A 144,179-nucleotide genomic window follows, 5' to 3' on the forward strand; every position below is an offset into this window, starting at 1 on the left:
AAGAGCACTGTAGCCTGCTAACCAGACCTCAATGCCAGTTATCTGACCTTATACAAATTGCATGTCAACGTGGATACACCCGATAGGTCCCTAGTATATGGCACTGAGGGCATGTAAGGCAGAGTGTAGGGCTGTGGCGCTGTTTGTGCCACCCTGTTTGGAACAAGTACAAAATGGCTCCCAGCCTGCCACTGCAGACCTGAAGGAAATTTGTTTCACAGCCAGTTTGACTTTTCCATTCACACCAATGGCAAAGCCTTCCTATCTGTTAACACAACATGTAAGAGTTCCCTGAAGAAGGCCTATAGAGTCCTAGGGCAGGGAGCTGTATTTTGTTAAATAAGACTATAGGCGCTCATTATGATTTTGGCGGTAATAACGACCTACCGCCGTGGTGAAGGCTGCCAAAAGACTATCGCCACAGCTACCAGCCGTCCGCATATTATGACCACACCCGGATTTCTGCCACAAGGATGGTGGAAATCCGGCTGTGGCCATGCCAGCAGATGACAGAAAGGTGGCACTGCTGCCTGCAACAGTGCCACGCCAGCAGACCGCCACCAGTCGTATTATGACCAATAATAGGGCCTGGCAGTGTTCTGCTGGCAGACGCTGCTGCTGGCAGCAGCACCCCGTCCCATCTCCTGCCGGAGGACCCTCTGAACACAGGTAAGTGGGTGCTCCGACAGGGGAGGGGTTTGGGGGGTGTTGTGTGTGTGTGTTTGTGCGTGCATGTATGAGGGTGTGTGTTCCGTGTCCAATGTGTGTGCATGTAAGGATGTGTGAGTGCATGTATATTGTCTTCTATGAATGCATGTCTGCATGTATGTACTGTATGAAAGTGTGTGCGGATGTGTGTGTGAATGGATGTATGCATGGGTGGATGAATGTGGGAATGGGTGTGTGTATACATGTGTGAAAGGAGGGTCATGAATGAAAGGGGGTCTGGAGAGAAAGGGAGGGGTGGGGGGAATCTGGTGAAGGGGGTGGGGGTGGGGAAGACCTTCATCAGTAACAGGGAAGGGATTCCCTGTCACTGATGGTGCCTACTGCCATGGTTTTCGTGGCATTAAGAAAGCCACGAAAACCATGGCAGTAGGCGGGGTCATTATCCCGCAGGTGGTACAGTAACGGCCACCGAGCTGGAGATGGATATCTCCAGCCCAGCGGCCGTTACCGCTGTGGCATTCGGTGTGGTACATTGGCAGTTTGGCCGTACTTTCCACCATATTACAGCTGACCGTCAGAGTCATAATGAGGGCCATATGTTTGATTTGTTTTAACAGCAATACCTCCAAATTGTAATTTTGCTGATGATAGAGCTAGTTGCTCCATTGGCAACACAGGCTTAACAGTTGGCACCCCAACCCGGTTAACTCCTAAATTGGACTACCTAACTGGGTCATGTAATGTATGAAATTAACTGTGGCATTAAACCTGACCTGATGTCCAGGTCAAATTTAATACCACTATTAAAGGTAAGCAACATTTAGAAAGTAGCCACTCTGTACTCTAGTCAGCCCATTGGGCTCACAAAGGCCCTGGCCCATAGACAGCTTTCTGACTGCCTGGGGAGATATGTGAATGACTCTCCAGCACAGGAACTAAGACAGCTACCATGGAGTGAGGTGCCACCTCCTTTTCCAGGTAGGAAACTCACACTGTTAGCTCAAAAGGTGAGCTTCAAAGGTGAAGCTTCCTTTGTGTGGGAAGTAGAGCCAACACCCCTGTGCAGAATGCCTTTTGTTCGTGCAGACAAAGAAAGGAGAAAGGGTTTCCTGCATGCCTATGGTAGAATCAGGGTCTCATTTCTACAGGCAGCCCTCTGGTAACCACACCTATAGGGTGGGCTATCAAGCTCCTAATGACTGAGCAAGGGCTCTGTCATCTTGATAAGGGCAATAGTGTGGTACTCTGGATATCGAAATGCCATACAACACAGGAATTTCATAAATTGGTATCAGGGGACCCAGTATTAGCTCTTTGAGTAGTGACTGTCTGGTCACATCAGAGCATTTTCTGGGGATAAATGTGGTAGCCCTGGCACTCGGAACCTCAGATCATGCTAAAATTGGACATAGGACTGAAGAGAGACTGCCCAGCTGCCCTTGAACCGAACATGCACAAAGAGAGGCTACACCATCGGAAGGACTGCATCTGCTGCACTTTGTTTGGACTGTACCTATGGCTCCTGGCTTCTGGTAAAGGTGATTCCCAGTTGCATCCTCCAGTAGTGACTCCAAGGATCAGTCAGCGATCTCCTGGAATCAGCTCCAGGGACAGAAGAGCTGAAGTAGCCCAAACTGACAGGTTTGGTAGCCACAGCAGAGGCGTTGCTGCTACCAGTCACCTAGCACCCAAGAGGACAAATCTGAGATAGCTAAAAGTTGTACCCAGGCCTGCCTGTCCAGATTCATTGTACCCAAGGGACACTAGCCCCTAGCAAAAATGTCACCCGTACTGTAGTGCAGACTGACCAGAAGCCCAATATCAGCTGGCCTGCTACTGCAACGTAGAGGACTTTGAGGGACTATCTCTGTGGCCATGCTCACCCCACTTCACCCGTGAACCGAGATGCACCCACAGGAACAGCCCGATAACCAATATTATAAAGTGGGTTATTTGCAGTGATAAGTAGGGACCTACTACTAGTAATAAGGCCACAATCACAATTTAAGGTTCAGAAAATGTGTCAATAAATTAATAGCTTGCTCAACCCCTTGTAGCTGGTAGCTGGTAATGAGCAGGCAGGCTTAACTTAGCAGACAAGTGTGCAAAGCATTTAAAACAACCACTAATACAATAAATAAGCAAGACACAATACACAATAAAAATACAGCATCAATTTATAGAAATAGGAAATATGTTTATCTTTAAAATGGTACAAAAACTAATAAAATACAATGTAGAGGACCGGAGATATGAATTGTTAAAGAATAAATAAAAAGAATTGCTTTCTAGTGCTTAAAAAACAATAGCGCAAACCGGGACATCTGGTCGAGCTTGACTGGGACCAAGCTGCAATTCGAGGTTGACTGCAATGGAGCTGTGCTCAGAATCATTGAACGGAAGGCCGCGGTCAAAGTTTTACCTTCAAACCTAGTCGTTTTACTGGAGCTTTTCTTCTTGTAATAAGGCAGGGTCCTCATCAGGCCGTGCTTCAAGGAGATGTCATCCGCTTTTCTCAGCCCGAGCTCCCAGTAAACTCCTGGAAGTGTCATAGACAGGGAAATGCTCTGTAGCTTCAGCAGGACGACTCTGGACTTCAGGCCTGGTTGTGGTTCGACCTCGGCAGCTTGACTCTTGTCGATGCATTGGTCACCTTATGGAGCTTTTTTCCAAAAGTTCCCCAATTTTCTCCCAACTTCTAGATCTTCTTCCAAACGTACTCCTTGGGGTCTCTAGTGGGCCACAACACCAACACAAGGGTTTAGAAGCTCTGCAAAGGTCATTGAGATGTTGGGACTATGTTTCCCAGAATGCACATGGGTAATTCTCAAAGTCCAGCTGAAGGTGGTCAGCTTGGTGCTCCTTGGTGGGAATGTTGCAGGTAAAGCTCTTTAACCTCTTGCTGTCAGGGAGTCCACTCCTTTCCTCTCTTGAAGCCAGGCAAAGTACTTACAGCTGTATTGCCTTAGTGTGCAGCAGGTGCAGGCATGCAGATTGCAGTGTTTTGGGTTGCAGACCAGGGTTCCAGCAGGGCAGGCCTTCTTCTCCTTGTAGTTCAGCCAGTATTCTGAGTTGCTGGGTAACTCTCCCATGTTTATTCGGTCTCCCTGGGCTGGCATACAGGGGGCCACCCCTGACCAGTGGGGTGCTGGGTGCCACCCTTTCTGATCACCACCTCCTGTGAAGTGTGACAGAAATTAATCCCAGGAGCACTCTTCTTCCAAAATCCAAGATGGAGTAAATCCCTCCTTGGAGTTAAGATCTGGCCAAGCCATCATACTGGTGTAGCTTATTTCCCTAAACACGCCCCCTCCAATCCATCTGCTAATATCATTACTGGGGCTCCCATCTGGCTGGGGGCTAGCAGGAAGAGGGGGTGAGGTTGTGTCCTGTCCTAAGTGTCATTTTCCCTTTGAAGACCAGTTTGGTAACCCAGACCCTTTCTTGCCTTTTGCTCTGCAGCTCACAGATCTCCTCTTTCCAGATGTCTCATTGTCTCAATGCAGGCCAATTCATACCTCCGTTTGGCAGCTTGGATGACGAGAGGCTGGCCAATCAGAGAAAAGCAACTGTAGAGCTGGATTTTGCTTACTGAAGAGAATGTTCTACAACTTCTATTCTGTGAATTATAATAAATCTAACAGTAGCAAATTGTTGGATTTATTCTAACATTTATTCTATCATTTTGAGTCCAAGAATGGAAATTGTAGCCCATTTCTAGTGAGTGTTCTACTTTAACAACGTTTCCCAGTGTTTGCCTGTGAAGCTACTGTACTACAATGGGGGAAAAACTGAATTGGCAATTTTTCCCTCAACAGGGCATCTAAAACATCTTTTATCTTTATTCTGATTTGTAAAAACCATAAAACACATAAAAAATATAAAATTCATATATAGTATCACAGGATAAAATATAACAAGCTAAAATATAAATGATTAAAGCCATTCATCATCTATATACTTAAAATAAATACAATCAGTTAATAGTAGGAAATTTTACACCACATTTAATTTATTGCAGTGACCTAACCAACTCTCTAGCTGCATCCACATCAGCAACATGCTGAAATATGACTCATGTGTGCCAACAGAATCTACATCTGATTCTCCAAGTGTTCAACAGATATCTAGATAAAGCAACAACCAACCAATCTGTAGTATTGCTTCTGAGGATTTGTATAGAAAATCTCAACTGTCTAGATGCAAATGATCAGCAGATTGGTAGTAACCAAGATCTCCAGTTTTCCGTATAAGGGCAAAAAATAGAAAATGGTCTTCGGTTTCTCTGCTGTCTTGGCACAGTAGACATAAGGGGCGATATTTAACCCATTCCATCTACTGCAATAGTTATTTGGTGACAAAATGCCCCATCTAAATTTTAAATACAGGGACTTGGCTTGAGGAAGTTCAATCAAGCTCACAAAATCCTCATATAGCAGAAACCTACTCATCACGTCACCCCCGCTACCTTCATTCAGCCATGAATCATGTATATGGCGCCAGTATCTTTTCTTAAGAGAACCTGAGAATTTGTATTAATACTATGGGGTTTAGTCCTCAGGTCACACTTGTCAAGAGTGGTTAACCATGTTTTCACATATTCCAACCAGGGGATTCTATCTATATGATTAAGCTCCAGTATTTCAGACAATGATTCCCTCAACAGGATTGGGGATCTATCATGCCAAACTCACAACTAGTACACTAAAGGTCTGCATGTCATCATATGAGCTATGTTTCGTAGTCCAAGTTCCAGATGCCTAGGGGTTAAGGGCTTTGTTTGGGGTAGACCCAGGACTGACCTCATAAGACCATTCTCAGCTTTTTGCAGCCCACCCAGGTTATGTGTGCACTTAACTCTGCACCATAAAGTGCAGCACTATCCCCTTTAGCTTGGTATATTCCAATAATAGGGCCAGCTGGCTTAAACCTACATGTTTTCACTTTCCTTCCAAGCTGATGTGCTGTAAAGTAAGCTGACTTTTAGTAATATGTGGGGTCCATGCTAGTTTGTAACACTTTAACTTGCTCTAAATAAATTCCACCCATCTTCTCCTTATCGCTGAAGGATTTGGGGGGATTAAAGGCCATGAACTTTGTTTTATTAACATTAATCTCTAACCCAAGATTTTTGCATGCCTCAGAGAATCTGTTCAATAGGTTTTGAAGTCTCACTGGTGTTCTTGATATCAATAATGTGTCATCTGCAAACAACAGTGATGCTACAGAACAGCCAGCAATCTTTGGTGGATCTCCGTTGCAACCAGACAAGGTTTCAATTAGCCCAGTAATATAGAAGGTGAACAGGGTTGGGGCCAAAACACACCCTTGCCTCACCCCACATCCACCTTCACACGCTCAGTAAGCTCTCTGATGCGACCCCATCTTATTTGTGAATGGTTCATCTGGTGGAGCATTAAAATGAACTGTAGAAGGTAGTGCGGGACACCTAACTGATACAATATCTCCCACAATTTCCACCTCAGAATGAGGTCAAAAGCGGCCTGTAAATCCACAAACACCATATATACGTGGTCTTTTCCGGTCACCATGTATTTCCATAATATTGTATTAAACCTGAACATTTGATTCATGGTGCCCATGTTTCCCTAAACCCATTCCGAAGGTTCAAGAGGATTTTATTTTCCTTTATCCAATCCAATAATCTACCTGACTCGTATGCCTACAAAACAGTTTTGGGGTTAAATCTATAAGGCTGATAGGCTTGTAATTTGCAGGGTCACTTTTGTCCCCCTTTTTATAAACTGGTACCTACTCTACTTCTAACCACGAGTCAAGAATCTGTGCTCCTTTTAAAATAGAGTTAAAACATTGATTGAGAATAACGCTTCATACTTCCCTTTCAGAGAGGTACAGATTGCCTGGGATTTTGTCCAAACCCGGTGCCTTCCCACTCTGTAATGTAGAGAAGACTCCCCTTGATTTCTATGAGCTAAAAGCAATAGGTTCTATTCCCCCTGATGGCCACTGGGCACCCTGGCCTGGTAACCTGACTGTCCCCATAACCTTGGTACTCTAACCCGCATACAGGGTACTAACATGACTTTCCACAACTGAGGTTGTATATGATGATCATCTTCAATAGCCTGACCCCTAGTCCTTTTCACCACAAGATGCCAGAACGATTTACTATCCTTATTTCTAGCCCCGTTAAGTAAATCTCTCTATCGGGTTCCATCCCAGTCCAGTACTGCTGTTCTGCACCCGGATTTCAATGCATCCTTCATTCCTTCCCATGCTGCCTTACAAGATTCATTATACCATGCATTTTTATTTGAGCATTTGGCATTACTCTTCACTGCCAAGGTTTGATATTTTCCATTAGATTACAATAATGGTTACAGTGTACTGTGTCTAACCTTTATTATTCCTTAAAACAATGAGTGTGTTTACTACATTTTAATAAACCCTGGCCATAGCATATTTACTCTCCTTTATCATGGCCATTTAATCCTACTTCTATTATTAGTTGTAACTAAGGGGTATGTTGCCAGTGTCACTGGAGTAGCTCCGGAATCAACCAACATGTGATCTAGATCTACTGCTAAAGCATTCTGATCACTATCATGTTTATCACCAATCTTAATGTCACTCATATATCTCTAAGATGGTAAATCTAATAAAATATAATCGATTCTTGAACGGCCCTCTAAAATGTGTAATTTAGCTGCTTGTTTAAATTTGAATACCCGTTACATGCTCACAGGCCATACGTAAGTGATAGAAGGGCAATCTGAAAAGCAACTTTTGTTTGCCTGGCTTGACCAAGAGATTACCCCACTCCTTATCTTCCACCCCAGAATCAGTTACAGACAGCTCCAATGTTTCAGAAGTAGTATTTATATCTCCTGCCATAAGAAGACAGTAATATTCCTCAGTCCTTTCCAGCAAATCATCCAAGGCTATTATTGTGGGGGAATCTTGGTGCTGTGAGATTAATCTATTATAAATATTAACTTCAAATGCTGACTTTGACCTCTGAGCATCAATTAATCTGACCACCAGTATCTCTCTAGAGTTGACATCTAATCGGTTTATGGTACATTGCAGGTTGACATTGACCCATATAATTACCCCTACTGGCCCCCCTTTGGTGAGGGAATTGCTTCAGTGCTGATGTTTGTAAACCCCAGTCCCATGGCCCATGTCTCTTGGGAGAGGCACACATCAAAGCCATCTATAAAGTTTCCCCAAATCTAACAATTTAGCTTAGACTTGATGCCAGCCAAATTCCAAGAAAGAATTCTTAGCTTCCTAGATGCCATAGGCAAAGGGGCTGGGTTAAGATTCTTGACTAGCCCCTTTTTCACTCCCCAAACACTGCTTCCGTGCACCTCATTTAGGGTAGTATCATGAGCTTCAGCTTTATTAGACCAATAACCCATAGATCCTTCCATCAGACCACCATAATGTTGGGCCGCCTCCGCACCCTTTCCGCCTGAAATAGATTGCATATTATGATGGCGTCAATCCAGGGCATTCAAGATGGTTAAAGGCTTGAACAAATTATGTGCTGGAACTGCAAAATAGGATGTGCTCCCATTTGACTGGGGTTTATCTATATTTGGATCTGCACCTGATCGAGTTCTAGGCCTGTAAAATTGACCAACTGAATCAACTGGACGGTCTTCGTAAAATTGTGGGTCGGATACCAACTGAGAGCATTAAGGAGGAATTTCACAAAAGCTGACGACTTAAAGCTTACAATCACACAATTGCCAGCTAACTCTTTTGGCCCTAGGTCAATCCAGGGGATTCTCCTAACCCTTTTTGTCTCTGTCTGGAGGTTGGTACAACTCATAACTTGGGAAGTTAGCCAGATCATTGTTTTGCTCTTTAAGCTATAAAAGCCCTCAGCTGTACCTGAAGCCAATACTGGCTCATTTTTTAGGTTCAAAGCATATGTGGTGCACTCAGGTGGAAGTTGGAGAAAGGACGATGATTTGACCCCTTTATTAAATTGTGGGTCTTCCTTTACCTCAGGCCTCCTAAGATCGTTTGACACTCTTACTACCTCTGTGGATTTAACACCCTCTACAGATTCAATATCTGGGCTGGAGATATTACTTGATGGCCTAGAAGAAATTCTTAACAGAATTGGTTCAATTACTTGAGGGCATTGCAGCCTTGTACTAACAGAGCCACTACTTAAAGTGCTACTTTCTGGGTTAACACTAGTTAACTGTGCAATGGACACGGTTCCCTTACAGCATTAACAGTACTAGTTAATTTATCTGCTGAACACAACAAACCCAAGCAATCAAGTTTAGCCTCTGTTTTTCCTAAACAAGAAAAAATAATTTGAAACTGTTCCACCAAAATAGAGCCTCCACTTGTGTGTACATACCTGACTTCAAAACAGGTTGTGGGCTGAGATTGTACATAACCTTTTAGGCTTCAACCCTGGGTCCACCTTCTTTCTTTTCCCAGTTTGACCTTTATTTTTAACACTGTTACAGTGTGGTGAGCTAATTTCGCCTGCTTCTACAGTCAGTGAGGTGATAGGACTGGCTTGATTAAGAGGACCAGTGTGACTCAAGTCTTTCTGTACTGAAGGAAGTATCTTACAACCATTCAGGTCTGTGTTTACTGTATTTCCAGCATCCTTCGCATTCTCTCCTATAGGTGGAACAAAAGTGGTGAAAGAAGTTAAGGATGAGGATAAGGACAGTCTGCACTCTGTGTGCTGAATTTCATTCTCAATAGCCCTGACTGCCTTCTTCGTTGCTAATAATGGAGCCTTGGGCTTACCCACACCTGCAGAAGTACCAAAGTCCCTGAAGATTGCCAACAGGTAGAAAGAGGGGTGGCTCAGCTCGCCTTCTTCTGGTCTCTGATGTGTGTGGATGGGCCTGCCCTTGACCCAGGCTTTGCCCGTGCGTGGCCCGTGAGGTGGGCTGGGTGTGTCCACTTTGCGTCACTCTTACGCAACCCCTGGGGAGGTGTAGGCTTTTGATGCATTCCTAGGTTTACGAAACCTTGTAAATCTGGGAATGCATAAAAATCCATGGATGTTGCATGGGAACACCCAGGCAATACCCATGGAAACACCTCTATGACACAAAGTAAGGCAATGCAGCGACTTGCACTGCGTTTCCTTACAACACATCTACAAGGGCATGTAAAGCCACAAAAAACTAGTTTTGTGCAGCCTGCGTCTCAGGTGCATCTCAAAAACTGACACACTAGCTGCGCAGACGGCTTGGAAATATGGGGCATAGGGCCAGATGTAGGAAAAACCTGGATTGTGACTCACAAATTGCGAGTCAGACCGACTCGCAATTTGCAAGTCGCAATCCAGAATGTAGGATGGTGTCCCTGACACCATCTGCGACTCGCAAGGGGGTCGCAAAGGCCCACCTCATTAATATTAATGAGGTGGGTCACAATTTGTGACCCACTTGCGAGTGGCGGCACTCACAGGGATGGTGGCCTTCTGGAGACAGCAGACCACCATGTCTGTGACTGCTTTTAAATAAAGCAGTTTTTTTTTTTAATGCAGCCTGATTTCCTTAAAGGAAAATGAGATGCATTACAAAACTAAAAAATGAAATGTTACCGTTTCATTTTTTCAGAGCAGGCAGTGGTCCGTAGGGAAGGGGTCCCACTGCGATTGCTTTGCGACCGCGTTTGCCGTCACAAAACAATACAGCATTGCGCTGCGACTCGTAATTAGAAAGGGGAACACCCCTTCCTAATTGCGATTCACAGTTCCGTTTTGTGAGTCGGTAACCAGGTTACCGACTCACAAAGGCAATGTGTTTTTTTGCATGTCGCAAACAGCAAAATTCGCTGTTTGCGATGTGCAAAAAGCTTTGAACATCTGGCCCATAGTTCCTTTGCTAAACCTTACTGCTCTGAGCCACAGCTACCCAGGGTTGAGCTTGAGGTTGAGTAAACAAGCAGACCCTACAAGGATTTGTGATTTGCAAAAAAATCACAAAATTGGCAGTTTTGTAAAAAGCCCTCACTTTTTACAAAGGTGCGTGTGAAATTTGAAGAATGGGACTCTCCTTGTTTTGGTCCAGTAGCTCACCACTGGTCCTATAGAAGGAGAGTCTCACAGAGGTCAGACGAGGTGGTGTTATTTTTTTTTTTACCTCCTACCTGGCCTGCCTGCTGTTCATTACTTTGCTCCTGAGGGAAACGACTCCCACCTGCTGCCATGGGAGACAAGATATGAGAGGAGCCTGCTGCAGTTTGGATCGAGATCAGGAGGGCACCATCAAATAGGTTAACCCTGTCCTGGCCTCCTGCACTAATGTGACTTTTTTTGTCAATGTTTAGGGCCTGCCACCCACAAGGTAAGGGCAGCTGGCCCGGAGGATATTTATTTTCTTAAAATGGGCATGCAACGGTCACAGGGGCCATTTATTTTTTATCAAGTTCCCTGAAACTTGATAAATATACATGCCCCCTGGGCCTGCCTCATGCCCCGTGGGTGGTGGCCACAAACATGATAAAATGAATGCTCACTAAGCTTAGAAAAATCTAAATATAGATGTTTAATAATACATTATAAAAATTCACAATACATCTGACATCATTCATATTCAGGTTGAAACCATATTTAGGCTGAACCCTGGGAGGCCATATTAATTACACTACACTTCAGTAAGAACTGGGTTACAAAAATGGCACATTTATACAGCGATTGATGAAAGAAGGAGAGACTATTGCTTTTAAGCAACAAGAATCATGAAACTGAGTTGAAGCAGGAAAGATCACAGTGAAACCTATAAAACAACAAACAATGAGAAAATTATTATACTTTCCATATCATATTATCATACTTTCCAACAGTAGTTGCAGGCATCAACTTTGGCACATTATTACAAAAACAACAGAATTCAAAGGGGATTACAAATGCCTATCAAACTAACACTATGCTGAAAAAATAAGGAATTTGTAAATAAGTGATCTGCAATCTTGAATATTTATTCTATACTACCCATAATACAGTTAAAAGATTTGCAACTGATATCAGAGGAGGTCAAATAGGTACAAAATCAGTGGAATATCCTTATGAAGAAAACCATTTAGATTAATAAATTGAAGAAATCAATTAGGTACTGGATACAAATGAAAAGATACAAAAATGCAAAAAGATGCATTTACCTATGATAATCATTAAGCCTGAATCACAAATGAAAGCTAACATTGTTCAGTAGGTTTTCTCCTTTTTGATATTCACAAACTACCTGTTAAATTTTACTTACAGTAATTTTACGACTACTGAAACTTTGCACTCGTGGCGTGACTTTCCATATAAAAAGATAGATCTGTTCTATCTTTTTTACTGTTTTATGTGTGAAGTTCTCCACCTCAAATGCGTTTGTCTTTTAAATAAAAAAAGAACATTTTGGATCAACATGCTGAAAACATTAAATCTGACAGGAATGCATATGCTAACTTGACATGTCTTTATAAGTGAATTGTTCAGTAATAGCGATAGGAGAAATTAGTTATTAGATAGATATAGCATTTTAAATAAATATTTTAATGCAATATGTTTATGTTGAACATGATATATGTAATTCACTTTTTAATGACTGATATAGAAACTTAAAATATAATTCTATACAAAAGATATCTGAATTAAAAAAATATATATATTTACAAACAATGAAATGCTATAATATGGAGCCACACAAGCAGACAACATAGATAACAATAGGGTTAAATGCCAGTGAGAAAGAACTAATACTACTTTTACATATAACTGGACATTGGAGAGATTGGGGTTTCCAAAAAAGAATGAAACAGACTAACTGAGATTTTACTGTGAATTTAGAGACACTACAATATAGCGAATGTAAACATATGATGTGAATGCTGCTTGTGCTGAGCCTAAATGATGGCAAGATTGAAGTAAACAACATACAGTAAACAGAGATGCATTACCTGCATTAAAGAGTATATTGAATATGATTTAAATAATCCTTTCAACTTTATGGATGTAAGCAGTATTAAATGTCGGCTGAGTTTAAGATTTTAATATAAAGGACTTTGGGACTTATTATGACTTTGGCAGTCCCACAGCGGGACCACGAAACTCACGGGGATTACACCATTGCCCTGAGGCTCCTGCAAGAGTATTACAATGTTCCCGCCAGGCTGACCGGTGGGAGTATTGTAGTACATAGTTCCTGCCAGGCTGCCCGGTGGCAACAATGCTACTATATTGGTGTTGCCTCTCTTAAGGGAGTAGATACCGTAGCATACAGCAGCCTTGGAATACACTCTGTCTGCAAAGCAGACAGTGTGCTTTCTGATGGAGCTGGGCAGGGGGGCACATCCACTGCCCATGCGTGGGCATGGGCAGTGCAGGGGCCTCCCAGTGGCACCTATCACTGGCTATCCACCAGCCTTCTCACTGCATGAATGCTGCCATGAGAAGGCTGGCGAAAGGTTGAATAGTAATCAACCCAGTGACACTGCCCAGACTGAGTACAACTCAGACCACTGTCGGACTGTCAGGAACCACGTTCCTGGCAGAGATGGTGGTCCCCTGGTGGGTCTGTCCTCCAGGGTTGTACTGTCACATCCGTGTGTCACCATGGGGCTGGCAGTTCCTGGACTGACAGCCTGGTAATCAGACCCATTGTAGTTAAAATTGATCACATATTTTTAACTTACAGATAGATGAGGACATATTTGTTTGTAAGCACACAAAATAATGTCTGGATAGTACCAATCTATGAATGTATTGATTAGTCATTTGTCTGCAGGTTGTGTAAAAACTGGAAGAAGGAATTAATATAGTCCTGAAATGCATTTGCATATGAATAACCATTTTACATGAATGACAGTAGGTATGAAAATTATAAATTCTTTTTAGTTTTTTATTGGAAATGTAATTTCTGAATAAGAAACTAATGGAAATATCCAACAAAAGTAATTGGACAAACCTTTTAAATCATTATTTAATATTGTTCCAAATTGGGCTGCAGAAGAAAGCCTAACACTGTCTTCTTTTTTTAAATTGATGGGAAGACAAAGACAACTTTCTAAAATAGAAAGCACCAGGAAATGTTTTGCCTTCTTAGACACCAGGTTAGAGTTGTTCATGACCACTTGAAAATTGGGGTACCAGTCATGACTATCGGCATATTGTTCCCTTTGTCCTCCCCTTTCCAAGTATTTATGCATTCACTAAGTGGACCTCTGTAGCATATGTTCAATTCAAAAAGGAGATCCAATACCCACAAAAGGCAAGAAGAGAGGCAAGAGGGACCCCATCCTTATTCTGTTGGATGTAGAGTTTGTAGGGAATATTGTTAAACTGTCTCATTCCTAGTTGGCATATTTAACTTGCCTGAACATCCCTAGTGTATGGTGTGGAAAGTACACCCAGAGTCTGGAAGGTAAATGCCACTTGTGGACTGCTGAACCTATTGTACACCTATTGTGGCATGCCCTACTGTGACAGTGCAAACATGGCTACAGGCGTATCCTGTATGGTCTGAATGTTGCAGTGTAAAACGTGACCTTTTACCATACCCCCTTTTAACAGGACCTGCCTTCTAAATATAATTAAGTCACCCATATGTAGGCTTTGTAGCCCTCATGACTGGGTACATGGTATTGAAAATTGGTACTGGTAGACAATATTATCAGGTCCCTGTAGTGACAATGCCCTAAAGCTATTTTCACTGTGGCAGGCCCAACTGTCTTGAATGGGAAATCAGAGTACAGTTTAAAATAATAATGCTGTATCTCAGGAATGGGAACAGGTAGAAAAATAATGAAACAACTAGTTTTAGTTCATTGGAGAAGTTGGATTTTTCATAATTAATAAGAAAAAGTAACTTTTAAAAAGTTATCTTTTCCCTGCCTGAAAATCCTGGAGGCTAATTAGCATTAACTCACCAGCAGCTCCCTCCCAGGGACACACAATAGGCTGACCTCAATAAGAGTAGATGACCCCTGTGAGCTAATTAACATTCAGCTGGGGGCTGTGGCCATTCATTTAACACCACAGTGTCAAATTGTGCTTAGCAGGTCTTGAAACTGCCCTGACAACTAGCATTGATTTTAGGCCTCTTTTTAGAAATGCAGTAAGGCAAACAGGAACTTCTACTGAAAACTGAAAACGTCTGTAGGATTGCCCCAGGAACATTTATCCCATTGGTTAAGGAGTGTCCAGGAGTCACCCCCACCATTGGCTGGTGCCAGTTATGATTTTGGCACCCCAAGGCACCTGGACAGAGCGTTTTCTGGACCTGTGGAAGAACAGAAGAGGACTGAACTGGCAGCCTGAGACTTAAAGGACTAGACCTACTCCTCCTTGTAACTAAGACAACGATTTGGGCTCTAGGGGTCAGTTGGTTGCATTCCTTTGTGGCTACAAGGACAAAACAAGTCGCAAAATAACTTTTCTCTAGAGTAACCATCTGACCAGTAGTAACTTAACTTTGACTGGACCTTGGTGGTGACCTCTGCTAGAATCCTAGGCCCTAATTACATCCAGTGAGGACCTGTGAACCTTAGATGTGACCCAGAGGAGCTGCATCAGATACCCTGAAAAATAGGAACTTAAAAGACTAAGGGCCTGATTTAGATCTCAGCCGATGAGCTACTCCATCACAACGGTGATGGATATCTGTCAGTCAAAATATAAATCTCCTTGTATCCTATAGGATTCATATTTTGGCAAACGGGATAGCCTGCACAGTTGTGTCAGAGTTACTCATCCACCAAGATCTAAATCAGGCCCTGTGGTGAGCCTGAAATCATGATTAGGTCCGGCTCATTCCCACTTATCACTTTTTGGTGCTATTTCTACTTACAGCTTTTAAAACAAATCAGATCTCTGATTGCCTTCATTGGATGCCTGTTGTTTTGGTGGCATTTTGTTTATTGCATTTGACTCAATTTGTCCAATTAGCTATGGAATTTTGATTCCTTGGTGGTTTTACTTTATTTCTGTTTTGATACTGCACACATACTTTACATAGTGTCCCAAATTAAGGATGTGTACTCTGTGCCACAACTACCAGGGGATTGAGCACAGGCTAATTTTGTGACTTTAGTGGTATACCCTGACAATAATAGTGATTATTCCTTCAGTTGGGCAGTCACCAAGTTTGAAGTTTCTTACAGAGCTGATTAGAAATAGCCTTTCAAACATTTTTTCTCAGATTTATGGAGATAAATAGACGATTAGCCTGGCCATATTGGAGGATGTTGGGTTGCACTGAAGTGGGGGTTATCACTTGTGAGGGCTGCGACTAATGCAAGCACTGGGATCAAGTCCTAGGCCATCTTGAGGTGATTCCCCCAGCACCACAGTTGGCACCCCTGTTGTGAGCCCACTGCAGAGGAAGGTAAGACAGAACACTTACCTCAACCTCCAATTCCAGAAGAGAGTACATCGGCAGCAGCATAGTCATAAGTGATGTGTGCACTTACTGAAGCTTCATATCTGAACATTGCACAATTTGTTGCTGTTAGAAATGGGTTCTCCGGTTGGTAGTCAGTATGCACTCTGTCCAAGCAGGGACCCTCACTCTAGTCAGGGTGAGAGAGATACACACCTATGAGAACCCCTGCTCACCCCCCTTGGTAGCACTGGCATGGGCAGTGCAGGGGACCCTGACAGGGCCCCATGCATATTTTCACTGCCTGCATAGCAGATAGTGAAAAGCGCGACGGGTGCAACTGCACTCGTCGCACGGCCGCAACACCGCCGGCTCCATTTGGAGCCGGCTCCTATGCTGTGGCCGAGATCCCCGCTGGGCAGGTGGGTGTAAACCAGCAGGGATCTCATAATGACCGCAGCGGGGTGCGGATGCATTGGGGGCCGCCCAGCGGTCAGATCTTGGCGGGCGGCTGTAGCCGCCCTCCAAGGTCATAATGAGGGCCTTTGTCTTTTATTTCAGTTTCTGTGCTAACTTTTTCCTATATGGTCTGAGGACTTTGTGCAGAGAAGGGTGAACCCCTTGCACTTGTAGGCCTTGCTGAGGCTTACTTCGACAAATTGGCACCCGAACAGGGACTCATCAGTGACTCGGACGCCCAACGGATTGGTCGCGACCAAGGATTGGGATCTCGCTGCGGACGATCAATGCCTGAGGAGACCCGAGTCTCGGCAACCATGGCGTTTTTCCCTTCTTTCAGATTTAACCATCCAGATAGCGCCGGTCCTCGACTGAGATCCTTTTTGTTCATTCGTCATGCAGTGACCATTTGGTTGATTTTAGAACTTGGCAGTTGGAACCTGGAAGCCTTGTGATTGGTAAGAGCCGTTTTACGGCACTTCCTGTGGGTTTTGATGCCTTTGTTTGGTAATGAAGTTTAGCACTACTTACTGTGGCTCTCGTGTTTTGGGTGACTTGTCAATTTGTGTCCTTTGAATTGATATATAAATTGCAATTTATATAGACAGGTAATAAGGAGAATTTTCTCCAATTTAATTTCGATTTGAACGGCACCTTAAGTGCTACTTTGATTATAATATTGCATATTCTGCACCATTTTTGGCAGGCCTGTTTTTAGCGCACTTCGTAGGATGTGTTGCTTTTGTAATGGTGCCAATTTGAGACTGGAAGAATCGCAACCGCCACCCCCAGAGGGGATGCCCAATAGAGATATGTATGTTAAACATGGTCTTTCTTCTATAATGTACAGCATATTATGGAATAAATACACTCATGCGGATCCTGATTTACGTTAGCCTATGCATGGGTCATTTGATTTGCGAAAGATTGAGGGGCATATTTATACTCCGTTTGCACCGAATTTGCGTAGTTTTTTTCGACGCAAATTCGACGCAAAACTAACTCCATATTTATACTTTGCCGTTAGACGCGTCTAGCGCCAAAGTTCATGGAGTTAGCGTCATTTTTTTGCGTGAACACCTTCCTTGTGTTAATGAGATGCAAGGTAAGCGTTCAAGTCTTAAAAAATGACTCCCAGGCATGTGGGTGGTATTTATACTCCCGGGCAAAAATGACGCCCGGGAGTGGGCGGGGCAAAAAACCCCACATTTGCGCCTCTTTTTAACGCCTGGGTCAGGGCAGGCGTTAAGGGACCTGTGGGCTCAGAATGAGCCCAGAGGTGCCGTCCCCTGCCCCCAGGGACACCCCCTGCCACCCTTGCCCACCCCAGGAGGACACCCAAGGATGGAGGGACCCATCCCAGGGAAGAAAAGGTAAGTTGTGGTAAGTATTTTTTTACATTTTTTTTGTGGCATAGGGGGGCCTGATTTGTGCCCCCCTACATGCCACTATGCCCAATGACCATGCCCAGGGGACATAAGTCACCTGGGCATGGCCATTGGGCAAGGGGACATGACTCCTGTCTTTGCTAAGACAGGAGTCATGTTAATGGCATCTGGGCACCCCAAAAAAATGGCGCAAATCGGGTTAAGACGATTTTTTTGCCTCAGCCTGACTTGCCCCATTTTGGGACGGCCAAACGCCATTTTTCCCTACGCCGGCGCTGCCTGGTGTACGTCATTTTTTTTCACGCACACCTGGCAGCGCCGGTCGGCTAAAGCCGGCTAACGCCATTCAATTAATACGGCGCCCGCATGGCGCTTCAGAATGGCATTAGCCGGCGCTAATTTTTTTGCCGCAAAACTTTGTTAGCGCAGTTTTGCGTCAAAAAGTATAAATATGGCCCTGAGTATGTGGAACAATGTATGTGTAAGTGAAGTATTAGGCAAGATTTTGTTTGACTGTGTTGAATGTGGGAGAAATAAGTGCGTGGACGAGTGAAGCGTGAGCAAGCCTTGCTTGAGAAAGAGCAGCGGAAGAATGTATATGTGAAAGCATTGGAAATGAGAAAGAAAGAAATAAATGACTTAAAGGAGCTAGAAGAGAAAAAACGTAAATTACAGGTAACTGGCCAATACACTGTTAGGCAGCCTCTCTTTCCTATCCTTAATAAACCACACAATGATTTTTTGTTACTAAAATCGCCCTCCACCTCCGTATGTCGTTCCTTCTTCCCCTTATGAGTTAGCTGAGGTCTCCGGTTCGGAGCAACAGAAGATACGAGACAGTCGCTCTACGTTGCCTGCTGACAGTGCGTCTGAGTTTAGATCTACTGCTCGTAAAACAATTCATAGCGTTTTCACTGCTTCTGAACTTTTAGACAACATGAAAGGGTGGACGGAAAAGGAGCAGCTATATTTTACTGAGGCATTTGGCACAGAAGTTATTGAACTATTTCGGAAATATTCTGATGAGTTAGAGCCCAATGATGTAGCAGCTGATCATAAGCAAATGCGTGATGGTCTTTTTGTTTTCTCCCAGGTGGCTGATGCAATCAGGCATTTGGTGAAATTATGTGTTGCGGCAGTCTGTTTGCAAGAGGAGAAAAGGGCCGTTGCACGGACATCTCAGACCGGCGGGGTGCAAGCTTCTATCTTCGGAACAGAAAAGACTATAATAGTTCACGCGAAACCAATGCGGGAGGCCGCACCTTTGTATGTTCCTCCTAAAGGGTCGGGTACAAGTGATGATAAAACTTCTGTTGATGCTAAGGGTTATTTTATTTATAATTGGGTGTATAATCCTTGGAATAGGGCAGATGTAATGGCACTTAAAACAGCATTACCTGCCCGCGGAAAAATCCAGATGCCTTTTATGAAGAAGTTCAGGGAGCAATTAGTTCTTGTACTATGACTTTGGGTGACATTGATTTATTTTTCGGATTGATATTACCACCAGATATGTGGAGAACTGTTCATAAAGTTGATGATCGTGTAGTTTTTGGGGCGTCAGGGAAAGAATTAGAACATATGGACGGGGATAGGGAACCTGCGAAAACGCCATATCAGTTAATTCTAGATCTTCCCGCAGCCATATTAGTTAAGTTAAAAACTATTATTCCCCCTAAAAAGATAGATTGGACTGTTTTAGCGTCTTGTAAGCAAAAGGAAGATAAATCGGTCTCTGATTTCTTTACACGTTTTGAAGAAGCATTTCATGATTTTAGCGGCCACTTATTGTCAGATGATATGGGCAGACATTTGTTTGTTGATAAATATGTTGGAAATCCGTTACCAGGAATAGATAGTCGTCTAAAAGATAGTGAAAGTTAATGGACTACCTCTACTCCGGTTTCTCTTTTGACTATGGCTCAGTATTATGAACGTCAGGAATTAGAAGTAAAAGGTAGCGAGGATAAAAAGAAAAAGATTAAAGAATTAAAGACGAAGGTTATGTTGGCTCAAGCTTATGGTCTGCCTTTTAGAGGTAGTGATAGAGGTGGACGTGGATATTATGGTTCTTCTTACACACGTTGGAATTTGTCTGTTGATCAGTGTGTGTATTGTAAGAAATGTGGGCATTGGGCTGCCGATTGTCCAGCACTACGTGTTCAGCAGTGTTCACGTGGTCGGGGACAAATGAGAAATCGCTCAGGATATTCAGGGCCTGGAAGAAGCACGAATGATCATGCTAGGGTTGATGCTAATGTACGAGGGCAGGATGGGTTAAACACTTTTGATAGACAGAACCAATACCAGATGTCTAACTATGTGCAGCCTGATTTCCAAGATTCTGCTTATGCATTGGATTGCCTAGGATGGGGTAAGGAATCAGTTGAAGTTCCAGTAGATCAGAGGGGTCCCTATGTTACAGCACATGTTTTGGGTTCTACTGATCAGTTTCTGGTTGATACAGGAGCTACTCGTAGCGCCTTGTCTAAACAATTGATTCCAAGGGCTCCCCTGTCTGACTTAACCATTACATCAATAGGTTTCGATGGAACACCTTCTCCTAGCCCAGTGTCACAACCACTTGCATTCCATGTTGATAAATTTACTGCTCCATGTCCATTTTTGCTTTCTCCAAATACACCAGACAATATTGTGGGTCTTGATATGCTCAAGTATTTCCAGGCTACAATACGATGCTCTCCTGAAGGGGTGCGTGTTATTTTGAATGATAATCATCCTGTGATGGAAAGAGTTTGTCTTGGTAAAGAGGATATTGCATTAGCTTCACTCCCTAGTACTTTGTGGGCTACTTCAGATACTGATGTGGGACAAATGATTATTCCACCGGTACATATTAGTGTCAAGGAGGGAGCTGTATTGCCACGTTTGCCTCAATACAAAATTTCACAGGAGGGCAAAGAAGCACTCACACGAATTGTGCATGATCTTATTGCATTTGGAGTTGTTGAGGAAGTTCCGTATAATGTTTGTAAAAGTCCGATTCTTCCTATTCTGAAAAAAGATACTGATACTAGGATTTACCGATTCATTATTGATTTACAAGAAGTCAATAAGATTGTGGTACCACAATATCCTGTGGTATCTGATATCACAACACTTCTTACTTTGGTTCCCCCGGCAGCAACTACGTTCTCTGTGATAGACTTGAAGAATGCTTTCTTTTCGATTCCTATTCATCCTGACAGCCGATATTTGTTTGGTTTTACTTTGAATAAATGATCATTTAGATTTTGCAGAGTTCCTCAAGGCTATGCTGAGAGTCCTAGTATTTATAGTCAAGCGTTAAAACGACAACTTGATTCTTTTGTTTTGCCTGAAGGTGTGGCTCTCATACAATATGTTGATGATATTTTGTTGGCAGCTGATACCCCTGAGCAATGTGAAAAGTGCACTTTGTCCTTACTTTCTTTTCTTGCTTCACACCATCATAAAGTGTCACTAAAGAAATTGCAATATTGTAGACCAAAGGTAACCTATTTAGGTCACCCTTTGACTATGGAGGGCTGTGTACTTACATCAGATCGTATTCAAGCAATTTTAGACACACCAGTACCCTCTACTCAGAAAGATGTTCATGCATTCCTTGGTCTTACTTCTTTTTGTAAGCAATGGATATTAGGGTTTTCACACATTGTCAAACCTTTGCTAACACTTTTGACTAAAGATACTCCAATGCCCCTCCCATGGACAGATGAATGTGAGACTGCTTTCCGACAGCTACAACAAGCCCTTTGTTCAGCACCAGTGTTAGGCACTCCAGATTACACAAAACCTTTTGCACTTTATGTACATGAGAAACATGGATGTGCATTGTCAGTTTTAGTACAGACACATGGCGATAAGCAGCGTCCCTGTGCATATATCTTTCAGCAGTAATTGATCCTTTCGCTCAAGCATTGTCTGGGTGTTTTCGTTCAGTTGCCACAACAGCTGTGTCAATACGTCAGAGTGAAGGGATAGTTTTGTCATATAAGCTGTTGGTGTTAGTACCCCATGCGGTTGATGCTCTTTTAAATCAAACAAAGACACAACATTTAACTAGCGCTCGCCTGACAGGATATGAATTGACATTGCTGGCTCCTCACATTACACTGAAGAGATGTGCAACACTAAATCCAGCCACTTTGTTGCCATATCCGGTGACTCAGCCTCAGTCACAAGAAACACATGATTGTATATTCCTTATCGAAGAACAGACAAAGGGTTGTATTGATTTACAAGATACGCCCCTTCCAGATGTAGATGGGGAATTGTGGGTTGATGGGTCTTGTTTGAAGTTGCCAGACGGTACGACCTCAGCTTCCTATGCAACACCACAATACACACGGTAGTGGAGACAGTTCGTATACCACAAAAGTCGGCTCAAGCAGCTGAACTAATAGCTTTGACACGAGCATGTGAGCTTAGTACTGACTTATGTGTGAACATTAATACAGACAGCCGCAATGCTTTTGGAGTGGCTCATGATTTTGGTTTGCTTTGGAAGGAGAGAGGCTTTCTCAGATCCCACGGGATGCAGATAATGCACGGAGAATTAGTGCATAACCTCTTGACTGCATTGACATATCCAAAGAAACTAGCTATTGTGAAATGTAGTGCACACAAGAAAGTGACTGATAAGATATGGCAAGGTAATGCCCTTGCAGACCACGTAGCACCTGAGACTGCGATGCAGCGAAGTACTACTTCTTTGTATATAGTGAAGTCACAAGCTGAACGTTGGCATAATGCTAGACAAGATGTATTAGATATACAGAAATCTGCTTCTGTGAAAGAATGGGAGCAATGGTCTGAAGAAGGATAATTGGATGATGAGGGCTGTTGGCAGAATAAGCAGATGGACAAATGGAAATTGCCTATAGCTTTTGTACAACCTATGGTTCAGATGGCACATGGGCTGGCACATGTTGGAGCTTCAACAATAACGAAGTTGCTTACGCAAGTTTGGGAGCATCCAGAAATTTCCAGTACAGCTAAGAGAGTAGTACAGTCTTGTTTGATCTGTTTACAATACAATCGTGGAAAAGGGACACGAACTCCTGCGGGAGGGTTTGCTACACCAACTGCACCTTTCGAAGTTCTACAAATGGATTATATTCAGCTTGAACACTGCAACAATTTAAAGTATGTCTTGGTGGTGGTATGTGCCTTCAGTAAATGGATAGAGGCTTACCCCATAAAGGATAATACTGCCATTACCAAAGTGAAGGTGCTTTTGAAAGAATTTTTCTCTAGGTTTGGTGTTTGCAGACGTTTATGGAATGATAATGGACCTCATTTTGTTGGGGAAGTTATTAAGTATGTCCTGAAAGGATTAGGGATCAAACAGGAGTTCCATGCAGTTTTCCACCCACAATCAGCAGGGTTGGTGGAAAGGTATAATGCTACTTTGAAGCTGAAGTTAGCGATGATACAGGCTTCCACATCCTTAACTTGGCCGGATACATTACCGTTGGCATTATTGTCTATTAGGTCAGTGCCACACTCTCAAATCAGCCTTAGTCCTTACGAAGTGGTGTTTGGAAGGCCAATGAACATTTGGGGAGTTCCTAAGCCAAATTCTGTACATGATGTACCTTGTGTCCTGATGAATGATTATTTGGCACAGTTAACTGACAATTTGGTTTCTATTCATCAACAGGTTTGAGAAGAACTTCCTGACAGATCTACAGTTGAAGGCCATGAACTCTGACCTGGTGACCAGGTGATGATTAAGTACTTTGAAAGATCAAGCAGCTTGGAACCAAGGCGAGGCCCAGAACCGGAGCTCCTTGCGACAAGGACAGTAGTTTGGGCGACGAACCGAAAGAATTGGGTTCATAGCACTCACTGCAAGAAAGTGCTACCTACCTTGGTGGAACCTGCTGTGCTAACCAATCATCGAGAGATTTTGACTATGGAGAAAGGCCGTGCTAGATCACCTGACGAATCTGCGGAGTTCTTCCCGGACCATACGATTTCTGGAGTGTTGCGATATATTTTGAGACTGAGTAAAGACCCCGTAGTGCCGGAGAAAACTGGTTGAGCTACGGCCCTGGGTTAGTGAAACGGAGAGCCAATGTGGCAAGGGGGGGGGTATCAGCCATGCATTAGAGTAGTGACACCCGTCTTGGCCTGTGGTAAAGAAATCAGCGGCTGCCCAGGGATAAGAGCTCCTATGATTGTTTTTAATTAATTTCTGAAAGGGTCGATTATCACTGTTGCTAAAATGAATAACAAACTGATCATTAGTACTATGGGGTTTGTTATTGTTTTGGTGGTTATAGCAATAATCACCTGGTTTGTTGAAAAGAAGGCTCCTTCTCGTGAGTTTTTTGTTGCCACTACTCCAGTACCAGAGGATCAATATTACTTTACGCTTCCCTATCAGGAGCAGAAGCACCGTCAATCGTACTTCAATAATACTTTCATTCAGATGTTGCATCATACTCATAATGCTACAAATACTACTTACTGTTGGGTATGTGGAATGATACCTGCGCATCAAAAGAAAGGAGGAACACCTTTCATTCCTCTTCCTTTGTCACACAATGGTTCTTGTCAAGCTTGGTATACGCTTTTGCTTGCATCTGGAAACGTTCAGAGGGCGGACTTCGTTTTCGCCTTAATAAAGTATGCTACCAAGACAAAGATGGGTATCCCCAAGCCAAAGGAACTAAATGGGAATGGGAAGAGTATCAACCGGACAATGTTTCAATACCATATGTCTTCACAAATATAAGAGACTCTGACAAGAAAGAACACTTTGTGATTTCTGTTACAAAAACTAAAGCAGATTTATGTATACGTAGCATTGGGCGAATTCCAGTAGGGATAATCGATTGTACCTTGATTTTAACTACTGAGGGTGTAAATAATAGTAGTTTTACAGCTTCACATAAAACATATTTTGATTGTGGTAACTATGGATATTACCAACTACCTGTTGGGTGGTCAGGTGTGTGTTATGTATCTTTTCTTTTACCCCCTGTGTTTTTGGCCCCTGCATCATATCACCGAGATTTTAAACTGTTCAATGACATCCTTAAAAATAGATATAAAAGGACAATAATTACAAATGAGGTGGACCAAACGGACACTAGCCTGCAACAATATGTTGATTTTAATTTAGGGTTGTTCTCCTTTGTGGGTGCTGCGTTAAACAGTAGGAAAGTGAGACGATTGACTAGGGTTGTGGAAGCTGTTACCAATCAGGCAGCTCTGGCGCTTGGGAATATTACAGAGGAGCTCCAAATTGCGAGGATTGTAGCGCTCCAAAATTGTATGGTACTAGATGTGATATTAGCTGATCGAGGTGGTGCATGTCGTAGTAGTTGCTGCGTTTTTATTCCAGATCACTCACCTTCAGTATATGATGCAATATCTAAATTGCATAAAATTGCTGCAGAAATCCACACAGAGACTGGTACTTGGACTTTTTCTGGATGGTTTTGAGCTCTTGTTTCCGCTTGGGGCTGGAAACTACTGACTATCCTGTGTGTAATGATTGCAATATTTTTCACATGCTGTATCTGTATTCAGTGTGGTCCAATGTTCTGCTCCATGTGTATTACTGCTTGTATGCCTACCAAAAGAAATATTACAGAAATGAAAGCACAACACATGTTAGATAAGGAAATAGCTGAAATGATGAGCATAAATATACAAGATGAATATTTAGATTATCCCAGAAAGACGAATGTCTTCAGCTAATGCTGAAATGGTCGTCTGTTGTAATTTAATAGCGATTAGATTAAGCATTAGCAGAAGACATCTTGTATTTAGCAACTATTGTGAACATTTTGTGGAATCCATTTTGTATTCATGGCAGCCATTTTCTCTGCCATGTGCTCGCCATGTGCTCTGTCCTACCTTTCTGTTAACTACTCTTGCAAATCTGTCTAGTGACAAGTTATATTTAGCATTTCCCACTTTCGCACATGCCCAGTAAGATCTGCAGCTGTTAGTAATAAGTAACAGACGGTAATGTGTCAACTAGTCCTTGAAACTGTTAGCCCGTCCTACCTGTCGACTGTGCATTTCCATATGACCTTATATGTATGTAAGTCTTGCTTCTAAAATTGTACCGCTTTCTTTTAGCCCCTGCGTGGGTATGAAAGGACCATGCTCTCTTAGTTCAGTGTGCTACTTCAAACATTACCGAAGGGTGCTGTTTGAACTGTAGTACCACCTCATGAGGTTTAATAAACTTTGTCTTTTATTTCAGTTTCTGTGCCAACTTCTTCCTATATGGTCTGAGGACTTTGTGCACAGAAGGGCGAACCCCTTGCACTAGTAGGCCTTGCTGAGGCTTACTTTGACACGTCGATTTCAGCCATGAAGCAGAGGGCTCATCATTTTTACAGCCGTGTTGAAAGTAGTGTGTTGAAATTTTCCCCGCACTGCTTCCTGTGCGTGAATTTCAGTCCTTGTTCTACCAGCTTAACTGTTCAAGGGGCCAGGAACTGGATAGGGCACCACTTGGCAGGACAGGAGCCTTAGCAGAGGCTACAGGTGTTGGCAGAGGAAGTCTTTGATGGCCCATGATACTTCAAAACAGGAGGCAAGCTCAGTCCAAGCCCTTGGAGATTCTTCACAAGCAGGAATATACCCCAAATTCCAGTCTTTGTCATTTTTCAGGCAGAAGCAGCAACTGGAGGCCAACCCAGCAAAGCACAGTCACAGACAAAGGGGCAGTACTCATCCTCCAGCTCTTCAGCTCTCCTCCCTGGCCAAGGGTCCTCTTGATTCCAGAAGTAATCCACAAATCTGGAGTTTTGGGTCCACTACTTATAACCCTTTCTGCCTCTGAAGTAGGCAAACCTCAAAGGAAAGTCTCTGTTGTTAACAAGATCCTGCCTTGCTCAGGCCTGGCTCAAGACTCACAACTGGGGGTTGGAGACTGCATTGTGTGAGAGTAGGCACAGCCCTTTCAGGTGTAAGTGACCACTCCTCCTTCCACTCTAGCCTAGATGGTCCATCAGGATATGCAGGCTACACCCCAGCTCCCTTTGTGTCACTGTCTAGTGGAGATTCACAAACAGCCCAACTGTCAGTCTAACACAGTCAGGGAATACAAAAGCAGGCAGAGTCACACAATGGTTTAAGCAAGAAACTGCCTACTTTCTAAAAGTGGCATTTTCAAATTGACAATTTAAAAACCAACTTTACCAAAATACATATTTTTAAAATGTGAGTTCAGAGACCCCAAACTCCACATTTCTCTCTGCTCTGAAAGGGAAAATGAACTTAAAAGTTATTTAAAGGCAGCCACCATGTTAACCTTTGAAAGAGATAGGCATTGCAACAGTGAAAAACGAATTTGGCAGTATTTCCCTGTTAGGATATGTAAAACACATCAGTACATGTCCCACCTTTAACATACACTGAACCCTGCCTATGGGGCTACTTAGGGCCTACCTTAAGGGTGCCTTACAAGTATAAAAATTGAAGGTTTGGGCCTGGCAAGTGGTTACACTAGCCAGGTTGAATTGGTAGATTAAACTGCACACACAGACACTGCAGTGGCAGGTCCGAGCCATATTTATATGGCAACTCATGTTAGGGGCAAAACCAGTGCTGCAGACCCACTAGTAGCTTTTGATTTACAGGCCCTGGGCACCTCTGGTGCACTTTACTAGGGACTTACTAGTAAATCAAATATGTCAATCATGGAAAAGCCAATTACACATACAGTTTATAAAGGGAGCACTTTCACTTCAGCACTGCTCAGTAGTGGAAAAGTGCCCACAGTACAAAAAACTGCAAAAGCAAAGCCCAGCACACAGTCAAAACATAGGAAGAAGAGGCAGAAAAGACAGGGCAGACCATGCCAAGGATGCCAGGTCTAACACGTGTCCCGTCCAGCTGAAAGTGGGGAGAGCTACCTAACCTCATGGGAGTTCTCATCATTAAGGCGGAAGAATTTGAACAGACCATCAGCATTGGCGTGTTCTGTTCCAGGGCACTGTTCTGCCATATAGTCTATTCCATGTAGGGAAATATACCACTTCAACAGTTTTGGGTTCTCAGCCCTCATCTGCATTAACCATCTGACGGGCCTGTGGCCTGTCTGAACCCAGAAGTAAGTCCCAAACAAGTAGGGTCTTAGGGCCATATGTACGAAAGCTTTTTCCCATAGACACAGAATGGGTAAAATCCTTTCGTACATCTGGCCCTTAGCTTCTTCAGCGCCCAGACCACAGCAAACGCTTCATGCTCAATTGCACTCCACCTATTTTCCCAGGGAAGTAACCTCCTACTAATGAAGGTTACAGGATGGTCTACGCCCTCTTCATTTAGCTGTGACAACACTGCTACCACACCATGCTCTGCAGCATCAGTCTGTGTGACAAATTCTTTAGAGAAGTCAGGTCCCTTCAGCACGGATGTCGTGTACATGTCTGCCTTCAGGGCACCAACAATGGTGCCACACCCCTCAACAAATCTCCTATAGTAACCTGTGAGACCTAAAAAGGCTCTCACCTCAGTCTGGGTCTTGGGAGCCTCCCAAGCCAGAATGGTATCAATCTTTTGCTGTACGGGTATCATGTAGCCACTCTCCAATCAGTGTCCAAAGTACACCACAGAACCCTGTCCTATTTGGCACTTACTTGCATTAATAGTGAGGCATGCCATCCGCAGGCCTCCAACACCTTGCAGAGGTGCTACAAGTGTTCCTCCGAAGTGGAGCTGAACACAGCAATGTCATCCAGATATTCTGCACTGAAATTCTCCAATCCAGCCAAACTCTGGTTAACCAGCCTCTGAAAGGTGGTAGGAGCATTCTTCATCCCAAACGGCTTCATCCTAAATGGGTAATGCCCATTTGGGGTAGAAAATGCAGACCTCTCCTTGGCTCCCTCAGTCAGAGCAATCTGCCAATATCCTGATCTTAAATCAAATGTGCTGGGATATTTTGTAGCCCCTAACTGATCAGTGAGCTCATCAGCTCAGAGATGAGTTGTGCGTCTGCCTTCATGACCACATTGAGTCCCGGTAATCCACACAGAACCTGAGTTCTGGAGTGGCACCAGGAGCAGCAGCTTTTGGGACCAAGACTACAGGACTGGTCAAAGGGCTACTTGAAAACTCAATAACACCAAGAGCTAACATTTTAAATACCTTCTGTTTAATGCTGGCTTTAACCTTGATAGTCAAACAATAAACTTTATCTTTTACAGGTGCACTGTCCAGAGTGTCCACATCATGTGTGCACAATTGCGTGACCCCTGGGATCAAGGAGAAAAGAGAGGCAAACTGTCTCAACATTTGGAGACAGTCCCATATTGTTCTAGAGTCAGTGAGGGGGGCGAGGGTCACACCCTCCACTGAACCATCTTTCTCTTTGGCAGACAGGAGGTCAGGAAGAGGCTCACTCTCTTCCTCCACCCCCTCATCTGCTGCCAAACCCATAGGGCCAGTTGTAGGTAGCTTGCACATTGCGACTTGCAATTTGCGAGTCCGTGCGATTCGCAAATTGCAAGTCGCAATTTGGTATGCAACTCGCAATGGGGTCGCAAAGACCCCCCTCATTAATATTAATGAGGTGGGTTGCAGTTTGCGACCCCATTGCGAGTATGGGCACTCACGGGGATGGTGGCCTGCTGGAGTCAGCAGACCATCATGTCCGTGACTGCTTTTTAATAAAGCAGTTTTTTTTTTCTTTTCATCTGCAACCCGTTTTCCTTAAAGGAAAACGAGCTGCACTTGAAAAAAAAACCGAAACCTTTAGTTTCGTTTTTTTTCAGGACAGGCAGTGGTCCATTGGACCACTGCCTGCCCTGAAAAAATATTTTTTTTTCCAATCACAAAGGGGAAGGGGTCCCATGGGGACCCCTTCCCGTTTGCGACTTGTTTACCATCCACTTCAAGTGGATGGTAACTGCGATTTCATTTGCGACCGCTTTCACGGTCGCAAATGAAATTGCATTGCATTGCGAGTTGCAAATAGGAAGGGAACACCCCTTCCCATTTGCGAGTCGGAAATGCATTTTGCGAGTCGGATCCGACTCGCAAAATGCATTTCTGCATACCGGTGAGGCTTTTGCGCCTCGCAAACTGCGTTTTTCGCCATTTGCGCCTCGCAAACGCCTTTTTACATCTGGCCCATAGTGACTTCTGTCCTTTCAAAATGAGGCTGAGGCGGTTCACATGCAGGACCCTCAAAAGATTTGTAGGAGTCCGCAAGTTCACCAGATAGGTGGCATCACTCTTGCGCTCCACTATCTCAAAAGGCCCAGTCCACTTGTCTTGGAGAGTGTGAGGCTCCACTGGGGCCATCACCCACATTTTTTGTCCAGGATGAAACTCAACCAGTGTGGTATTCTGGTCACATCACCATTTCATATCTTGCGTCTTGCTTCCATGTTCCCTTGAGCGAGCTTCCTGAAGCGGGCAGTCTTGTTCCTAAAAGCCAGCATGCAAATGAACACATCCTGGGGGTTGTACTGGAGGCTTTCTCCAAGCCTTCCCTGACCAGACTCAAAGGTCCCCCGAAAGGGTGTTCATACAGCAGCTCAAAAGGGCTAAATCTAAGACCCTTTTGTGGCACCTCCCTGTAGGTGAACAGAAGGCATGGCAAGAGAACGTCCCACGTAAACCTCAAGGTCTCTGACAGGCTCATAATCACGCCCTTTAAGTTTAGGTTGAATCTCTCAACCTGCCCATTCAGGTGTAAGTGACCACTCCTCCCTCCACTCTAGCCCAGACGGCCTATCAGGATATGGAGGCTACCCCCAAGCTCCCTTTGTGTTACTGTATTATGGAGATTCACAAACATCCCAACTGTCAGTCTGACCAAGACAGGAAAAAGACAAGCAGGAAGAGTCACAGAATTGTTTAATCAAGAAAATGCCCACTTTCTAAAAGTGGCATTTTCAAACTGAAAATTTAAAAAACAACTTTACCAAAATATAATATTTTTAAATTGTGAGTTCAGAAACCCCAAACTCCATATTTATATCTGCTATGAAAGGGAAACTACACTTAAAAGTTATTTAAAGGCAGCCCCCATGTTAACCTATGAGAGAGATAGGCCTTGCAACAGCGAAAACCAAATTTGGCATTATTTCAATGTTAGGACATTTAAACACATCAGTACATGTCCCACCTTTAACATACACTGCACCCTGCCCATGGGGCTACCTAGGGCCTACCTTAAGCATACATTACATGTATAAGAAGAAAAGGTAGGTGCAGCCACTTGCCAGGTTAAATACAACACACAGACACTACAGTGGCAGGTGGCAGGCCTGAGCCATGTTCACAGGGCTACTGATTTGGGTGGAGGCACATTCGTAGCATTTGATTTACATGCTCTGGGCACCTGTAGTGTACTTTTCTTTTGATTTACTAGTAAATCAAATATGTCAATCATGGAAAAGTCAATTACACATGCAATGTATGCAGGAAGCACTTGCACTTTAGCACTGATCAGCAGTGGTAAAGTGCCCAGAGTACAAAAAACTGCAAAAACAAAGTCCAGCACACTTTCAAAACATAGGAAGTAGAGGCAAAAGAGACAGGGGAGACCATGAAAAGGACGCCAGGTCTAACAGTCACATTGTGTTTTGTTCAGTTAGGTTTTCAATGTCCATACTGTGGACAAGCCATACCTAACTGAGCATCTCTGGCACAACAAATTGGAGAAGGCATGAAAAGTAAAAACAACCAAGTAGTTACCAAATTACAATGACTGCATATTTAAATGTGTCCCTTTTATTTGGTTACGAGCTCCTCCGTGCATTTTGGAACATAGGAGACTGGACCAGTGTAAACTGAATTACAGTGCTTTTGGGAGTGTTTTGCTAAGATGTTGTGGAAAGAATTACATACAATGTATGTCCATGTCATGCCTTGAAAGGTCAGGTGGCATACTGAACATACTCACATAACATTTACTCATAATTCACTCAGATAATGTGGAGATTGGATATATGTCATGAAATCACACAAATCTTCTATATCTCTAATTAGCATCTATTGCAGGTGAAGCAAATAGTCATATCAGTCTAACCTTTTGCATCCTGTGGACCTCAAGGCAAAGCATAACTTTCTGTGTGCCCTCACAAATTCATATCATTGTAACATGGCTTGAATAAGTGTACCCATCTCATTTGCCAAAGTGACTTCTGAAACCAGTGATGTGTTATAAAAAGGCCCTTTCTGATGGGTCACCCCAAACTTTTTGCCTTCCTCCTCCTACTTTTCTGACCTCATTTTTGTTGACCTTAGGACTCTGAGCACCATACCACTGCTGACCAGTGTTAAAGTGCACGTGATATTTCCTTAAAAAATAGTTTGAGTGGTATATACCTAATTAGCCTATCTAATATGCTTATAAGTCCCTAGTAAAGAGCACTAGATGTGCCTAGGGCCTGTAAAATAAATTCTACCAGTTGGCCTGCAACACTGATTGTGCCACCCACTTAAGTAGCATGTTAAAACATGTCTCAGGCATGTCATTGCACAGCCTGTGTATGCAGTCCACACTGCCAAGTCTACTTGGCATTTAAAACCACTGACAAGACTTAAAACCTTAAAACTACCTTTTATTACGTATAGGTCACCCCTAAGGTAGGTCCTAGGTAGCCCCCAGGGCAGGGTGCTATGCAATTAGAATACACAACATATACTTTTACATTTTAAATGTCCTGGTAGTGAAAAACTCCCAAATTCATTTTTGACTACTGTAAAGCCTACCCCTCTCATAGGTTGACATTAGTGATTCCTTATTACATCTAATTAGCTTTAATTCCTAATTGAAAAGGAGCAGATATCTCATGTTTAGTACCTCTGGGGTTTCAATATTAACCCTTCTTTAATGGTAAAGTCAGATTTTTTGTTACAATTTTGAAAATGCCACTTTTAGAAAGTTGGCATTTTCCTTCACTTAGCCCTATGTTCCTGCAGCCTGTCTTCAATACACGTCTGAGCTGGATAACAGCTGGAGTTTGTGCATTTCTTCTAGACAGCCACACACGAAAGGAGCTTCGGTGTGACTGTTGGGCCATCAACATCCAGAAGGTCATCCTGGACAGGAAGGAGTTATAAGCTGACACTTGCACCTGAATAGGTAGTGTCCTGGTTCAACACAAAGGGCTTCATAACCCCCTGTAGTGAGTCTGGAGCCAGGGCCAGAAGAAAGGACCTCTGTTCACTTCAAAGACCCTTCTTTGAAGTCACCACCATTTGAAAGACACAACTGGGCCACTGACCCAATCAATTCAGTGCACTGCTGGGCCTGTAAAGAGCTCTACTGTGAAAGAAGACCACTGTACTGATATAAGGACTGCCACTCTGTACTGCTGCTCTGGAAGAACTGTTTTTCTGCTTCGCTGCCCTGCTGCTTGCTGTTCTTTGTCCTGCTGAGGAAGGACTGGAAATATCTCACTTGAACCCAGAGTGACTGCAAGGTTTTGCTGGCTTACCTCTTGCACTTCTGAAGTCTCAGGGGCACAAAAGACTTCGACCTCATCATCAACAGCACCTGGACTTTGCTTGCTGCAAGCCTTGTACTGAAAGTGGTGCCAATCCAGTCCTGAGCCTTTGGATGTGAGTATAAAGTGATGCAACTGCTAGAACTTGCACATTGATTCTGTTGTGCCGATCAGAACTGGTACATCTCCATCGACGAGGACGCATTTCTGCTGCGGCAAACATCGAGGACACCGCATCATGGTCAATGCTAGCATATCACCACTGCTGCAAGGATCTGAGCATTGCATTGTGGACTGCGTGACGCATTGCCTCCATTCCCAATGCCTTTGTGCGGCTTGGAGTCAATGCATCACCTACATCTTTGCATCCTGTTCTCATCATTGACAGATCTCCGAACCAAGGTACTGTTTCAGCGGACCAGGGATGATCCCTGTATCCAACCCGCGTTCCATCGCGATCAGCCTTAAGATTCAGACTTGAACAGGTCTGGCATGACCAGATAGCGCCAGTTGATGCTTTATGCTTCTAAGCACTACAACTAAGATTATTCATTAAATATTCATAGCTTGACTTCTACTTATAGGATGTTTGTTGCTTTCGTCTTGTTTTATCATAAAAATATAATCTATTTATCTGAGCAGGCATTAAAAATAACATCAAACATGGCGCAGTGAAATCTTGTACATTTCACTGCACCATTTTTGTGGGCCTCCTTGTGCCGGAACACCCCCCCTTGCATACTTTATGCCTGGCGCAGGCATAATATGGCGCAAGGTGTTACAAAGTGGTTCAATGCATGAATTGTGCCACTTTGTAAATATGGTGCAGCAAAAGTGCCACCTTAACACCACATTAGCATTAAAAATGACACAAATGTGGTACAAGGAGGTGCTAGGGGCTTGTCTCTTAAGTTAAGTCTATCTGTTTGGTGAAAGTACTCAGCATGGCATGTGAGTCACCAAATACACAATGTGATTCAAAATTCATGGACATGGGATGGGGGACCTAATATAGCAGTGGATTCATCCCTCCCACTTTCCTTCAATGTGGCAACTACATCTTGAAGACTTACTCATAACGCAATGCTGAGTGTTACATGAAATGGGGGAAAAATGCATCTATCATCTGCAGGATCCTCTGGCTAGTTGTGGTCTGCTTGTGTGATCACTAGTCCATGAGTCGGCTCATTGTGACTCTTCTAAACCTAGAGTTCAGGTACAGCAAAACTAAATATCAGTAGCAGTATTTGATGTTCCGAGAAATGTCTTTGGTCTTTTCCATTATACATGGGATCAGTCTAAACCATCTACTTATTTTAATCTCTAAAAATGATGGAGTAAAATCTCAAAAAGTCGTCAGCAATTCCAAAGCTCGGCGAAAAGTGCTAGTCTATGCCACACTCAGCAAAGCATGGGGACAAAGAGAAAGTCAGAGGTCTGTACATCTCAAAGTCTAAAGGAACAGTGTCTAAAACCAACCTGTTAGAACACTAGTTAATATCACAAAATCTATTGGGTAACAACCATCCTCACACCGTCAAGAGTTCCATTGTCTTTTCCAGTCTCACGTTGTAAGTTCCTCCGTCTACTTTTTCTCCCAGGCAAGTCCAGAGAATTATATCGACCTTGGTCTTCTGCACATTGCTGGTAGCAATTTCTCAATAAGGGACTGCCAGCTCACTGTTGGTCTTTCCATGTTCCTCAATCAAGGTCATTTTTCCAGACTCTCTACTACTAACACAATAGTACTTTTATTTCCAAGGTAACATTTTCATGAGAATGCACCTGTAAAGAAAAGACACACAAGCAGCAATGGAAAACAGTGTCTCATGTTGAAAGAAACACAGGCCTAGTTTGGTCAACTCTAGAATATAATTGACAATGCACATTAAATTTTGTGTTATTTACGCACAATTTAAATATCAGTTGCATGGCCTCAAACAAGGCTTCATGTTACAGTTAGAATAAATGCAATACACCTTTTGAAGACATGAACATAAGTACTACTAAGAACTACATTTTTGTAATGAATTTTAAAACATTAGTGTACCATTCTACAGAGATTCTTCTAGTTTCCAAGGTAAATATGCTTCATTAATGTAACAATGGTTTCTAATTCACTACAAATGATTACATTTCATTTAATAAGATTAAGGCACACAGTGCCAGATTTACAAGGACCTTCCGCCCCTGGAGCGTCACTGTTTGTGACGCTTCAGTGGTGCTGTGCAGTGTGCCACATTTTTAAAGCGGCGCACAGCCACTTTTTGTGGCTAAATGCTACTTTGTAAATAAGTGCACCTCTGACAAAAGTTTTCTGCATCAGACGGGCAAGCAATGGGTGTTTCTGTGGGTGTTCCACCGTAACACCCATTGCATTTGATGCTGGTCCAGATTTACTACAAGTCTGACATCTGTGGCAGTGCCAAAAACTAACGCCATGCTGGGGGTGGCATTAGCATGGCAAAATGAGAAAAAATGCTTTCATTTCTCCTCATTTTTGCATTTTCTATTTATGCTGCTTTCTTAAGCACACATAGAAAGAGCAAAACAGGCATGAATGATTGTTTATGTGGAGGAAGGTGTGTCTTCCTGCACATAAACAATCATTAAATAATGACGGTTTGGTACTTCTATGTGTGCTTAAGAAAGCAGCACACATAGAAGTGCCAGATTATTTATGTGCAGGAAAGGACACATTCCTGCACATAAACAATCATTCCATTCAACGCATACACTCCTGCACTGTGGTGCAAAGATGCCTGTGTTGGTGCTAAATGTAGCGCCAGCACTAGTGGAAACACAGGGGTGTACCATATTTTTGTATATATAGTGCATCTCTGCATTTCAGAACTGACACTGCTTGGCGCTGCCAATTTTGGTGAAGCACCGCTCTGCACCAATTAATTGTAAATAACCCCCTACGTTGTTTTTGCCCAGATGCAACACTGAAATATCTGGGCACCTACCCCCTGCCAAGAGTCTGTTCAAACATTGAATTATTTCTTTCCATCACATGCCCTCCTTCCTGTGCCAAGAAATAGTATAAAAGTCAACAATAAAACCTAAATTCGACCTGTAGAAGGTGGACTTGGCTTGCCTTCCAGCCCACTTCACGAAGGAATGTCCCACAACCCAGGTATTCAAACCGACTGCTAATGGACAGGGACTGGAATCTGGAAAATAGAAACAAAGTTGACAATCAGCCTATACTTCAACAAGCCCTCTCCCCAACTCTGACATAACACAGCCAACAAATAGATGACCAGCGACCCGTTCCCATTAACTTCACCTGGGTCCAACCCTGTCTACCCGCTTCTGTGGGCACCCCTATCTGGAAGGAATGTGTTCCAAAACCCTGAGCATCCATGTTAATGCGGGGCAGAGCTTTAGGCACTATCTCCAACAGCTGAAATGTGGACACTGGCTTACATCCTGGGTGCTGAAAAACATTCTCCCCTTTCAGATTTCCCAAGGCTGGCAAGCCAAACCCCTTGTAGCAGGCAACACTCAGCCCCAGGGTATGGGTGTAGCAGAACACTCTTACCCTGACTCTGTTGATCAGTTTTTGACTTGTAAAGCCAAACCCTAAACCTGTCCCTGCTAACCGCCTCCCATAGTACTCCCCGGCTACCTCTACCCCCATCAGCTCAGATATCCAGAATGCACCAAAAATCATCCACGACATAAGTGTGGAAAATATTTTTGTCTCGCTGTTGGCTTTGCATGTCCCCTGGAGCACAGAAAGCACTTCGCACAACAGCTTAAGGTCAGGGGCTCTTCTTGAGGCCCACCTATCCACTTTCCCTGGACCATCTCTCCAGTATCCTTTTACCAAGTTCACCTGCCAGCGGGGCATAACCCAACCACAGCTTCCCCATGAATGCAATACCTGCTAGTTTCCCAGAAATTGGCACCCTGGACTGGCCTTTTTCAACCAATGCCAATATAAATTGAACTACGTTCTCTACCCTAGCCCATGCATCTTCCCTCTGCTGCACCCCCCCACCAAGAATTCATCTCAAGCCTGTGAAAATGCCACTCTCATGGATACCATTAGTGAATCCTCTTCTGGCTGAAGCATCCTCTTTCTTCTATTGTCCATAGGTCTTGACTCTCCCCGCCTCCGTGGAGAGCCCATGGAATCTCTTTGGCTGTGAATGAGACAAGGCATCCGCAATGTGATTGTCCACACCTGTCACATGCCTGGCTCTGAATACAATGTCAAGTTTGGTAGGCGTGCATCCCTCCCTTCTGTCAGTTAACAACTTGTACTACTGACATATTGTCTACCCTAAACATGACTTTCTTTTGCACTAGCTGTTCTCCCCACTGTGTCACTGAGACTAGCAAGGGAAAGAATTCCAAAAAAGCAATGCACCGGCCACCATATTTCCATGACTGTATACCCCATTCTATCTCTGACAATGATGCTAATATAATCCTGTTAAAAGAGTGGAGGAAAACTCATCACATCCTCAGATCCTCTTTAACCCTGGCAGACAGTCGCACATGGTGGTGTGGCAACGGTAATCATGAAAGAACAAACCTCAGTCTCCTACAGAAAGGCCTACCTGCTCTCACTACTCTGCATGCAAAGTTCAAATGCCCCAACAATACTTGCACTTGTTTGACTGTTACTTTTGTTTTTGCCATCATAGTATCCAGCAGCCGCTGCACAACCTCTTACTTATCTTCAACAAATCTGGCTTCCATGACTCTGGAGTTAATTTCTATCCCTAGAAATGAGATCATAACAATGTGACATATCGGCCCTCATTACAACCCAGGCGGTAAAAGGTGCTTACTGTCGTGCAGAAGACTGCCAAAACACCGCCGCGGCCGCGGAATTCCGCCACAGCTATTATGACACACATCTCGGAATCTGCCGAAAATCAGACACCCACACAACTCCGCCACACCAAAGGTCAGTGATAAACTGGCGAAAACAATTCCTCCACCGTCACGCCAATAGAAACACGCCCATGCTGTCACGACCCACGAATCCACACAGTGGTCTTTCAACCGTGGTATTCCATTGGCGGTACACACCGCTGCGCTCAAAATACACACACATATACAAAACACTGCCACATTGGACAATTCAAAATACACACACATGATACACATACAAACACCACTCCCACACACCCAACACAATATAAAACACACACCCACATCACCCACAAACCCCTACAACCACAATTCACTGACGAAGGCCAGATAGACAGAGAGCACAGCAACTGAGAACCCCACCACACAGAGGCACACAAAACCATCACCCATACAACATTACACGCACAAAACACCACACACCACTACACATCAACACACACATCAACACTTACACCACCCACACATCGCCCACACCACCCCATGTCACGCCAAAGACATCCCCAGTTTTCTGAGGAGGAGCTCAGGGTCATGGTGGAGGAAATCCTACGGGTAGAGCCACAGCTATTTGGCTCACAGGTGCAGCACACATCCATAGCCAGGAAGATGGAGCTATGGCAAAGAATCGTGGACCGGGTCAACGATGTGGGACAGCATCCAAGAAATCGGGAGGACATCAGGAAGAGGTGGAACAACCTACGGGGGAAGGTGCGTTCAGTGGTCTCCAGGCACAACATCGCAGTACAGCGGACTTTCGGCGGACCCCCACCTCCTCCCCCACGACTAACAACATGGGAGGAGCAAGTCTTGACCATCATGCATCCAGAGGGCCTCAGAGGAGTCGGTGGAGGAATGGACACTGGTAAGTCAAATCTCAACTATCAAATCCCCCACCCTACCTGCATGCTATCACACACCCCCACCCTCACCTTCACCCCCTCCCCTAACACTCATACTCCTCACTAATGTCCTAATAACACAATCCACTCATCCCAACACCAAGCCCTGCATGACACAACAAAGCATGGTCACCCCTCACCAAAGCATGCTCACTGCACATACCCAGAACAACCCCCTAACCATCATCACACAAACCCACACTCAGGAATGCTTGCACTGGGGTACACAAACAACCCCCCATTGCACACCATTACACACACACATGCAATAATCATGCTCTTATATCCCTGCAGGACCACTAAGGAACGTCACCACACCGGAGGGTCCAGACAACTCCACTCCACCCACAGAAGAGGCACACAGTGACGACAGCAGCTCTGCCCTACTGGATCCTGATGACCAGCCCCGACCATCGTGGGCCTCGGACAGTCAGTTCCACTTGCACAGGCACAGCCCAACACTGACTTTCCATCCTCTGGTAACACCAGCACAGCACCCGCCCAGCGGGCCCATACCTCCGTACCAAGGACACATCAATCAGCGGTGTGTCCACCAATACAGGGAACCCAGGATAACCCACCACCCCAACAACAACAGGGATCTGGGGGCAGTGGTAGTGGGCACACGGTCCAGGGGACGGAGGCACAGGAACACAGGGGAACTGGGAGGGCTGCTGTGTGACAGGGGGCGGACAGGCCAAGGGAACCCACTCTCCACGAGGCCCTCTCCTCCATCATGGGAGCATACCACCACTCCCAGGAGACGATAGCTACGGTCCTGGCCAAGTTTCAGGAGACCCAGCACCTGCAGGAGGAACAGTATATGGGCTTCAGGGAAGAACTCAGAACCATCAGCTCCGCCCTGGGCACCATCGTAGGGGTGCTGAAGGACATACAAAAGACCATGAGGGACACTGTGGCACTCCAAGGGGCCCCTGACACTAGCCTGGACGATGAACTGCCCACCACCTCCGCCGGCGCTAGTGGACAGGACGCCCCGCCACAGGACCACCACACCAGCACCCCACCCCCTGCAGACGGACAACCACCACGCAAGCGGTCCCTGAGATCCAGGAACAGGACAGAGCAAGATGGCAAGACCCCTGCCAGGAAATGAGACCACCCTGATTGTCCTCCCACCGTCCCACTTTGTTACCCTGTCCAGATTGGAACTGCCCCAGCTCCACTTCCTATACCCATATGGGCAGTGCACCTGTGTGACCAATGGACTGGACTCTGCCATGGACATTCCTCCACCGTCCCCCATCAACATATTACTACCCCCCTCCATTTTTGTGCACTTAAATAAACACCCTTGAACCACAAAACAATCTGGAGTCAGTCTGTGATTTGGTAAGTACTGTATGTATTATCAATGACAGTGTCAAAATGCGTTTCCAATTGTAAAGCCAACATACCTATGTCACACATCACAAGTCCTTGAAGGATGCAAGCAGATGACACACGTTGCTAACCACACCTGTGAAACCGTAATGGAAAGGTACAACTCAGTGATCAAATACTGCTATGAAATGACAGACAGGATAGAGGTAGAAGTGTGAAAGTAAATGTAATGGTAAAAAGAAAACTGTTCTCACCTGTGTGTCACTGGAAATATTGCTGTATGACTGACTCCCTGTTGTCTATGTCTTCTTCCTCAGCGTCCTCCTCATCACTGTCCACAGGCTCCACAGACTTGACAGCTGCCACAACACCGCCATCTGGACCATCCTCCTGCAGAAAAGGCACCTGGCGTCGCAAAGCAAGATTGTGAAGCATTGAGCAGGCGATGATGATCTGGCACATCTTCTTCGGTGAGTAGAATAGGGAACCACCTGTCATATGGAGGCACCTGAACCTGGCCTTCAGGAGGCCGAAGGTGTGTTCGATCACCCTCCTAGTCCGCCCATGGGCCTCATTGTAGCGTTCCTCTGCCCTGGTCCTGGGATTCCTCACTGGGGTCAATAGCCAGGACAGGTTGGGGTAACCAGAGTCCCCTAATAGCCACACACTGTGCCTCTGGAGTTGACCCATCATATAAGGGATGCTGCTATTCCGCAGAATGTAGGTGTCATGCACTGAGCCAGGGAACATAGCATTTACCTGCGAGATGTACTGGTCAACCAAACATACCATCTGTACATTCATTGAATGATAACTCTTCCTGTTCCTGTACACCTGTTCACTCCTGTGGTGGGGACCAGAGCTACATGGGTCCCATCAATAGCACCTATGATGTTGGGGATATGTCCAAGGGCATAGAAGTCACCTTTAACAGTAGCCAAATCCTCCCCCTGAGGGAAAACGATGTAGCTCCTTACGTGTTTCAGCAGGGCAGACGACACTCTGGACAAATACGTGTTTCAGCAGGGCAGACAACACTCTGGACAACACGTTAGAAAACATAGGCTGGGACATCCCTGATGCCATGGCCGCTGTTGTCTGAAAAGACCCACTTGCAAGGAAATGGAGCACTGACAGCACCTGCACGTCAGGGGGGATTCCTGTGGGATGGCGGATTGGTGACATCAGGTCTGGCTCCAACTGGGTACATAGGGGGTCATTCTGACCGTGGCGGTCGGCGGTGAAGCTGCGGGAAGACCGCCAACAGGCTGGCGGTCTTTTTTTGTGCATTCTGACCATGGCGGTGACCGCCATGGCCATCCGCCGCTTTACCGTTCCGACCGCCACAGCGGTCACGACCGCCGGGCTGGAGACCTGGGTCTCCAGCCCGGCGGTCGTCACATACCGCCAGCGGTATTCCAACCCGCCTGACCCCGGCCTACCGCCATGGATTTCATGCGGTTTGGGACCGCCATGAAATCCATGGCGGTAGGCACTATCAGTTGCAGGGAATTCCTTCCCTAGCACTGATAGGGGTCTCCCCTAACCCCAACCCCCACCACGACTCCCTCCCCCACCCCCCCACCACCCCTGCCACCCCCAAAAGGGTGCAGGACCCCGTCCCCCACCCCGATCCCCAACATATACACACACATACACACTTACACGCACGCATTCATACACGCATACATGCACATACACATCCCCCCGCATTCATACACGCATTCATGCACATACACATCCCCCGCATTCATACACGCATTCATGCACATACACATCCCCCCGCATTCATACACGCATTCATGCACATACACATCCACCCGCATTCATACACGCATTCACGCACCCTCTCCACATACACACACGCACACCCCCATGCACGCACACAACACACAACACCCCCCACCCCCCTTCCCTAACGGACGATCACCTTACCTGTTCCTGGTGGTCCTCCGGGAGGGAACGGGACCCATGGGGGCAGCTCCGCCGACGCCACCACGCCAACAGAACACCGCCACAGCGAATCACAGGTCGTGATTCGCTGGGCGGTGTTCTGTTGGCGTGGCGGTGGAGGTGGAGCTACCTCCACTTCCCCGCCTGCCGCCAGTATGGCTGTTGGCGGCGCTTCGTCCGGAAACGGGAGGAGCGCAGCCAAGAGTCAGAATGGCCCGTGCGGAAGACCACCAGCACTGGCGGTCTTCCGTACGGCGGTCCCTCGGCGGTCTTACTGAAAGACCGCCGAGGTCGGAATGACCCCCATAGTTCCTGGATAGTGGCACGGTCCGACCTGTAGGTGATGATTAAATGTCGCTCCTCCATTGTCAACAGGTCCACCAGCGGTCGGTACACCGGACGATTCCGCCATCTTCTCAAATGTCCCAGCTGACTGTGCCTAGGAAGGACAACAGTGGCCACAGAGTCATCAAAATCCCAAGTATGTACCCACAGATATACAGAACATGACACCAAAGACAAAAATCTTCCTGTATGTGTGTCGAGTGTAGGCCTAGGTATGTGTGACGCAGTAGTAAATGAAGCCATGTGGGCCCCTGAAATGACGGCTGCCTGACCTCTAAACTGGGACAATGGGGTGTGAGGTAACTGCGCTGGCGTTGTACACCGTCGCGGTAGGCGGTCGTAGACCGCGGCGCAATGCTGCATTGGTTAACATTGGACCCTATGGGTCCCAGGAGCCAATGATGAAGTGCGCCGGCGGTGATGATACACACCGCCGCGGACGTCACCGCCGCGGACGTGACCGCCATTTTCTATCTGTTCAATCACTCGATACCTGATCTTCGACATGAGAGGAACTACACTGCAAGTGCTGCTGTGACCTCGGACTGGAAGAGACAATGGCTGCTGCGTCTGGGGAAAGGGCCCCTGCCTTCACTGCTCAAGAGTTGGAGAAGCTAGTAGACGGGGTCCTCCCCCAGTACACGCTACTCTACGGTCCTCCAGACCAACAGGTAAGTACACAGGGAGCACGTTGTATGGGCTATGCCTGGGAGGAGAGGGCTGGTTGTCAGAGAGAAGGGGGCAGAGTTCAGGGTACATGAATGAGTGTGCATGCATGTGCCACATGCCAAGGGCAGGGATGTGGGCCACTCACTTCGACGGTGCAGTTGGTAATGACTTCTCTTCTTTCCCTGTGCATGTCATGTAGGCCAGCGCCCAACAGAAGAAGGACATTTGGCGTGCCATCGCCAAGGACGTACGGACCCTGGGAGTCCACCAGAGACGGAGCACCCACTGCCGGAAAAGATGGGAGGACATTCGTCGCTGGAGGCTCAGCTGGGGATGGCCTCCCAACGTGGGAGGGGTGCCCGTCGCACCATGACCCCCCTGATGTTCCGGATCCTGGCGGTGGCCTACCCGGAGTTGGATGGGCGCTTGAGGGCATCACAGCAGACACAAGGGAGTGAGTACACCCTCATTCTGGGGACTTTGCGCACAGTTGAGGGGTCTGGGTGTGGTAGGAGGGCTGTGGGTTTCCCTAGGCCAGGGCGACTTCCATGGGCTAGGCCCCTCTGTAATGCAGGCCATGTGCCACTCCACCCCACCTCAGTAGAGTGCCAAGTACAGGTATACATGCCCCTGTGGCATCCATGTGTGCAGATGTCCACCATAGCGATGTAGGCCAGATCCCAGGAATTGCATATACAGAGGCCTAGAGAGCGGCATAGTGCAGGGGGCTGCTGTGTCTGTATTGTCCGCCAATGGTAGCGGTAAGCCATGCACTCAACCTCTTTTTCTTCTGTCGCCCCCCCCCTTGTTGTGCTCTCCCTGTTCTTTTGTGCATCAGCATCATCAGGTGGAGGTACAGTGACACCGGAGAACGAGGGAGCTGCATCCCACATGGCCAAGGAGGGCCACACCACGTACTTAGAATGCACCAGTGGGACGGAGGGCGAGGGGAGCTTCACGTCGGTCACCGGATCACCAACCAGCGACACGGACTCGTCCGCCGATGGGAGCTCCCTTGTGGTGGTGGCACCATCTGTGCCCCCCACTTCTACAGGTACAGCCGGAACCTCCCCTACCAGCACCGCCCTCCCAGCAGCCCCTCAGCGTTCGCCCCGTGCCTGCTCATCCAGGAGGTTGGGCATCACCTTCGCCCCAGGCACCTCAGGCCTGCCCCTGTCACCCCTGCTGCCCTCAGTGAGTAGGACATTGACCTCCTCAGGTGACTCACTGTTGGGCAGTCTACCATTGTGAATGCCATCCAGGGTATAGAAAGGGAGTTGCAACATGGTAATGCATTCCTGGAGGGTATTCATTCTGGTCAGGCTGCCCTTCATCGAACCCTGCAATCTCTGGCCTCAGCACTGATGGCAGCCATTGTCCCTGTGTCTAGCCTCCCCCCTCCAACTTCCTCCACCCAGACCCAATCCCCTGTACCCCAGCCTATCCCAAGCACACCATCATACAAGCATGCATACACCTCAACACACAAAAGTAGCTCAGGCAAACATAGGCACCACACATCCCACAGGCACTCACACAAGCATCACACACATACAGACACACCAACATCCACTGCCTCCACTGTGTCCCCCTCCTCGTCGTCTCCCTCCTCCCTCCCAGTCTCGTCTACACTTACACCTGCATGCACTACCTCTACAGACACTACGTCCCGCACCAGCACACCCACCAGCACACCCCGCTCACCTGCACTCACCACCCCCACTACCATTTACACGTCCTGTGTGTCCTCTCCCAGTGTGTCTGTGACGCCCCCTCCCAAAGTACACAAACGCAGGCCCCCACACACCCAACATCCATCCACCTCATGACAGCCTCCAGTACCTGCACCTGCATCCAAAACACCTAAATTGACACCTCCTACAACCACCTCCTCTTCCTCCACTCCCAGACCCCCTCCAGCTACCCATCCCAGTGTTCGTCAGAAACTCTCCCTCAGCAACGTTGACCTCTTTGCCCCCACCCCCCCCTCCAATCCATAAGTCCCGTTGTAGCGCCCCAGCCAAAAAGACTCCAGTGGTACGTGTTACAGGTGTGTGGAGTGCACCGGCCACCAGGGCAGGCAGTGTGACACGGAGCCAAAGCACAGCCAGTCCACCCCCTGTAAAGCATCTCAAGTTGGAAAGTGGCCAACGGGACAGGGTGAAGACTCCTGCCGGCAAAACTGCTCACAAGGGTCCCAGGGGGATTGCAGAGTCAGCTGTGACTCCTCCAAAGGTGGTGAAGTGCCAGAAGAAGTCTGCACATTCTGGTAAGAGCAGCACAGCGGAGAAGGGTGCCATCCTCCCCGGCGGCTGTGACGCCAACGCCAGCACCGTCGTCACTGGTCAGGAGACCACCGCCGGAGTCAGTGCCTAGGAGGGCAGGAGTATCGTCACTGGTCAGGAGACCATCGCCAGAGTCAGTGCCCAGGAGGGCAGGTGTATTGTCACTGGTCAGGAGACCACCCCCGGAGTCAGTGCCCAAGAGGGCAGGAGTATCATCACTGGTCAGGAGACCACCGCCGGAGTCAGTGCCCAGGAGGGCCCCGGCTGCCACAGCCCCGCTGGGCAATGAGGGACCGTCATACCACACACCAATGCACAGGTCAGAGACCGCCATGGCAAAGTACTGCTGAACAAGGAACTCACCGCCATGGTGAAGACCCCTGAACAGGGCAAAGCACTGCTGAACAGGGCAGAGCACTGCTGAATAATGAAAACACCGCCACATAAAGGATCGTTATCCCATGTACAGCTGGGACAGTGACGGAACAGGAACTGTCACTGGGAGCCTGATGCAGTGTGGGCACCATTCCCCCTCCAGAACCAGTGGAGACATGCATCCACTCCGTCTGTCCTTAACAGGATGAAACACTCTGGGCACCAGTCCCCCTCCAGAACCAGTGGAGACTGTTATCCACTTGAGAGACTGTGGCTTTGCACTCCCCAGGATATGGCAGTGGGCAAACCACCCACTGTAGAGACTTGAGAGACTGTGGCTTTGCACTCCCCAGGATTGAACAGTGGGCAAACCACCCCCTGTAGAGACTTGAGAGACTGTGGCTTGGCACTCCCCAGGATTGAACAGTGGGCAAACTACCCACTGTAGAGACTTGAGAGACTGTGGGTTTGCACTCCCCAGGATGTAACAGTGGGCAAACCACCCACTGTAGAGACTTGAGAGACTGTGGCTTTGCAATCCCCAGGATGGAACAGTGGGCAACCCACCCACTGTAGAGACTTGAGAGACTGTTGCTTTGCATTCCCCAGGATGCAACAGTGGGCAAACCACCCACTGTAGAGACTTAAGAGACTGTGGCTTTGCACTCCCAGGATGGAACAGTGGGAAAACCACCCACTGTAGAGACTTGAGAGACTGTGGCTTTTCACTCCCCAGGATGGAACAGTGGGCAAACCACCCACTGTAGAGACTTGAGAGACTGTGGCTTTGCACTCCCCAGGATGGAACAGTGGGCATGGAGCCCTGTCGTGGATCTGGTGTGGTGCTGTCATCCGGCTGAGGTGCCCCCCCTTCCCTTCACCCTGAGGTGCCTGTTGTATTTCTATCTGATACCCCAGCAGTGTTCTCTCCGTTTGTGGACAGGTATCGTGTGTGGGCCTCGCCCATGCATTTTTGGCCCAGTGGTGCACGGACATTGATATGTGCATACCTGCACTACTTCTCGTAATGTATGAAATCTGGAATGTGTATATATATCTGTATATATTTGGTAACTGTATTTTGATACATTACAATGTTTGAACTGATTTCCTTTGGTCTTTGCATTCTTCCGGGGGGGTTGTGGGTTGTTTCATGTGATGTTTGGAAATGCATTGGTGTGTGTGTTGTAATGTGCGAGGGTGAGGGTGGGGGTGGGGGTGTTGCGTGTGTGTCCCTGACTTTTGCCTCCCCTATGTCGTAGGTGCAGTACTCACCATTGTCTTCGCTGCCACCGTTGCTGGTGTTGGTAAATGAGCAGGAAGACAAGGGCAGGTAGGATTTGTAATTCCAGCTCCATGGTGTACTCCTTCCTCGTGGTATGTGTAGAAGGTGAGCATTTTCCCATTGCAAAAGCTGCTTCCACCGTGTTTTTATCCACGGTGAATCCGCCCCGGAAACGGTGGCGGATTGGCGGGTTGTGATACTGTGGGCGGTACATTGTCTCCCGCCTGTCTGTTGGCAGTGACCGCTGCTTGTCTGTACTGCCGTGGCGGTCGGAGTGTTAAAGTGGCTGTCTATGTTGGCGGTTTCCGCCACGGTCATGATTCCTTTTTTTTGTCCGCCAGCCTGTTTGCGGTATTACCGCACCTTTAACACCGTCCACCAGGGTTGTAATGACCCCCATCGTCTTTTATGGCACCTAAGGCACCCTGAGGTCTATCATGAGCTGTTGGAACCTTGCCAGCAAATGCTGACAGTCAAAGGAACGGGGGTTCCCCACAAAAAAGAAGTTGCCTAAGTAATGTGTCATATGCTTGTGCCCTGTACAACTGATAAACAATCATTGTGAGAAGGTGCTAAATCTTTCGAACAGGGCACACGATATAGAGCAGTTCATGGGTAACACTTGGTCTACATACCAGTGTCTCTCAAACTGTATCCCTAGCAGCTGAAAGTTGGCAGGGTGTACTGGCAACAAATGGAAGGTGGATTTAATGTCACTCTCTGGCATAAGCACCCTCATCCTACTTTTTCCACCAGAGCTAAGGCCAAATCAGCAGATGATTAGGTAATCAATACCTCTTCTGCTGGTATAAAGTCATTTACCAACTGACCTTCTGGCCGCGAGAGGTGCTGAATCAGCCTGAACTGTCCAGGTTCCTTCTTTGATACCACCCCAATAGGGGACATGATCAAGTTGCTCATTGGCCAGTCCTCAAAAGGTCCTGCCATCCTCGCTTCCTGGATTTATTGTTGTAACTGATCCCTAGATTACCTGCCAGTGTTCCCTGACTGATTATAAGTTATCTGCCCAGCCTCTCACCCTTGAGCCCGCATACCCCAATCTGAAACCCCATGTGAACCTTTGTAGCAACATCCCAGCATCATCTTCTTTGTCAGATTTAGAAAAAAAAAAAATCCAGCCTGACCAATTTAATGAACGTGCAAGCCTGTACCTGCAGATCCTTGTCTGCTCTTTCCTGACCTGTATGCCCCTGTCTGTCCCTGCTATCCTCCACTATATCCTTGCTGCTGTCCTTGTCTTATTGTGGCCTGACTTCCTGCCCCAAAGCAGTGGACCAATGCATGCCTGCCTGCTCACTTGGAGCATTCATGGCAGAACTTTAAAAATTCCCTTGTATAGCTTCTTTAATTGTCCCAGCATGCTCCTACCAGTTTTGCTAAGCCTATGCCTGCTCTTCACCCCTCCTCGGGTGGGCACTTCTGAAAGGGCTTATTCACTATTAGTAACCCGGTAGCTGTAAAGACAGTCATTCTCAATTTTACAGGCCCCATTGTGTGCTTCCACAGGTCCGTATCGATTTTTCCCTGTTTTGTGCTTGTGTCAAATGCCATATGGACACTAAGCTCTTCATCGTATTGGACCTAGAGTAACCCCCATAAATTATTTGCACTTTTCTAATGACACTGATGTGTTTAAAAAGTGCGACCAACCTCTTTGGGTACTTTTTGCAGTAAATGCTAGCATACATAAGGAATGCTGCCGTCCAGTTCTCAATAGTCACCAGTACCTTTTGCCATTTAGACAGCTCAAATTCCTTCTCCTTAGACCCCTCCTTTGATCTGAGCTCCCTGTGTAACAGTTTTATCATCTCCACATATTCCCCCTTTCATATCCTCTCTTTCGTGGAGCTATAAGATGAGCCATCAAGGGCCTGGACTTCCCCATATATGGCAATTTCTTAATTATGAACTTCCTACTCTTTGGCTTATCTGATTTCCCTCTGTCCTCCACCTCATCTTCCTGCTTGCTGTCCTTATTTGTCCCCACCGAATTGTCGGTCCCTATCCCTGATGACCTTTTGTGTTTCATATCTGGCTCTGTTACCCTTGTCTCATCTTGAGCCCCTGTTTTTTTGTCCCTTGTCCCCAAACTGTTTGTGACCACCCTGTCTGTACACTCACCTTTGTCCTTTACATAATGACCCTTGGTCAAGCGTGCCTCCCCGCTGCTGGAGGCTCCTTAGCCTCTAAGCCCACAGCCACATTTATAGTGGCGTTCACCCCGCTCTGCGTTTCCTCACTTGGCATTAAAATTGGTGTCCTTTCATGGGCCTACCACCTCACCACTTCTCCTCTCCATGTGGTTCCACCAATTCTGTCTTGAGTGTGTCTGGAACCTGCTGTCTGCAAGACATTACGACTAGGTTGATTAATAGCTCCCCCCACTCCAATGTTTCTGACTGTCCCCGCAGTCTACCCACTGCACCTTCATCCTCATGACGCAATTCACCTTCTTCCAAACTCTCTTCCTCATAGCCAAACATGTCTACTACCTGTAGCACTGATACATTCCAAGACCACTTACACTAGTGGGGTGTACTCTGCCGTCCCAGACTGTTCTTTGACACTGACTGACTTCTTCCATGCAAACGATTGTCAGGGGTAGCACCCCACCATCCTGACTATTGTACCGCATGGGCCAAACCAGACCTTCTTGGGGTGATGATTGTGTCCTCCAAGGCCGTGTTCCAGGAAGCCACTTGGGGCTGTGTTTTCCCTTGTCCTCGGGCCAATAAGCCCTACTAAGCTCTCCCAAATCTGCATTCTCTGACACTGAAACACCCTGTAGGAGAAAAGTCAGACCCAGTGTACTGGTTCGCCCCTGCAACAAATGCCCTCCTATTACCTCTCGAGTGTGCTTCTTACTTGGGAGCCTGCCCTGCGCATCAGAATTCATGCCTCTCTTTCCCGATGCTCCTGCCCTCCGAATCACCTCTGCCGCACTCCCTCTCAAAGGCCCCTTGGTTTGCTCTACCATATACCCAAACATGGTGGCAATCCTGGTCTCCCACCTGGACCAAGGTGTTGGTGCAATAAAAATTCCCCCATTGGGCCCCCTGTTCTTCCCCTTCTTCTTTGCCCCAACTCAAGTCAGCTGTTGTTAGGGTAGGAGCGATTCCCTCCCACACCACAGGAGTCCTTGGGCCTGCCTTCCAGTGTGGTTTCCCCCGCCTTCTGTCCTGTGCCCCTCAGGGTCCCTGATGCTGTCCCGTCTAGGCCCCTCTAGGTGCTCTGTCCATCCATCTATTCCTATGTCAGTCTATGGGATTCCATCTGGCCTGCCACTCACCCTACAAGCCTGCCCTGCTCCCCAATTCAATATCCTGTACTGTGTCCTCCTCACTCTTATTGTCTGCTTTCACACCAACACTCTACTGGTCTCCTATCTTGTTAGAAATGGGGTCTTTGGTTGACAGTCAGGTTACCCCCTTTTCAAGCAGGGATCCTCACTCTAGTCAGGGTAAAAGAGAATCACCCTCAGCTAACCCCTGCTTACCTCCTTGGTAGCTAGGCAGAGCAGTAGGCTTAACTTCAGAGTGCTAGTTGTAAAGTATTTGTACCAACACACACATGCCCTCATTATGAACACGCCGGTTTACACTGCCATGTTCATGCTGGCAGTCTCTCCAGTGACCGCCAGCTCCCTCGGAAATTCGCCGGCCGTATAATGTACATTCCTCTGGGTCAGCGGGCCGAAACATTGTTTCCGCCCGCTGGCCCAGAGGAATGCCTAGCCGGGACATTGCCGGCGGCTCTACATGGAGCCGCCTGTAGGAGGCTTGCCTGGCTTTTAGTGGGTACCAAGGGGTACTTACACTCTGTACCAGGTCCAGTTATCCCTTATTAGTGTAGAAGAGGTGTTTCTAGCAGCTTAGGCTGATAGAAGGTAGCTATAGCAGAGCAGCTTAGGCTGAACTAGGAGACATGCAAAGCTCCTACTATACCACTGGTGTCATATGCACAATATCATAAGAAAACACAATACACAGATATACTAAAAATAAAGGTACTTTATTTTTATGACAATATGCCAAAAGTATCTCAGTGAGTACCCTCAGTATGAGGATGCCAAATATACACATGATATATGTACACAATACCAAAAATATGCAGTCATAGCAAGAGGAAGTAATGCAAGCAGGGTAAAGTTACAATAGATTGCAAAAGGAGCACATAGGTATAGGGGCAACACAAACCATATACTCCAAAAGTGGAATGCGAACCACGAATGGACCCCAAAACCTATGTGAGCTTGTAGAGGGTCGCTGGGACTGTAAGAAAACAGTGAGGGTTAGAAAAATAGCCCACCCCAAGTCCCTGTAAGGTAGGTGTAAAGTGCACCTACAACCCCCAGAGAGCACAGAAGTCGTGAAGTCGTGATAGGGGGATTCTGCAAGGAAGACCAACACCACCAAAGCAACAACAGTGGATTTCTGGACCTGAGTACCTGTAAGACAAGGGGACCAAGTTTAAGAGTCGCGACAGTGTCGAGAGTGGGCAGATGCCCAGGAAATGCCAGCTGAGGATGCAAGGAAGCTGCCACTGGGTGGAAGAAGCTTGGTGTTCTGCAAGAACGAAGAGGACTAGGAACTTCCCCTATGGAGAATGGATGTCCCACGTCGTGAAAAAGCTTGCAGAGGTGTTCCCACGCAGAAAGACCACAAACAAGCCTTGCTAGCTTCAAGGGTCGCGTTTAGGGTTTTTGGTTGCTGCTGGGGCCCAGGAGGGACCAGGATGTCGCCACTTGGATGAGGAGACAGAGGGGGCACCCAGCAAGTCAGGGAGCCCTCGCAGAAGCAGACAGCACCTACAGAAGTACCAGAAAAGGCACTTAGAAGAGGAGTGAACCAGAGTCCACCCGAAGTCAGAAAAGGGAGTCCCACGACGCCAGAGGACAACTCAGAAGGTTGTGCACTGCAGGTTAGAGTGTCAGGGACCCAGGCTTGGCTGTGCATGAAGGAAATCCTGGAAGAGTGCACAGGAGCTGGAGCAGCGGCAAATCACGTTATGCCCAGCAATGCAGTCTAGCATGGAGAGGCAAAGACTTACCTCCACCAAACTTGAACTGAAGAGTCACTGGACTGTGGGAGTCACTTGGGCAGAGTTGCTGAGTTCCAGGGACCACGCTCGTCGTGCTGAGAGGGGACCCAGAGGACCGGTGATGCAGTCTTTTGTTGCCTGCGGTTGCAGGGGGAAGATTCCGTTGACCCACAGGAGATTTCTTCAGAGCTCCTGGTGCAAGAAGGAGGCAGGCTACCCCCAGAACATGTACCACCAGGAAATAGGTGAGAAAGCCGGCAGCATGAAGCGATACAAGGTTGCAGCAGTCGTCTTTGCTACTTTGTTGCGGTTTTGCAGGCGTCCTGAGCAGTCAGCGGTCGATCCTTTGGCAGAAGGTGAAGAGAGAAATGCAGAGGAACTCTGGTGACCTCTTGCATTCAGTCTCTGAAGAATTCCCCAAAGCAGAGACCCTAAATAGCCATAAAAGGAGGTTGAGTTACCTAGGAAGGAGGATAGGCTAGTAAGAAAGGTAAGAGCCTATCAGAAGGAGTCTCTGACGTCACCTGCTGGCCCTGGCCACTCAGAGCAGTCCAGTGTGCCAGCACACCTCTGAATCCAAGATGGCAGAGGACTGGGACACTCTGGAGGAGCTCTGGGCACCTCCCCTGGGAGGTGCAGGTCAGGGGAGTGGTCACTCCCCTTTCCTTTATCCAGTTTGTGCCAGAGCAGGGCTGGGGCATCCCTGAACCGGTGTAGACTGGCTTATGCAGAGATGGGCACCATCTGTGCCCATCAAAGCATTTCCAGAGGCTGGGGGAGGCTACTCCTCCCCAGCCCTGACACCTGTTTCCAAAGGGAGAGGGTGTAAAACCTTCTCTCTGAGGAAGTCCTTTGTTCTGCCTTCCTGGGCCAGGCCTGCCTGGACTCCAGGAGGGCAGAAACCTGTCTGAGGGGTTGGCAGCAGCAGCAGCTGCAGTGAAACCCCGGGAAAGGCAGTTTGACAGTACCCGGGTTCTGTGCTAGAGACCCGGGGGATCATGGAATTGTCCCCCCAGTGCCAGAATGGCATTGGAGGGACAATTCCATGATCCTAGACATATTACATGGCCATGTTCGGAGTTACCATTGTGACGCTGTACATATGTAGAGACCTATGTACAGTGCACACGTGTAATGGTGTCCCCGCAATCACAATGTCGGGGGAATTTGCCCTGAACGATCTGGGTGCACCTTGGCTAGTGCCAGGGTGCCCACACACTAAGGGGCATATTTATACTCTGCTTGCGCCGAATGTGCGTCAAAAATTTTGACGCACATTCGACGAGATCCCTGCCCCATATTTATACTTTGACGCCCGACCCCGCGGACGTCAAAATCCAACCATGTGCGTCATTTTTTGGAAGGGAATTATAAGGGTGTTCCAGTATGCCAATGTGAATTGGTGAAATTGGTCGCTAGCCTGTTAGTGACAATTTAGAAAGCAGAGAGAGCATAACCACTGAGGTTCTGGTTAGCAGAGCCTCAGTGAGACAGTTAGTCATCACACAGGGAACACATACAGGGCACACTTATGAGCACTGGGGCTCTGGCTGGCAGGGTCCCTGTGACACATACACTAAAACAACATATATACAGTGAAATATGGGGGTAACATGCCAGGCAAGATGGTACTTTCCTACACCGCCGTCAATGTCTCTATCCGGCTGCACCTGCCGCACAGATGACTGCCCAATGCGTGATGGGGCACTGCACAGGGGCCCCTGCACTGCCCATGCCAAGTGCCGGGGCAGTGCAGGGGCCCCCTATAGCTTCATTATGTGGCGGTGGCGGCTGGCATGCCGGCTGGCGGGATTTACCGCCACCGCCGGCATGGCGGCCCACACCACCACGTTCATAATGAGGGCCTTAGTAACTTAATGAAAACACTACAAAATGACACAACACAGGTTTCAAACAATAGGAAATATTTATCTAAATAAAACAAGACAAAAATGACAAAAATCCGACATACACAAGTCAAGTTATGAATTTTTAAAGACTAAACTCCAAAATAGCGCTTAGAAACACAAAATGCCTTGATGAGGTGTTAACACGGCATCGTGACGGAGTCGTTCCCAACAATCTGACACCAGCGGCACTGGACATGGAGTTGTGTACAGTACCTTTGGTGAAGAGTGAAAACAAGCCGATGCGCGAAATCGAGGATCGCGGCGTCTGTGCGAAATGTTGAATCCGCGCACTTCGAGTGGCGTCGGTCACGACGTGATGCAGTGACTTCCACGGAGTCACGGACTTCGGCGGGGCTGCAGCGATGTCGGGCCTGCAAAGGTCGTCGCGTTCCAGCGAAGATCACGGAGTCGGTTTCTGGCGGCGTCACAGGATTCAGCAGCGGCGTCAGTACAGAGTCAGCCGAAGTCAATTTCCGTGAATATTCACCGGCTTTCCTTTCAAGGGCCCAGGGACTGGATAGGGCACCACTTGTCAGAGCAGGAGTCTCTCCAGAGACTCCAGGTGCTGGCAGAGAGAAGCCTTTGCAGTCCCTGAGACTTCAAACAACAGGAGGCAAGTTCTAAATCAAGCCCTTGGAGATTTCTTCTCAAGATGGAAGGCATACAAAGTCCAGTGTTTGCCCTCTTACTCTGGCAGAAGCAGCAACTGCAGGATAGCTCCACAAAGCACAGTCACAGGCAGGGCAGCTCTTCTTCTTTCAGCTCTTTAGCTTTTCTCCAGGCAGAGGTTCCTCTTGTTTCCAGAAGTGTTCCAAAGTCTGTGGTTTTGGGTGCCCTTATATACCCAATTTCTCCTTTGAAGTAGGCCTGCTTCAAAGCAATGTCTCTTTTGAATGTGAAATCCTGCCTTGCCCAGGCCAGGCCCCAGACACTCACCAGGGGGTCGGAGACTGCATTGTGGGAGGACAGGCACAGCCCTTTCAGATGTAAGTGACCACTCCTCCCCTCCCTCCCAGCACAGGTGGCCCATCAGGAAATGCAGACTACACCCCAACTCCCTTTGTGTCACTGTCTAGTGTGAGGTGCAACCAGCCCAATTGTCAAATTGACCCAGACAGGGAATCCACAAACAGGCAGAGTCACAGAAATGGAATAAGCAAGAAAATGTTCACTTTCTAAAAATGGCATTTTCAAACACACAATCTTAAAATAAAGCTTACTAAAAGATGTATTTTAAATTGTGAGCTCAGTGACCCCAAACTCCACATGTCCTTCCGCTCCCAAAGGGAATCTACTTTAATCAGATTTAAAGGTAGCAACAGTGAAAAACGAATTTAGCAATATTTCACTGTCAGGACATATAAAAAACATCACTATGGCCCTCATTACAACCCTGGCTGTCGGTGTTAAAGCGGCGGTAATACCCCCAACAGGCCGGCGGAAAAAAAATGGAATTACAACCGTGGCAGAAACCGCCAAAATAGACAGCCACTTTAACAGTCTGACCGCTATGGCGGTACAAGCAAACATCACGGTGGTCACCGCCAACAGACAGGCGGAAGACAAAGTACCGCCCACCCTATCACAACCCGGCAATCCGCCACCTTTTCCAGGGTGGAACCAATGCAAACAAAAACAAGGCAGAAACAGGACTTGTAAGGGAAAACACTCACCTCTCCACACCCCACAAGGAACCAGGACGCCATTGAGCCAGAACTCCAGATACTACCTGCTATGGTATTCCTGCTCCTCTATCAGGAGCACCAAAGACAACGGTAACGACCACTGTGAGTACTGCACCTACAACACAGGGGAGGGGGGAGGGAAAAGAGAGTGACACACATGCAACACACACCACACCCACCCCCACCCTCACCCACAACACCATACTCACAAATACATGCAGCAATATTACATATCACCACCACCCCACCCTTCAATAACGCAAGGACAAAAGGAATTGATGTGAACAAATGTAATCAATAAAAATGAGATAGTGAAATTTCAAAATTTAGTAAATTCAAATATGTACACCAAGTACACAAGTCTGGATATTACTCAAACATCGTCTGTGGATTAGAATCCCAAAAGGCATGGGCGAGGCCCACACATGACACCAGTCTTCAAACAGAGAGAACACTGCAGGGGCATCAGATCGAAATGAAACAGGCACCTCAGGGGGAGGGGGCACCTCAGCCTGATGAATGCACAACGCCACTGCTCCACGAGGGGGCTCCATGCCCACTGCTTTATCCTGGGGAGTGCAAAGCCACAGTCTCTCAAGTCTACAGTGGGTGGTATGCCCACTGCTTTATCCTGGGGAGTGCAAAGCCACAGTCTCTCAAGTCTCTCCAGTGGGTGGTTTGCCCACTGCTTTATCCTGGGGAGTGCAAAGCCACAGTCTCTCAAGTCTCTCCAGTGGGTGGTTTGCCCACTGCTTTATCCTGGGGAGTGCAAAGCCACAGTCTCTCAAGTCTCTCCAGTGGGTGGGTTGCCCACTGCTGAATCCTGGGGAGTGCAAAGCCACAGTCTCTCAAGTGGATAACAGTCTCCACTGATTCTGGAGGGGGCTTTGTGCCCAGAGTGCTTCATCCTGCCAAGGACTGAGGTAGTAGATGACTTTCTCCACTGTTTCTGGAGGGGGCTTTGTGCCCAGAGTGCTTCATCCTGCCAAGGACTCAGGTAGTGGATGTGATTCTCCACTGGTTCTGGAGGGGGCTTGGTGCCCAGAGTGCTTCATCCTGCCAAGGACTGAGGTAGTGGATGCCTTTCTCCACTGTTTCTGGAGGGGGCTTGGTGCCCAGAGTGCTTCATCCTGCCAAGGACTGAGGTAGTGGATGCCTTTCTCCACTGGTTCTGGAGGGGGCTTGGTGCCCAGAGTGCTTCATCCTGCCAAGGACTCAGGAAGTGGATGCCTTTCTCCACTGGTACTGGAGGGGGCTTGGTGCCCAGAGTGCTTCATCCTGCCAAGGACTCAGGTAGCAGATGCCTTTCTCCACTGGTTCTGGAGGGGGCTTGGTGCCCAGAGTGCTTCATCCTGCCAAAGATTCAGGTAGCGGGGGCTTGGTGGCCAGAGTGCTTCATCCTGCCAAGGACTCAGGTAGCGGATGCATTTCTCCACTGGTTCTGGAGGGGGCTTGGTGCCCAGAGTCCTTCACCCTGCCAAGGACTCAGGTAGTGGATGCCTTTCTCCACTGGTACTGGAGGGGACTCTGTGCCCAGAGTGCTTCATCCTGCCAAGGACTCAGGTAGTGGATGCCTTTCTCCACTGAAAGTCGTGCATCATGGAAGGTGGCCAGGCTCCTGGAACTGACCACCAGCCTCGGACGACTGACCACTGGGGATGGCAGCCATGTCTGCGGTGGTGCCACAGGCTCAGGATATCGCGCACCGCTGGTGGTGCTTGCAGCAGGGTCAGTTGCGGCGGTCCTGGCGGCGGCCTCTGTGGCAGCGGTGCTTGCGCCCCCTCTGTGGCATCGGTGCTGGCAGCGGGCTCTGTGGCGGCGGTCTTGCGGTTGCCTCTGTGGCATTGTGGCTGGCGGCGGGCTCTGTGGTGGTGGTGCTTGCGGCGGCCTCTGTGGCATCGTGGCTGGTGGAGGGCTCTGTGGCAGCGGTGCTTGTGATGGCCTCTGTGGCAGCGGTGCTGGTGGCAGCCTCTGTGGCGGCAGTGCTGGTGGCGGCCTCAGTGGCTGCAGTGCTGGTGGCAGGCTCAGTGGCAGTGGTGCTTGCGTGGCCTCTGTGGCGGCGGTGCTGGTGGAGGCCTCAGTGGCTGCGGTGCTGGTGGCGGGCTTAGTGACTGCGGTGCTGGTGGCGGGCTCAATGACAGCAGTGCTGGTGGCGGTCTTCTCCGCCGTACAGGTTGGCATCTGCGTGGACTGAAGATGTGACACTGGTCCAATTGTCGGTGCCACCATGCCCTCTCCTGACCTTCCCTTTATTTTCTGGCCCTTCCCCACCTTGGATGGTGGCGCTGCTGTCTTGACACCATCCTCTTTCGTTTTCCCTGAGCCCTTGGTGGCAGGTGTTTTCGGCTTCTCCCTCCGCGATGTGCGCAACTTATTAACTTTTGCAGGTGGCGGAATGTCCTTGCCCTCGCTCTGTGGCACACTGGCAGCCCTGTCGGTTTGCGAACTCCAATAGCCCACAGTTGCTGGCACCACTGTGCCTGGTGATGTGGTGGCTTAGGTGCTGGGTTGGGACCTGGATAGCCTGGACCTAGGGGACGGATGTGGGGTAGGTGTAGGGAAGAGGTCAATATTAGCCAGGATTTTTTTTTTAGACAAACTGGGACGGGTAGATGGAGGGGATTTAGAAGTGGGCGAAAAGGAAGTGGTTGTAGGAGGTGTATATTTGCTGAATTTGGGTGAAGGTGCATGGGCTGGAGGCTGTTGTGAGGTGGATGGCTTACGGGTGGGTGTGTGCCTGCGTTTGTGTACTTTTGGCGGAGGGCTCACTGACACACTGGGAGAGGACACAGGGGATGTTTGAATGGTAGTGGGGTGGTGAGTGCACATGAGTGCTGTGTGGTGATGGGTGTGCTGGTGATGGAGGTAGTGGCTGAAGATATAGTGCATGCAGGTGTGAATGGAGACGAGACAGGGAGGGAGGAGGAAGATATGGAGGAGGGGGACACAGTGGAGGCAGTGGATGTTGGTATGTCTGCATGGGCATGATGCTTGTGTGAGTGCCTGTGGGATGTGTGGTGCTTATGTTTGCCTGAGCCACCCTTGTGTGTTGAGGTGTGTGCATGCTGGTCTGATGGTGTGCTTGGGATAGGTTAGGTACAGGGGATTGGGTCTGGATGGAGGAGGTTGGAGGGGGGAGGCTGGACACAGGGACAATGGATGCCATCAGTGCTGAGGCCAGAGACTGAAATGCTCTCTGTTGGGTTGCCACGCCAGAATGAATGCCCTCCAGGTATGCATTTGTTTGTTTCAAATGCCTCTCGACACCCTGGATGGCATCCAGAATGGTTGATTGCCCAACAGTGAGGGATCTCAGGAGGTCAATAGCCTCCTCACTGAGGGCAGCAGGGCTGACTGGGGCAGGGCCTGAGGTGTCTGGGGCGAAGGAGATCCCCACCCTCCTGGGTGAGTGGCCACCGGACACACGCTGAGGGGCTGCTGGGGGGGCGGTGCTGGTAGGGGGGGGTGGTGGCTGTACCTGTTGATACGGGGAGCACAGAGGGGCCCTCCACCACAAGGGACCTCCCATCAGAGGAGGAGTCGCTGTCGCTGGTCTCTGCTCCTGTCCCCGCTGTGGAGCTCCCCTCGCCCTCCGTCCCACTGGTGGCTTCAGACTCCGTTGTCTCGCCCTCCAGGGCCAAGTGGTATGCAGCTCCTTCCTGCTCCCTTGTCCCTGCTCCTCTGCCTGATGATGCTATTTCACACAAGAACAGGGAGATCACAAAAAGGGGGGGAGACAGAAGAAAGACATGTTCAGTGCATGCAATACCACTACAGTTGGCGCTACGCCATGCACTTATAGTTCCTAGATTATTCACAGGGCCACGGGGTACAAGGCCTATGCCCGATAGCTACACACATGGAAGTCACAGGAGCTTGACTAGGTGTAGATGGATCTTACCATTGGTGGGGTTGGGGTGCCACATAGCCTACCTCACAAAGCGACTTTGCCTCCAAAGCTCGCCCTGACCTAGGGGAACCCACTGCCCACCTCCCCCACCCAGACACCTCGTAATGCGCGCAGAGTCAGATGGATGTAATGGTACACACCCCATTGTGGCTGCTGTGATGCCCTCAAGTACTCATCCAGCTCCGGATATGCCACCGCCAGGATGCGAAACATCAGGGGGGTCATGGTGTGACGGGCACCCCTTCCACGTTGGGATGCCATCCCCAGCTGGGCCTCTGCTATCTTCTTGCTCCAGCTGTGAAGGTCCTCCCATCTTTTCCGACAGTGGGTGCTCCGTCTCTGTTGGACCCCCAGGGTCCAGACGTCTTTGGCGATGGCACGCCAAATATCGTTCTTCTGGTGGGCGCTGACCTAGAGGAATAATACAGGGGAAAAGTTAAAACTTTAACCGTCCGGACCGTCACAGTCATTGGCCCACGTTCCCACCCTTGCCCTGATGCACATACACTCACCGTCCGCTCATGCAGGGCTCAATCCCCACCCCCCCATGTCTCTTCCATTCACACCACTTCAAACAGGCATTACCCATGCAGCATGCTCACAGTGTACTCACCTGTTTGTCTGGAGGACCGTAGAGTAGCGTGTACTGGGGGACGACCCCATCCACTAACTTCTCGAACTTCTCTGAAGTGAAGGCAGGGGCCCTTTCCCCAGACACATGAGCCATTGTCGCTTCCAGACTGAGGTCACAGCAGCACTTGCATTGTAGGTCCTCTCCTGTCGAAGGTCAGGTATCAAGTGAGTGAAAAGACAGAAAATGGCGGTCACGTCCGCGGTGGTGCGTACCATCACCGCTGGCGTACATCGTCATTGGCTCCTCAGACCCATAGGGTCCAATGTTAACCAATGCAGGATTGGGCTGCGGTCTTCGACCGCCTACCGCGAGGGTGTAGAATGCCAGCACAGTTACATCATATCCCCTTGTCTGACCTTACAGGTCAGACAGCCGCCATTTCAGGGGGCCACATGGCATTAATAATAACTGTGTCACACCTATCTAGGCCTTGCATACACACAGTAACAGGCACATTACGGATTGACAAATGTGTGCTAAAGACTTTTTGTAATACCTCAGTGTTGGCTGACTCCCTGCTCGCTGTTCTCGTCCATAGGGCACGTCCGCTGGGGCAGGTGATGAGATGGCAACATCCTCCGGTGTACAGACCACTGGTGGACCTGTCAACAATGGAAGAGAGACAGATAATAGTCACCTACAGACTTGATCGTGCAACAATCCATGAACTGTGTGCCCAGTTGGAGCCAGACCTGATGTCAACAATCCGCCATCCCACAAGGATCCGCCCTCTAGTGCAGGTGCTGTCAGTACTCCATTTCCTGGCAAGTGGGTCTTTTCAAACTACAGTGGCCATTGCATCAGGGATGTCCCAGCCTATGTTCTCAAACGTGTTGTCCAGAGTGTTGTCTGCCCTGCTGAAACACATGTGCAGCTACATCGTGTTCCCTCAGGTGGAGGATTTGCCTACAGTGAAAGGTGACTTCTATGCCCTGGGACATATCCCCAACATCATTGGTGCCACTGATGGGACACATGTGGCCTTGTTACCCCCCCCCCGCAGGAGTGAACAGGTGTACAGAAACCAGAAGATCTACCATTCTATGAATGTGCAGATGGTGTGTTTGGCCGACCAGTACATCTTCCATGTGAATGCCAAGTTTCCTGGATGAGTGCATGACGCTTACATTCTGAGCAATAGCAGCATCCCTTATGTGATAAGGCAACTCCAGAGGCAACGTGTGTGGCTAATAGGTTAGGACAAGGAGCCCATAACCTGTGAATAGTTGTCTGGGTCTGGGGTTGTCCCTAAGGGTTAGTGTGTGTCTAACAGTTGTCCCTCGACATTTGCAGGTGACTCTGGGTACCCCAACCTGTCATGGCTACTGACCCCAGTGAGAAATCCTCATGCTGGTGCCAAAGAGGGAGAAAAGCAGAGGGTATTACTCTATCCTATTTTTAGTACAGAAGATGTTAGAAATATGGTCTCTAGTTGGCAGGGATGTACCCATTTCAAGTAGGGACTGTCACTCTAGTCAGGGTAAGTCAGATACTAAAATATAACCTCGGCTCACCTTCTGGTAGCTTGGCACAGATCTGTCAGGCTTATGTGAAGAGGCAATCTGTAAACTATTTGTGCAACACACATACACAGTAACACATTGAAAACACCACAAAAAGACTCCACAAAGGTTTAGAAAAATTGAAAATAATTTTGTAAATAAATCAAGGCCAAAATGACAAAATTCTAATAAGTAGAAATGGAGTTATGAGTTTTAAAAGAATAAACGAGTTCTAGCGTCTAGAAGCACAGAGCATGTAAGGGGGCTACTTGAGGTCATGGTGGACAAGGAACAAAGTCATGATTTCAAGCTGACCGTGATGGAGCATGGGCCAGGTATAGGAGGAACGCAGGCCCAGGTAACAGAGTACCTTGGACTCAAACGCAGGATGCATCGATTTTGGCTACGCAGTGCTGGCGATGCGCCAGTTCCTGAGGTGAAGCACTGGTGCTGCGATGCATTGGTTCCATAGCCACTGCGCCGGTTTTCTTCATGAGGTGGTAGTTCTGATTTGGTATTGATACTTTGGTTCTGAAGCCAATGCGCTGGGTATCTCCACATAGTGAAGGGATGCAGTGATCGTCCTTAAGCAGTGGTGGTGATGCAGTAATTTCCTATGAGGCGACGATAAGATGGTGAACCCCTAGTTGCGAATACAATGTACCAGTTATGTTCCTGCAACAGGGTCAATGCACATTGCTTGCCATTTCCAGCAGGAAGGAGATGAGTCGGTTTCGCTGGTGCAAGTATCTTGGTTCACTTAGAGAAGTGTCTGAATTGTCAGGTTCAGAGACCCGGTACTTATACCCAGATATGCCTTTAAATTGTGGGTGAATTAAAAGAAAGGACTTTGAAGTTGACAAGTATCCTTTCTTCCTCAGCCCTGGCTTCAGACTATCAGCCCTTTGTCTGGGCACAGGCACTGCCCATTCAGATGTAAATGTCATCCTCTCCTGTTGTTCCTGCAAAGGAAGAGTCCTCAAAATGTAGATAATTGCAGGTGAGCACTTAGACACACCTAACCTTCCAGTGTTTGTGGCCGTCTAGAGGGACTGCATAAAGTGTAGCTGTCACCCAACCCAGGTGTACATTGGAGACAGGCTACAGACACACAGCTGTAAGAGCAGAGAAATTCCCACTTTTAAAAAAGTGCCATTTCTAAAATAATAATGTTAAATCAGACTTTACCCGTAAAGAGGATTTATTATTACAATTCTAAAGATATGAAACATGACACCTTTCTAATCAGGAATTATGGCTTAAGCATGTAATACGAAATTCCCAATGTCAACCTATGAGAGGAGTAGGGCTCAAAGTAGTGAAAAATGAATTTGGGTGCTTTTCATTACTACGACATGCAAAACGTAAAAGTACATGTCCTACCTTTTAGTTACGTAGCATCCTGGCTTATTGGCTAACTAGGTCATCCCTTAGAGATTATTTATATGCTATAAAAGGGGAGTTTAAGGCTTGGCAAGGAGTTTTAAATGTCAAGTCAAAGTGGTAGACAAAATAGCTTCCACAGACTCTGCAGTGCCATACCTGAGATATGTTCAAAGGGTTACTGAAGTGAGTGGCACAATCAGTGATACAGGCTCTCTAGTATCATTTAATTTACAGGCCCTAGATATGTTATACCAATTTACAAGGGACGTACAAGTAAATTAAACATACCAATAGTGTATACATCAATGTTAATATGTTTTAAGGAGAGAACACAAGCACTTTAGCACTTATTATTAGTGACAAAGTGCACAGAGTCCTAAAACCAACATAAATGATGTCTTACCCTACAGTAAGAGCCATTTTCCAACAGAGGTTGTCAAGGCATTTCAGACCTGTGTTAAATCTGAATAGGCTTGCATGCTCAAGAAATTCAGGGACCTGATTTCTCAATGTTTGTGATGCCCTTGTGTCACACAGTTTATAGCAAGGGCAGCACAATTCCTAATTCAGATGTACCAAGGAACACAAGCCTAACTTTTGTGTCCCTGTGTTGCTTTATAAATCAGGAGTAATGCATGGCAGCACAAGTCAATGCCTTGTGTTGATCTGCCCTGGGATAACATTCTATGCGTGGAGTGTTGGTGTTCCTAGGCATCCAGCCATGGATGGTGCATTCTGAGATTTACCAACACTGGTAAACCTAGGAGTGCATCAAAATGCTATGTCTTCCCAGAGGAGGTGCAGCAAAAACAAATATCTTTATCTCTCCTCATTGGAAAGGCCTCAGAAGATTGTTTTTGTGTAGGAAGCTGTCCCTTCCTGCACAAAAACAATCATGCCTGAAACACAAGCAGCTGAAGTTGCTCAAAGCTACATTCTATTAGCTCCATAGCTTCTCCCAGCCTGTACTTGGCCTGAATAAGATGTAAATGAGGATTAAAAGACCTTCCAGGTGCTACAATACAGGTCACTATGATTGAGAAGGCAATCTGAATGGGCAGGGATGACTCCTTTGAGCACAGCAGATGGGTGGGGCTGTGCCTCCCCTTCTGACACCACAGTATCAAATCCTGTATGACAGGCCTGCCAGAGGCACATGCAAAACTTCAGCACACATCAAAGGGAGCAAACAGGATGCGAGGGAAATGTAATTCTTGCATATTCCACATTAAGGCTGATGGACCCTGCTTTTGTCCTACTTGTCTTCTAGTTTGTTATGGGTGCAGTGTTGCTTTCAAACTGGATTTTAGTGTTCATTATGGGAAAACATTGGTGATTTTTATAGTCAATCAATCAATCAATCGTATTTTATAAAGCACAACTATTCACCCATGAGCATCTCAAGGCGCTGGTAGTGGGTCTGAGCCTCACTCGAAGAGCTATGTCTTGAGGTTCATCCTGAAGATGGTGAGTGATGGGCTTTGTCTGAGGTGCGTGAGCAGGTTGTTCCACCTCTTAGCTGCAAGATAGGCAAAAGATCTTCCTCTGGCGGTGGTCTTCCGGATGCATGGGATGGTGGCTAACGCCTGCTATGTGGAGCAGAAGGGTCTGGCGGGGCTATGGAATGAGATGCGATGGTCCAGGTGGGCCGGTCCAATGTTGTGAAGGTCCTTGTAGGTGGCGGTGAGTAGTCTGAAGTTCATTCACTTCTCCACTGGGAGCCAATGGAGGATCCTCAGGTTTTGGGAGATGTGTTCCTGGCGGGGGAGGTTCAGGACAAGTCTGGTGATGTCGTTTTGGATGAGTTGTAATTTCCTGATGTTCTTTGTTGTGGTGCTGGTGTAGAGTGCGTTGCCATAGTCGAGCTTGCTGGTAACTAGGGTGTGGATGATTATTTAGCACCAGTTGACCGGGATCCCTTTGAAGATTTTGCGGAGTTGGCGTAGGGTGTGCCAGCAGGAAGAGCTGACTGTGTTTACTTGTCGGTTCACTGATAGGGAAGAGTCGAGGATGATTCCTAGGTTGGGGGCATAGTTAGTCGGAGTAGGCTGTGCGCTGAGCAATGTGGGACACCAGGAGTCGTCCCAGGTTGAAGTGGAGTTTCCGAAGATGATGAGTTCAATCTTCTCTGAGTTGAGCTTGTTACAGCAATCCTTCATCCAGGCGGTGACAGCTTTCAGTCCTGTGTGAAAGTTCCTCTTAGTTTGTCTGGGTCTTCAGAGAGGAATATGATGAGTTGTGTGTCATCAGCGTATGACACAATGTTCATTCTGTGGTCTCTGACGATGGCTGCAAGAGGGGCCATGTAGAAGTTTAAGAGCGTTGGGCTCAGGGAGGATCCCGGTTTTAACGTGACCATTGACTTGTGTCATTTTGCGCTTTTGGTGCTATTTTGTCTTAAATCTTTACAAATTCATGTCTCAGTTTTTCCCTTACTGAACTTTTTGCCATTTTGGTGTCATTTTGCTTAATATATTTTTCTCTATTTTCATAAATTCGCAGTAGAATTTTATTGCACTGTGTTTTCAACTTTTTGATTGTTTGGGTGCTCCTAAAATTTTGTTAAGCTAAGTCTGTCTGTTCTGTGTCATAGCTACCAGAAGTTGAGCTCAGGTTTAAGGGCAACATGCACGAAGGCTTTTGCACATCGCAAACAACAAATCGGGCTGTTTGCGATGGGCAAAATGCACTTCCCCATGTACCAACCCATTTTTGAGATTCGTTAAACTATTTTTCCGAATCGCACAAAAGGTTGCCACTCGCAATTAGGAAGGGGTGTTCCCTTCCTAATTGCAACTCGCAGTCCCATGTGTGATTGTTTTGTGACCGCAAATGCGGTCGCACAACAATCGCAGTTAGCACCAGTGTCACACTGGTGCTAACCCATTCGCAAATGGGAAAGGGTCCCCATGGGACTCCTTCCCCTTTGTGAATGTCAATGAAAACATTTTTTGATTTTGAAATGCATCTCATGTTTCTTTAAGGAAAATGGGCAGCATTTAAAAAAAAAAAAAACTGCTTTATTTAAAAGCAGTCACAGACTATTCCTGTGAGGGCTGCCATTCCCAAGGGGAATAATCATGAGCTGGGCATTTGCGACCTCTTTGCGAATTGCTAATAGTGTCATTGACACAAAACATTAGGTTTTGCGACTCACAAATTGCGAGTTGCAAAACCAAACATTGATACATGTGGCCCTAAATTACTAAAATATTTGCTGGACCTAACATGGTAGTGACTTTGTTACTTGTGGTGGAAACCAAACTACACCAACAAATAAACCACTTTCTCACACTCTGTAATTCATTTACCAGTCCCTTCTTGTGATTTGCCACTGATTCTAAGATTATCACAATATTCTAAGTTCGAGCATTTTGACTAAACACGCTTAAATTCCTCTCTCTTAAGATTCCCTTTTTGGTGGCATTCTGTTCATTTGACTTAATGGAGATACGTGGTCTCTGCTGAAACATTTTTATGTTTTCTTCCAGATGAAGTGGCTTTAAAACCGAGACCTTCATTTTTTATATTGATTCTCAATTCTTTTACTCTGTAGCTAGATTTGGTTTTACTGATGTATTGCCCCTTTGCAGCCTCTCTGCAGGAGGTGAGCTTACATCGCTTAGAAGTGTATAGAGTTGTATCAATGCAGGTAGTCACTCCTTTTAGATAAGTTGATTCTCTACTTCCGACTTTTGGGGATGACCGGTCAAGAACTCTAACCTTTAACGGCTACTTGAAGCAAGTGGCTTAGACACACAATTGTTTTGTCTTTTGAGAAAGGGGAGAAAGAGAATGCTGGTTTTATCCAATGAATATTGATATTGGGATCACTTAATGGGGCATTTATGAAAAATTTGTTTATCTGCTACTTGTCGAAACCTCGCAAACATTCATGTTTCATTACAGCCTACAGGTGGGAGGCAGAGTTTCAGCGGAATTCGGGTTTGTGTGATTCATGCAGCCAGCGATTTTGGCTGAAGGTTTCCACTGTAATTAAGCATAAGGCTGTTACAGTACTAGTGTTTTCATGTGTATTGAACGGCTGGTTCTCGCATTCCAGTTTGGGTACACCCTCACCCGCTGTAAAGAGGAAGACAGACAAGGAGGTATTGGCCCGGTTTCTTACCAGTAATCTATTTTATCTCTAAGTTCAATTCTCACTCGCTATAGTAATGGGTTTCCGACCCTCAAACCCTGTACCAGATGGGCAACCAGCCTGACATGTTATTTCATTTGGTTACTATAGCTTTGTGCTAGGGAAAGAGGTAATGAAATTGCTGTTTTGTTTTTTAGGTGGAGTGTGACCAGGAAGAGGAACGACGCCACGTATGTAGTATTATGAGTTTTCTTTTGGCATGGATAGAAAAAGTGGTCTGGGGAAGAGAATCAATTACTCACTTGTAAGGACTCTCAGGAGGAAGTCATGAACTCACAGTATTGAAGATTTCAGGTAAGTAATTAGTCAAATAACACTGCATTATTATAATCAGTAAGTGAAAAGCGTGCAGATAGTCCAACAGCTTCATTTCATTTTTAAAAGCTTAGAAGAAGATAGTGGTAACCTTTGTCAATCTTGCCCACAGATTTAAAATAGTTAAATTGAATGTATTCTATTTTTTCCTTTTTCAATGAGCAGTCTTCTTGCAAAAAGAACCTCGCTTTTGTACTGCTCACTAATGCTCCCTAAGTCGAAATATTTCGTTTATGATACAAAGACCGACTTATGTGTTTTATGAATTAATTGTTACTTTCACCAACACTGCAACGAGTCTTCATAGGTGGTAATTTTCTCACCAGTAATGGCCAAGCCATTACATGACTCACATCGGCGACTTCAAAAAAGGAGATGTGATTAACCCAACTGTTCACTATGCCATTCAAACGTCCTTGCTGTGGAATGTTAATGTTTTCAGGTTTTTCCGCATCTACTCTAGCTCCAGAGAGGTTTGCAAGACATAACTCCTAAATAGCCTTGTGCGCTGCCAGCCAAAGGCTAGGTACAAGAAATAATAAATGTCATGGTACAATGCAAGCCCGAAGTCATGCGAAGTGCACAAAATTGTGGCCCGGGAATTGATAACGTTGCGGCTTGTTCCACGAGCGCCTCAGCACAATATCTTTGCCCTCGACTGCAGGCTCGAAAATGTAATTGTTCATTTTAATCAAATTCCCCTAGACGATAGAAGCAATTGTGTAGGCTCGCAGTAGAGAAAATGTCATCAGCAAACCGGCGACCAATGAATGCTGGAAGAGAGATTTGATAGCGGAAGAATCTTAAAATGGAGGTCGCGATGGCTTTCAGCACTTCTCTCAGCCCAGTCCGCGTCGTCCAATGATATTGTTGCTTCAAGAGAAAGTTGAAGGAGATCGCAAAATCAGCATTCAGGTTCGTGCTTTCTGACAACCCTCAACAATTCATTACTGAAAATTAAATATAATTTGATATATTGCTGCACACTGGCTATTTTGTGTGTAGTAAGTGTGGGCGGGTGGGGTGTGGGGAGGGGGGTCGAATCCAATGTAAACCCAGAAGTACAAACATCCATGCCAGATTTTCAAGATATACAATAAACTGATGGGTGGAATGTTTGACTTAATCTCAGCCACTGGTTATTACTCAGATCAGCATTCCAGCCCATTCTTACTTTGCACAACATGCCACCTTGGCTTGGACCTAACCATTTGCAAATCAGTCTTGATCCTGCACCAATGGGAACGGCCTGGTCCGAACTGCCAGGCAAGGACCTTTGTGAACCACGACATAAGCAATCCAGGACTAGTTTCTCTGTAGTTAGGGCGCATGAACAATTAAAAAAGATTACCATTCCAGAGTTGGATGTAGATAGCTATATTCTGTATCCTAACCCAAATAGGTCCTTAAAGGCGTTGGCTTACTGAAGCAAAAGCATTCACCCCCCCAGAAGGTGGTATGCTTCATCACTGAGATGTTCTCCTTGTGTGGCTAGTGCTGCAATGCCCAACAGGCCCCGCAAGGGGTCTTTTTGTCTTAGACCAGTAGTAAATTATGGCTGTGGGGGTTGAAACTGAACAACCCAAATACCTCCAACGTGAAAGTCTAATTCAATGTGGTAAATGTAAAGAAGGATTGGTGAAGGTGAGCTTTATAAAATTAACTTTAGAATCCGTATTTACTACATTTATTGTTGGGGCCTATGATAAAGGATAAAAAGAAAAGAGAATTTTTAGGAATACAGAAATCATATATTCTCACAGAGTGGCAATGGACCTCAAAGTTACCTGATCTTCGCCTAAGAGGTTGTCCTATCCTGTAGACAAATCCCATTCAAGCCCACAACCTTGTCATCTTCATACACTAATGACAAGTAACAATGCTGTTTGTTACTAAGGGCTTTGAGCCCCGATCTACCTATAGCTTGCCACTCTACAATGCACTCTTTTCTCACAAATATTGTTATGTGCCATATCACAAGTCTTGTGAATGTTATGATGTTTAAAGGCATACATTAAATAATATGAAAGGGTATGAGCAATCCATGGAGAAGGCCAAGTTATAGTTAATGTATTGTGTCTACCAATTTGAATCATTGCAGCTGAAACTTTGCACAGTGGTGAGTGAGTTGTAAACGTTTGCAGGTGTTGTGTAAACTATACATTCAAGGTATAATTATACCTTTAAAATCTCTAAATTTTGTGTAGTTTAAGTTTTGCTTGTATAGAAAAAAAAGTTATTGTAATTCAATGCTGGTGTGTAAATTATACATTTAATATATAACTCTAACTGTGACATTTATAATGTTTGTGTAGTTTAAGTTTGCTTTGTGTAGAAAGAATAAGTGAAGCTTTAATGTGCATACATTATAACTTTCAGACATAACTATAGCTTTGGCATGTCTAATCTTTGTGTCATTTAAGTTTGGTTTGTATAGAAAAAATTAAAAAAGCTTTGTTAAAAGGATAACCTTTGTTGGATTTTCAGTGATTGATATATATATATATATGCTCACAGTGCACTCCACAGAAACACTGACACAGCGGCACAATATAGGACTCCTCCAGTTGAGTATTTATATATCCATAGTTTATTAGATGAACATTCCACAGTTCCCAGAGTGCAGAACAAGTGAATAATCAGGTTGACGTTTTTTGGCTGTATGCCTTCCACTAGGCTCAGTGGGTGAAACTCTAACAATTATAGCAATTAAGATGGTAAAAAAAGGACTGGTAAGTGATTAAGCCCCAGTAGCTAACTGTATACGGAACAATCTTAATTTTGTTTGGAGTATTCATTGCAACTTGCATAATTCTAATTTATTGTGAGAGGACGGTTCTGACCATCTGGTCCTCCCTGATTTTTCACTTTTTGACCACCTGGTTTTTGACCTTTTAGTTTGAGGGCGTCTCCTAGTCAGGGACTCCCCCCACAGTAAACTCATGGTAAAATGAACTGCGCGTGTGACTGCCGGTGCTGCCTTGGTAAGGAAAGGCTGCTGTGGAACCGCAAGAGTAAGAGGCCCCGGGCTGTGCACCCATGTAAGGGCTGGGTGGAGAGGGTTCCTGGTGTGCGCAGCAAAGAACTGGTGCAGAAGGAACTATGCAGAGTGGGTGGTGACCTGGAGAAGGCCTCATGAGATGGGTATACATAGAGGAGGGATAGTCAGTGTGCTCACTGTATTTTTACTGTAGAGACACTCCAGTACATGTCAACGTCAGTGTGCTTATTGTCTTTTCACTGTAGGGACACTGTATTTAATGTCAATAGGAAAGCTTGGCCTAGGGCATAACTCAGGTTCCCTAGGGCCCACAAAGACCCGAGTCACACCAATGTACACTGTAACGTGTATGAAAAGAATGATGCAGTAGGTTACAAAAGCATGGTTGTACAACTTATGGGTCATCCAGGAATGTCATTTTTCCCTGGCTCAGCTCAAGATTAGGGTCAATTACTGCTCTATATAGCTGCCTGAGCAGGGCCTTGCATCAAACAGCCAACCTTCAGTCCCCTGCTAGGAAATGGGCGGAGAAGCCATGAAAGGAATGTTAGGAAGGAGGGGCTGAGTTTCAGAGCACATGTGGTCCATGCTCCTAGTTGATGTTATTTTGCGCTATCCCAGAAGACTGTGCAGGAAGGAGGGGACAGGGGCAAGAAAGTGATGTGGTACATCTGGATTGGCCACAGGTGCAGGTCTGCTGGACAACTTCCGCCCCCACTTAAAAGGTCCTGCACAGGGGAGAGCTCTCTCTCTTGGCTGCGCTTCACTGCTAGACACTGAGACTGCAGACAGACATCATGGACAACTGGAAAGAAGAACCCCCTGACTGCCTCCTGGGGCAGGGACTCTGCCTCTGAAGGACTTCAGGCCAAGTGAGGCGCAGGCTAGGGTCTTGAAAGCTGGTCCCCTCAGTCTCCCTAAGGACTAGTTGGGGGAAAGACTGGGCTAGTGCAAGGGGAGCACTCTGCCCATAAGAAAATGAGGACCTCCCAGAAGGAAGGATGCTGCAGGGAGTCAGTGGGACTGGCTCCCTATAATCTGGGAGCCTTCTAGGCCAGGAGGCCTAAGAAAAATGCTCCTTGTGGCAAGGAGCGAAACAACAAGATAATTATCCAAATCGGCCCTCGGGGGCCCAAGATATCCCAAGAAGAAGGTCTGTGACCTATGATCATATGCCTAAACGAGCAGCGAAGTGAGTGGTGCTCCGCTGCTGCTCTTGTGGTACTGAAAATTCTGGACCCGTGTTATAAATATCGTCGTATCACAACGATTTTGGTATCAGCAGACCGAGAATGATTAGAATAGTATGCACAAGCATTGTATTCATATTCGGGTGACGAAATCACCCGAATATCAGAGTTTCCATCCTGAACCCTCGGGTTCCATTTAAACGACAGCCATTTTGTGATTGCCCTCACATAGGCCAATGACTAAATGCAGAAAACGAGTCTGAAGGACACGTACATCTTTGCTGACTCCTCTGTGACCTGGGCAAGCTGATTCCACTGCCTGAAGCCAAACCTGTTCGGCCAGTTTCTTTCCCAGTGGCCGAATGAGATTAGTATCGAGGCACAACACATCATAAAACCTTTCATCACACACAAACCATGCCTAATCTTACACACACCTGTCCCTGTTTCTTTCTTTATGACTTGCTTTACAAGGAGGAGATGCCTGTTTATATTGGGGGTCCGTTGATATCTGATGAAAGTACTGAGCCTTGCCGGGTAATTGATTGAGGGCTGGACAAACTGAAATATGGGCTTGTCATCATAACCCTGCTATTGAAGTCTTAGGGTGTGTTCCCTGGCACCACTGGGTTCTGAAAAACCCAGTACTTCAGTTGGCGCCCAACGTGGGGCGATTTCAGCGTTACCAGTCCAAGCCAGAGGTTCGTGAGGAGCTTCGTGTGAAAATTCTGGAGGGAGGCCGCCACTTCATTGACCCCTGTATGTCGACGTGGTCCGAAAGTCTTTGCTGCGAGGTTCCCCGCTTCCCGACGGCTACGAAGGACTGCTGCCCTGACTATCACCCTGTTTTGGACCCTTGATGATTTGGTAGAGCGAAACGATAAACGAGTCTTCTGGTGACGTCATCGATACCTCAGTTAAGTATAAGTGGAGCGTCTCCCAGTCCTTAGTTTGGTTCTTAGTTTGGTATCCCCTTGGGATCTTTGATTTGGAACTTGCAAGTACCAAAGCCGAGGGATTTGTGTATTTATGAGGCTATCGTATTCGATAATCCTTTGAAGTTTGAAGCTAGACTGGAGAGCGAAGATGCCTGGTCTTAGCAGACATGGAAATTTGTTTTGTCTTGGTTATAATAGGGATTCCCGTTTGGAGGACTTGTGTCTTGTTCCTCCGATTGGAACTCCAACCTATGAACTATATGTAAAACATGGCATAGGCCCCCTCACATTTAATGAAGTATGGATCCGATACACCAGGAAAGATGGTGTTTTAAAATGGCCCCAATATGGTAGTTTTGACACAGAGATTCTGGATAATCTGGAGGTTAAACTTTTTAAGAAGAAAGCCCGGCCGGCGATGTTTGACTCTTTCCGCCTATGGCGTAAGGAAACCAAACAGAAGGAAATTAAATTAGCAAAGAGAAATAAGAGGGAAGAGGGTATCTCGATAATGCAAGCTGCCATGCAGTTTAAAGATGATGAAGAAGAACAGATGAATGAGCAGTTGCACAGGCAACGTAAATTGGTGACCAATAAATGTTATCCAGTTTTTCCACTTCTTCAGCAAGCTGCAGCAAAAGAACTTGAGAAAGATCCTTTAATGTCACACTTGTTGAGTTCGCCACCCCCTTATGCGCAGAATGCTACAGCACCTCCGCAACCTTTAGCTGTGCAACCTCCGGTGATTGTGCCTCAGGTTCTTCCACAGTCGCCAGCTCCTCTTCAGTTGGCTCCTACTACTATGTCGCAGCCCCTTCAAGGGCCGCCAACTTCGCTACCTACTCCATCTGTACCTCCTGCGACTTTATGTACTACATCGACTGCCTCTTCTGGTGTTCTTCCTGATACTGCCTCTGCGTCTGCTTCTGCGTCTGCCTTGCCTCCCTCTGTTTTTCCTCCTGTTCTTTCATCAACTTCTCCTTCTGTCCGACAGAGAATGACAGATACTGTTTCCAGCCTTATATTTCCTCTCTTTGGGTCATCTGGTGTGACCCCAGATTCGGAGCGTAAACAGTCGCGTAGTCAACTGCCTAATTTTCAAGAGAGAGAAATGTTTGACCGTATGGCGCGTAAATGGGTTGTTTACCCTTTAAGATACGATGTAGAGTCTGTTATGGATGTCTTCCGTCAATGGGAAGCACCGAAACAAAGATACGTTTTTGAGAAAATGTGTGCATTCCTTTGTGAGGAATTGGAGGATAATGATTTGGAAACAAATCTGCCTGATTTGTGCCATGTACGGTTTGAGTTTGAAAAAGGCACGATTGTGGGTCCCGATGTTGAGAAAGCAGTTGCGACGTTGTTGTCCTTTAGGAATAAGGATCCTTCTCAGTCATTGTTCCAACATGACTCCTCTGTTAAAAAAAAGGTGCGACAGTACCCAATGAGAGAAGTCCCTCCGGTATGGAAGGACGCCGTTGCGGCTGATGTTGCTAATCAAATTGATGCTGTCCCAGCTCATTTTCAGCGTGTTTGGGTACATGTTCCGTGGAAGCGAGCTGAAGTTTTAGCCCTTAAGCAGACTTTGCCTGATCCCCGTAAAAACCCTGAAGGGTATTATAAGGAATTATCACAGACTGCAGACTCATGCATTATGAATTTAGCCGACTTAGACATGTTATTTGGGAATGTTGTTCCACAGCCTTTGTGGGGATTGATTCGCCATACAGATCATGCACAAGAGTTAGGTGACTCATGGGCTAATATTAGTGCTGCAAATGATAGACAAGTTGGTGGTGCCAAGCCTGAGCCTTTGGTAGCGGAACTGCCTGCTAGGATCATTACTTACATGAAGACTTTAATGCCTGCGATGCGTGTGAATTGGGATAAATTGTCTGCGTGTAAGCAGAAGAAAGATGAAACAGTGTCTGATTTCTTCACCAGGTTTGAGGAAACGTTTATCGACCACAGTGGTCAAGATATGAGTACAGAAGGTGGTCAACGGTTGTTCGTCTACAAGTTTGTGCACAATTTGCTTGCCGAGCTGTGTAAGAAATTGAAGGATTCAGAGAGTTCTTGGGCCATTTCCTCTTCAGCACAAATATTGGCTACTGCACAGTACTACGAAAATAGGGATAAAGATGAGAAGGATAGAGCAGACAAGAAAACTAAAGAATTAAAGACGAAGGTTCTTTTACAACAGGCGTATCTGCTACGTGATGGTCAGAGTAACTATCAGCAACCTCAACAGTTCCAGAGAAACTCGCAAAGGTTCGAGTTTTCTCAACCACGTGTTCCTGTAGGTCCCAATCAGTGTTCATATTGTAAAGAGAGTCATTTCAAGTATAGTTGTCCTATTTTGTTACAGCGTACGAATGGTGCTTCTGGCGCAAGAGGTCGAGGTGTTCAACAAGCTCCTAGAGGTAGAGGACGTGGAAGTTTTCCCCAGAACACGCGTTCCTTTCTGTCTCAAAACTCAATGAATAGTTTTGACCAGCAACATAACGCGTCTGGTAGGACGGCTCAGTACTATGCTGACGACTATTATGCAGAAGATGAGAACTTGGAAGGTAATAATTGCTAGGACAGCCATAGACGAAGAGAGGGAGTTTTTTTAGTTCCAGTAGATCAGAATGGACCTTATGTTAAGGTGATTACCTCAGGTGTGTCGGAGCCTTTTCTGTTGGATACTGGTGCTACAAAGAATTCTATTATGCACTCAAAACTCCCTGGCGCACCTTTGTCTGGCGAGATGAATGTTTCAGTAGGTTTTTCTGGCGCCCCGGTTAGGAACCCGATTTCTAGTCCTATGTCCCTTTCTGTTGGACCTTGTGAATTGGAAGCACCCCTTATTCTGACAACAGGTTGTGGTGAAAACTTGTTAGGATTGGATTTGTTGAAAAGATTGTATGCAACATTATATTGTTCTCCTTCGGGAGTACAACTTACACTGGGTAGGAAAATGGTCTCTCCAATGTATTTATCGAAGGATAAACTTCCGACCGAATTGTCGTTTCTTCCTGATACCATTTGGGCTACTGGTCCTAATGACGTGGGTCTGTTGGAAATACCGCCTTATGTTGTGACATTGAAAGCCAATGTTAAATTACCATGCATTCAACAATACAAGATCTCTAGTGAAGGTGAAAAGGCGTTGCTAGCGATCATTTATGATTTAATTGAAAAAGATGTAATTGAAGAGACAAGAGGCAACGTTTGTAATAGTCCTGTTCTGCCTGTTTTGAAATGTACTGACCCCTCTAAGCCACCTGTTTACAGGCTCGTGATTGATCTTAGAGAGGTAAATAAAATAGTTGTGCCACAGTTTCCAGTTGTTCCTAATATCACTGCCCTATTGACTATGATTCCAGCTTCCGCCACCTGGTTTTCGGTGATTGACTTAAAGAATGCTTTCTTCAGCATCCCGATTGCAAAGGAGAGCAGGGATATTATTGGCTTCAGTTTAGGAGGCCGAAGTTTCCGCTTCAAACGCGCTCCACAAGGCTACTGTGAAAGTCCATCAATATATAGTCAGGCTTTAAAAACACAGCTTGATGCAATTGTTTTACCTGACGGCGCTACCCTTATTCAGTACGTCGATGATTTGCTAGTCGCTACAGATACTGAAGAGATTTGTAAAGAAGCCACCTTGTCGTTGTTGCGTCATTTATCTGATTTACATCACAAAGTGTCCCTTTCAAAACTGCAGTATTGTCGACAAGAAGTGACCTACTTAGGTCATCTCTTATCGAAGGATGGAAGGAAACTGACCTCAGAAAGAATTCAGGCAATTGCAAAATTGAGTGTGCCAAGGACACAGAGAGAAGTACGTGCTTTCTTGGGCACTACATCATACTGCAGACAATGGATACCGAATTTTTCTTTGCTGGCCAAACCTTTGGTAGCATTGACCTATAAAGATACACCGAACCCCGTTCCGTGGTCTGAAGATTGTCAGAAAAGTTTTTCCGAATTGCGTAATGTATTGTGTTCGGCTCCTGTGTTGGGTACCCCCGACTACAGTAAGCCCTTTACACTGTATGTCCATGAGAAAGAGGGTTGTGCATTGTCAGTGCTGACACAGTCTTTTGGAGACAAGCAGCGCCCATGCGCATATTTTTCGTCAACTTTGGATCCGGTAGCTAAAGCATTGCCGAGTTGCTTGAGAGCCACGGCGTCAGCAGCTGTTTCTATTCGACAGTCTGCTGGGTTAGTGATGAATAATATGTTGATTGTGATGGTTCCACATGCAGTGGACACGTTGTTAAACAGGACCATGACACAGCATTTAACTAGTGCTCGATTGTCAGGTTACGAGTTGACACTGTTAGCGAGTCATGTGCACATAAAGAGGTGCAATACGTTGAATCCAGCCACGTTATTGCCGATTTCAGTAGAGACAGATGATGCTGAACAACATGATTGTTTTCTTAGGACAGAAGAAGAAACGAAAGGGAGAGTAGATCTTAAAGATACTCCTCTTGTAAAGTGTGATGGTACCTTATGGGTGGATGGTTCATGCTTCAAGCTTCCGAATGGTGATACGACTGCAGCATATGCTGTCACAACTTTGCATACGATTGTTGAAGCTGCACGTATACCACATAATTCAGCTCAAGCAGCAGAGCTGATTGCACTTACGAGAGCGTGTGTGTTATCGAGAGGAATGAAAGTGACCATATATACTGACAGCCAGTATGCGTTTGGTGTGGCCCATAGTTTTGGACGATTGTGGAAAGAACGTGGGTTCCCGACTTTGCATGGAGCTAAAATTTAGCATGGTCAGTTGGTGAATGAGCTTCTTGAGTCACTGACCTTGCCATTACAAGTTGCGATTGTGAAATGCAGTGCACACAAGAAGGTTACTGATGATGTTGGTCGTGGCAATGCATTTGCTGACGAAATCGCAAAAGAAACAGCAAAAGATGTGATGAATCGAATGTATGTTACAGGTCCCGCAAGATGGGTTGGTGACGTTGGAATATGTGAAGATACGATAGAGGGTGTGAAGTCTCTTCAAGCTGAAGCTTCAGAGAAAGAGTTGAGTGTGTGGAAAGAAAGTAGGGGTAAATTGGATGAAAATGGTTGTTGAGTTGACTTGTCAGAACATCAGCGATGGTTGTTACCCGATGCGTATGTGCTTGCAGGGGTGACAATGGCTCATGGAATGGCCCATATCAGTGTGAAAGGGATTTGTAAGTTGTTGGCTCCAGTATGGCAAAATGCTGGAATTCCTAAATGTGCAGAGAATGTGGTCAAGAATTGCATGGTGTGTCTGAAATACAATCCTGGTAGGGGAACCCCAACTCCAGCTGGTCATTTTGCGCCTCCAACGTATCCGTTCGAGGTTTTGCAGCTAGATTTCATCCACCTGGAAAGGTACAACAATCTGAAATACGTACTCGTTGTTGTTTGTGCTTTTTCAAGATGGGTAGAAGCATATCCCTTAAAAGACAACACTGCCTTATCCACAGCTAAAGCCCTTGCCAAAGAATTCTTCCCTAGGTTTGGAATGCCGAGAATGGTCTGGAGTGATAATGGGAGTGAATTTGTGGGTCGAGTGATGAAAAAAGTATGTGAGGGGCTAGGTATTCAGCAAAAATTCCATGCTGCAAATCACCCCAAATCAGCTGGACTAGTAGAGTGCTATAATGGCACGTTAAAACTGAAGTTGGGAAAGATACAAGCGAGCTCTGGTCTTAAATGGCCTGACGCTCTGCCTCTAGCACTCCTATCAACAAGAATGACTGTGCATTCGCGAGTGGGACTTAGTCCCTATGAAATTGTGTTCGGCCGCCCGGCCAACATATGGGGAGTGCCAAGACCAACAAAATTCAGTGAGATCGAACACCCTGTACTGCTTGATTATTTGTATGAATTGACGGCTAAATTGCGTGTTCTACACCAACAGGTTCCCGATACTCTGCCTCAGGTCTCTGAAGCTCCAGGACATCTTATTGATCCTGGATCATGGGTGCTTGTCAAGAACTTCCAGCGGACAAAGAATGACCAGCCCCGTTGGACCGGCCCCCACCTCGTCCTTCTCTCAACGAGATCAGCTGTTCGAGTGGAAGGGAAAAAGAACTGGATCCACGGCGTACACTGCAAGAGGGTCCCTTTTCCTCTACCGTACGACCGATGGGTCCAGGAGGGGATCGCTGACTCTGAGACTGAGACTGTGCCTCGTTTTTTGCCATTTAGCGATGCACGTGTAAAAAGAACAATTTCTGAACGAGAAAGTGACAATAATTTGCAAGAAGCTGTGCCACCGTCAATTCGATTGAACACTACAGAGCCTGAACTCTTGTTCCAGAACCAGACAGTACCTGGAAAAAGCCGTTATAATTTGAGACCAAGAACTAAGGACAAATAATTTTTTCCCGTTCCTTTGCTATTTTTTTTAAAAGTGCGGCTCTCTCATCTGAGAAACTTTCTTATTTTTGTTTTTTTTCTTTTCGAACCGCCATCCGGGTTCAGCTGTAGGGTCGTGGTTGCCCAAGTCTTTGGAGTGCAGCTGAAGACGTTAGGTCGACAGTTCTGGTCGGTCTAAGGGAGTTGCCCTGGACTGACAGAAGCATTCCCTAGCATAGAACACCCTACCACCACGAGCAGCAATTAGAGAGGATGGAGTTTTTCAAGAATGAGAGACCTGCCAGACAGATGGACTTTAAAGCCAGAATGTGTATAATAATGACAAAGAAACGATTTTTGATATTATGTATTTTCATGTTGCTTAGTGTAATGACGTTTTTTATAGGATATGTTTTATTCTCTTTTCAAGTGACATTTGCACCCATTACACAGCCCATACCTCCTTCTACTGTTTCCTCGCATTCTTTTCACCCCCTGCCTGAACACGAGTCTGCCAGAAGATTAGAATTTGTCAAGAATTCATTCATTCAGCTTCTACACCAACACCAATTAGTAGTGAACACAACTAACTGTTGGGTGTGTGGTCTTATGCCTCATACTACTGATAAAGGTATCCCTTATCTGGTCCTGCCTTTCAGCCATAATGGTTCTGTATGGGCATATAGAACAGTGTTCATATACGCGTATGAAGCCAACCCCCTACGTTCTGTGAAAGATAATCCTAAGAATAGTGCTCTAGCTAAGGGTATAGTAGATATGATTAGGGAAGATATTTCCTATGAGACTATCCCGAGAGATGAGGCACTAGCATATATTGGATGGAACATAACAGGATATGGAGTTACTCTGAGTGGGAACCAGCGAGCAAAGAGATCCTCCCCGATTTGGATTGTACCCCATCAGGGTCACCTATGTCTGCACGGTAATGGCAAGAATCCCAGAGCTCAGTTAGGGAGAAGTATCTGCACTGAAACATATGTTTTTGCGTCTCAGACTTCTCCTTCGTTCTTAGCAGCTAAGGGTACCTATTTCATCTGCCATAATAGAGCCTATACATGGTTGCCCCCTGACTTCTCAGGCACATGTTTTGTTTCGTTCCTGTTACCTCCCACCTACACGGCCGCGGCAGATTACCATAAGACAAGGATAGTTAGAGGTGTCATAAGTAAAGAAGACACTACAGGACAAGAATTTTGAGATTTCGTAAAGGGTTTTCTGCCGTTTTGGGGTCCTATGGTTAACAGCAGGAACATAAGGCAATTGACAAAGGTGGTTGAATCCACGGTAGTTGAAACCGCCGGTGCCCTTGGTAATTTGACTGCTGAGCTCCAGTCGGATCGCCTTATGACTCTTCAGAACAGGGTCGCATTAGACATCATACTTGCAGACTGAGGTGGGGTATGTAAAGTGATTCAATCAAGTTGTTGTGTTTTCATCCCAGATAACGCTCCGACAGTCTACCAGGCCATTTCCAAACTGCATAAGATCTCCGAATCTATTCACGTGGATAGAGGAGATTGGTCATTGATGGGGTGGTTCTGGGAGCTGATATCCGCCTGGGGATGGAAAACTCTGGTAGTCATTGGGATGATCTTAGCCATTATTTTCCTGTCCTGTCTGTGTGTACAGTGTGCTCCTGCAATATGTGGCCTCTGTGCTACATCGTGTGTAAGGAAACCTGTATCAAGGGACGAGCTAGGTAATATGATGATGCTACAGCAACATCTCAACGACTTTATGAATATAGACCTGGACTCAGATTAGCGTGAGTATAGGTTATTGCCTATGTAAGGGCAAAAGGAGGGTCTGTGGTACTGAAAATTCTGGACCCGTGTTATAAACATCGTCGTATCACAACGATTTTGGTATCAGCAGACCGAGAATGATTAGAATAGTATGCACAAGCATTGTATTCATATTCGGGTGACGAAATCACCCGAATATCAGAGTTTCCGTCCTGAACCCTCGGGTTCCATTTAAACAACAGCCATTTTGTGATTGCCCTCACATAGGCCAATGACTAAATGCCGAAAACGAGTCTGAAGGACACGTACATCTTTGCTGACTCCTCTGTGACCTGGGCAAGCTGACTCCACTGCCTGAAGCCAAACCTGTTCGGCCAGTTTCTTTCCCAGTGGCCGAATGAGATTAGTATCGAGGCACAACACATCATAAAACCTTTCATCACACACAAACCATGCCTAATCTTACACGCACCTGTCCCTGTTTCTTTCTTTATGACTTGCTTTACAAGGAGGAGATGCCTGTTTATATTGGGGGTCCGTTGATATCTGATGAAAGTACTGAGCCTTGCCGGGTAATTGATGGAGGGCTGGACAAACTGAAATATGGGCTTGCCATCATAACCCTGCTATTTCTTTGTAGTGAAAATATGTGAATGGTCAACTGTAAAATAAGGAATGTTTGCCTAAAGCATAATATTTTGTATAAAAGAGAAGGTTAGCTTTGCAAGGGGAGCAGTCTCCTGAGAATATACACCGTGTTGTACTTCTAGGATACCTGTTACTGGCTGCAGCCAATAAACAAGATCTTTGACTTCACCAAGAAGACTCTGTGTTTCTGTAGTCTGAAACAGGAAGGACTCGAAGTCTTAGGGTGTGTTCCCTGGCACCACTGAGTTCTGAAAAACCCAGTATTTCACTCTGGTTGATGCTACCGGGGTGGGCCAAGGCCTGGGGGCTGCCCCAGAATGAAGTAAAGCCAGAGGCCGCTGTTGCGACCCCTGTGAAGAGGAATTAGGAGGGCCCCGGACCCCATCCTGTGGCATCATAGTGAAGGAAGGCGGGGAGTGTTGTCGCACTCCCCACGACAATGATGGAAGGGGGCCCGGACCCCATCCCAGGGCCTACCAAGAAGAATAGTCAGGGGATGCCCTCGCTTCCCCCACGAGGGTTGCCACCGGCTGAAAGAGTGCAGGTGGCCGACAATCAAGCCGTCGCGCTCACCGTGAACACAGAGCGGGCCCTGGATCCCATCCCGGGGCCCCACCAGGAAGAGAAAGCCAAATGGTGCCATCGCACCCCGTGAAAAGTGGCCAGAAGGGGTACATGGCCCCAACCGAGGCCCCACGAAGAGGCCAAAGGCGGGGGGGGGTGATGGAATAATGAGGAGGGGCCCCTGATCCTATCCCGGGGCCCTGATGTGGCAGAGGAGGTGGGAGGAGTGCCGTCGCGCTCCCCCAGTCAGTCCCGCAGGCTGCTGCAGCAGCACGCGTCAAGGAAAGGTCGCCTCCCACGTCAGCACCTGGTGGTACTGGATGTGCAGTGAGCCAGTAGCAACGGCCGGGGGTGGGCTCTCTTACCTGACAGGGGTGTCTGGGTGGGACTGGACACCCCTCAACCATTAGGGCAGCCAGTGATGGGCTCCCAGCACTGCCCTCCACCAAGGAGGCAGTATGACAGGGGTCATGGACTGCTCTGCAACGCTACCCTATGAGAGTCAAGCGCTACAATGAGGTGTTTGGTTCCCAATGGTGATTGTGTGCACACCCATTACTTGTGAGGGCCACACAACTATTGACCCACCTTCCAAAATGTATAATGTGTGTGTGCATGTTTTGATGTTTTCAACTTGTGAGATTAATTATTGGGTCAACTACCAATTTGCCCTAACACACAGACAAAGGAGTGAGCACGAGTCAATAGGCTTGTTTCAGTGGATATATATCCACTGCAACAAGTCCTGAGTCCTAGAAAAAACACCAAAAAACATAAGGGGACCTAGCCCTCCCCCATGCCTGTAAAGACCTTGGGACTCCTTTCCCCAGGTCTGGCTCAATTACCAGGTCACAGTAGTTTCCCTGTCAACATTAGCATGGCAGGGAAACACATGTCAGTTCCCACCCAGTGGGAGAACTTTTAAAGCTCTCGTCAGGTGGGAGAAGACATGTCTTCCATGCCCTCAAGAGTGGAGACAGGCAATGTATATCTTATCTCACATGACAGGAGCTTTAAAAATGGTACATGTCACAACTTCTCCATTTACTGCTTGTACCATCTAAAATATTAGTATTTACACTTATGATGTTGCAAATCACATCATTTGTGAGAACACTGTGCATGGTAGAGTGGAGAACTATAATTATTGGAGTTTGGCTATCAAGTTGAATGCACTGTGTATGGAGGTGCCTGAGTTAGAATAATTTGAAGGTGTTCTGTAATTTAAATATTAAAGGTACAAGTATGAGTTTAGAATTTTAAATGTCTGTGTAGTTTAAATTTGGTTGGTAGATAAAGATTGTGTCAATTTTACATTACATGTATAAGTGTAAAATTTGTTATATTTATGTAGTTTAAGTTTGGTATGTTTAGAAAGAATAAATACAGTTTTCTCATATATAACAATGGTTTACCTTTTGTTTTTTCAATGAATTGCAATGTTTTTTTAAAAAAAGATGTGCTTCAAATTGTAGAGTATACTGTTGTCCACTGGAGTGTCATTTAGTGGAGTGTGGTGTATTAGAATGGAGGAGAGAGTCGTAGAGTGGACTGTAATAGAGTGAGTGTTATAGAGGGATTTGAGTGAAGTACAGCGAGTGTGGTACAGTGTTGTGGCATACAGTGGAGTGGTGAACTATGGTGGACAGTAGAATGGCATACAGTGTAGTGTAGTAAAGTGGAGTTGGGTAAAGAAGAGTGGGTAGATTATAATGGGGTAGAGTGGAATGCTGCAGAGTGGAATGGAGTGGAGTAGAGTGGAGTGGAGTGGCGTAGCGTAGTGTACAGTGGAGTAAAGTGTTATAAAGTGCAGTGGCATGTTGTAAGGTGCAGTGGCATGGAATGCACTAGAGTGGACAGGTGTAATGAAGAGTTGAGTAAACTGTCATAAAGTGGACAGCTTTTTTCACAGTACAATGGAGTGGCACGTCATGGAGAGTTGGAAAGTATTGTACAATGGAGTACAGTGGTGTACTGTACAGTATAGGGGCCTAGAGTGGAGTGGGGGTTTTACATTGTAGTATAGGGGCATAGAGAGGGGTATAGTTTGATATTGTGTCATAGAGCGCAATAGAGTGAAGTTGCATAGAGTAGAGTGTGATAAAATGGAGTGGTGTAGAGTGGAGTGCTGTATAGTGTCATAGAGTAGGGTGTAGTGTTGTGCAGCTGAGTATAGTGAAGTGGAGTCCAGTGGAGTGGCATAGCATGAAGTGAAATAGCGTGTTGTAGAGTAAAGGGGAGTGAAGCAGAGTTGATTGGACTGGCATAGCATACAATGAAGTAAAGTGTTGCAAAGTAGAGTGGTGCCTGTTGTAGAGGGTCATAAAGTGTCATAGAGCTGGGTAGAGCACAGTTTGACAGAGTGAAATATAGTGCTGTACAATAGATTGGCATGTATTAGAGAATAGTTTTGTACATTATAGTTGATTGGAGTGGCATAGAATGGAGTGTGTACAGTAGAATGGCGTACAGGGGAGTGGCATGGAGTGGAATAGCGCACAGAAGAGGGGTGTTCAGTAGAGTAGGGTATAGTGGAGCAGCGTAGAGTAACGTAGTGTAGATTTAAGTGGCACAGAGTGTAGTTACATACAGTGGAATAGCATATAGTGGATAGGCGGAGAGTGAATTGGGCAAAAGTGCAGTGGCATAAAGTAGAGTGGTATAGAGCAAAGTAGCATACAGTGGGGTGTTGCACAGTGGAATAGCAGACAGTGGAGCAGCGAAGAGAAAAGTGGCATAAAGTGGAGTGGGGTAGAGTGTAATTGCATGCAGTGAAATAGTATACAATGGAGTGGCATAGAGAGAAGTGGCAGACAGTGGAGTGAGGTAAAGTGTATGTGCATTCATTAAAACAAAAACAAATGTTAAAGTAAATTATAGTTAGGTGTTGAGGGGTAAAAACACTTAAAAAGTACTAAATTTAGGCAGTTACAGTTTGGCAGCTAACTATTACTTCCACGCCTGCCATGCGCTCACATTTTCTATCACTTATACAATGTTCAGTGGCATCACTGATGACATCACTGATGACATCATCCAACCCAATGCCTTTCAATTTACTGTGCAAACCAGTACAGCCTTTCAAATATGTAAATATTACCACATTGTCTAGCAACATGAAAATCATAAATTGCATAATGATATGTGCTTATCTAAAATAAATATACTGTAGCCCACTCTCTCTGCATACAGACAAGCACCATAGAAAGACTCTATTATGCGTGTCCTTCAACCTGAGCAGAGCTCTTTAGGTGGAACCCACTCTCTCTGCACACACAAAAGCGTCATTAGATGACCAAGCCCTTACTACATACAGACTTTATCCTATGCACAACTATTCAGGAAGAGGCAAATTCCTTTAGACACACAAGCTTCACTAGGTGGCTAAGCTCCTGCTGCACGCAACCTTCACCCTGTGCACACCTCTTTACAGAGATGTTGCTACCTCCACACAGACACACACACACACCATTAGATCCTAAGATCCTACTACACATAGCCTTCCCACTGTACACAGCTCTTTATGGAGAGCCCTCTCCTACCTGATACCCACACCCCATTAGGTGACTAATGGGTATATTTATAGGCCCCTAGGGCCACCTTGCGCCACATTAAAATCATTTATCTTGAAGTTAATGTGTCCCAACGAGGCCAAAATCCCCACACCATATTTACAGAGTGGCTTAATGCATTCATTGTGCTACTCTGTAACCCTTTGTGCTCCATTATACCTGCGCCAGGCATAAAGTATGCAAAGGTGGCATTCCCCCATTAGGGCAGCCGGAAACAATCTATGAGATTTCCTTGCGCCATTTATTACAGCACTTTTAACGCCTGCTCAAGAGCAGGCGTTAGAAGGGGCTCCATTCTTTAGAATGGGCCCCTATGTACTCTGCAGGAATAGCACCAATATTTTGGCCTACTCCTGCAGAGTACATCAACAGCGTCATAAAAAATGACACTATTCCCCACTACCCTGTGCCATTGCATTCCGTATTTTAAATACCGTGCACACATGGTGGCAGTAGGGGCTACTAAGGGGCGCAGGAAAAATGGCACTGCACTCGGTGCAGTGCCACTTTCCATAAATCTGCCCCTAAATACTCACAGCCTTCACTCTGTGCACAGTGCTTGACATTGGCCACTCCTTCTCGACACCCAAGCCCTTAATGACCAAGCCCCTGCTATTCACAGCCTTCACCCTATGGACCTCACAGAGAGGTCAATCTCTTCACAAAATCCACCCCCAGACCAAACCTCTAGTACTCACAGCCTTCATTCTGTGCAGATCTCTTAACAGAATCTCCACACTCTCCAAACACCCAAGCAACTTTATGAGGTCAAGCATGTTGCAAAACTACTAACAGTATGAAAGGTATAGAAAATCTGCTGAAACTTACTAAATACCTTTCAGTGTGATGAGTGTATAGCAAACTTTTGTTCGTGATGACATCAGTAAAATCAACATCAGTAAAATCAACAATGTCATTTGAGATGTCTTGTGTGATGTAAAGAATGATGGCATTGAACCTGTCATGAAATATGTGAGGTCATGAGCTGTGCATGGAAGGGGCGCTAGCTATAGTTATCTAGATTAACTTTAGATGGCTAAGTTAAGTCTTTAATTGATGGTTTTTTAAAAGCATAAGAGTCTTACTCCATGGAAAACAATGGAAACGTTGATTTTACACAAAGTACCTGGTTGCGTTAAAAATATAGCTGCATGGGTGAGCGTGCGTCACAAAAGTCAGTGATGCATTGATTTTCCGGATGGAGCACCTTGGATCCGCACAGGTTCACGATGACTTTGACATCCAGGGAGGATGCCTGAGAAATCCGGTTGCATAGTGTTAGAAAACTGTGCTGCGTGGGGTTTGGGTAATTATCAGCAGCCACAAGTGGGTGTGGTGTTGTTTCTCTAGCCACGATGTATCATTCTCCAAGCCACGATGCCGGTGGAGAGTCGATTCTTGCTCTGGAGAGGGTGGTGCGTCATTTATCAGCCGCATTGAAGATGATGCGTCAAAAAAGTTCCCCGCACGGCGTTCTGTGTGTGGATTTCAGCTCTTGTGCTCCCAACTTCACCTTTCAAGGGCCCAGGGACTGGATAGGGTACCACTTGGCAGAGCAAGAGTCTCAGCAGAGAGTCCAAGTGCTGGCAGAGGAACTCTTTGATGGTCCTAAAACAGGAGGCAAGCTCAGGTCAAGCAATTGGAGATTTTTTTTCAAGCAGAAATGCACAACAAAGTACAGTCTTTGTCCCCTTTGACAGGCAGAAGCAGCAACTGTAGGATAGCAAAGCAAAGTCACAGGCAGGGGCAGCACTCAGATCTTCAGCTCTTCTCCTTGGCAGAGGTTCCTCTTGTTTCCAAAAGTGATATAAGTCTGGAGTTTTGAGTCCACTATTTATACCCCTTTCTGCTTTTGAAGTAGGCAAACTTCAAAGAAAAGTGTTGTTCACAAAGTCCTGCCTTGCCCAGGCCAGACCTGAGACATACTCCAGGTTGTCAGAGACTGCACTGTGAGAAGGCAGGCACAGCCCATTAAAGTGTAAGTGACCCCTCCTTCATGCACTCTAGCACAGATGGCTCATCAGGATATGCAGGATTAACCCCGGCTGACCCAGACAGCCAATCCACAAACAGGCAGAGATGCAAAATGGTTTGAGCGAGAAAATGCCTACTTTCTAAAAGTGGCATTTTCAAACTAACAATCTAAAAAACAACTTTACCAAAAGATGTATTTTTAACTTGTGAGTTCAGAGACCCCAAACTCCAGATTTCTATATGCTCTCATAGGAAATCTACATAATATTTAAGGGCAGCCCACATGTTAAGCTATGAGAGATAGGCCTTGCAACAGTGGAGACTGAATTTAGAAGTATTTCACTGTTAGGACATATAACACACATCAGTACATGTCCCCCCTTTAACATACCCTGGATCCTGCCCCTGGGGCTACCTAGGGCCTACCTTAGGGGTGCCTTACATGTATGAAAAGGGAAGGTTTAGGTCTGGCAAGTGGGTACACTTGCCAAGTCGAATTGTTGGCAGTTCAAGACTGCACACACAGACACTGAAGCAACAGGTATGAGCCATGTTGCCAAGGCTACTAAGGTGGGTGGCACACCAGTACTGCAGGCCTACTAGTAGCATTTGATTTCCAGGCCCTGGGCACCTCTAGTCCACTTTACTAGGGACTTACTAGTTAATCAAATATGCCAATCATGGATAAACCAGTCACTAATACAATTTACACAGAGAGCATATGCACTTTAGCACTGGTTAGCAATGTTATAGTGCCCAAAGTCCTAAAGCCAACAAAAACTGGTCAGAAAAACTAGGAGAAAGAAGGGAAAAAGTTTAGAGATGATCCTGCAAGAAGGGCCATTTCCAAGACTTAGGGAATGACTTATAGTTACTTGAGATAACTATAGTAGGTACATTTCCATGGTTTTGAACATTAAAAAAGTGAGCATAACAGTAAAGTCTCTGTAACTTTTGATTGCCAGTAGGTAGTTATAGTTTGGACCTAGTGTCCACGGGAAAAGCGTTTTTTGTTTTACCAAAAACATTGGTGGCATTTGATGAATCCTCACAAAATTTTCAAAACTAGTTTGCCACTCTCTTCATCTACTGTCTTGAAAGTTTTAGGTTGATTTTCCAAATGGGGCCTGAGAAAAATGGGGTCCCAAAATGCGTTTTCCCTTTGCAATTTCCCATAAGGATTTTGAACACGACCACAGCCTGAACCACTGTACGGAATTACAACAAATTTGGCAGAAAGGTGGTCCAGAAAAAGCCTTTTATTATTTAGTGCAAATCTGTTTAGCAGTTTTTGAGATATTAAAAGAAAAATAAATATAGATATATGGGAGGAACTTAAGCACAGAGCTCACAAAGCCCTTGCCATACACTGCAAATTACCCCAGATATTTCATCACTCATGACCTCTTCTTTTACATCATTGATATTATCACTGTAATGTGCAGTGAAATTATTGATGAGAAAGCTGTGCATGGCGATGGTGTGAGTTATAGATACCTTAGAAACGAGTTATAGTTACTTGAACTATAACAGCTGATTTTCTACGATTTTGTGTGTGTAAAAGATGAATATAACTATAATTTCCCTGTAACCTTTGTTTTTTTTTGTGAATTTCAAAGGTATCTTTTTAATTCTGTTTCCTAACTATAATGTCCCTGTAACTATATATATAGTTGTGCTCCAGACAGAAAGCACACTCTCGACATGTTGCAGTTTATTTTGGAAAGCAGCAAAGCCAGTAATATTCAAACAATTCTTTACACATTATACAGGCCTTACACATTTCAAACATCTCGTCCTTGGTCACAGGCCAAATGCTTGGGTTGAGCAAATGATTGCAGGCATCTGGTGAGTTTTGCAATGCATCTTGGTAGTGGTGGTCCTGCACATTTATATTACATCTTTAGTAGATGAACATTTCTGCCTTAGTAGGTTGCTGCAGCCAAACACACATAAAAGCACATTTAAGAACCTCAGTAGGCAAATTCAAAGCACAGTTACTGAGTTTTGCTGAAATTATTACTCTCCTGTACCTCTTTATTTGATGATATGGTAAAGTCACACAGACCTGCTTTCTATCTGCAATGGTGCTGCTTTCACAGCTGGACAGGCCAGAAAATTATGTGCAAAACAAAGTTGTCCCCCAGACAGAAAGCGCACTCTCAACAGGTTGCAGTTTATTTTGAAAAGCAGCAAAGCCAATAACAATCAAAGAATTATTTACACATTATCCAGGCCTTACATGTTTCAGACATCTCGTCCTTGGTCACGGGCCAAATGCTTGGGTTGAGCAAATGATTGCAGGCACCTGATTACTTCATTAAATACTCTGGTGAGTTACACAATGCATTTTGGTAGTGGTGGTCCTGGACATTTATATTACATCTTTAGTAGATGAACATTTCTGCCTTAGTAGGTTGCTGCAGCCAAACACACATAAAAGCACATTTAAAAACCTCAGTAGGCAAATTCAAAGCACAGTTATCGAGCTTTGCTGAAATTATTTCCTCCTGTTGCTCTTTATTTGACGATATGGTAAAGTCACTGTACTATAACTTATGCCCTAAGGTAACTATAACTCTCACCCTCACCATGCACTGATAATTACCCCACAGATTATTGCACTCATGACATCTTTGATAACATCATTGATAATATCAGAGTAATATTTGCAGCATAGCGGGGGCATGAGTTATAGTAACTTGAGATAACTCTAACTATAACAGGTGAACTACTATGGTTTTATACAGTTAAAATGTGAACCTAACTATAAAGTTCCTGTATCCTTTGTTTTTTAAGTGAATTTCTAGGGTTTTTCAATTCTATTTCCTAAATATAATGTCCCTGCAATACGTCTGTATATATATATATGAAAACCTAAGAGAATATATATTTTCAGAACAAAACACACGTTAGAGTGACGTTATAGTTAGGGTCTCATTTGACACGTACAAAACCATAGAAATTCAGCAGTTATAGTTACCTGAGCTAACCATAATTTGAACCCCAGTAATGCACTGCATATGACCCCACATATTACATCAATCATGACAGTCAGTGACATCACTGATGACATCACTAATGATATCTCAAATTAAATCACTGATGACATCACTGATGACATCATCCACTAAACCACTCACACACCCAGCTTAACCATCATAGAAACTGTCATAGAATCACACACAGACAACTACTCACATACTCATTCTCGGACCCATAAAATAACTAACACACACATTCATGCACTTTCATATCCACTGAATTAACCATTTTGTCATTGTATAGTTATCAGAGCTTGTATGGGTTACTGGGTGGGTGCATGAGTGGAGTATGGGTGAGTGATTGAATATACAGCTGCAGATTTGGGCTCCAGACCTGCACCACGCATGGTCTTTGCTGTTGAGTTAGTTGGTTGCAGGGAGCAGGTCAAACGCTACATGTGGTGCAATGTTTGAGATTAAAGTGGATTGATGACTGAGTGGTGTACGTGTGATTGTCTGTGTAATTATCAGAGCTTGTATGGGTTACTGGGTGAGTTTATGAGTGGAGAATAGGTGACTGATTGAATGTATAGCTGCATGTTTGGTTGAGTCAGTGAGTGTATTTGTGAGATATGGTGGAGTGAGTGATTCAGTGCATGTATTGGTCGGTGACTGAGTGCATGAGTGGTGTATAGTTGATTCTCTAAGTATATGAGTGTATGCATCGCTGACTAAGGGAGTGCATGAGTGGATGTGTGGGTGAGTGAATGACTGCAATACAGAAGTGTGGGCAATTTACTGAGTGCATACGTATCTGTATAGGGGAGTGAGTGATTGCATAAGATAGTGAATGGGTGAGTAACTAAGTGTGGGAGTGTTTATAAGGGTGACCTACTGAGTGTATGTATGGGTGAGTGACTGGGCATGTGCATCTGTCTGTGATTGAGTCAATAGTTACCTGAGTGGCTGTATGACTGTCTATATGGGTGAGTGAGTGGGTAAATGAGAGATTGTATGGCCAAGAATCAGGGTGTTTGAGTGTTCGAATGAATCAATGAGTAAGTGTATAATTGTGTGTACAAATCAGAGACTCCGTGCCTGAGTGATTCTGTAATGAGTAATTGAGTATGTCAGAGTCTGTATAAATAGGTTACTGAATGTGTGAGATGCTTTTTAAATGAGTTAGTAGTGTATAAGAGGCTTGATAAAGTTGGATAGGCATGTAGCAGGATCATTTGAAAAAGTGCTCACCATGAGTGGAAATGTGTGAGAAGGAGGTAAATGCACATAACAGGCAGAGATAAATTATAGCCACGAGCAACGAGAGGTGTGAGAGAAAAAAAAAACATAGTGAATGGGGTCTTAGAATTTAACATGGGAAAGTAAGCAGAAAAGAGTGAAAATAAAAAATAAAACCTATAAAGATAGTATGTAGAAAATGTATTTTGATAGCAAGTTTTTATATTCTAGAAAAAATTATACATTTATGTGTCTATTACAAAGTGCAAATTGGTAAGAATAATGAAAATGTATTTAATTATATATACATTTTTGTGCTGCAATTATAATTGCTGTTTGATTTCTTGTTCTACAATTTTTCTACAGATTGGTTATACTTTTGAAGTTATTTTTCTGTGATGAATATAAAGATTGTATCTAGTGAGGTGTATTCTGCAGCTTTTTTTCCTTCATTATTATTTTCATTAATCTCAAATACGCTGCGAAATATATCGGTGGTACTCGGAAGAAAGATGCACAACATCATGGAGACAATTCCTCAGAACCTGAACCCCCTGCAAAAAGCAAACTTTAACATGGGAATTCTTTACTATCCCCTCAGGGGAGACAAAATATTTAGTGAAATCAGTCAAGTGCAGCCTTTGTGAGAAGATATTATCAAGGGCCACTTCAAAGAAGTATTTGTGCGGGACCACCAGCATGCATTACTACTTGAAAACCTATCATATTAGGCACATAGCAAGGGATCAGCGAGAATGGAATGCAGGTGAACCCAGTACATCTCAAGCTCCAATGGTGGCACCTGTCAACCTTATCCCTGCTGGCTAAGTAAGTGAGTGTGTGAGTGGTGCATAGGTGATTCAAAGAGGTTATAAGTGGCTAAGGCCCTCATTTCAACATTGGCGGTCGGCCAGGAACCCGCCGGCCGCATTTGGACATCCCCTCTGGGCCGGCAGATGGAAACAGAGTTTCCGCCCGCCGGCCCAGCAGAAAGCAGGGCCGTAACATTGCAGCCGGATCCTAATGGAGCCGGCGGCAATGTGGCGGTGTGGCGGGTACAAGCAGAGAGTACAAATCTCGATGGGGCTGTGCCTGGGGGCCCCTGCACTGCCCATGCCAAGTTAAAAATTTAAGATCAATATTTGCATTTCACATGTTTTCAACAAAAGGGATATAATAATTAATATATAAGTATTTGTGGTGATTTCTGTGTTATAGTGTGTCTTACTGCTGAGAAAAATCAGTCCATTCTTCGCACTGAGAAGACAGGTCTTGGGCATCTAAAACAACATCTTGAGTAAAATTATTCTTCAGGTAAACATTTTTGAATACAGTATTTACCACACCTGTGGGTTTGAAATCATAGAACTTGTTGTCTTAATCCTTTGCCACCAGTTTATGTTGGGATGGCACATGTTACATACAGTTCTATGTCAGTCTGTTCCAAACTTTGGGGCATCTTTTGTCCATAACAGCATGTGAATATGTGAAACACCTCTAGCTTGGTACTCAGCGCCAAACGAAAGCAGTCACTTTAGCAAGAGGTGGATTAGTTTTGTAGCAGATAAAAGCAATCATTGTTTGAAATCTGTGGTTAAAATATCTGCAAATGTTTGCTGGATCTAATGAGCATAGCTCTCCAAGTGTTATTGATTTATTTTATATTTAAATTTGCTTCTTCTAACAAATCAAGCAGATCATCACATGCATACTCAGCACAACTCAGTGTTAGAAACCAGGCAGGTGTTCCTAGGTTTCCCAACATGCATTTAACTTCTCCATGACGATGATGCCAGTACTCATTAGTACCACTTTGACATGCCATCAAATTGAATAAGTTGTACTGCAGATTTTCATCTTTTCCAGGAACTTTTTCAGCAAACTCCCTTGCATACAGATTCTGCATATTCACCCCTGTTTTCAAAGTATGATTAACTGCATAAGATAAGCCAGACAAGTCACTCTCAAATAGCAAATTAAATATTTAGGGACTACACTGATGAAATCTTGGATCCTCTAGGTAAAGTTTTGTTGATCTGTACTCTGCTGCTCATCATAACCACCACTTACTCTAGTAGCAAACAGTTGTGGGAAACAGCAAGCTTCTAAGCTTTTCTCCCACACACTTACTAGAGCTCCTTTCACTTCTTTAATTTGAAATAGATCAATAGCATCTCCAATAATCTTTTTAGAATATAGAGGATGAATACTTTAATATTCATCAATTTCTTCAATTCCAAATTGATCCACCATTTCATTTTGACCTCTTGATGGTAGTTTGTCTTCCTCCATATAAGAAACATCTTGAAGAACATCTACATTTGTATAGCAAATGTTGTTTTGTACCCAATATAATGTAGTTTTTTACTTTATTAACATCTACCAACTCTTTTCATATCTTTTTACTATTGGTAGGCACACTATTGACTAGAAACACAAGTTATTTTTCCAAATCTCTGCACTCCTACAGTTTCAATGTTCTGCTTGAAATCTATTGGTAAGTACACAACTCTATCTTTTAGTCCTTTTTGGAGCTCAGTTGGAGGTAAGTTTCCTGTCTTTAGCTCCATATTGACTATAGCTTGAAATGGATGTATACATTGTATGAGAAAAGATTCATTAATATTCAAATCTTGAAGGTCTTGTGGAATAGGAATTAGTTCTAACTTGTTGTACACTGCTCTAGCTGGCATTTCACTCTCTAATTCATTTTAAAAATACTTACATATAATTTGTTGTGTAAAACAATCAAAACATTCCTCTACAAATCAATAAGCCGTAAATTCTTACCATTTATCTCTGTTGTCTTTTTCAGTTTTTTAAGTCACAGTAACATAATGAGTTTCACTCTTATAGTGGGTGCGTCTACAACATATACAAAGTACAGTTTCTGTGAGGAGGCTGTGTTAAACTTTCTAATCTTTGCTTGAAAGCGATCATCAGCAATACCTAATTCCTGTTCTGCTACACCTCCATATTCCAAGTGATCCTTTTCTCTGTACTGCTCTTCAGGTCCAAATAAAGAAAAGTGGCCATCATTACAAACCTATTCTACCTCTGCCACTGTTCCATTCAAAAGAGCTCTATTCATCTCATGTAAACATAGTGCAGGACTCTTCATGTGATAAAGCCTCCTAACTAAAGATGGCATTCATGAGTGGTGTACAGCTAACATTATAAAATAATGAAAGGTACTTGGGCACATTTTCTTCAATAAGCATGCTAGTGAATGTCCATGTAGCAAAAGGGCAATTTTCCTTTTAAGACCTTTGCAAGAAAACCTACATAAAAAAATCTGAGTGTGTCAGTTGATTGCTGGCTAACACTACAAATACTACTACAGTTCCACTTATATACAGGGGCATGTCTATGCCCTCCTTGTACCACTTCAGCTACGACTTCGTCAACATTTGTAGGTACCATAACCTCTTTTTCAATAGGAGAACCATCTTTCATCTCATAGCCCCATCCAGATTCATCAATTGCATGAACTAGTCTGTTCTCAATCAAGTAGCTTTCTTCATTAAAGAAAGGCTCAGTACTAGAAGTAGGTCTCCATTCTCCACTAAAAACGTTGCATAAATTAGTCCTGTTCATAAGTCTTTTCTTTTGGGTTTTTCTCATCAGACCCAACACCATTATATCTAGTATTTTAATTCTGTTTGCAATCAAAATAAGTAACTTCATTTTCAGAACAAACTCCTTATCAACTATACCCTCTATACTTTCCCTTTGTATGACCATTTCTCTCTTTCTTACATATTTCTTCATATTTCACATTAGATGGATGATTACTCTGCCACAGAACATTCTACCTCAATGGTTCCCAACCTTTTTCACTTCTGTGGCCCCCCATTACTAGATCCTGGGTACCCCTACTAAATCATTATTGGAATCCAGGGACCCCCATGACTGAAAACTGGGGAAGTAATCTGTTAATATTACTTCATTTTCTGAGCAGTCGCTGTCCCCATGAGGAAGCTTTGTGGACCCCCAGGGGTCGCCAGACCACTGGTTGGGAACCACTGTTCTAACTCGTTTCCTTTAACTGGACCTGTCTTCTAGTTAAACTCTGTGCTCCATCGTATGATTTCTTACTTGTAATATCATGCATTTTTAATCCTTTCTTAGTTGATGTCAAGCTTAATTTCTTATGTACTTTATTTTGCTGTCTTTCAAGTTGACCACATACTATTTTAAGAAAAGTCTTTGTTCTGTTACCAGCAGCTCTTTTTTCTCTTACATTTTTTTCTGTATTTTACCCCTTTTGTTTCTCAGTTGTCACAAGGTAGTATTATTGGAGAGTGAACATGGCGGCCGGCTGACGCAGGCCGCGGAGGAGCTCTGAGCCGGCCTGGAGGTGCGCACGTTGATCGTGCTCCACCCCCAGCCCAGTTCCTCACTGGCGGAGGCTACAGCTGAGGCGAGGGAGAACAGAGAAATGGTAGCAAGAACGAATGGAGAAATGTCTCCCTTGCGGCCTGCGATTTGGACGCGGGCCCTCCAGGAATTGCAACGCAGGAGGTGCATTGTGACCAGAGTTCCCCTCCAAGGGAAGTGTCAGGACAAGCTGCACTCCCATGTTTTGGGCCACAAGGACGCCGAACAAGGGCGATGGAAGCACAGGGAAGATTTTGCTCCCGCATTTGACTCCAACAGAGGAAAGAGGTACTGGGACTTTGCTGGGGGGGCGACACCCATATTTTATGATCCCCCACAACTATCTTTCTTCCAGTATGGAGTGGATCCCTTTATTAACTCTAGGATGCAGAGCACAAAGGGGGTGAGCCTAGGTAGAAGGTGAGGGGGTGGCGGAGGTGGAAAGAGAGGTGATCTGTGCTACTCTTTGAGAAGTAGCAAGAAATATTCAAGCATAAAAAGAAGCTTAGTATCTCAGGTTATACCCCACCCCCTGTAAGGAGCTGGAGAACTGGTGAGTGGCGGTGGTCGAAGGTCAGTCAGCAGGGAAGGGCAGCAGTTCCAGTCAGCTAGGAGGGGCCTGGCCGAATCTCAGACACTCAGTTTCGGATTCTAGAAGGACAAGATTTACCCTGTCGCTTAGGACATATTTTCAGGTCCTCCTGGGTACACAGGAGAAAGAGAAGGGGATGGAGGTGGCAGGTCCGGGGAGCCCTGATGATAGCCCAGAAGGCGGGGTGGAGAACAGCCTGGTTTTGCAGATTGAACTCTCACCTAATAGGGTCCAGTTGCTAAAATCTCATAATCTACACCAGAGTAGCAAGAGTAGCAGTTTCTCAAGTCAAGAGGCGGACCTCAGACTCTCTGTTGAGGGCCCAATTATGTGGCAGGATGGGATGCCAACAGGGAAGTAAGGTGAGGAGGAGGTTCAGCAATACGACAAGGTAGCTCCCACCCAGTGCCAGTCTCCAAGGGATGAACCTCTTGTCAAATCCATTGCAGGGATGATATGGGACTTAGCATTGGAAGTGAGAGGAGGTTTTGAGACCTCAAATACTGATCAAAGATAGATTAGAGGTTTTTGTGAAACTCTTGGGCAAAAATTTGATGATTTAGCCGAGCGGACAGCTGCTCTAGAATTTGAGGTTTCCGATTTGAGGAGAGTAACCGAAGAAAGTAGGGAGGCAATTCAGAAGGTGAAACTGGGGTGGAAAGTCTGCAAGTGAAGCTTGAAACAATGGAGATCAAAATGAGGAGAAACAATTTTAGACTTTTGAGAGCCCCAGAGGAACTGGAAAAAGGGGATCTAAAAGGATTGGTAGTCCATTTGATTAAGCAAGGTACCCAGATTGAAGAGGAGGAGGAGGAAGTCTTATGAAAAGATATTCAGCGTGTGCATAGAGACACCTTTAGGAAAACTACCACTAGGGATAAACCTAGAAAGATTCTGGTATGCTTCCACACATATGCCATTAAAGAATGGATTTTAACTACGGCATTGAAGAATAAGACTCTAAAGGCAGAGGGTATCGATTTTGAGATTAGATCAGACTTATCTACTGCAACTTTGAATAGACAATGGGAGCTAGGGGAAAGAATTGATGTTCTGAAGCGATTAGGGGCTACGGCCCAGTTCAATTCCCTGCAGCTCTGAAGGTGATGGCAAATAATCAAATGTATGTACTTAGAGACATTCGAGAGGTAGACAGTCTGATTAAGATATTGGATAAGGACTATTAGCCTTTGGGATAAGGAGCGCATGTATGTACTTATTTTTTTTCTTAAAGTTAACTCCAGGCTGGCAGGAGCCTCCCAAGGCGAGGTGGTATGTGTGGGGAGAAAGGGTGGGATCTCTCAGGGAAAGGGTGGCGGGTTCAGGGGGGGATGAGAGCTGGGGGGATGAGAGCTGGGAGGAGGTTGGAGTAGGGCACAGGGTGGGGAGCATGTGAGAAAAACAAAAACATTTTGGGCCATATGTATCAAAGCATTTCCCCATTGACACACAATGGATAAAACCGTTTGATACATCTGGCCCTTTGTCCTGATTCATTTAGGAAAGGTCATTCTTTTCTAGGGCAAGGGTGAGAGCGGGTGTGAAGAGAGGAAATAGGGATGAAGGATGAAGGATGAAGAACTAAGGTTTCTCTCTTGGAACGTAAATGGTTTGAGAGTAAGGGCCAGACAACAGAGGTTATTGCAATACTGCAGGGACTCTCAAGCTACGGTGATAATTCTACAAGAAACGCATCTGTCCAGTGATAAGTGTAGTAAGTTGTTTAAGCCACATAGTTGGATTCAGCATATCCTTTGTTCCACCCAGGCGGGAGGTAGCAAGGGGGTGGATCTATTAGTTAAGAACCATCCTGAGATCTATTTCCAGGGAGGAATAGTGGACAGGGCTGGGCAATGGGTAATAGGGAGGTTGCTGGCTTTTAATCAGCCCCTCACTTTAGTGGGATACTATGGGCCAAATAGGGATGATGTCCGGCCTCTGCGAGAATTATATTATCACCTGCTCCAGTATACAGATCCAATAATATGGGCGGGAGATTTCAATATTGTGCTGGACTATGACCTTGATCGGTCTAAGTTGAGCAGGGCAAAAATGAACGAGAAAACGAGATCTCAGGTAATTAACATGATGTCCCATTTTGGGTTACTTGATGTCTGGAGAGAGAGGATGGGAGCTAGGCGGGGGTATACTTTTAATAACAAGAAGGATACACATCAACCCAAGATTGACTATGTGTTAGTGGATGGGAGAGTGAGGGAGTGCGTTAAAGAGGTTTTGCATGTTGGTGTGCATTTTTTCTGACCATCAGCATTGAGGGTGTGGTTCAAGCTCAGCAGAAGTGTCAGGCAGTCAAGGTGGACGTTAGATAGGACTCCCCTCTTAGATGAAACAGTTGTGGGAGAGTTGTAGAAGGACACGGAAGAGTATTTTAGGTTAAATGAGGGTTCAGAAGCACCAGAGGTGGTTTGGGATGATTATAAGGCGTTTTTGCGAGGCAGATTGACGACAGCAGCCTCTTTCAAAAGGAGAGTATATAGAAATAAGATTACGGGTTTGGAAGAGCTTATACAGATAGCAGAGGAACAGTTATTAGGCAAAGATGGCCAGGTGGAAGAAAAGGAACAACTAGCTAATTAAAAAATACTAGCATGGCAAACAAAAGCTAAGCAGACGAGGAATAGAGTGGTGGAGATTCGGGGGGGGGGGATGGAGGAGCTTCCTGCCCAAGGAATAAGGAAATAGAGGAGGAGTTCTGGGAGTACTTTCGGGATCTTTATGGGGAAAGGTTAAAGGTACCTCCAGGGCGGGTCCAGGCCTGGTTGCGGGGTGTAGATCTCTTGTCCCTGGGTAATGAGGATGAGGATAGAGGGTACTTGAATGAAGGAATTAGTTGGGATGAAGTGGAAGGAGTGATTGCCTCCTGGAAATCCGGGAAGGCGCCTGGCCCGAATGGATTACCTTTGGAAGTGTATAAAGCTTTAGGAGACAGCATAATTGATGTTTGGGTAGGGTTGTGTCATAGTATCTTTAAGGAGGGGGCATGGTTTCCTCCTTCTTGGGGGGAGGCAACCAATATTTTTAATCACTATGCCAGGGAAAGACCCTAGAAGGTGTGAATTATATGGGCCCATCTACCTGCTGAATAGCGATTATAACATTCTTGCAAAAGTCCTGGCAAATAGATTGGGTAAGCTCGCCGGTAAATTGATTTGTGCAGATCAAAGGGGGTTCATGAAGGGCAGATATATACACGAGTTAACACATGTTTTGATAGGCACAATAGATTTAGCGAGTACATGGGGGCTTCCTCTTGCGGTTGTGATGATCGACGCCGCCAAGGCATTTGACATGGTTAATTGGTCATTCTTGGTCACGCTTTGTGAACATCATAATTTGAGGATTTTACGGATGATATATCATGATATGGTGGCAAGGGTTTTAGTTAATGGCTCCCTAACCAGCCCTGTTAGGATTGAAAGAGGAACAAGATGGGGTGTCCGCTATCCCCCTTGTTATTCAATTTATATATTGAGCCACTGGCTAATATCATTAGGCACAATTCTTTTATACTCCCCTTTCAGCATGGAAGCTGGTATAAGAAAGTAGCTTTATATACAGATGACTTGTTAGTTTATACGAGCAACTTACGTCAATCCCTAGCTGTATTGGAAGAATTGATAACTGTCTTTGGGGGAATGGCGGGATATATGGTTAATAAAGATAAAACAGAGGTTAATGGTCAGGAACATGCTCGAGATTACTGCTCTGGGGAACGTCAGGATAAGTAGAGAGGTGAAGTATTTGGGCATTTTGATAACAGAAGACCTGGGGTTGACCACTGAAAGAAACTTTGTGAGAGTTACAAGTGAGGTATGTAAGCATATGAAGAAGTGGGTTAATCTGCCTCTTATGATTTTAGGTAGGGTCAACTTGGTTAAGATGATGCTCTTGCCGAGGGTGCTGTTTATTTTCAATGCACTACCACTGAGATTTGATAAAGAATAGATATATACATTTCAAGGCAAGACTGGCAGCTTTATTTGGGGCAACAAAAGTGCTTGTATAGCATGGAGAAAGTTGAGGCAGTGGAAAAAGAAAGGGGGTTTAGCACTACCAGATGTACAGCTGTATGCGTGGGCAACTTTTATAAAGAATATGAGGAAGGCTTGCAGTGGCGCTGCCTCCTCTGATTTTGGGTCATGTTTCAAGGTAATGATGAAGGTGACGAAGATTCCAGAGGAGGGCTTTCTGTACAAATTTGGAGACCCTAACTTTTTCAAGAAAGTGAGACTTAGAGTATTAGCCGACTCAGCAAAAATCTAGTATGAAATAAGGAGAGGTACTAACCTGCCATATTATAGTAAATGGGCACCCATTTGGAATTCTCCAGGGTCACCTGAAGGGACAAAGGATATTTTGGCTGTTCCGTTGTGGGAGTCTGGACTGTTGCAATGGGGACAGCTATATACGGCAGAAGGTCTGACCCATTACGGCGAGCTTTTAAGGGGTACAACAGGAAAGCTATCTGAATTTAAATATTGGCAAATGAGGAGCTGGGTGATGCAAGTCAAAGGAGGAGTGGACAACACAAATCCTGTGGAGGAGTTATTACAGGAGGAGGACATTGGCAAAAAAGAACTATCAAGATGGTATGGGACCCTCCCGGATATGTTGGATCGCGATTTTGTGCTGCCAGAAGATACTTGGAAATATCATCTCCCAGGAGTGAGATTTTCAGAGATGTGGCAAGTATCTGTAGCTTTGTTGTATTCTGCAGTCAAACCAGCTTGTTTAAGAAGGAACCACCTATTTACAATTCACAGGGTTTTTTGGACCCCGGAGAAGCTGTCAAGACTGGAGTCGGGCAATAAGATATGCTGCCACAAGTGTGGGGCTGAGTCGGTAGGAGACCTGCATATTTTTGTAAACTGTCCCGGTCTCCAACGCTTCTGGTCTGAGGTGGGTGAAAGTATTAACCAGATTTTGTTCATGGATTGCAAGGTTAGCCCTTCCTTGATCATTTTTGGTTGTTCTCAAGGAGATGACAGGATAGAAAAAAAACTGTGCTAAGCTGCTGTTTTATATGATTTTGTTGGCCAGAACAGAGATATGCAGAAAGTGGATCAGCCCGCTGCCCCCAACTTTTGAAGACTGGAAAGGCTTGTTATTCTATAATTTAGTATGTGACGCTAGAGAAGGAGGAACTAGTAAAGGTTTATGGATTTTGGGAGCCATTAATTAACTGGTTTGCGAAGTAGTAAGCTGCAGTTGGTCCTCTGAATATACTCTTAGAGGTCCAAGAAATGGTATACTTAGTATTTCAGAGGGTTACCCAGCCCAAAGATGGACTTTTCCCAGGTCAGGACGTTGCTTACAATAAACTAGAGAAGATATTAGGAGGCAGCCCTGACCAGGGAATTAAGGGGATGGGACAAAAAAAAGAAAGAAAAAATCAATAGTATTATTGTCTTTTTTTTTTTTTCTCTGACTTTTTAATGGTATTGTAAGTGTGTATAGGTAAGATGAAATTGGTATCTGAAATACTTTCACAATAAACATTTTCATTAGGTAAGTACCAATGTAAACAGTTGTCTCATTATAATAGCAATAACATTGTTCTGTGGATTATGAAGTTTACATTTTCATCTGCTTCTCTTAACAAAGGATTGTCAGAGGCCAACTTCAATTTGACAGTGATAGAGTACACGCATTCTTTTCAATAGTAGGTCTCACCCATGATTAAAGCAGTATTTGTCTGGATACATGGCTAGATTGTGTCACTAGTTACCTGTACAACTTATTGGATGTTGGTGTATACCTGTATTAGTGTCAGGAAGTGTTTTAGTTCATCTGCCAGCATGTGTTTGCTTGTTTTAGTACCTGTATAGCTCTGTAAATGTGTATTTAAGTGGCTGAACATATACCTCAGTGCTTGTGTTAAGAATGCATGGGTATGTGACTGCGTCGACCATTACCTTTGATAGTGCTGCACATAAGTGCTTTTTGAGTATGTGAGTGATTGTGGAAGTGTTTCTGTCGCTCTGTCAGTGGCTGAGACACAGGATCCATGTTTTGGTGAGATAAATGTCAGTTCATTGAATAAAGGTATACTCTACATAGAGGTGGAGTTAGAAGTCTGCAAGTGCATAGGTACATCTCTAAAACTAAAAAGTATGTCTCTTAATCACTTCACGACTATGCACCATGTATGATAGCATACATACAGCACATAATACAGGTGAAATATTTGCACTAACGCATGAGCTTGAACCTTGACAAGATGATTTCACAGGCCAATTTCAGTGGCCAGTAAAGGAGCACAAACAGGCTTTATACTAGTAGGCCTCATTTATGAATAAAGCAGCATTTCTCTGTATGCATCACTACATCGTATCACTGTTTGCCTATACATCTTAGTTAGTAAACATAGGTGTTCACCTGCACTGACACCGGGAGATGTATTACTTCATGTGTCCGCATGTAAGTGTCTTTTTTAATTTGTGTATGGCTGTTTAAATGGGAATGTAAGTGGCTGAACATATACATCAGTACTTTTGCTATGTTATACAGGGGTATGCAAGCTTGTCAGTAATTGCTTTTGATACTGCTGCATAGTTAATTTGTTTCTGAGTACATCCCTGAATATAGTAATGTTTCTGTAGTTGTCTGACTACCTGTGAGAAAAGGCTCTATTTTTTTAATGAATATGTATTTTAATGATTTTCTGGTTAGCATACTCTATATGGTAGTTCACATAGGGGTCTACACCTGCATGAATAAATTATTCATTTCCAATCACATCAACCAAGAGCTTGCTACCTTTTTGCTGGCACATGATTTCTTGAATACCTCCTGACATGAATTCCAGAAAAATCATAGTACAGAATCAGCCTTGATTGCCACTACAGATTTTATTAGGAAACAGGTAGATCAGGGAGGTGGCACTACCTTAATAATCAGCTGCATTTGACACCATTTCGTCCCAGATTTTGGCAAATCACCTACATCAACCGAGTGCAGCGCCACTTTCCCAGCACCCTGTAGCACCCCCCTATTGGCTTAATGTGTGCTCTGTATTTAAAATACGGCACACCATGGTGCAGGGTAGAGGGCAACAGCATAACTATTCATGACTCTATTGATGTACTCTGCAGGAGTAGTGCCAAAATATTGGCGCCACTCCTGCAGAGTACATAGGGCCCCAGTCTAAAGAATGGAAGGCCCCTTTCAATGCCTGCTCTTGAGCAGGCGTTAAAAGTGCCATCTCATAAATTTTGTTATTTCAGTTTTCCGGCTCCCCTAACGGGGGAACTCCCCCTTTGCATACATTATGCCTGGTGCAGGCATTATGTAGCACAAAGGGTTACAGGGTGGTGCAATGTATGTTAATAAGGCGCGGGGATTTTGGCCTGGTTGGGCCACAATAACGTAAAATCAATGACATTAATGTGGTGCAAGGGCACTATAAATATGCCCCTCTATGTTTAACTGCGCCTACCTGTCTTACACTACACATCTGACTCAGTATTACTTTAAACAACATAACTTATCATCAAAGTACATAGAAACCTTCCCTATATTTTACCAACAGGTAGCATAATGGGTATCTAGTACATACCTGTCAACTTTTCACACACTGATGGTTTATCTACACCTCTTCTTAGTTGTGTTTCACTATCAATACTAAGGGCCTGATTACAACTTTGGAGGAGGGTGTTAATCTGTCCCAAATGTGCCGGATATCCTGCCCACTGTATTATGAGTTCCATGGGATATAATGGACTTGTAATACGACGGGTGGTATATCCATCACATTTGGGACGGATTAACACCCTCCTCCAAAGTTGTAATCAGGTGCTAAGTGTTGTAGTCCTCTTTTAAAGTGGAACAAATAGAACTACAAGTCCCTTAATAAATCCTTTCTGAGCACACATAGGTGGTCATCACAACCCTGGCGGACGGTGTTAAAGTGGCGGTAAGACCGCCAACAGGCCGGCGGTAAAAATTTTGGAATTACGACCGTGGCGGAAACCGCCAACAAAGACAGCCACTTTAACACTCCGACCACCACGGCGGTACAGACAAACAGCTCGGCGGTCACCGCCAACAGAAAGGCGGGAGACAATGTACCGCCCACACTATTATGACAGGCCAATCCGCCACCTTTTCCAGGGCGGATTCACCGCGGATAAAAACACAGCGGAAACAGGCATTTCGAAGGAAAAACGCTCACCTCTACACACTCCACGAGGAAGGAGGACAGCATGGAGCCGGAACTTCATATTCTCCCTGCGCTGTCTTCCTGCTCCTCTACGAGGAGCACCAACGCCGACGGCCAAGACCACGGTGAGTACTGCACCTACGACATAGAGGAGGGGGGAAGCAAAAAACAGGGACACACACACGCAACACCCCAACCCCCACCCTCACCCACTACAACCCACACACCAATGCATATCTATACATTACAGTAACACCCCCCGGAAGAATGCAAAGACAAAAGGAAATTAGGGCCATATTTATACTTTTTGTCGCAAAACTGCGCTAATGCAGTTTTGCGTCAAAAAAATTAGCGCCGGCTAACGCCATTTCGATGCGCCGTGCGGGCGTAAAACTTATACTTTGACGCACGCCGGCGCAACCAACATGTGGGAGTCATTATTTCGTGACGCACACAGCGACGTCAAGTCGTAAAGGAAACCAACGTTAACGCGACGCAAATGACTGTGGGTCGATTTACGACAGAGCAACCCGGAAAGCGCTGTTTATTTTGACGCAATTGCGTCAAATTTACCCGCGAAAACAGCCCTTTCAGCAGAGGAGAGCCAAAATGGATCCCAGATGCCACAACAGACCCCAGGAAGATGACAGCAGACCAGGAACCAGCCAGGATGATCCATACCGGAACCAGGATATTTTCAGAAAAAAAAGAAAGTGTCGCTTCAGTGCAGAGGAGCAGGAAATCCTGGTTAAAGAGGTGACGGAACACCAGCACCAATTGTTCATCACCTCTAAATTGCCCATCAGTAGGAGAGAGGCCATATGGAAACAAATTGTGGACAAGATCAACAGTGTGGCTGAAGAACGCAGGACAGTCACCGAGTGTAAGAAACGCTGGCATGACTGCAAACGTAGGACAAAAGAAAAAATGGCCAGGAACAGGAAGGCAGCACTGCAGACTGGAGGGGGGAGTCCAGCACACCAGGAGGCCCTGGACCACATGGAGGAGATGGTCGCAGCCGTCATCCCTGAGGAGATCGTCACAGGGATTCAAGGACAGGACAGCGCAGACTACCACGACACAACGCACATGCAGGGTAAGTAGCATGGGGAATTAAAATGCAACAATGCTACATGCTACCGGAGGGGGGAATACCTACTACACAATGCATGTAAGTCAGCACATATATGAAGTGGCATGGGTAAAGGGGCACGGCAGGGGGGCATGCCCAGCACAGACTGAATCTGGGGCACGACAAAATACAGCACCAACAACAGTCCCATGGGGCCATCCTGAAATTACAACTATAGAGCCAAGGGAAAGCAGCGACAGGTGTGAAAGCCACTACGTCAAACTCACATCCAGGCACTTGTCTGTCAAAATCTATCCTACATCAACTAGGTCCCTATCAGTAATCCAGTAGCCAAAACAACAACTGCAATGTAACTGCCACAACAGTTGACAATAACACCTCTCATCTCTGTGCAGCTATAGTAGCAAATGGCAGGAACCTCTCCATGGAACATACATACCTAAATTAGGGGTTGAGGATGACATCTGCAACTATTTATAGAAATAAGACAAAGGCACCAGTACACTCAAATGCCATTGCCCATAGTTGACACATACATCAGCCAAAGTAAACAGCAATGGGAGCCACACAGCACTAAGGACACACACATGCTGCATACGTCAGGGTCCCTCACGTGCCTGGCTAACAAGGCAACATCACTAATGTCATACTGCTCAGACAACAACATTGAGGAGGGGACACAGGCAACTTGTCACTGAAACACACCTGCACAGTCTGACAACCAAATCGGACCTTGATACGATAAACAGGGCAATCCAATAAAACACACATGACCCAACATCATCTCCAAACATCAACAATGTTTACATCCATACCACATCCTAACATTGACATGCATAGGATATGCCACATCACATGTACATTTGGCCAATGTGAATAAAAAGTGTTTGGGGCAGGTCCTGAGAAGCAAGTGTGCTGCCAGGGCATTCACAACACCCACAGCCAGTCAAAGTGTTGTGTGGTAAGTGTTACGTATACTTTGCGCATTAGCTTCAGGCTTTAGGCCTTTGTGCACCCTGCCCTGAATGTACTTTTACGCATTTGCTCACATCTAAGAGCCTCTGAGCACTTTGCACTAAATGCTTTTTATTAGGCTTCCTATCAGTTATTTTTGCAAATAGCCAGTTCTACGGTGTTGTTTATTAGTCAAATGACACTGTTTTGCCTACTTCAGCACTGGAGTTCGCCAGAACATATTCACTCTGTGCCCCAGTCAAGGATACGGTCTGGTACATTGCCGATAGACGTGTTAGGGGTTAAGATTTGGCATTCCTACGTAGGGACACTTTGTCATCACGATGACATATTACTTATACAATCACTTCCTTGTCCCAAGACATGCAAGAGGGAGTTTCCAAACAGAGAACCACATCTAGACGCTGCCTGCCTTGCTACAGATGCAAAACCAGATCACAGGCCATTGCTCTGATATGAGGGATGATGTCTCCCCAGTGATTCAGACAGGCAAGCTCGAAGATTAACATGCTGTGCTCTAAATAGAACAAGCAGAGGGATAGTCGAAACAGTTAGGCACCATGATAGCTTTGTACTAATGTTTTACTCTCCTGCTGACTATTTCAATTCTACCATGTTGTATTGTTTGGGTTATTGTGGCTCACACCTAAATATCTACAAGTCAGTTGTACAATGAAATCATCATATAAAACAAATACTGTCTTTGTCTTTTGTGTATGAGATCATACTGGAAAAGAGAGAATTGTTTTGGATCTGAGTGACCACGACTTCCCTGAGAAGTTACAAAGATGTCATGCGCTCGGATGTCTAATCATTCCTTTGCCGTGGGAGACATGAGGCACTGCTAGTTAGCCAGAGCAAAAAGAAAGAATCAGGGTGACAGAGTTAATTACAAGTGGGTCAGACTTAGTCCCCCACACCATTAGCTATCCTGCTGCCTAGAAAGCCAGTAATCTCATGTAGGATTACGAGTGCCCACCCAACAAAATGTCTCTCCATAAGAATTGTTAAACACGGAGGGACGAGTAGGACAAAAAGATGGCTACTCCTAAATTGTTACAAAGCAACACCTAGAGGCAATTAGGCAGACAAGTCTGATAGCTCTATATCATACATGTGACACACAGGTGGGCCATAGGCCTACAACAATGCCCATATGAAGGACAGCAGATACCAAGACTAAAACAAAGCACAAAGTTAAGGCATCCAAAGGCTTGTATCTTATTGCAAAATGATCACAACACAGACACACTAATTGTACCCAGTTTCATTGCAGAGGAACATGGATCTCCTGCCGATATGCCTGTCCCTGATTTCCCTGATGACATGGATGACGAGCCCATAAACATTCCACAGGAGACCATCCAAATGGTCCTTGAAAGCCTCCAAACCCCACCTTCAGTCAAAAGGAGGAGCACAGAAGAAGCAGCAACCACAGTAGAACCAACCGCCACCCCAATAGTAAGACCTGCCAGCTCCAACACAGCTGAGGACTCTGACGACACTGGCACCAGCTTCGAAAGATCCGTCGTTGGGGTACAGCGGGAGCTGGCCAAGGAGGTGCGGGTGGGGATGCAAACTATGGCAGCCAGCCTTGAGGGGGTGAGTTCGTGCATGATGTCTTCTGCTGATCAGGCAGCTGCTATGCAAGCCCTAACATCTCTCTTGCAGGAACTTGCCAAAACACAGAAGGAAATCAGCACAGCTGTCATCCAGTTGACACATCACCTACAACTGCAATCCAGTCAACGTGTGCACGAATGCAACATTGAACCCCTCAGGGCCGACCTGGCTGCCTACCATCGTGATGTGGCTGCCATTCTCAAAAACCAGCAGGCCCTCCTTGCTGCAGTACTGCCCTTAAGAACTCCACAGGGAGCAGCCCCTGGGATATCTGCCTCGACGTCTTCTAACACTGAGGTGTGTGTTGCCCCTTCACAACCAACAACAACAAGGACAAACCAGGCAACACACACATCAGAAGAAGAAGACATGGAACAGATAACATTCTCACGGAAGAGTACCCGGAAGCACTAGTCCCTGCACCATGGCCTACTTTGACCAAGGTCCTCCGTTTTTTCAAATGCCAGTCTCACTACAACTACACTCAATGACTGTTCTGCAATCCACTGTATGACTTGTCCCCATTGCCAGTGAATGTCTCTCTCCTACTATTTGCCAATTCCTGTCCCTCTGCACTGTCTGTGACATCACCCCAGCATGTCAGGAGCATCATCCACACCCCTTCTGTAGGATCACCATGTAAGAATGCACCAGAACGGACCCAGCAAACATGGACAATGGACATTTTGCACTACAGCACCTATAAATAAAAAGCACTTGCACACCTATTATGTCTCTGTGTTATTTCACACTTCAACTGTGCAGTACATAACTCCAAAGTGCCTGTGTGGCAACCATGTAGATTGTCAATACTACTGTCCTGATATCATGTAGTCTGAAACATCTGTGCAGTGCCCAGGATTGCATCATAGCCTTACCATACTAAGGACAATAACTGATGAAGGGACTAACCACACACAATCATGCTGTGTTGGACAGAATGATGCACCATCTATAGCTATTCTAGTCAACTAATGGTGGCTGAGAAATGTAGGCACCATGCAATACTAAAACATGAAATTATGCTGCAAAATGTAAGGAAACATTACCAAATTACACTGCATCAATCACCCTTTCTGAGTATACTTCCATGAAGGAAAGTCATGCTGAATGAGTACACACATGATGTAGGTCAGCAATGAAAGCAACAAGACAAGAGTGTGAACAACTCCTCATCTACAAAGATCTCCCTGAACTTCACACTGCAGTCCGATCTATTAATTTACCCACAATAACAAGTCTGGAAGCACACTTTGTGAAGTAGGATACATACTCACCAACAAAAAAACCTTGGTGATCAATGCAAACTTCCAATGATCGGTCTCCCAAATGGTGGATACTTACCAAGTTAGCGCCACGGGTAGCTGGCATGTTAAACCTCAATTTCATGGGGATGGCGAGCATAGGACACAAATGTCATACAAAAACATTCAGCTACACTGATGTCAAGGCCATGATAAAGTAGCACCTAACGCATCATGTAAAGGGTTAACTATATATTTATTACTATATATTAACACAAGAGGCAACTAAGGGAAAGGTAATACCTACACTAATCTAACCTGACTACTACTAACCCACAACTGTCCCTAACTAACCTAAGCTAAACTTACTCTACACATGTAACGAAACGATCTAAACATCAACCCCCCACCCACCATTCTGAGACAGGACACATGCAGGACCACACTTACTAACCTACACACATACTATACTATCCTAAACAAACATATATTTTTTTGTAATTTTTGGTATATATTTTTTTTATTTTATTTATTTTTTACATAACAGGAATCCCAACATTGACCCCCACCCACCCACACAAAAAATAAAGATAGAAAGAATAAGGACCCCCCACCCTCTTCCTTAACACTAACTAAGCTAATTACCTATACTAACCTAATACTAATCCCCAAAACCCAACTATCAGTAGAAAATAGGAAAGAGGACAGAGGGGAGGGGTAAAAGTTCAATAGGGCAAAAGTCCTAGAGGTTCGCCCTCCGTAGGGTCCGCCTGATGGAGCTGACCCTTTTTTTTATATAGGCCACATCCTGGCTCAGGTTGTCCACCTTATTGACCAGCTTGTCCAATTTTCTACTCAATGCATGGAATGCGGCTGGGTCCACAGGAGGAGCTGATGTAGTTTGTGTGCCGGCCGAGGTTAAGCTTGTGCCAGGAGTTGACTGCCCACTGGAGTGTCCTGGTTGAAGGACACGGCTGGGTCCAGGTCTTGAGGATGAGCCAGGGTCTACTGTTCCCGACGTTGCTGGGGCCACTTGGGGAGACCTGGTGGATTTGGTGTTGGTGGCTATTGTGGGCAATGTAGGCCGACCCTGTGGTGAGGCCCACCATGCCCCGGAGGCCCGATCCAATTGATATTTGCGGGCCATCCTCCGGTACCCAGACTGCACCTGCAGGATGTGCCTGTATCGCATGGCACGCCTCTCAAATTGGTGTCTATCTGCGGCACTCATGTTTGCAGCTGTGAAGAGAAAAGGCAAATATTTTCCTTTGGAATTGCATTGGGTGGAATAGCACAATGGGTTATTTGTACATTACTAGTAATGTATTTGTTGCAGCAATTGTCACAACATAGTTCACTTAAAGGCTCAGAGGAAGTACATGTGAAGCCTGCATACATAAGGGCATCTCACACCTAGCATATCCATGTCTCTACATGATGGATGACATCACCCTAAACTACTCATCCAAATTATGCCTAAGGCATCTGACATTATGGCTGCACCTCTTCCGCATACTGACTTCACTACATATGTCACTCTATGTGATAACTATCACAATCCTCACTCAATGCCATTTGTAATTTGTTGTGTGCTAATATTGAACCCATGGGCCATAACCGAATGTGGACACTAGGGGCCAGATGTAGGAATATGGAAAATTGCAACTTGCAATTTGCTATGCAGAACGGTGTCTCCGACACCGTCTGCGAGTCGCTATGGGGTCGCTAAGACCCACCTCATTAACATCAATGAGGTGGGTCCCAATTAGCGCCCCCTTAGCGACTATGGGCACTCACGGGGATGGAGGCCTGCTGGGAACAGCAGACCTCCATGGCCGTGACTGCTTTTAAATAAAGCTGGTTATTTTTTCCCAAGTGTAGCCCGTTTACCTGAAAGGAAAACGAGCTGCACTTAGAAAAAAAAAAAAAATCTTTAGGCCCGTATTTATAATTTTGGAGTGCCGCATTTGCGCCGCTTTTTGACGCAAATGCAACGCAAACTTTAAAAATCCAATTGTATTTTGTTAGTTTGCACCGCTTTTGCGTCAAAAAGTGGCGCAAACGCGGCGCTGAAAAAGTATGAAGACAGGCCTTAGTTTTGGACTATTTCAGGGCAGGTAGTGGTCCCTTGGACCACTGGCTGTATTTAAAAAAATGGTTAGGTCCACTCACAAAGGGGAAGGGTTCCTATGGGGACCCCTTCCAGTTAGCAAGTGGGTTACCATCCACTTCAAGTGGATGGTAACTGCGAGTCCCTTTGCGACCACGTACTCGGTTGCAAATGGAATTGCATACCACTGCGAGTCGCAAATAGGACGGGAACACCCCTTCCTATTTGCGAGTCGGATATGCATTTTGCAAGTATGTTCAGAATCACAAAATCAATTTCTGCATAGCAAACAGACGTTTGCGACTCACAAAGAGCAATTTATGCCATTTGCAACTTGGAAACTGTTTGCTACATCAGGCCCTAGGTTCTAAATAAAGTTGCTAAAGGTCACAAGTACATGTAATATACTGGTTGCTACAGTCCTAGGTACCCTGTTTCCCATTAACATGGCAGTCTTTGAGGGTGGGGTGGGAAGAACAACCAACAATCCCATGTTCAATGCACACCCAGGAGAGTATAGAAAGGTCAACAAGTATGTGCCTTCACACACAACACCTATGAAGGGCTAGCAACACGTTGGAGTCAGCCAAACATTGTCACATCCAAGGTCCACACATGTCAAAATGCTCTGACTTAGGCCAACATCACATACTATCAGTGAGGCATGTTTTACAACACACACAGAGGAGCTAGAACACCCATTATCATGAGTCGACAGAACACCTAGGCCATTGCACTCTAGTCACACACACTTCTAGTTCAACTAGTAGAAGTACATGCCCCCGGAAGATCCAACCTACAGTGTACACAGAGCATCCTCAACTAGGAAGATGCACATTTCATCAAAGCCATTTGCCAAAGCTATCTGGGAGAATGTCAGTCTGATATGCAGACTCAGTTCAAGCCAAGTCCCAGAGCAAGTCTTACATTAACCAGTGTATTCCACATGACTCATCCCATTCCCCATTGCGGCCCAACTTGAATGACCTACAGCCCCTAAATCTGAGAGATGGCTAAGTATTGGTTTACAGAAACAGAAGTGATATTTGAAATCCCACTAAAGCAACAATGCCAATGAATGGCCAGCGCATCAAATCATGAATTCTGTTGAACACACAGTAGTCCATCATGCATCACTAGCAAGCAATAAATATAGCACTCAGGCCACACTCACTGTAGGTATCGGGGTCCTCAAAATGTGCCACCTCTCCCACAGTGTACGGTGCTGGTCCACCTGTAAAGCATGAAAGGAAGAATATACTCAGACTCGGTGCACTGACAAATAATTGCAGTTACTATGACACTGTGTGAATATGACATGGTAATGATACACTTTCCCACATGCTCATACTGCATGGAAGAAGTTGTATTCAACATTAACATTGGATGAGTCTCCTGCTACAGTTACACACCCTACTACACACATGCAGTGGCCAGGACAGTCAGGTGTTGTCAAAGATACCCCTCCATTAGTATGCCCAAACAATAATGGCTTGCATACATCTCATCATGTGCATCCCAGAGAGACATCCAAAAGCTGGTTACTTGAGGACTGCATGACCCCTCACAATCAAACAGGCTAGGTGGACATTTTCAACACACAGCAACCAGACACACATGTGACATATGTGTGGACAACATAGCTGACTTCATGTGACGTGAAGGCACCACACATTTATAGCATCATCATTGGTTTCCAATTTTCTGTCTAGCTATGGCGTCAACATATGTAGGTATGTTGTTTCTACATGACTTTCTCACTGGCCTACCTGTAGAGTTCAAATAGAGGCATTAACGTGTTGCTTGTCTGACACAAATGCAACACTACATTACACACAGCTACAGGCATCTGGTATGTGTTGAAAACATGAGCCATCTGACTGCTAGCATTGGTCTTCCTACACATTGTGCAACAAATACACATTAGGGCCCATATTTATACTTTAGTAGCGCCGCATTTGCATCATTTTTTGACGCAGAGATGGCGCAAACTAGCAATATACAATTCTCTTTCGTAAGTTGGCGCCCTTTTTGCGTAAAAATGCGGTGCAAAATCGGGGCTAAAATGTATAAATATGGGCCTAGGTTTCCCTAGAGTTACACACATTCAGCTACTTAGCTAGCAGATTGGGTAACAATCATCACATGTCCCCACACAGATTTCTATTATTCACATGTAATTGATTTGTACTCACCAACATGGCCACCAATCCTGATTCCCAGGTGGTCCAGCAGGTCCTGCTCCCTGGATATGAGATCAGCCCAGCGGTGCTTTAATTGATGCTCATTCCGCATGCTCCCGTACACCCGGACCAGGTGATGGCGCACCTTCCCCCACCGGACTTTACGTGCCTCCGTGTGATACCCCTGTATCACACGGCCCCCAGCCTCCAGCATGAGTGGGAGGAAATGGCAAACGAGCCAAATGAATCCCCCCAATTCATCCTCACCCATCCTCGCAAGCCGAGGCCTACCTGACATATTAACTGACTTAAATGAGAAAAATGAAATAAACAAGTAAAAGTGGGAAATGCGGAAAGGTAGAGTAGTGAAGGAAAAAGAAAAATTAAGAAAAATAGCCCAACTAACCCCAAAGTTAAACTACCCAGAACAGACTCCCACAGACAATACAGACAAAAACAGGATTGTACAAAACTAGACTAAACAGACTGAGACAATATTAGGCAACAAGACTAGGATCACAAAAAGACAAAATACAAGGTACACAGGACACAAAAGCAGTTAAACACAGGATAACACCTTTCACACAACCACACAGTCTAGATAAATCTGAGACTGCAAAGTGAAAGTGAAAGTTAACTCCCAGTACAGATTTAGTAAACAGGATAGCCTATTACATCACTTCCTGCATAAAATGGCCGCCGTTTTTATGTTCCCGTTATGCGTCATATTTTCACGCATACACAATGTGCGTCATATTTTTTGACGCATAGCATTGCACAGAATGCAGAGTCAAAAAATATTATATGAAAAATAATAAATTCATAAGGTACATGACATGTCCAACATATTGTCCATGTTGCGTCAAATTTCCCACGCATACAGCATGGGCGTCATATTTTTTCCACGTACAGTAGTGCACAGAATGCAGAGTCAAAAAATATGATATGAAAATTAATACATTCATAAGGTACATGACATGTCCAACATATTGTCCATGTTGCGTCAAATTTCCCACGCATACAGCATGGGCGTCATATTTTTTCCACGTAAAGTAGTGCACAGAATGCAGAGTCAAAAAATATGATATGAAAAATTAATAAATTCATAAGGTACATGACATGTCCAACATATTGTCCATGTTGCGTCAAATTTCCCACGCATACAGCATGGGCGTCATATTTTTCCACGTACAGTAGTGCACAGAATGCAGAGTCAAAAAATATGATATGAAAAATTAATAAATTCATAAGGTACATGACATGTCCAACATATTGTCCATGTTGCGTCCAATTTCCCACGCATACAGCATGGGCGTCATATTTTTTCAACGTACAGGAGTGCACAGGATGCAGAGTCAAAAATTATGATATGAAAATTATAATTTCATGGCAAAATATGAGAAACATTTTTGAAAATTTATATTTGACTCTGCATTCTGTGCACTCCTGTACGTGAAAAAATAATGACGCCCATGCTGTATGCGTGGAAATTTGAGGCATTTTTAAATTTTGTCTTCATTTTTATAAGTTGGGGAAGGAAATTTGTCATGGCCAAACGGTGCTATGTGATACACATTTGTGGTTAGCTATGACACATGTCCCTTATTGGATGTATAGAAGGCATTCACACTGTAATATTTATGATACCTTAAAAAATGTGTTAACCATATTTGTACACATATTTTGGGTAATTGCTGATGGCTATTTTGAAATGATGGATGGGATACCATGATGTATTCCTTCTCAAAAATGTGTCCACAATTATGATGGTAATGCTTTTATCTATAGTCCAAACAGGGAGTGCAATAGTCACTTACAGTTTTTATGGGGCTAACCATGTCCTATTATGATTTTGTGTTTCTGATTTTTGTTTTACTTTTGACATGTAGGCCACACATGTGCCTTATGCATGTGTTTAGTTCACAAGTACATGATTCTTGTATATTTGGGGGGCGGTAGAGGTGGACTTAGGCCCCCAGCACCCTAGGGTTTGCCCATCCAGATTTGCTGATGTATCCATGGCTTTTATTTATTCTGTTATGCAAAACCTGCAGCAGCAGGCTAATGTAAGGCCATAGGGTATGAATCACTGTTAACCATTCATTCATCTCATTTGCCCATTTGACGTTTGCACTATTGATGATTTGGAGCAATCTGGCATACCATTTTGCAATGACTATGTTTGCAAAATCTCAGCGTTCCTCATGTGCTGATGACAACTAGATTGTTGATGTATGTGGCCCTTTATGCATTACCTGGTTTAGTGGCATGTTACATTCTTCCTGCTAGGTTCAAACTGGGACACTACTGTGATGGGCTGCATTCAAATATTTTGTTGATTGGATGACATATGTTTATGTGTGTGCGAATGTGGATCCACTATCACCTGTCTGGGTGTATGTTGTCACTGTAACTTCAAGGTCTCCTCATGAGTTAGTGGCAGCTAATGTTGTTCCAATTGGGTATTGTTTATATCAAAAATTGAGAGAAGCCATTGAGGACATGGTCACGTACACATGGATGGTCCTACCCTGTCTCTGAACACGTGTGATGAGACTTTCAAATGATCAACATTTTTGGGCTGGGGGAGAGACTGTCTCAGGTGTCTGGATCAGGCATGTGTAATAGCCACATTTGTACTCCTGTTGGCCTCTGTGGATGGTAATGTATCATGTAACATCCTACCCTCTGTGAATACATTTGTGATGTTTTTTTTTGGTGTGATGATTGTTATAGCATTATTGCTCAATGAGACGACATTCTTCTTCAGCAATTTCAAACTAAAGGTGGGCAGAAAGGAATAGGCCAAAGCATGATGTGGTGTTTGTAATCTGTGTTTATTTACAATTGTGCAATAAGTGTTGTTATAAGAAATTATGAGAAAAAATTATTGACAAGCTGTTGGCGCCTACGCACTCCTGCTGCCGTGTTAGGTTGTTCCCCCTCCTGTTGCAGGCCAGCATCCTCCTCTTCGTCATCCTCAGGCATGTCTGGGTCTCGTTCAAGGAGGGGAATGTTCCTTTTTACACAAATATTGTGCAATATGGCACAAGTGAGTATGATCTTACAGACCATCTCTGGGGAATGGAGTAGGCTACCGCCAGTTATGTCAAGGCAGCGGAACCTTGACTTTAGGATCCCAAAGGTCCGCTCAACAATGCTGCATGTCCTCTTATGGGCGTCATTGTATGCCCGCTCTGCAGCAGTATTTGGGTTCCCAAATGGTGTCATTAGCCAAGGCTGGATGCCATACCCCTGATCAGCTGAAAGAGAAACAAAGAATGGGATCAATTAGATGTAGGAGGCACTGTTGTACAGACCTTTGATGGCAGTAGTTGTCTTGTGTTGTCTGTGACTCTTTTGTGTACTAATATGACAACCTATAGTTGTTGGAGAAAACTTTTGCATTGAGTTTTTTCCTTGACTGACCAAGTGTTTGTTGGCTAACCGTTTGTCAGCAGTATGTATTTGGTTTTTCAGTACAGTGTGCCCTCCCTAGCATTGTGACTTGTCATACAGGTGTCGTGTGTCTTCACTGGGGGTGAGATGATAGTTCCATGCAGAGTTAAAACATGAAAGTGGAGTTAACACGTTCATGTGAAAGTACCCTGGACATCCCATCCCTTAAAAGTTATGCAATGTATTAGTGTACAGGTTATTGTGAGACTTTCAATTTCCAAGGTGACATTTAGGCAACCACACTCATTAATGTCTTCACATTAGGCTGTAGAGTAAATTTCAATGTGTGACAGGTTCAATGGTGACTTCAGAAACATGGCTAGTGATGTGAGTACCTCAGTGTGTTCCTGGCTAGGTGTTGCTATTGTGGTGTATGTGTTGTTTGTCCTAGAGGGTTGCTGTGCAGTGTGTATATAAGTTGGATTTTTGTCCTTACCAACAAGTAGTCCATTGCCATACCGTCCATCCTGGAAGTGTTGGTTGATGGTGCTGTGACGGAAGATGAATGCGTCATGTACACTCCCAGGATATTTAGCCACAATGTTGCTGATCAATCCATGGTGATCGACTATGGCCTGCACGTTGATTGAATGTGTGTGCTTCCTGTTGCGGTAGAGGTGTTCACTCGCAGCAGGTGGCACAAGGCATATGTGTGTGCAGTCGATTGCACCAAGGACGTGCGGGAAGCCACTGATGGCGTAGAACCCCTGTTTTGTGTCCTGCTGCTTCTGCAGTGTGTTAGGGAAGCAGATGTGGACGGGTGTCAGGCGAATGATGGCATCCAGTACTTTTGGCAGGAATGCAGATAATGATAGTTGTGATACTCCACCAACCAGGACACCAGTTGTCTGAAACGAGCCACTTGCCAGCAGGTGAAGTACGGCAAGCAGCTTTGTTTCTGTTGGTAGGGTGTGGGGTGTCACCAAAGTGGGGGCCAACTGCTGTTCAATATTTCTCAGCAGCTGCTGAATGGCCTGCCAGTTCAACCGGTACCTCTGGATGATGTCGTGTTCCCTGAGGCCATGCAGGGTTGTTCTTGGGCGGAATGTCCTCTCCTGCCTTCTGCGCTGCCTTTGGGGTCCCTGCTGTTGTTGTTGTAGCTGCTGTTGTTGCTGCAGGGCTCTGCGTCGACATGCACGCTGAATGAAAATCACCTCCATGTCTCCCTGTTGCTGCTCTGCTGCTCTGCTGCTCTGTTGTTTGTTCTGTGTGTTGTGATTAAATACAGGTGTGTTTGCCCCATTTTAACGCCTGCCCTGACCCAGGCGTTAAATTTTGACGCTAATCGGGCTTTGCGTCATTTTTTTGCGCCGCCTCCCGGCCGAGAGTCATTTTTGGCCGGAAGCATAAATACGGCGCACGGCTGTGTGCGTCGTTTTTTGGACGGGAACGCCTACCCTGCATGTCATTAACGCAGGGCGGGTTGCCGCATCCAGAAAATGACGCACACTGCGGAATTTTCCCTTGCGCCGGCTCGGGCGTCAGTGTTTAAATATGGGGCAACGTTTGCGCTGATTGTGCGTCAAAATTTTTGACGCACATTCGGCGCAAACGGAGTATAAATATGCCCCTTAGTGTAACTATTGTAGTATATCAAAAATCAGTAAGCAAACAAAAAAAAAAAAAATATATATATATATATATATATATATACACTATAAACAAAATATACACCACGATTAGAAGTCCAGGTATTGCACCATTCATAGTCCGTGGACCACTGGGCCCAAAATGCATGGGCGAGGCCCACACAAGATACCCGAACATGACGGAGAGAACACTGCAGGGGCATCAGATAGAAATACAACAGGCACCTCAGGGGGAAGGGAAGGGGGGGCACCTCAGCCCGATGAGTGCACGACGCCAGATCCACGAGGGGGCACCATGCCCATTGATGTATCCTGGGGTGTGCAAAGTCACAGTCTCTGAAGTCCCTACAGTGGGTGGATTGCCCACTGCTGCATCCTGGGGAGTGCAAAGCCACAGTCTCTCAAGTCTCTACAGTGGGTGGTTTGCCACCTGTTGCATCCTGGGGAGTGCAAAGCCACAGTCTCTCAAGTCTCTACAGTGGGTGGATTGCCCACTGTTCAATCCTGGGGAGTGCAAAGCCACAGTCTCTGAAGTCCCTACAGTGGGTGGTTTGCCCACTGCTGCATCCTGGGGAGTGCAAAGCCACAGTCTTGCAAGTCTCTACAGTGGGTGGTTTGCCCACTGCTGCATCCTGGGGAGTGCAAAGCCACAGTCTCTCAAGTCTCTACAGTGGGTGGGTTGCCCACTGTTCAATCCTGGGGAGTGCAAAGCCACAGTCTCTCAAGTTCCTACAGTGGGTGGTTTGCCCACTGCTGCATCCTGGGGAGTGCAAAGCCACAGTCTCTAAAGTCTCTACAGTGGGTGGTTTGCCCACTGCTGTATCCTGGGGAGTGCAAAGCCACAGTCTCTCAAGTTCCTACAGTGGATGGATTGCCCACTGTACCATCCTGGGGAGTGCAAAGCCACAGTCTCTCAAGTGGATGCATGTCTCCACTGGTTCTGGATGGGGACTGGTGCCCAGAGTGTTTCATCCTGTGCAGGACAGAGGTAGTGGATGCTGTTCTCCACTGGTTCTGGAGGGGGACTGGTGCCCAGAGTGCTTCATCCTGGTAAGGACAGACGGAGTGGATGCATGTCTCCACTGGTTCTGGAGGGGGACTGGTGCCCAGAGTGCTTCATCCTGTTAAGGACAGACGGAGTGGATGCATGTCTCCACTGGTTCTGGAGGGGGACTGGTGCCCAGAGTGCTTCATCTTGTTAAGGACAGACGGAGTGGATGCTGTTCTCCACTGGTTCTGGAGGGGGACTGGTGCCCAGAGTGCATCACTCTCCCCATGACGGTCCCAGTTGCGTCACTGCCCCTGCCGCTCATGGGCTAGCTGTGCTCGCCTTGGCAGTCTTTGCCCTGTTCAGCAGTGCTTGCCCTGTTCAGCAGTGCTTGCCATGGCGATCTTTGGCCTGTTCAGCGGTGCTTGCCCTGTTCAGCGGTCCTTGCCCTGTACAGCGGTGCTTGCCCTGTTCAGCGGTCCTTGCCCTGTTCAGGGGTGCTTGCCCTGTTCAGCGGTGCTTGCCATGGCGGTCTTTGCCCTGTTCAGCGGTGCTTGCCCTGTTCAGCGGTCCTTGCCCTGTTCAGCGGTCCTTGCCCTGTTCAGCGGTGCTTGCCATGGCGGTCCTCGCCCTGTTCAGCAGTGCTTGCCCTGTTCAGCGGTGCTTGCCATGGCGGTCTTTGGCATTGTTCAGCGGTGCTTGCCCTGTTCAGCGGTGCTTGCCATGGTGGTCTTTGGCCTGTTCAGCGGTGCTTGCCCTGTTCAGTGGTGCTTGAGTTGGCAGTTTCTGCCCTGTTCAGCGGTGCTTGCCATGGCAGTCTTTGCCCTGTTCAGCGGTCCTTGCCCTGTTCAGTGGTGCTTGCCCTGTTCAGCGGTGCTTGCCATGGCGGTCTTTGGCCTGTTCAGCGGTCCTTGCCCTGTTCAGCGGTGCTTGAGTTGGCGGTCTTTGGCCTGTTCTGCGGTACTTGCCCTGTTCAGCGGATGCTTGCCATGGCGGTCTTTGCCCTGTTCAGCGGTGCTTGCCCTGTTCAGCAGTGCTTGAGTTGGTGGTTTCTGCCCTTTTCAGCGGTGCTTGCCCTGGCGGTCCGTCATTGCCCAGCTGGGCTGTGGCTGGCGGTCCTTCATTGGTCAGATGGGCGGGGCCCTCCTGGGCAGCGATGATGGGGCTGGTGGGGGCCTCCTGGGCAGCGACGATGGGGCTGGCGGTGGCCTCCTGGGCAGTGACGATGGGGCTTGCGGTGGCCTCCTGGGCAGCGATGATGGGGCTTGCGGGGCCCTCCTGGACAGCTGTGCTGTGGCTTGCGGGCCCTCCTGGGCAGCGATGATGAGGCTTGCGGGCCCTCCTGTGCAGTGACGATGGGGCTGGCAGGGCCCTCCTGGGCAGCGACGATGGGGCTGGCGGTGGCCTCCTCGGCAGTGACGATGGGGCTGGCGGGGCCCTCCTGGCCAGCGGTGATGATGGCGGTCTTCTCTGCCATGCTGCTCCTCCCAGACTTTGCAGGTTTCTTCTGCCACCTTGGGAGTAGTCACAGCTGAGTCCACACTCCCCCCGGGACCCCTGTGAGCTGCTTGGCTGGCTGGGGTCTTCCCCCTCTCCCGCCGGGCACTGGCTAACTTCTGGTGCTTCACAGGGGGGGGACTGGCTGCGCTGTGGCTCCGTGACAGACTGGCTGGCCTGGTGGCCGGTGCACTCCACATACCTGTGACAACAGGCACCACTGGTTCCGGAGATTTTGTGGCTGAGGTGCTAGTACGGGACCTATGAGTTGGACGGGGGTGGTGGTAAATAGGTTAAGGGTGGACAGGAAAAGTTGTTTGGAGACACTGCTGGTACGGGTACCTGGAGGGGGTTTGGGAGTGGAGGAAGAGGTGGTGGTTGTAGGAGATGTACAATTTGTGGCTTTGGGTGCAGGTGCATGCGCTGGAGGCTGTTGAGGTGGATGTATGTTGGGTGGGTGTGTGCCGCGTTTGTGTATCTTCGGAGGGGGCATCACAGACACACTGGGAGAGGACACAGGGGACGTGTAAATGGTAGTGGGGGTGGTGGGTGCACGTGAGCGGGGTGTGGTGGTGGGTGTGCTGGTGCAGGACGTAGTGGCTGTAGTGGTAGTGCATGCATGTGTGAGTATAGACGAGACTGGGAGGGAGGAGGGAGACGACGAGGAGGGGGACACAGTGGAGGCAGTGGATGTTGGTGTGTCTGTATCTATGTGATGCTTGCGTGAGTGCCTGTGGGATGTGTGGTGCTTATGTTTGCCTGAGCTTCCCTTGTGTGGTGAGGTGTGTGCAGGCTGGTCTGATGGTGTGCTTGGGATAGGCAGGGGTACAGAGAATTGGGTCTTGGTGGAGGAAGTTGGAGGGGGGAGGCTAAACACAGGAACAATGGCTGCCATCAGTGCTGAGGCCAGAGTTTGCAGGGTTTCATGAAGGGCAGCCTGACCAGAATGAATGCTCTCCAGGAATGCATTTGTGTGTTGCAACTCCCTTTCTACACCCTGGATGGCATTCAAAATGGTAGACTGCCCAACAGTGAGGGACCTGAGGAGGTCAATGGCCTCCTCACTGAGGGCAGCAAAGGTGGCAGGGGCTGAGGTGCCTGGGGCGAAGGTGATGCCCACCATCCTGGGTGAGCGGGCACGGGGTGAAGGCTGAGGGGCTGATCGGAGGGCAGTGCTGGTAGGGGGGTGGCGGCTGTACCTGTTGAAGTGGGGGGCACAGATGTTGCCGCCACCAGAAGGGATCTCCCATCGGAGGACGAGTCTGTGTCACTGGTTGCAGATCCTGTGACCGCCGTGGTGCTAACCTCGTCCTCCGTCCGACTGGTGTAGTCAGAGTCCGTAGTGTGGGCCTCCATGCCCCTGTGGGATGCAGCTCCCTCGTGCTCTGGTGCCACTGCACCTCCGCCTGATGATTCTAATGCACACAAGAACAGGGAGACTGCAAAAAAAGGGGGGGGGGACAGAAGAAAGACAGGTTGAGTGCATCACTTACTGCTACCGTTGGCGGACAAGACAGACACAGCAGCCCCTTGCACTACATCGTGCTGTTTGGCTCTACAGTGCAATTCCTGGGAAATGGCCTACAAGGCTATGGATGACATCTGCACACATAGATGAAACAGGTGCATGAATATCTGTACTTGCCACTCTACAGAGGTGGGGTGGGGGGCCACAGGGCCATGCCTTACGAAGGGGCCTAGCTTACGGAACTCGCCCTGGCCTAGGGAAACCCACAGCCCTCCTCCCCCACCCAGACCCCTCCACTGCGTGCAAAGTCAGCAGAATGAGAGTGTACTCACCCCCTTGTGTCTGCTGTGATGCCCTCAAGCGCCCATCCAACTCAGGGTAGGCCACCGCCAGGATCCGGAACTTCAGGGGGGTCATGGTTCGATGGGCACCCCTCCCACGTTGGGAGGCCATCCCCAGCTGAGCCTCCGCCGTCTTCTTGCTCCAGCGGCGAATGTCCTTCCATCTCTTCCGGCAGTGGGTGCTCCGTCTGTGGTGGACCCCCAGGGTCAGGACGTCCTTGACGATGGCACGCCAAATATCCTTCTTCTGGTGGGCGCTGAACTACATGAAATGTACAGGGGAAGAAGAGAAGTCATTAACAACTGCACTGTCAAAGTGAGTGGCCCCCATCCCTACCCTTGCCGTGTGGCACATGCCCCCACCGTCTTTCATGCATGCAGAACTCTGCCCCCTTTCTTCTTTCAACCAGCCCTCTCCACACAGGTATAGTCCATACAACATGCTCCCTGTGTACTTACCTGTTGGTCTGGAGGACCGTTGAGTAGCGTGTACTGGGGGAGGACCCCATCTAGGAGCTTCTCCAACTCCTCCGATGTGAAGGCAGGGGCCCTTTCCCCAGACACACAAGCCATTGTCTCTTCCAGACCGAGGTCACAGCAGCACTTGCAGTGTAGGTCCTCTCCTTTCAAAGATCAGGTATCGAGTGATTCAACAGCTAGAAAATGGCAGTCACGTCCGCGGCAGAGCGTACCATCACCGCCGGCGTACATCGTCATTGGCTCCTTGGACCCATAGGGTCCAATGTTAACCAATGCAGCATTGCGCCGCGGTCTTCGACCGCCTACCGAGACAGTGTACAACGCCAGCGAAGTTACCTAACAATCCCATTGTCCCGCTTTACAGGTCAGGCAGCCGCCATTTCAGGGGCCCCCATGGCCTAATTACCAACTGCGTAACACATACCTAGGCCTACTCTCAACACACATACAGGCCAGATTGTGTGTATGAATCGTGTTCTGTGTAGACTGTGGGTACATACCTCTGAGTTGTTTGACTCTGTGCTTGCTGTTGTCCTTCATAGGCACCGTCCGCTGAGACATGTGAGGAGATGGCGGAATCCTCCTGTGTACCGACCGCTTGTGGACCTGTCGACAATGGAGGAAAGAAATTTGATCATCACCTACAGGTTTGACCGTGCCACAATCCAGGAACTGTGTACCCAGTTGGAGCCAGACCTGATGTCAGCAATCCGCCATCCCACAGGAATCCCCCCTCAAGTGCAGGTGCTATCAGTGCTCCATTTCCTTGCAAGTGGGTCTTTTCAAATAACTGTGGCCTTGGCATCAGGGATGTCCCAGCCTATGTTTTCCAACGTGTTGTCCAGAGTGTTGTCTGCCCTGCTGAAACACATGCGGAGCTACATCGTTTTCCCTCAGGTGGAGGACTTGCCTACAGTGAAAGGTGACTTCTATGCCCTTGGACAAATCCCCAACATCATAGGTGCCATTGATGGGACCCATGTGGCTTTGGTGCCCCCCCCACAGGAGTGAACAGGTGTACAGGAACCGGAAGAGTTATCATTCGATGAATGTACAGATGGTATGTTTCGCAGACCAGTATATCTCCAATGTGAATGCCATGTTCCCTGGCTCAGTGCATGACGCCTACATCATGCGGAATAGCAGCATCCCTTATGTGATGGGTCAACTACAGAGGCACCAGGTGTGGCTATTTGGTGACTCTGGTTCCCCCAACCTGTCATGGCTACTGACCCCAGTGAGGAATCCCAGGACCAGGGCAGAGGAACGCTACAATGAGGCCCATGGGCCGACTAGGAGGGTGATCGAACGCACCTTCGGCCTCCTGGTGGCCAGGTTTAGGTGCCTCCATGTGACAGGTGGATCCCTATTCTACTCACCAAAGAAGGTGTGCCAGATCATCGTGGCCTTCTGTATGCTTCATAACTTGGCTTTGAGACAACAGGTGCCTTTTCTGCAGGAGGATGGTCCAGATGACGGTGTTGTGGCAGCTGTGGAGCCTGTGGACAGTGATGAGGAGGAAGCAGAGGAAGAAGTCATTGACAACAGAGACTCAGTCATCCAGCAATAGTTCCAGTGAAACACAGGTGAGAATACATTCCTGCCTACTACAAGTAATTTTACACTTCTACCTTTATCCTGTCTGTCGATTTCACCCAGTGTATGGTCACTGAGTTGTCACTTTCCCTTACGGTTTCACAGGTGTGGGTCCCAACGTGTGTCATCTGCTTAGATTCCTCATCGAATAGAGCTGTGTGACATATGTATGTTGACATTACTATTTCCTGGAAATGTTGTCACTGTAAATGCAAATATACTATTTCAAAATCACAGACAGACTCCAGATCTTTTGATTCTTTAGGTGTGTTTATTTACATACAAAATATTGGAACGGGGAGTTAAATGTTGAGGGGTGATGGCGGAGGAGTTTCCATGGCAGAGTCCAGTCTATTTGTCTCATAGGTGCATTACCCATATGGGCATAGGAAGTGGAGCTGGGGCAGTTCCAATATGGACAGGGTGACAAAGTGGGACAGTGGGTTGACAATCAGGGTGGTCTCATTTCTTGGCGGGGGTCTTGGCATCGTGCTCTGTCTTGTTCCTGGATCTCAGGGACCGCTTGCGGGGTGGTTCTCCATCTGCAGGGGGTGGGGTGCTGGTGTGGTGGTCCTGTGGCGGTGCCTCCTGTCCACTAGCGCCGGCAGAGGTGGTGGGGAGTTCATCGTCCATGCTAGTGTCAGGGGCCCCTTGGAGTGCCACAGTGTCCCTCCTGGTGTTGAGTATTTCCTTCAGCACCCCTACGATGGTGCCCAGGGCAGTGCTGATGGTTCTGAGTTTCTCCCTGAACCCCAAATACTGTTCCTCCTGCATGCGCTGGGTCTCCTGAAACTTGGCCAGGACTGTTGTCATGGTCTCCTGGGAGTGGTGGTATGCTCCTATGATGGAGGAGAGGGCCTCATGGAGATTGGGTTCCCTTGGCTTGTCCGGTCCCTGTCGCACAGCAGCCCTCCCAGTCCCCTATGTTCCTGGACCTCCGTCCCCTGGACCGTGTGCCCACTACCACTGCCCCCAGGTCCCTGTTGTTGTTGGGGTGGTGGGTTATCCTTGGTTCCCTGTAGTGGTAGACACACACCTGATTGACGTGTCCTGGGGACAGAGGTATGGGCCCGCTGGGTGGGTGCTGTGCTGGTGTTACCAGAGGGTGGAAGGTCTGTGGTGGCCTGTGCCTGTGTGAGGGGAACCGACTGTCCCGAGGCCCACGATGGTCAGGGCTGGTCATCTAGATCCAGTTGGACAGAGCTGCTGTCATCACTGTGGGCCTCTTCTGTGGGTGGGGTAGAGATGTCTGGAACCTCCTGTCTGGTGACATTGGGTAGTGGTCCCACAGGGATGGGAAAGCATGATTATTGCATCTGTGTGTGTCATGGTGTGCAATGGGTGGGTGACCGTGTACCCCAGTGCTTGCATTCCTAGGTGGCGGCTTGTGTGATGATGGTTCAGGGGGGTGTATGGGTATGTGCAGTGGGCATGCTTTAGTGATGGGTGTCCTTGCATTGGTGTTGCATGCAGGGCTTGGTGTTGGGATGTGTGGTTTGTGATATTAGTACATTTGTGAGGAGTTGGAGTGATAGGGGAGGGGGCGAGGGTGGGGGTATGTGATAGCATGCAGGTAGGGTGGGGGATATGGTAGTTAAAGGTTTGACTTACCAGAGTCCATTCCTCCACCGACTCCTGCGAGGCCCTCAGGATGCAGAATCACCAAGACCTGCTCCTCCCATGTTGTTAGTTGTGGGTGAGGAGGTGGGGGTCCGCTGCGAGTCCGCTGAACCGCCAGGTAGTGTCTGGAGGCCTTGGAGCGCACCTTCCCCCGTAGGTCGTTCCACCTCTTCCTGATGTCGTCCCGATTTCTTGGGTGTTGTCCCACTGCGTTGACCCTGTCGACTCTTCTTCGCCATAGCCCCATCTTCCTTGCAATGGAGGTGTGCTGCACCTGTGCTCCAAATAGCTGTGGCTCTACCCGGACAATTTCCTCAACCCTGACCCTGAGCTCCTCCTCCGAGAACCTGGGGTGTCTTTGCCGTGCCATGGGGTGTTGTAGGTGATGTATGGGGTGGTGTGTGTGGTGATAAGTGTGGTGATATGTAGTGGTGTGTGGTGTTTTGTGCGTGGAAGTTGTGTGGGTGATGGTGTTGAGTACCTGTGGATGCTAGTTTGTGGATGGTGGGGTCTCTCTCTGGCCTTCTCTCTGTAATAGTGGTCATCGGGGTTTGTGGGTGATGTGGGTGTGTGTTTTATATTGTAATGGGTGTGTGGGAGTGCTGTGTGTATGTGTATCAAGTGTGTGTATTTCGAATTATCCAATGTGGCGGTGTTTTGTGGAAGTGTGTGTATTTTGAGCGCGGCTGTATGTACCGCCAATGGGATACTGCGGTTTAAAGATCGCCGCGTGGATTCGTGGGTTGTGATAGCGTGGGCGTATTTCTGTTGGCGTGATGATGGAGGTTTTTTTTTCGCCTGTTTATCACTGACCTTTGGTGTGGCGGACTTGTGTGGGTGTCTGAATTTTGTTGGATTTCGTGATGTGGGTCATAATAGCTGTGGCGGAATTCCGCAGCAGTATGTTGGCGGTCTTCTGCACGGCGGTAAACGGCTTTTACCACCAATGTTGTAATGATCTCCATAATGTTTAAACATATAAAAGTATCATATCTTGTAATACACTGTTCAGTTTAAGTGTAAGACATCGCACCTTTTTTGTGTAGCTATTCCAGCATGCAGTAAAACAGCACATTTAGAATACTGAGTTCAATGGTGGCACATTGTAAACCAACTTCAAACACAGCTACTCTAGACACAATGAAAATGTGTTTTACTTTGCTTCTAATAAATATGTAAAACCACTCTCACTGCCACTCATAGATTATCTCACTTAGTATATATCTCATACTTTCCTTTAACAATCTTACATAGAGATATATTATAAAAAGTTTTTTCTCACTATAAAATATATTTGACATACCTGGAAGTAGAGTTTGTTAGTGAGAAACCTTTTTTGCTCTTATTAGCCAGAATCAATAGTCTCAGGAACTGTCAAAACTAAGCATAAGAATTGGCCAGCACTCTTACACATAGCAACTATAAATGGCAAACTTTTCAACTTTGCACAGTGTGATACTGCAGAAATAAGCAAATTAAAACTTACCTTACCTTTTTTACTTTTGTAAGTCCACTTCAGAATGGTTAGTATGTGTTCACCCTTTCATATACTTTTCTAAAGGTGCCCAGCATGGGTGGCTTTATGATTTGAAGAGTAAAGTACACTTTAAGCGAAATGCTTATCTAGGGAATTATACACTTTTGAAACAATAACAAATAGAAACCCTTTTAATTTGCAGAAATAGAAAAGTCTCTCTTTAACACTCTTACCCCAATCCACTCATAGTACAGTCTCCATAGCAACACACTTGAATCATTACATCACAAGTTTGCAGCACATTCCAGAAGTGCCATACTCGTTAGAAAAATAAATGCAGCAGGTGTGGTTTACTTTACACAAACAAAAACATGTCTAAGTCTGTATTACATTTTTTTCTTTTCACCACAGCCAAAGATCCACTTACTAATCCTTTCAAGAAACTATCTGATTTCATTCACCTTCATATTTACATCCTACAACGAAATGCAGTTTTTAAAAAAAGGAACACACCTCCATTTTAACTGCATCCCATTTTGAAAACTGTCTCATTGAGCTCCAGCCTTCTCCTGACTGCTACTGCTGCTTCACTTCAAAATGGTTAGAGTGTGGATTGTTGGGAACAGATATGTTTTCTGGGCTAGGGAGGCTGCTACAAAGAGTGGTATTGAAAGGGGCTTGAGTTTGTCTAATGTGGATATTAATTAGATCGGGCAGAGAGGATTAAAGTGGCATCAATTGCTGCCAATGGTTAAAGCCATTAGAGATTACAAACCCCCTGACCTTATGATTGTGCACTGTGGTGGTAATGGCTTAGACACACTGACTGGGGTAGGACTGGAAATTCTAATGGGGGATACCTTTGCACAATTGATGACACTTTTCCCTCACACTGTCTTGTTGTACTCCAATCTTTGCAAAATGCAGAAGTAGAAGTGGACGACTCAATTCTGTCCATGGATTGACAGGGCCAGGAAACATGTTAATAAAACTGTTTCAGCATTCCTTAGAGACCATAACATGTGTTGACAATAACAATCTGTGCTTTGACATGGATAGTATGTAGAAGTGATTGTGTGCACTTCACAGAGGAAGGCAACAGATTTTTACTTTCTAACCTAAAACTCTGCATTCGGTCTTACATGTATCTATCAGATAATTACAATGAACAGAAAGGTTCTTGTCAGGGCCAACCTATTGCCAAAAATTATTCTTTATTTCCTGTTTAAAATTGTTTGTTTTCTTTTCACAATATTTGTGGCGACATCGCAATACTTGCGACTATGCCACCAAAACACAAACAAAAGCAGTATCTCTATGATACTGTCAGTGGGTGCATTAGTGTCTGAGTGGGTCTGTGAGTGAGTGCATGAATGTCAGAGTGAGTCTCTGAATGGGTGCATAATGGCGTGAGTGGGTCTGTGTGTGTGTACGTGACTGTCAGAGCGGGTCTGTCAGTGGATACATAATGCTCTGTGTGGGTCTGTGAATGAGTGCAGGGTGGTCTCAGTGGGTCTGTTAGAGGCTGCATAAGGGTATGAGTGGGTCTCTGAGTGAGTGCATAAAGACATAAGTGGGTCTGTGAGTTGGTACTTGACTGTGTGGCTCTGCGAGTAGGTGCAAGAGGGTCTGAGTGGGTCTGTGAGTGAGTGTGGGACTGTCACAGTAGGTCTGAGAGTGGGTGCATCATGCTCTGTGTGGGTCTGTGAGTGAGTGCATGACTGTCTGAGTGCGTCTGTGAGAGGCTGCATGAGGATGTAAGTAGGTCTGTGAGTGAATGCATAAGGATATGAGTGGGTCTGTGGGCAGGTATAGGACTGTCTGAGTGGATATGTGAGTGGGTGCTTGAGGGTCTGAGTGGATCTGTGAGTGGGTGCCTGAGTTTGTGAGTGAGTCACTGAGTGGGTGCATCAGTGTCTGAGTGGATCTGTGAGTGATTGGGTGAGTGTCTGAGTGGATCCAAAAGTGAGTGTACGACTTTCTCAGTGGGTCTGTCAATAGGGACACGAATATCAGACTGCTACTATGAGCAAATGAATTAATTTATAAATAACTCTCTGGATATTTTTTTGAAATCGCCGATAATCGCAAATTTGTCACAGTGTTACACTGGGGCCACATTGAGCTTCTCTGCATGTACTCGAATATCGTGCAGCGTTCTAAGCTTATGTTTTGGCCAACATACACTTCTATTTCACACTTCTGGGATCAGGTTAGATCCACTCTGACCCCTTATGCCACGTTTCAATGTCATTTTCAAGCCCCAGTGACTGCGCCCCATCATATAAAATGCCGGCCGCAACTTTCTTGTTAGGTCATGGCCAGACAATCTTACCATTCCTTTTGGCATGCCCGTTTGCGGTAATGCCTCAATCGCAGTAAAAACATCTCGAAAAGGTAGTGACTAACTCATGATCACAGATATATCAATTTATCTCCCCTTTAATTTCTCAAAAACTACTGAACAGATTTATACCAAATAACCAAAAGCACAATCGGTGTACCAACAGGAAACTTTTTGCAAAAGTTGGTGTAATTCCATCCAGTGGTTTGGGCTGTAGTTGTGTTCAAAGGTCTTATTAGAATTAACATGGCAAAAACAACTTTTTGACCCCCCCCCCTTTTTCGCAGCTCCCATTTGATGGATTACATCAACACTTTCCATGCACAACAAGATCCAACGCGTACCTTTGTTTTGGAAAAGTTTGTGAAGATTTATCAAACGGTGCCAAAGATATAGGCAAGTCAAAAACGCTTTTTCCATGGAAACATGGTCCTAACTATAACTACCAACTGGCAACTGGCAGTAGTAATTTATAAAAACATTAACTGAAAAGAACAAAGGTTACAGGGACGTTATGTTTTTTTTTTTTTTTATCTGTTTATTAAACATATTCACAAACATCAGTACATTTATTTATATGATAAATAAAGAAAAAGCGAAAATTACATTTATGATAATGTATATATTCATACAATGCATAGCGTATCCTTGTCTTCTGTACTGTGAAATACTACAAAACATTAAACTGTTAAACTGCGTCACATTAATATCTTGTGTGCGAACTATAGGGTTCTTGAGATAACCCAAAATACCTGTGGCTAAGAAGGAGAGACAACAAGACACCTGTACTGGTGAATGGGGGGAAGGATTTGTTATCCAATCCAATAGTCTATGGATAGGTTTGCATGTTGGGACGAGCAGTGCACCGGAAACAGGACAGCACGAAATGGGTTTTTCGTTAACTGATAGAGCGTATCTTATGTAATGTCAAAGCGTCCAATGTGTGTGAGCCCAGCAGTGCGAAGTAGTTGAGGTACAGAATGTATCTACCACGACATAATGCAATCATTAGGTAGGGAAGCTTAGAAAATACAATAGCTCGTAATGTGTATCAAGATTCATGTTGGAAATATATCGCTGCTAGCTTCTATGCCAACAATAAAGGCATACCATATCTCAGCACCTCCCCGAATCAGCCCTTTGCGCTGTAACTGTCGTAATGTTTGAGCTTCAGCATGAGACCACTGTAATAAATCATGCAGCAAGTAGTGTGTTCTGGGGCGTGTGAAGCCTTCCAATGTGTGGCTATCAGGCGTTTAAATACTATGAAGGCTAGATCAATGAATTTATGTAGGTGTTTGTCGCCTTTGGCACGATGGCGCAAGCCCAGCAAACAAGACTCTGGGGTTAAATTCATAGTGTGGTCAGTGATGCCTGCTATAGTCTCAGTGATACGCCGCCAAGCCGTGTTCAATGGGGGGCAGCTCCACATCATATGGTAAAAGTCTGTTGCTGGCAGTGCACATCTAGGACACATCGGATCTGAACTGGGATATATCCTTTTAATGCGGGACAGGGATAAGTAAGAGTGATGTATGTAGTTGAACTGAGTGTATCTGAAATTGTGGGAAATATTTTTACCAACGATAGTGCAGAGGACCATGCACTTAGGGATAATGGAGAAGGAAGTGCTGCATCCCAACAAGTCTTAGCATGAGATAATTCAGGGCAGGCTTCAACCAACAGTAATTTGTATAGCCTTAATATAGTGCCTTTAGTGTTACCGGCTGTAAGGATCATAGTAAGTAGTAGAGACTCATGCGGCTCCGTAGTACCCCACTTCCATATATTGACAAGCAGGTGTTTGATTGCACAATATGTTAAGAAAGCCCCTCTTCTGGTCCCTGCCAATTCCATAAGTTCTCTGAAAGATCTTAGTGTGGAGTCTGAGTAGTATTCATCCGTATTCAACAGTCCTATGCCGCTCATATCTATTATTTGGGCCCCCGGTAATTGTGACAGCGGGATCGAAGGAGAATATGGAATCATGATGTTTCTACCATGGATGTATCTTTGCCAGCACGATCTGACAACATCAATTAGAATGGCCCCGGGTTGTGGGCAACTAGTGCTATCCAGCAGCCAGGTAAGTATCGAGCACAGAGCCAGCGCGTCCATTATTATGTTACGCTCTGCTGATGGGGACTCACCGAGCCAAACAGCAAGCCATTGTAATTGGGCAGCAGCATAGTATAATTCAAGATTAGGCATGCCCAGTCCACCCTCACCTTGTGGATATTGTGTTATGGACAGTGCCACTCTGCGTCTGTCCCTTCCCCAGAGTAGGTCTGTCAGCAGCAAGTGAAGGGATTTGAAGAACAATCGTGGCAAATTTATCAGGAGCGCCATAAAATAGTTTAAGAATCTCAGGAGAATAAGCAATTTGCCTATGGCTAATCACCCCATAGGTGACAGGGGGAGTGATACCCAGAAAGGTAGGGAGCCACGGGTTGAATGTAGAATCTTGTCTATATTGCCTTCCCTGAGATCATCTATTGAGTGAACTATCTGTACCCCTAAATACTTGAAGGTGGAGTAGCACCATAGCAATTGATAAACTGGTAGGGCCGCTCTGTGTTCCAAAGGTACAAGGGAGAGAGGGTAAATACATGAATTGGACCAGTTGGTACGGAGGCCAGAGATGGATACAAAAGTATTGAGTATCGTCATCACCCCGGTCATCGAGGCAGCATGATCTCGCAGATAAATTAGAGCATCATCCACATATAAGGAGATGATGTGGTATGCATCAAGTTCCGGGATGCCCCATATCGGGCGTGCGTAATTTGACACCCAGTGGCTCCATAGCAATTCCAAATAATAGAGGGGATAGCGGACAGCCCTGTCTAGTTCCTCTTCCTTTTGAGAAGGAGGCAGAGATGACCTGTCCAGTTTTGACACAGGCTGTAGGTTTAGCGTACAATGTTTTGATCCGCCTGATGTATTCTGGGCCAAATCCCATCGCATCAAGAGTGTTGATGAGATATTCCCAACTTAGAGGATCAAACGCATTTTCTATGTCTAGCGACAGGGCTACAGCCTCCTCACGATTGCCATTATGCATTATACAAAGTAGTCTTCTAATATTTAAAAAGTACTCCTTCCGGGTATAAATCCTGATTGGTCTGTATGGATCAACCCTGACATGAAGGGGAGAAGTCTATTTGCTAAGATCTTACCCAGTAGTTTACAATCTGAATTGAGTAAAGAGAGGGGGCGGTATGAACTGACATCTAGAAGGTCGCGGCCAGGTTAGGGAACTATTAGGGCTTCGCACATTGAATCCGGTAGTTGTACCCGATCATATGCTTCATTGTACACCTGGAGTAATGGTTGTAGAAGATATGGTGCTAGTGAGGTTAGATGTTCTACTGGCAGCCCGTCCGAGCCAGGTGTCTTACGGCGCCATCTGTGATAATGCCAGATGGAGTTCCTCTATACTGATTGGGCCCTCCATTGCATCCGCCTGTTCTGACAGCAGGCGGTTCTGAGGGGTGGACATCAAGAAGTTAGTCATTTGTATTTTTGGCGAGGGAGCAGAGGGTGAATTTAGAGACCGGTAGTATGCATAGAAGGCTTCGTTAATTTCCACTTGGGAGTTGATTATATTCCCGGAAAGGCAGGTAGGTGGATTGCTCCAATAGGGGAGGGCTGTGAAGGCTTGCGCACCAGCCAAGACAGCAGGCGGCCTGATTTATCTCCCTCTGCATTCTGACGTGTCATGAAGTGTCTGTAGTCATGTTTATACAATCTATTATCCGCCTCTCTGTGACCAGCCCTCAGTGCCTTCAATTCTCCCAGTGGCAGCTCTCCCCTTGACACTGCCACCTCTGTCTCGCACAATTTAATCTCCAGCCCTTCCACCTCTTTAAGCAATACCCTTCTTACTCCCACTGAGGCTGCCAAACAGTGGCCTCGCACCACCGCCTCATGGGCATCCCATTCGGTGGCACAATAGGGCGTTGTGTTATTATTCAAGGAGAAATAAGTGGTTAAGCACTGAGCGAGGTCTGTGCGAAAGGGGGGGGTCTGCGAGTGTGTCCGTCTGGAGGCGCCATGTGGGGATACATGTGTGCGGACGCCCCCAGTCCAGTATCAACCGTAGCGGACTATGATCCAATATGGTACGACCCCGACAGTCTAGGGCGTGCACCCTAGGAATCACAGCTGATGATGTAAGGAGCATGTCTATTCTAGTGTGTAGGTGATGTACAGGAGAATAAAAGGAGTATTCGCATTGTGTCGGGTGTCCTGATCTCCAAACGTCCCTTAAGCCATTCCTTGTTACCCATACTGCTAATTCACGCGAGATTCGGTTACTCAGGGTGGTTGGGAGTGGGGAAAATGAACTATCCACGTGAATGTCTAAGACACAATTGAAGTCTCCTCCCCATATGCTATCTGTTGCTGGGTCGCGGAATGTCCCCGTAGACAATGTATGTAGGAAACCACATTGATTAGTGTTGAGAGCATACAGTGCCACCAGTGACAGGGGTAAACCATCCAGGCTGCCCTCCATCACCACGTATCTACCATCCGGGTCGGTCTGCATGCGATCACTCACATATGGTACTCCCAGAGCTATCCAAATCGCCACCCCACGAGCGAAGGACAAGGATGTGGTCCCACACAGCTGTCCCTTCCACCTTGCATGTGCTTTTTCTAGCATAGTATCCAATAGGTGCGTTTCCTTCAGCATGGCCAGATGTATTTGGTGTCTCCTAAGATATGCGTATACTCGCTGTTGCCCGCGTGGAGTCGCCATCCCCCTTATATTTCAAACACATTATATCGCGGGGCGAGTTTTCTTCCCAATGTGGTCATAAGAATATGTGGAAATTGAGTTAACTAAAGCCACACATGATCCCCACAACTGCCGTTCCCGAAAGATACCTGACGCCAACAGCCAATTATATGTTTGCCTCCATAATCTCAGCATCTGTATGTGGCCTCGTAGGTAAGATGTAGTATGTGACGATAATAGAATAAACCTAAATAAACATCCAGAAAGAAACCCATCTAAAAAATAGAAATAAAACAGAACTGCAAATAAAAATACCAAGCAACAATATTATAAGTGCCCCAGCAGAATGAGATCCGCTAACTGGCATCGAGTAGAAGAGGTCCATATGGAACAGGGCGTGTATGATGTAAATGGTAGCCAAGAGTGCAGGCCCCTGGCACTACGAATAGTCACTCTCGGCCCACCGCCCAGACCTCAAACGGGAATGTCCTGGAGGAAAAAAGTTATGGAGAAGGTCTCACACAACCACTTGTTTCTGAAACACATTCATACATAAGTGAAACATAGGACCTGGTAGCGTGGCGTAGCATAGTACTTGCAAGTGGCAAGGTAGGGGGAACATTTCAGATATCATCAGCTGAGCGTGGAGTGAGAAACGGATCCAACGGGGAATTCGTGAAGTCAGAGGGGGTATCCGGCTCTAGTTCAACATCTGCTTGGGTGGAAGTCGCCGTCGGAAGATCAGTCACAAATCTTGACATGGCCTGTAATAGTTTAGAGCGTTCTTCAATCAATTGTTCAGGTGTGGGTTTAATCCCTTGTCGCTTACATTGCCTATGCTTTACCTTTGGAGAAGACCAGCCTTTCTCTGTGTTTTCTGTACTTGCGGGTCTAGCTAGGCCCTTGGCATGCAGCCAGGTTCAGGCATCCTCTGGTGAAGTGAAAATGTGCACTTGAGAGTCATCCTGCACTCGGAGCTTGGCGGGGAACAGCAGCACATATTTGGTATTATGTTCACGAAGGCGCTCCTTAATGCGATAGAAAGAGTTGCGTTTACCTTGGACCTCTGCGGTAAAGTCAGGATACGCTGTAATCGTTGCATTTTCGTATCGTACAGGGTACATTTTGCAAAATAACTGCAATAGGAGGTCCCTGTCACGATAGTTAAGTACCCTAGCTATCAAGGGGCGAGATTGTGCTCCTGGTGGCGGGGGCTTACCTGGTACTCTATGTGCAAGTTCAATTGAAAATAACTTTGGGACCTTGTCACGTAGTAAGGTCTCCGTGAGCCACCTCTCTAAAATCAACTCAGCACTTGGGCCTTCAACACGTTCCAGGAAGCCCACCAGGCTTTTATTAAAATCGTCTTGATCTCCCTTCCACGTCCTCCGCTCTACGCTTTAGGCTAATTACCTCTGTCGTCCAATGCAGCATCTTCTCTTGTAGATTTTTTACCGCCGGAGGTAGCTTAGCCAGGTCATTTTCCACCTCTGCATTCTGGTCCGACAGTATATGCTGATCAGCACAGAGTAAATTGATGTCTACCATTACTGCGCCAATCTTTGCCTCCAGAGTGGTCTTGGTGTCAAGAATGGCCTTCAGTACCTTTTCAAACTGCGATGTATGGTTGTGTAGAGTAGTTTCCATTTCCTGCAATGCTTGATAAGTGACACTTTGTTCACCTGCAGGGGGAGCAGGTGCATCCATAGTGTTTGTGGGCCCTCTCGGGGTCTTAGGTTTGCCCATTTGAACCCTATGCCAACAGGGAGTATTGTTAAGGGTTGGGCATTCAGTGAGAACCTACACAGGTGCGGACTCCAAGAGTACCGATAGATAGAGAGGCCCAGTTGTACACAGTTTAGTTGGTTTGAGCTGTTTTGTTGAGGCCGTAGTTTCACACAACACCAACACCGCAGCAGAGTTCTACTAATCACCGGGTGCACACTGAGGGAGGGAATGCGGGTAGGCCTGCGTGCAAGTATGGATATGGCTGTGCTTCAACGCTGTCTGTTTGTGGGGCAGGCATTGTAGAGTCCAAAGGCCTCCCAGCCCTTCATTAAGCCTTGATGAGCCCCACAAAGGCACACAGCCACATTGGCCCTCATTCTGACCTTGGCGGTCTTTTCGCAAGACCGCCGAGTTACCGCCGCGGTGAAGACCGCCGACCGCGGCGGTATGCCGCTGTGCGCATTCTGACCGCTGGGAGCGTTCCGCCGGAAAACCGCCAGCAGCCACACTGGCGGTCGGCGGGAAAGTGGAGACTGGTCAACCTCCACCGCCACGCCAGCAGAACACCGCCCACAGAATTACGAACCACATTTCTGTGTGGCGGTCTTCTGTTGGCGGTCTTCTGTTGGCGGTCACCTCCCCATGGCTCCCGTCGCCTCCCGGAGGACCAACGCACAAGGTAAGTTGACCGTCCGTGAGGGGAGGGGGTGGGGGGGTGTTGTGTGATGTGGGCGTGCATGGGGGTGTGCGTGTGAGTGTGTAGAGGGGGTGTGTGAGTGCGTGTATGCGGGCGGGGGGTGCTGCTGTGTCTATGGGTAATGTGTGCTGTTCGGCAGGTGCGCATGTCTGCATGTATGTGTGCGGGTATGTGTCCCCGTTGTGTATGTGTGTGTAGGGGGTGTGTATATGTGCATGTTGGGGGTGTGTGCATGTCGGGGTGCATGTATGTGCATGTCGGGGTGGGGGTGGGGAGGGGGTTCGTACCACCTCTGGGGGGTGGCAGGGGGGTGGAGGGTGTGGGGGGAGGACTCGGGTGGGTAGTGGGGGGTGGGGGAGACCCCTATCAGTGCCAGGGAAGGAATTCCCTGGCCCCGATAGTGCTTACCGCCATGGTTCGCACGGCGGTTCCCGCCCGCAAGAAACCGCGGCGATAGGCAGGGTCATAATACCTTGGCGGTCTTGGGACGACCGCCGGGCCGGAGTGCGCAAACTCCAGCCCCGCGGTCATGACCGCCGCGGCGGTCGGAGTGGAGAAGTGGCGGTCGGTCGCGGCGGGGACCGCCGCGGTCAGAATGCCATTTTTAATACCGCCGGTCTGTTCGCGGTCCGACTGCCGTCTCTCCGCCGACCGCCAGGGTCAGAATGAGGGCCATTGTGTCCAAGTTTACCACAGAGCTCACATGGGTCCACTAACAGTTCCACTCGCTGCACCAAGCTGTCCGACAACTCCGTACAGGATGGGGAGCGACACGGCACGGTCTTCAGCAGAGGAAATAGTGAGTTAGTAGCGGCTCAATGTGTGCCGATCAACCCTACCCAAGAGAGAGCCTACTCGTGCGAACATCCATAACAGTGTCCGATTCAGTTAGGCCAGGGCCTGGGTCTCGACTTCGTGTATCCCCCTCAACGCAGTCCAACACAGGAATGCCACATTTGCTGTGCGTTTGTAGTGCCCTCACCACCTTTCCCAGGCAGGTCGTTCCAGGCATGTAGTACAAGCTGCTTGCGCCCTCAGGGTGGAGCATGTACTCAGCTGTCTCTGCCCGTTAGCACCGCAGCTGGTAGAGCCGGGGGCCGCCAACAACTCAGGGGACGCTGTGGGCATTCAGGGGGCCCATGTTCCACCAGCAGCTCCAGGGGGCCCACGGGATGCTTCACGCTCCCCCTTTGGTGGAGGAGCACCTACACGCTAGGTAGGCAATTGTCCGATCCAGTCGGCCATTAACTTATTGTAGAGTGGGCTGTGCTTCGGGCCGCACCGCTGACGCAGCTCCCACTGGGTTCAGCCCACAGGATCACTAGCGGCAATATCCGAGCTCGGGTTTCGTCCACCCTCAGCAGGGCAGCGCCGACCGGTACTGCCACATGCCAGCCCCACTGGCGGCGGCGGTCTCACCCTCCACGGGCGGCGCTCGTCCCGGACGGAGGCCGCTTCACGTCTGCCTCAGGACAGGCCGCAGGCTGCAGCATCTGCTCCCCTCAGGCTCTCAAACAGCTGCACAGAAACCTTCAGATCAGCCCGATGTGGTCACAAGCAGAGGGGAGAACGGTGCTCACCCGATAGAAGGTCGGGAAGCGTTGGTTGCAGGATTGTTAATACGGCCGGGAGCGGAGCTGCAGTCTATGCTGTCACTCCGGTCACTATCTTAGCCACACCCCCAACGGGGACATTGTAGTTAGGAAACAGAATCAAAAAAAGAAATAGAAATTCCCTTTAAAAACCAAAGGTTACAGGGACGTTATAATTAGGTTCACATTTTACATGGCTGAAATGTGTCGACTTACTTTTAGGGAATCTACTCAAAGTGCAAAAAATATTGGAAATCGTTAAAGTACACCAAGGAATGAAATGGAAGGTAGGGGCTTTCCACTTGTGTACTGTAATTCAGATTACCTCTGATTGTGGACTTTATCCTAAAGGATTGTCTAAGCCACATATACACAAAAATTGGTTATTTATGTCTTGAATCATGTCCTTTTGTCTATGTAATTTTGTATTTTTATGTCAATGTATAGTGCCAACACATGGTGTCTCCAATGATGAGTAACTAGAGTACCAGGTTCAGAGCTTGTGTATAGAAACTATCCCCACATTGCCTCCTTTAATTGTCCTGTAGTGACTGATGCCCCAGTTGTGTAGGGTGAGGTGGGCAAACCCTATGCATGGTTGCCTAACAATCCAGCAAGGCAGCAGACCAGCATGGCAGCAGTCCCACAGAGTGGCAGTCCTTTCACCAACACATCAGCCCTTCTTCCTAGCAAATTCTCCCCAGGTTCAGTGTTGTACTGAAGAGTTGGTGTCTGACGTCCACTATTTATCCCAGAGACCTCCTTTAAAAGGAGAGAAGCTTATAGAGGTTTTCCTTTGACATGCACAGGTTTCCGGCCTCCCCTGCCTTGACTGCAGACTAACTACAGGGGGTATGCTGCCCTTTGTGTGATGGTAGGACACAGTCTATTCAAGTATAAGTAGGGCTGTACCCATCTCTGTTCTTGCATCCTGCCAGTGATGGTCAAAGCAGCAACACAAACACTCTCTACTGTGTGTGGCTGTCTAGGAGGACTACAGAGAGTCCAAATGTCAGCTACACCCATTCTGGTGAGCTAAAGAAAGGCTGCAGGAACTAAATGGCTAATAAAGACAAATGTCAACTTTCAAAAAGTGGCTTTTTCAAAACTGTAATTTAAAAATCGTCTTTACCATAACAGAGGATTTTTTATTACAGTTCAAAAGACACCAAATATAAACTGCTTACCCTTACCCATATGGAAGTTGCAGCCTATTAAATGTAATAAGATAACTCAATGTTATCCTATAGACGTAGTCCTTACAGTTTTGGAAAACACATTTAAGAGTTTTTCACTACCAGTACATGTAAACTAAAAATTGCATGTTCTACATTTAAATTAAATTACATTTATTGCTCCCTGCCCCATTGTAAAGGGCCTAGCCTAGAGGTGACTTTACCTTATTTTAAAAAAGAGGTATTTTGCCCGGTTGAAATGTCAGTTTTAAGACTGCACTCATGAGCTGCAATAACAGGCCTGAGACATGTTTTAAAGGGCTACATAAATAGGTGGTACAATCAGTGCTGCAAGCCCACCAGTAGCATTTAATTTACAGTTCCTGGGCAGAGGTAGTGCTAATTTACTATGGACGCTAAAGTAAATTAAATATGCCAATTGGATATTAGCCAATCCTGCCATGTTTTAAGGATACAGCACTTTAGCATTGGTTAGCAGTGATGAAGTAAGCAGAGTCCTAAAGCCAGCAAAAACAAGCGCAGTTGTGCATAATTTTTTTAAAACTTGAGCTAGCAACATTCCTTAGCACCATCCTTTCACCATGTTTATGAAATGACGTAGGATGGCAATAAGGAAAAGTTAGCATGAAAAAAAAGATGCTAACATCTGTGACATGCTGTAAGGAAAAATGACGATAATGCTGCAAAAATGGCGATACACCTTTTTGCGGCACGCAAACATGTTGCAAAAGGGTTAGCGCCATTATTACACTGCATTAGCATCAAAATCAAATGCACAAGCAGGAAAGAGTGCAATTGCAAGAGAAGATGGAATCATCAGGCCAGGAGAGACCCCAAGGAAACCCAAACACCCTAGTACCAGCCAGAAGTGTTCAGAAAAGTCACAGAAGAAGAGAAAGTGCAAGTGTCGCTTTAGCAAGAAGGACCATGACATCCTGGTCAGAGAGGTGACGGAGCACCAAGATCAGCTCTTCGTCAAGTTGGTAGGAGAAACACAATATGGCAGGCAATAGTGGAGTAAGTCAACAGCGTTACAGAGGTGAAGAGGACTGTCACTGAAGTCAAGAAGCGATGGCATGATTGAAAGCCCAGGACTAAGTAGAAACTTGCCAGGAACCGTAAGGCAGCACTGCAGACTGAAGGTGGAAGTCCCGCACCACAGGAGGACCTGGATGAGCTGGAGAAGATGGTTGCAGCGGTCATCCCAGAGAAGCTGGTCACTAGAATTGGAGGATAGGAAAGCACAGACTACCAGGAACCACCACAAATGCAGGGTAAGCTGCAGAGGGGATATCTGGAACTCAACTAATGGCAGAATGGGAGGCACATAAATGTGCATGGAAAAGGGTTGCTTTGGGACACATAGGCGCTGAATCAAGATGCACCATCCTCACCCAAACCACCCAAGCCACACATGTACTGATGCTTCGGTTGTGGAATGCACTCCAACATGTACACAAAGTCAACATAGGCCACTCACAAATATGCTCCACATTGCCTGGTAGCCATGTGGAAATAGTGTGGCTGTGCCAATACAACACCCATTGCATATAGTCAAAGCCCCTGTACCAACACAACGTAGACATCAGAGACTTGGAAGGAAGTCAATATCACCCTAGGGGTGGTGTCAGGGTGGTGTCTTTGGCCAAAATGCTTCCCTTCCTCAATGTCGCATTGCCTTTACTCTGCTTTCTGTATCACACAAAGAAGTGCCAAATCGCCAGTAGAGATTCTGTATGTGCAGGAAGGGACACCTTTGTACACATAAACAATCAAACCTTTCAATGCAGACATTCTTGGATCGTGGTGCAACGATGCCTGCTGGCGCTGGGCAGCTCAATTTAGCAGCAGGGCAGGGTACAACACAGAGACGTGCCCAATACATATAAATAGAGTGCATCTCTGCATTGTGAAAATGAAACAGCGGGGCACTGACACTTTTAGCCCAGAGTTGCGCGCCGTCATTTTCAGTTGCTAGTGAGCTGGACCCATGTGTGATGCACAATGCTACACATAAGTACAACCACAACCTTGGGTCAGTGACATGTCACTGATCCTTCAGTGGTAAATACATGATGTCCCATGTCAACAACCAATACAATCGAATATTGTTTTACACTATCTCCTTGCAGAGGATGATGGCTTACCTCCTGCTACCCTGCCTAACCTGGATTTTTCTGATGACATGGATAACCAGCTCCCAACCATCAATGAACAGACTCTCCTGGATGTCCTAGGATTACTCCGTACACCACTTCCAGTCACAGGGAGGAAACACAGTGTTGCGGGATCTCCACATCAACCACCCAGCCACCAACACACGCCACCAGCCAGTACTGACACAGCCCTTGAGTCCGAGGACCCAGAGATCAGCTTTCAGAAGACAGTGGTAGGAGTCTAGTGGGAGTTGGCCAAGCAGGTGCAGTGGGGATGGAGACCATGGCAGGCAGCCTTGAGGGATTGCGGACGTGCCTCAGTCCGAATAAGGACAACTCAGCTGCCATCAGAGGTATCCTCTCTCCACTACGTGGACTCCAGAAGTCTCTGGTGGACAAAGTTGCTGTCATGAAACAGAGGCTACCACAAATGCCCTCACCAACTCCCAGCAGTATGCTGAATACTCTGGAGTCCATACAGTGGGAAGTGGCCTCCCTCAGGGAAAATATGGCTGCCTACAACTGTGATGTTGGTGTAGTGTTGAAAAATCAACAGTTCCTCCTTGCAGCAGTGATGCCTTATGTGTTGCCACAACAGCATCAGCCATGGCACAGGAGGCACCACACACATCAGAAGATGAAGATGTGGAAGGAATAACATTCACAATGCAAAGCACATGGTAGC

Source organism: Pleurodeles waltl, chromosome 3_1, assembly GCF_031143425.1.
Source record: "Pleurodeles waltl isolate 20211129_DDA chromosome 3_1, aPleWal1.hap1.20221129, whole genome shotgun sequence".
NCBI classification, from domain to species: Eukaryota; Metazoa; Chordata; class Amphibia; order Caudata; family Salamandridae; genus Pleurodeles; species Pleurodeles waltl.